General features: G+C 35.7%; 10 protein-coding genes, 2 long non-coding RNA genes and 2 pseudogenes across 13 annotated transcripts; 5 read left to right on the plus strand and 9 right to left on the minus strand.

Moving 5' to 3' along the window:
* Positions 1-5,148: 5,148 nt before the first annotated feature.
* LOC121234694 lies at positions 5,149-5,797 on the minus strand. Its single transcript, XR_005934440.1, has 2 exons — positions 5,650-5,797; positions 5,149-5,502 (listed from the first exon to the last, which is right to left on the minus strand). It is a non-coding gene; the product is annotated as an uncharacterized LOC121234694 (long non-coding RNA).
* Positions 5,798-6,488: 691 nt separating this feature from the next.
* LOC121234693 (40S ribosomal protein S10-1-like) lies at positions 6,489-10,507 on the plus strand. The gene is made up of 5 exons (XM_041130746.1): positions 6,489-6,633; positions 7,002-7,050; positions 7,145-7,424; positions 7,554-7,686; positions 10,204-10,507. The coding sequence occupies exons 1-5, from the start codon at positions 6,631-6,633 to the stop codon at positions 10,279-10,281; spliced, it is 543 nt and encodes a 180-aa protein (XP_040986680.1). The 5' UTR covers positions 6,489-6,630; the 3' UTR covers positions 10,282-10,507.
* Positions 10,508-12,736: 2,229 nt separating this feature from the next.
* On the minus strand, positions 12,737-19,925 carry LOC121234691 (annotated as a pseudogene).
* A 4,019-nt stretch (positions 19,926-23,944) lies between these two features.
* Positions 23,945-28,619, plus strand: LOC121234771 (mitogen-activated protein kinase homolog MMK2-like). The gene is made up of 6 exons (XM_041130862.1): positions 23,945-24,420; positions 25,251-25,380; positions 25,950-26,087; positions 26,221-26,553; positions 27,778-27,961; positions 28,073-28,619. Exons 1-6 carry the CDS (start codon positions 24,239-24,241, stop codon positions 28,243-28,245), a joined length of 1,140 nt encoding a protein of 379 aa, XP_040986796.1. The 5' UTR covers positions 23,945-24,238; the 3' UTR covers positions 28,246-28,619.
* A 214-nt stretch (positions 28,620-28,833) lies between these two features.
* On the minus strand, positions 28,834-32,168 carry LOC121234770 (probable polygalacturonase). Its single transcript, XM_041130861.1, has 5 exons — positions 31,709-32,168; positions 30,519-30,639; positions 30,218-30,392; positions 29,936-30,006; positions 28,834-29,672 (listed from the first exon to the last, which is right to left on the minus strand). The coding sequence occupies exons 1-5, from the start codon at positions 32,039-32,041 to the stop codon at positions 28,963-28,965; spliced, it is 1,410 nt and encodes a 469-aa protein (XP_040986795.1). The 5' UTR covers positions 32,042-32,168; the 3' UTR covers positions 28,834-28,962.
* A 7,887-nt stretch (positions 32,169-40,055) lies between these two features.
* On the minus strand, positions 40,056-40,894 carry LOC121236063 (protein SPIRAL1-like 5). Its single transcript, XM_041132557.1, has 2 exons — positions 40,557-40,894; positions 40,056-40,446 (listed from the first exon to the last, which is right to left on the minus strand). Exons 1-2 carry the CDS (start codon positions 40,788-40,790, stop codon positions 40,372-40,374), a joined length of 309 nt encoding a protein of 102 aa, XP_040988491.1. The 5' UTR covers positions 40,791-40,894; the 3' UTR covers positions 40,056-40,371.
* Positions 40,895-49,729: 8,835 nt separating this feature from the next.
* On the plus strand, positions 49,730-51,738 carry LOC121235669 (beta-carotene hydroxylase 2, chloroplastic-like). The gene is made up of 7 exons (XM_041132023.1): positions 49,730-50,348; positions 50,446-50,505; positions 50,596-50,667; positions 50,803-50,937; positions 51,205-51,330; positions 51,416-51,472; positions 51,552-51,738. The coding sequence occupies exons 1-7, from the start codon at positions 49,953-49,955 to the stop codon at positions 51,627-51,629; spliced, it is 924 nt and encodes a 307-aa protein (XP_040987957.1). The 5' UTR covers positions 49,730-49,952; the 3' UTR covers positions 51,630-51,738.
* Positions 51,739-53,642: 1,904 nt separating this feature from the next.
* LOC121235670 lies at positions 53,643-55,337 on the minus strand. Of its 2 annotated transcripts, none has more exons than XM_041132025.1 (6): positions 54,805-55,337; positions 54,615-54,717; positions 54,449-54,530; positions 54,314-54,365; positions 54,121-54,175; positions 53,643-54,013 (listed from the first exon to the last, which is right to left on the minus strand). In XM_041132025.1, the coding sequence occupies exons 1-6, from the start codon at positions 55,183-55,185 to the stop codon at positions 53,835-53,837; spliced, it is 852 nt and encodes a 283-aa protein (XP_040987959.1). In that variant the 5' UTR covers positions 55,186-55,337; the 3' UTR covers positions 53,643-53,834. The 2 variants fall into 2 exon arrangements, with proteins under 2 accessions (XP_040987959.1, XP_040987958.1); XM_041132024.1 differs by having other exon boundaries at positions 54,615-54,729; positions 54,805-55,324.
* Positions 55,338-59,195: 3,858 nt separating this feature from the next.
* On the minus strand, positions 59,196-67,141 carry LOC121235668 (annotated as a pseudogene).
* A 10,300-nt stretch (positions 67,142-77,441) lies between these two features.
* LOC121235062 lies at positions 77,442-80,781 on the plus strand. Its single transcript, XM_041131278.1, has 3 exons — positions 77,442-78,679; positions 79,683-80,222; positions 80,421-80,781. Exons 1-3 carry the CDS (start codon positions 77,747-77,749, stop codon positions 80,520-80,522), a joined length of 1,575 nt encoding a protein of 524 aa, XP_040987212.1. The 5' UTR covers positions 77,442-77,746; the 3' UTR covers positions 80,523-80,781.
* LOC121235063 lies at positions 79,267-79,720 on the minus strand. The gene is made up of 2 exons (XR_005934500.1): positions 79,585-79,720; positions 79,267-79,354 (listed from the first exon to the last, which is right to left on the minus strand). It is a non-coding gene; the product is annotated as an uncharacterized LOC121235063 (long non-coding RNA).
* A 4,398-nt stretch (positions 80,782-85,179) lies between the features above and the next one.
* On the minus strand, positions 85,180-86,147 carry LOC121235528 (DNA ligase 1-like). Its single transcript, XM_041131874.1, has 2 exons — positions 85,948-86,147; positions 85,180-85,860 (listed from the first exon to the last, which is right to left on the minus strand). Exons 1-2 carry the CDS (start codon positions 85,963-85,965, stop codon positions 85,180-85,182), a joined length of 699 nt encoding a protein of 232 aa, XP_040987808.1. The 5' UTR covers positions 85,966-86,147.
* A 7,247-nt stretch (positions 86,148-93,394) lies between these two features.
* On the minus strand, positions 93,395-103,635 carry LOC121268793 (mitochondrial import inner membrane translocase subunit TIM44-2-like). Its single transcript, XM_041173054.1, has 14 exons — positions 103,274-103,635; positions 102,988-103,094; positions 98,885-98,968; positions 98,673-98,748; positions 98,201-98,245; positions 97,677-98,090; positions 97,491-97,559; positions 97,028-97,092; positions 96,841-96,909; positions 96,669-96,741; positions 96,296-96,400; positions 94,591-94,662; positions 94,381-94,443; positions 93,395-93,741 (listed from the first exon to the last, which is right to left on the minus strand). The coding sequence occupies exons 1-14, from the start codon at positions 103,517-103,519 to the stop codon at positions 93,610-93,612; spliced, it is 1,620 nt and encodes a 539-aa protein (XP_041028988.1). The 5' UTR covers positions 103,520-103,635; the 3' UTR covers positions 93,395-93,609.
* A 13,463-nt stretch (positions 103,636-117,098) lies between these two features.
* Positions 117,099-119,355, plus strand: LOC121235529 (protein FAR1-RELATED SEQUENCE 6-like). Its single transcript, XM_041131875.1, has 5 exons — positions 117,099-117,599; positions 117,756-117,856; positions 117,962-118,484; positions 119,125-119,190; positions 119,302-119,355. Exons 1-5 carry the CDS (start codon positions 117,099-117,101, stop codon positions 119,353-119,355), a joined length of 1,245 nt encoding a protein of 414 aa, XP_040987809.1.
* The last annotated feature ends 2,979 nt before the right edge of the window (positions 119,356-122,334 follow it).

Below are 122,334 nucleotides of genomic sequence, written 5' to 3' on the forward strand. Positions count from 1 at the left end.
CCCATGCTCATGTATAAAGAAGAACTCCCAGACTAAAACTACGACGTTTTCAAGGGAAGAACCCTAACTCTACCAAGAGCACTATAAATACATCCTTAACGAAATGAGCAGCGTATTTAGCCTCTATATTTTTCTTCCCCTCCGTCTCTTGCCCCCCTTTTTCTCTAATCAAACCCTAGTTTCATCCTCACGGCTCATAACCTCCGAAACCTAAATTTTTTTTTCCTCTTCTTTCCATCTCTTTCTCCTCCTCCTTCCTCTCTTCCATCGAAGTCCTCTTCCATTTGTCAAAATCGTCTCTTTCTCTCGTCCCTTTGTTGCTCACCATCACTTCCCTCTCTCACCACTAAGTCACTGCAACAGATCATAGCCGTTGCCTCAGTTGCCGACAACGCCGAGAAAATCTAGGGTAAATTTTCTCTTCTATATCTCTCTCTCTCTCTCTCTCTCTCTCTCCGTCACTTTGTCGGACTCTCTCTTCGCTTACTCTCTCGTGTTCTCACTTTTGACCTAAGTTTTGTTCTTCTATTTATTTCGTTAATCTGTAGGTTTTTTTTGTTAAGCGGTTTTATTTCTTTTTTCTGTTTTGTTTGTGTTTTATACAGAAGCCGAAATTGAAGTTGGTTTCTTCATATTTTTTTCCTTACGTTTTTCTTAATCTGTAGGTGTTTTTTTGTAAATAGCTTTATTTTTTTTTTCCTTTTGTTTATGTTTTTGTACATACAGATCGAAATGGATGTAATTTGTTTTTAGTTGGGATATCTCTGAAATTTTGTCTATATATCTGAACAAATCTTCGTATATTTGAAGACATTGTGTTGAGATCTAAACAGTGGCTTTTTTATTTTTGATTTTTTTTTCTTTATAGATCTGAACAAATCTTCATATATTTGAAGCTATAATGTTCAGATCTAAACATTCTTTTTTTTTTTTTACTTTTTCATTCATCTGTAATTTTTTTACACTTTCATTTTCTTTGTTTTTGCATTTTCTTTGTTAATTTTTTCTTCCATAGTCCATCTGTAAATAAATGAAAGACGATGCTCATTTCCAACAGATCTGAGTTGGTGTAATTTTTTTGAAGTGAGTTTATTTTTGAAGACATTCATATATTTGAAGGAATCATGTTCAGATGTTTTTTTTTTTTAATTCTGTTCTTTCACTTTTTTTCAAACTCTGTTCTTTCACCTTTTTTTTCTCTTCAAACCTATTTCTGTAGGAAAATGAACATAAAAGTCGGTTTTTTTTTAATATTTTTGCCTAAATTTTTATTTCTGTAGGAAAATGAACATAAAAGTCGATTTTTTTTAATGTTTTTGCCTAAATTTTTATTTTATCTTCATTCTGTTCCTCTTTTCTTTGTTTTGTTTGCTGTTCTTTTATCTACTGCCTTTGTTTTCCCTATAAATCTCAATAGATGTTCATATCGTTGAGGTTTTTGTTTGACCTTTATTTATATATTTTTGTATTGTGAATCTTTACATAAATGAATGCATATTCGTTTCTGGTGGGGTTTTTTTCTGATATACATGCCAACCTTTCTCATATTTATTTTTTGTTTTCATTTGATCTTTGTTTTGTTTGTTTTTTCCTCTATTATGAATCTGTACGTAAATGAATATATGTTCATTTCTGTTTTTATTTTTTTCCCTACACATCTCTGCACATCTTTACATATTAGATTTGTTCTTACGTAAGAGCATCTTTTTTAGTGATAATTTTTTTCTATTTATTTGTCTGCACAGCTTCAAATACTATGCGCATCTGTTTATTTAGATTTATTTCTATTATGTTAGGAATTTACTTTGTATAATATTGTTTGTTTGTCAGATGCACATATTTATTTCTGTTTAGTTTTCTACATTGCTTCAAATATTATGTGCATCTGTTTATCTTTTTTTTTTTCACCCTCTAAATTTTTTATGACATGTATGAGTATGTATTATTTGATGAAGGCATAGAAATTATTGGAGGCAACAAATTCGGAAATATCAAAGCCATAAATGTTTAACAGAAGCATATTTAACTGAGCATAAAGCCATAAATGTTGAATTTTTCTTAATATTTTCTTTCCTCATGCACGTCTTTCCTGTTATAAATTCACCTCTTTTTTTATATGTAATTAGTAGGCTTGAAAGTGTGGAGATGCAAAACATATAGCTTATTTGTGTATGTGAGAATCTTATTTTATAGCTTTTAACGATGTGCATATATAGTTTTATTCTTTGAGTTTATAGCCTGAAGTTTTTTAACTTCCATGTGTAGCAACCATGTGATAAATAGTTTGCAGTTTGCATTTTAGCATATTTGTTTAGATGAGAATTTTATTTTACAACTTTTAGGGGTGACTATATGTAGTTTTATTATTCTACTTTGTAATCTGTAGTTTTTTAACTTGCATGTGTAGCAACTATCTGATAAACACTTTGCGCTTTGTATTTTAGCATATATGTTTAGATGAAAAGCTTATTTTACAACTTCTAAGGATGACCACATTTAGTTTATTTTAAACATGTGATCTATAGGCTTAAGTCTTTTTGTCTGTAGCTTGTAATTTGTTTAATTTGGATGTGCATGAACCATTTGATAAAAGCAGATAGAATATATTATGTAATTGAAAACAGAAATGAACGAAGGCATATCAGTTTCAATATACTTTAAAGCTAATGAAAAATTAACTGACAACAAAAGCCAGACAATTACATAGTGTTAATTTTGAAAGTAAGAAGATGATATCCATCATATCTGCTTAGATGGTAAGTTTATTCTTCCAGTCTAGTCTCTAGTTTTTGAACTTGCATGTGCACTCTAGTTTTTGAACTTGCATGTGCACCAACCATCTCACAAACAGTTTGCAATTTACAATTTTTTTAATTTACATATGTATGAACATGCCATAAGAGTAGATTTAGTATATGGCATAATTGAAAACAAAAACAAACAAACGCATATCAGTTTCAATATACTTGAAAACAAATAGAAAATTAACTGACAAGAAAAGGTAAAGAAGTACATACCTAGTTAATTTTGAAATTTCGATGCGAGGAACAAATCTAACAACCTTGAGCCACTGAACGTTTGTGCGATGTGAATGAGAGAATCTTGATTTTAAAGGTGAGAGGATTAAGAGGAAGAAGAACGTAAAAGCAAACAGAATAGGAAGTAAAGATGACGAGTCACTCTTATATGAAGCGGGAAGCGGTCGAAGCGGCAGAAGATAAGGAGAAGAAATATTTAATCCCAATCTCATCCGAATAAAGAAATGTCAAACAGTCGAAGCGGTGCAGGACGAGAAGGAAAACAAAAAACTATCTAATTTCTGCAAATCCGAGAATACCAAATGCCAAACGATGCAGTGCTAGGCAGGGAGGGAAACAAATATATCTAATTTCTGCATATTTGAGATTAATAGAATTCCATCGGTCGAAGCGGTCAAAATTTATCCAATTTCTGCAAATTCGAGAGTAACAAACGGCAAACGGTCGAAGTGGTACAAGACGGTGGAGAACTAAAAATTATCTGATTGTCAGAAAATAAAGAAAACATATTTAACACTTTCGAGATGAGAAAATTATTTACAGAAAATAGCTGAACTTTGGAGAAGTCTCGAAAAAGTAGAAATGGAAAGATGGATAAAATACATTCTAGAACCGATGCCACATTGCAGGGTTATTTTCGTAAAAATAATTGTTTTCACACATAAAATCATTCGGTGTAAGCGGTTGTGTAAAGAAAGCTGAACTAAACAGTAATTTAATAAGAACGGTAGAGCCAAAATGGAAAAAGTCGATCACAAATTTAAAATGGGTAGGACCGTAAAATACAGAACTCAAAAATAGAAAGGGAAAACAATTACAAAAGCAAGGGCAAAAATGTGAAATAGAAATGGGTGACTGCAGAAGTCAAGATATAAACGGAAAACGAATAAAAAAGTAAGGGCAAAGGCGGAAATAAAAAGGGACGATCGCAGAAGCCAAGGTTGGAAGAGTAAAACAAAATGAAAAGTATGGACAAAAAGGGAAAAAAAAAAAAGAACGCAGCACGTCAAACAGGAAAATGAATTGAAAAGTAGGGATAAAATTGAAATAAATAGTGGATGACAGCTGCTTATTGGCACTTATTACATATAAGATATATATATATATATATATATTTATGGATACAACTGTAAGCGACTTGGACAAAAATGTATGAAAAATTATATTTATCATTTTTTTTTATCATCCTCTCAACATTCTTTAATATCATATTAAATTATTGACCCACAAATAAAACATAAAAAATAGTCTTTAATTATTAAATATTAGAATATCCTAATATTTAATAATTAATTATTACTCAAAATATATAGATATATTTCCGCCAAGAAAAATAATAGTTATAGTAATGAGTGTGCAAACACCATGCAATCATTTTGAAAAAAGTAAATAAATACGATATTCACTTTAAAAGAAATTAATTTTTTAATAGTGAGCCCCACTCTTTTTCAAAGTAACTACACGATACTTGTGCATTCCACGACTGTATGTAGCATTACCCTTCCGCCAATATAGCTAGCTGGGCAATCCCAAAAGCTGACTAGCTCAATACAATGACATTTCTAGTTATGCTATATATAGTCATTTTTACGTATTTTTTGCGCATTCTACTAATGTGATTGGACAAAATAATTATTTTATATTAAAAAAAGTGATGCAGTCAATCACATTAGTGGAGTGTACAAATGAGTACGCAAAAATAACTGCATATAAAATTTTTGTATATAATATTTGTCAATCGAACCTCAAGTGGTACTCTAGCTTGAGTACTTATAAGATTTAAATTATTCTCAAAAGATGTCATTCACGTTTTAATTAGTATTAATTATTTTTAGAGTTATTTAATTTATTCTCAAGCTAGTATATAGAATACACTACCACATCACTTGAATAGTAAGACTTGATAATTTGTAAATTTAAACTTTAAAACTTATTTTTCAAATCGAATTATGCATGTAAATACTTTACTAAGTGTGTTCTACACACCAATTTGAAAATATAATTTTTTTTATTTGCATCATCTATTTCGCAGTGGCATATGGTGACATTAAATAATATTGATAATTTAATGCTATATTTGATGATATGATGCTTTTTTTTAAAAAAAAAAAAAAAAAAAACCTCTCATTCATTCATAGAAATTATTCATTACAAGACATATCAGCAAAAATCAAACTTGAAATGAAATCAAGACATTCTTCTACCCAACATATAAAATTATCTAATTTTAAAGCAATTTTTGCCAGCTTATGAGCAATCTCATTGCCCTCTCTGCGAACAAAGTTGATCTTCCAGTGTAACAGCTCCCTTAGGCTCTTCTTCACATCTTCCACTATCTAACCATATCAAGTCCAGCACTCTACTTCACCCTTCACTGCATTGATGATTGCTAAGGCACCTTCAAAGACCACCCTTCTAAATCCCATTTCTATGCAAATTTCAACTATTCTTCTCATAACAAGGGCTTCAACCACAACTCCTTTGGCATCCAGTCTTAGAGATTCACTATATGCAGCCATTACCTCCCATTTACTGTTTCTGATGTTAATTCCCAGCCCTACTATTCTACTTTGCTCATCTATTGACGCATCAAAGTTGGCTTTCAACCAACCTTCTTCAAGCTTCTTCCACTTTTTTATGGTAGACACTGGATTCCCATCACTTGAACTGACTTCCTTCGTCTGCACTACATCTCTAGAATCAACTAGGAATTGTAAAGCCCCTTTAATAACCTGTGAAGGATCAATGAACAGATTTTCAAAGACATTTATTACGTCTATGCCAAATGCATCTGAAAATTATTGCCATCTCCTCCAATAAACCATAATCTAGCTTCAGACATAACCTATCCTATAGACTTATAAAGTCCTCTACCATGACACTCCACTTCTACACACCACTTTTCTTCTCAGCCCATACATCATTCACAGTTGTGCATTGCCATAGAGCATGTAAAATTGTTTGACATTCTGACTTGCATATCGGGCAATTATCATTGTTTCCAACTTTCCTTTTATAAAGTAAAACTTTTGTAGGAAGAGAGTTAGTACATGCCTTCCATAAAAAATGTTTAGTGGCTCTTGAAATATTCAAGTTTCAGATTTTTTTCCACCTGCCATCCTCTTGCACCCCCTCCAAAACCTTCTCCTTCTTCCCTTCTTCTCCTATCTCCTGCCACATGATATGCACTTTTCACATTGAATTTTCCATCTTTGCTATGGTTCCAGATCAACTTATCTTCCCCTCCTCTTCTGCTAATAGGCATACATATGATATGATGCTAAACAGGCTAAACGCCATCCAAAGTTTCAGTATTTATCAAATGCCACGTGGAAATTATTAATCCATGGGCCTCCTATTAATGTTGCTGACCTTTGTTATTTCTATACCCTTGTATTTTATGTGACGGTCACATAAGTGGATCGCTGAGGCCCAAACGAAGCCCAAAACTGGTTTCAATGGGCTATAAAGTCTACGCCTACTACACAAAATCTAGGGTTTACTGCAGCAAGCGATTTAAGAGTGCTGGGAGAGAGAGCTCTCCTAGGTTCCGTTTGTTGCCGTCGCTTCCTCAGCCCCTTCACTCGCAACCATGGTACCTCTCTCTTTCTCTTTGAAATAGTTAATTTTCTGTGCATTCTGTTATGTTATGTTTATTGAGAATCCATAGATGGAAAAGAATACTAAAATCTTATCTACCACTATCGTTTGGATAAGCTAATGGCTGATTAGGGTTTTAGATATCTCTCGATCTATGTAGTCGAGAAAAAATATATAGAGCCTTGGAATTTCTTTTGGGTTTCGTTTTCCGCAGTTTCTTGTAGACAATCATGCATAGGTGTTCCTCTTGTATATCTCCCATGAAATTGGGCTATGCCCACATTTCTCATTAATAAAGTTCTTTGCTGATTAACAAAGGGATAATAAATCTGTCTCTGACTCTTGTAATCATTGCCTATCCAGATCATTCCAGAGAAGAACCGACGTGAGATCTCCAAGTACCTCTTTCAAGGTCTCTCTTGGTTCCGCTTATACATACTTACAAAAATATTTGTAGGCGCTTATTGAATTTAGTTTTTGAATTTGTGGTAAAATTTTACATTCAGAGGGAGTTTGCTTTGCAAAGAAGGACTACAATCTCGCGAAGCACCCAGAGATCGATGTGCCGAACCTGCAAGTGATAAAGCTAATGCAAAGCTTCAAGTCCAAGGAGTACGTGCGCGAGACCTTTGCTTGGATGCACTACTACTGGTACCTCACCAACGACGGTATTGAGTTCCTCAGGACTTATCTCAACCTTCCTTCGGAAATTGTCCCTGCGACTTTGAAGAAACAGGCCAGGCCTGCTGGTAGACCCTTTGGCGGCCCACCTGGTGATCGTCCCCGGTGAGTTCCTCTTCTCTTGCTCTATTGGTCACCGATATTTTATGGTTTTTTTTGTTAATATGCTATTGGGAAATTTTTTTTATTAGCTGAAAAAGTGATTGTGCTTTCCTGTTGGTGCTCGTGAATCAGTGGCCCTCCTCGTTTCGAGGGAGAAAGGAGATTTGGTGGTGACCGAGATGGGTACCGTGGTGGTCCTCGTGGACAAGGTGGTGACTTTGGCGACAAGGGTGGAGCACCAGCTGACTACAGACCTAGTTTTGGGGTAATTACCGTTCATGCATTCTTTTGATATATATTATGTTTTTTCTTTAAAATTTTATTCCTGCATATGCTATTGGGCACCGATTGTTTCTTCTACATGGTACCTTGCATTGTTCATTGTATGAAGTTTGTGAGTCTCTTGTTTGGGGTGTTGTAATATACCATTTTTACTATCCATTTTGGCCTCAAATAGGCAGTCCTCCTAGCCCTCCTTCCCCAGCGGTTCAGTCCACTATCTCCCAACAGAGAGCTGCAGGCTCTAATCAGCTTTAATAAACAGCAGCGGAACTTGTTTAAACTCTTAATAACCGGAGATATGATAACCAACCCAATGACTTAAAAAGTTGTTATGTCATTTGCCCGAGGTTCTCCCTACTAATTTTTTCTCTACTTTGGTTCTGGAGTTATATACATTAATAATCTTGGTTCAACCAAATGGGATTCCTCGGTAGCTATAGGATGGTTGTTGAGTTAAGAAATGATGTTTGGGTGGCCAATAAAATTGGTCTGAAAAAACTAGACTCACTTGCACCAAGTTGATTAAAGGAATGGGACGAGTGCCACCAAGTTTTTTCACCGGGTGGCAAATTCGCATTGGAGGAACAATGCCATCGAGACCACGTTGTAAAGTATGATGAGCATTTGCTTTCGGAAGAATTTTCTTGTAGACCAAGATTAGGACTTACCTTTGATGTTCTCGAGTCGCAAGAAGTACAATGGCTTGAGCAACCCTTCGAAGGGATGGAGATTCGGAAGGTGGTAAGAAGGATGGTGGGTGACAAAGCTCTAGGTTTAGAATTGCTTCTCTGTAGTTTTTTTTTTTTTTTTGTCAAACTTGTTGGGAAGTGATTAAAGATGACATTAATTGAAGGGTTGAAGAAAGCCTCAATGCAAGTTTAATTGCTCTCATTCCCAAAAAAACCTTGGTGTTGTAGAGGTAAGAGATTATTGACCCATTAGCTTGGCAAGTGGGATGTACAAGATCATATCGAAGGTTTTGGTGAATAGATTGAGCTTGGTGGTGGAGAAGTTAATATCTAAGCCTTGACACGGCTTTGTTAGAGGTAGGCAAATTCTTTATTCGGTAGTTATTGTCAACGAATGTTTGGATAATAGACTTAAGGGAGAGTCATGACTTTTATGCAAACTAGACATGGAAAATGCTAATGACTTTGTCAATTGGAGCGTCTTGCTGTACATGCTCGAGCAATGTGGCTTTGGTTCGAAATGGTGTTCATGGATCAATCATTGTATCTCAACTGCTCGTTTCTCAATTTTGGTGAACGGTACACCCATGGTATTTTTTAAAAGTTCTCGGGACTTAAGACAAGGTGACCCTCTTTCTCTTCAACTATTTGTTTTTGTAATGGTTTAGCAGGAGACTTCCTTTGTAGATTTTCAGCAGGGGAGGTAAGTATATACTCTAATATTTTGTTGGGCCAAACATGATCATAATCAAGCCTTGAAGGCGCTTCTTCTTTGCTTTGAAGCTGCTTTGGGATTGAAGGTGAACTTGACCAAATTAGAAGTAGTTCCGGTGGGAGATGTCACTAATGTGGCGAGCATGGCTTCCATCCTGGGTGTCCCATGCAAATCGAAATCAAGTTGGGATGATGTGCTAGAGAAAATGGAGCGGAAACTGGCTAGTTGGAAGAGGATGTACCTATCCAAAGGTGGTAGGGTCACTTTAATTAAGAGTACCCTATCAAACTTGCTGACTTATTTTCTATTATTATTCTCGCTTCCTACCAAGATGGCTCAACACATTGAGAAACTTCAGTGAGATTTCTTATGGGGGATGAACAATGAGTTTTAAGTTTCTCTTGGTAAAATGGGCCACATTATGCTCCCCTATCTTAGAAGGAGGCCCAGGTATCAAGAATTTCCAGGTTTTTAACAAGGCCTTGTTGGGCAAATGGTTGTGGAGAGGATAGAATCGAATTACGGTGAAGTATGGGGAGGTTGGTGTTCAAATGAGGTAAGCGGGCTATATGGGTGGGCTTTAGAAGCACATAAGAAGAGGATAGGATACATACTCAAAAAATACCCACTTTGAGGTGGATGGTGGATTTAATCAAATTTTGGCATGACATATGGTGGGGTGATAGGGCACACAGGGAAGTTTATCTAGAAATCTATGGCACAACAAGAATGAAAGAAGCCTCGATTGCGAACCTTTTGGTTACATCAAATGGTGCTCCTCAATGGAATGCCACTTAATTAGAAATGCACATGATTGGGAAGTCGACACAATATCAAAGTTTTATAATCTCATATACTCGACTCGCATGAGAGGGGAAGTAATTGACAAGATTTTCTGGCATCACTCCAAGAAAGGGAAGTTCACAGTTGGCTCCTTGTATCAAGTCACGAACACATACAACAAACCCTATTGATTTTATTTGGACGATCAAATTATATTTTGGCATCATGGTGACGAAAGAATGTATTAATAACATGAGCTGATTATTTTTATCTTTGTACACTATTGATTTTATTTGCTGCTCTAAACTTGCAGGGTCCCGGGGGAAGGCCTGGCTTTGGTCGTGGAGCTGGTGGTTTTGGTGGGGGCGCAGCTAGCTCAAATCTTGCTTGAAGAGTAATCATTCATTCGTTGCATGGTTTTTGAAATTTCGGATTTTAAGCAGAATGGATACGAATTGCAGCTTATGGGAGTTCTGTTTTTGTTTCTCTAGCGTTAAAGAATATTTAGTTGTTGGATTAGATATAGTTATTATTTGATTTTGCAATTTTACGAATTGTGTTTGAACAAACTGTTCTTTCTCGAGCATTATCTATATTATCAAATGATTTCTGTGCTATTTTGAATGTTTCAGAAAAGTTTTTGTCAAATGTTCTCGGGCTTGCCACTAGATTTGTCTTTAATCTATGGGACACATTTGTGCGTCATCACATATATTGCCAGTATGAATGTGGGATGTTTTCCTGATCTAATTGGACGCGATGCCCTAACATCAACGGCGTTAAAGGGGAAAGAGAGTTCCATGAAAGCCACGACTTCTTGCACTTTATGTTGAACTTGCCGCAGTTATGAAATGAAAGGGATCCAGACCGTAATGAGAAAAAACCTAATGAAGAAAAACTGAAAAAAGCACGCCCTTGTTAAGCACATAAAACATTGAATACCAGTAGCGTTACCTACAGCAATTCAATTGGCAGCTCTGTAAAGGTGTATTGAGTTTAATTATTGGACACTGAAAGCAATTTGGGGTTGTTCATTTTGTGCTTATGAGTAACCCCGATATGGTATGGCCTAGTAATTAACATAGATTGAGAGGTTTGGATAGTGAGTTGAGATGAGATAAAAATTAAAAAATTATTATTATAATATTATTATTATTTTGAAATTTGAAAAAATTAAATTATTTATTATATTTTATATAAAAATTAAAAAAAATTATAATAATTAAATAAAATAAGTTCAGATACTTTATTAATCTAAACAATGTCTACAAAAAGCAACAACACACTTTTGTTGACCATTATAACAATATATTCACAAAGATGGAAGCCCGAAGTTGAAAACGAAGGTCAGACCCCAAAACAACAAATTCCGAAACCCACTAATGGCATAGTGTTCCTTTGCAGCAGCCTTCATGTCTTCAACTACCGAATGATATCCATCTAAAGTTTTAAATATTGTACCGTACTGAATAAAATTAGGGTTGTAGAAATAAATTAGAGAATCGAAAAACCGGTCCAGACTAGTTGGTTTGGTTTGATTTTGGACCGGGGACCCGTTCCTCCATTTCAAAAACAGGTCATAACGCGTCCGATCTTCGTTTTACACTTTTTAAGACCGGATTGGACCGGACCAGTTCCCATATTTATATATTTATAATTAATTTTTAATATTATATATATAATATTTTTAATATTTTATATAATTTTTATAAATTGTAATTATATATGAAATAATGTTATATTATAATTGAAAACATAAAACTCTAATCTTAAACATGAACATTTATTTGATCATATATTTTAAATATAAAATATATATTAATTACATTTTATGACTTAATAAATTCTCAACATATTCATTTTGATAAATATATTAGTAATACTAACATACATTAGTATATTAATTAGTATATTATCATTAACATATAGTGATAGTACTATACCAATAGTATTACTATATACTAATAGTATTAGTGTATTACTAATATTTATATATATTAATATATATATAAGTATAAGAGATTAGAGATTTAATATTTATTAAAAACTGAAAAACCAGACCGGAACCAGTAAAGCTAGAAGTACCAGTTTAGAAGGGTAACCGGTGTAGTATCGGTTCTTGAAAATGTAAAACCGGTGTATACTGGCTCGGTCCCAAAATTTGTCCAAAATCGGACCAAATCGGAATGATTACACCCCTAACCAGAATTGTTGGAATTTATCGTGCCAGAATAATAACTAACATGGGGGAGGTCTACATTTCATACCAGGTCAAATAAAGGCCATTTCAGTGTGTTTCGGTCAATACCAGCCGTTTTCTGATGTTTCGCCTGCTATGTAAATTTTAATCCGGTATGTAAAACCTAGTAGCATGGCGATTTTGTAAAAGTTATTGACAATAACTCAAAATGAAGGGCTTTTTCAATTTCTACTTTTTTCATAACCTCACGTCAAACCGGATAAAAAGCATGTGTTGAGTCTTTTCACATTCAAGCACAAAATATTTTATATATGTCATTATTTTTTAAAATTAATTGAACAAAATTTAAATAATATTTTAATAAAGTAGATAGTATTGATACCATCCACACACGCCCGCAAGTTCTTATAGGGATATGTGAAACACAAGGGCTAAAGTCTTCAGTGACTTTCTTTTTAATTTTAATAATATATAATAATAATTTAATAGTTTTAATAATTAACTTTAGAATATAGTTTTATATATATATAATTTATTTATTCATATATAAACTATCCTGAAATGATATCGATATCGAAATATTTCGTTTTAGTGTCTCAATGAAAATGACCACTGAAACTATATTCAAAACTTTGCATCCATATCCTCAATCAACATCCTCCATCTTTCTCTCGTTGTCGTCCTCCTCCAAAGATGGCATATTAGCATCATCTCCATTGGTCTCTTCCGCATCAATTCTGAAACCCAGCTTCAACATCATGTGAATTCTTGCAGCGAATGTGTTGGGGTTATCGAGACTGAACCTGGAAGTCAAAAGCGCTGTGTCGTAGAGCAGCAACACCAAATCCCTTACCGTTTTATCATTCTTATCAACTTCCGCCCTCTTCCTCAACTCCTCCATAATGCCATTATCTGGACATTGTCTTCTTGCTAGACATGTATGAACTCCTGTTGTTGCCTCTCAGAGCCTGTGCTCTCACCTTTTCCCCTCTTTGATTATCTTGCACAGATTCTCAAATTATGACTTATTTTCCTCCCTTTTCTTCTTCTCTTCCTCCTAGTCATCCTCCAGCTCGAGTCCTTCATTTGTGATCGACACAAGCTTCTTCCCTTCAAACTCTTTCAATTGCCCAACATTGTACTCTTCAATGGCGTCAACCATGAAGATGACCTCATAACCCTTCTTCTTCAGCCTCTCCAGGAAGAGTGAACTCACCACAACCATCTTGCTCTCACCAGTTAAGTAATAGATCTTTTTCTACCCCTCCTTCATCCTCGTCACATAGTCTTTTAAGCTGGTCATTTCATCACCACTTTTGGTGGAGTAGTATCTCAGCAACTCAGCCAACTTAGCCATGTTCAAGCTATCCTCGTGGATACCCAACTTCATATTCTTAGAGAAAGCGTCGGAAAACTTGGCATAGTCCTTATTCGTTGAACATCTCAATCCACTTCTTCACCAGGTTTTTCTTCATCACTTTGAGAATCTTGTTTTGTTGTAGCGTTTCACGAGAAATGTTGAGTGGAAGATCATCAGAGTCCACCACACCTTTCATAAAGCTGAGATACTCAGGAATGAGTTCCTCACAATTGTCCAGTATAAACACCCTTCGGACATAGAGCTTGATGTTGTTTAACTTCTTCTTCGTGTCAAACAAATCAAATGGAGCTCTCCTTGGCACGAAAAGGATGGCCTTGAACTCAAGCTACCCTTCCACAGATAAGTGTTTCATAGCAAGTTGATCCTCTCAATCATTGGTGAGGCTTTTGTAGAAGGAAGCATATTCCTCCTTAGTGATTACCTCAGGCTTTCGAAGCCAAATTGATTTATGCTTATTGATGAGTTGCCACTCGTTTCTTACCTCATTGACCTTCTTTTTCTTAGACTTCTTTTCTTTTATCTTCATCAATCTCTTCAACATCGCCATCCTCTTCCTTCTTGGTTTCCTCATCTTCATCATCACTAACCTCTTTCTCAGCTGCCTTCTCAGTCCAAAGGTAGATGGGGTAGCTGATAAACTCAGAGTGCTTCTTTACAAGGTTCTTCAATTTTCTCTCCTCCAAGAACTCCAACTGCAACGTCAATTACGAGCATATCCAACTTAATACCACGTGGGACACAATATCTAAAATTTCTACTTATGCTTAGAAGTACAGCAAAATCTTGACTTCATATTTCCAAGTGACGAGACCATTCACAAAACTATTCGTGGGAAAAGAAATGAAATTTTGTACTTGAAAAACCTCTCTAAAATCTTCATAATTAGGTTGCCAAATCCAACATGGTATTAACCACAAGAGACTGAACGGTATAAGATTAACATGGAAGACTAATATAAGATCACTGGATCCACTGGGACCAAGTCCTGCAAGTAATAGTAAGTAAAAAAGACTAAGAGAAAAAGAATTCAATAACTGGGGTTTCTCAATCTCTCCTGGCCTTCCTTGAGCAAGAGAGTGATCTTGGTTCCTCTACCCAAGGGCTCGCCATTAACATCCCTGGTGACAGTGAAAGACCCACCAGCCTGAGACTCCTAGAAGTACTGCTCATCGTCATTGTGCTTGGTTGTCACAATGACCTTCTCAGCCACACGGTAAGATGAGTAGAACCCAACACCGAACTGCCCAATCATACTTACGTCGGTCTCGGCCTGCAACGCTTCCATGAACTCCTTGGTTCCTAATCTCGTAATCGTCCCCAAGTTGTTCACCAAATCTACCGAAACAAAATGGTCATTGGTTGGATCAATTAGAACCCATTATCTGAAAAGAAAATGATGAAAACAAAACAAACAGAGTAAAGGAAAATTGCTTCTTTGTTTATGTACCTGCTTTGGTCATGCCGATACCACTATCGATGATTGAAAGGGTCTTGTTAGCTTTGTCGGGAATAATCCTGATGAAAAGCTCGAGTTGAGCATCAAGCTTACTCTTGTTCTTCAAGCTCTCAAATCTATTCTTATCCAATGCCTACAAAAATTAAAAAAAAAAATAAAACAAAAACCCAAATTCAAAACACTCAGTTTCAACCACACAAAACCCAGAAGCAGTCGCATACAGTTGAGAAGTCCCACACGGCTTAGGAACAAACTCATCATAATCTTTATAAGGAGTTACCACACTCCTCCTATAAGAGCTTTTATGGAGAGAAATAGGTGTCTCCAAATGATACCAGAGCAAGTTCGATCTTACCAGGGTGTTAGCACTCAAGCGAGTAGTAGCCGATAAACACCATGGCGGGTCTTGGAACTTCTCAACCTATTCCTATCTTTGGTGGTGAAAACTATGATTACTGGAGTATCAAAATGAAATTTTTTTTTCTATCATAAGACTTTTGGGATGCAGAAGGAAGTTCTAATGCAGCTGTTGAGAAAAATGAGAAACAAAAGGATGCGAAGGCATTGTTTGTAGTTCAACAAGTATTGAGTGATGCTATTTTTCCTAGGTTGATAAGAGCCACATCTTCCAAGCAGGCGTGAGAGATTTTGCAACAGGAATTCCAAGAGAATTCAAAGATCAAGACCATCAAACTTCAAAACTTGAGAAGAGAAATGGGGAATCTCAATATAAAGGACTCTGAGAATGCTATGGAGTATAGCACCAGAGTGATTGAGGTTGTGAATCAGATGAGAGCATATGGAGAAGATATTACTGAGCAAATGATTGTTCAGAAATTCTTGATTAGCCTCACTGAAAAATATGACTACGTAGTAGCAGCCATTGAAGAATCCAAGGATTTGTCTATTTTAGCCATTACAGAACTTATGGGCTCTTTGCAGGCACATGAGTAGAGATTGAGCATAAGGAGTGGAGAGCCTCTGGAGAATGCCTCATAATCCAAAGTCAACCTGAAAAATCCAAAATCAGGTGACTACAAAAAGAAGAATAAAGGCCAGTTCAAGGGTGAGACTTCTCAAAAGAAAGACAAAGGGAATGCTAAAAATGATGAATATCCACCTCCAATATCTGCAAAAAGACCAATCATTTGGAGAAAAATTATTTTCACAAGGGGAAGCCCCTATGTACAAACTGTAAGAAGTTTGGTCATAAAAAAAAAAAAAGATTGTCGATATAAAGAAAAAGAGCATCAGGCTAACTATTCTGAAGAAGATCATGAGCATTTGCTCTTTACTTGCCAAGCTGCAGTAGAAGAAGTCAATGATACATGGTTCATTGATAGTGGTTGTAGCAATCATATGGCAGTTAAGGAGAGCATCTTCATTGACCTAGATCTTTCTGTCAAGACTAAGGTTAAGATGGGGAATGGTGATCTGGTGGAGTCCAAAGGCAAAGGTACGATGGGTGTTCAAACAAAGAAAGGTACTAGATTCATTAAAGATATTCTTCTAGTTCATTCTTTAGACCAAAATCTATTAAGTGTTGGTCAAATGATGCAACATGGGTATTCTTTGCACTTTGAGGGAAATTTGTGTAGAATCTTTAATGAGAAACATGATGTGGAGATTGCTGAAGTAAACATGGGAGGAAGCAGAAACTTTCCCATTGTTTGGCACTGTCCTAAAGTTATGGCGGCTATAGTTGATGATTCAACACTTTGGCATCAAATATTTGGGCATTACAACTATAATGCCTTGAGGCTTCTTCATCAGAAAGGTATAATCAGTAACTTACCTCTAGTAGAAGCTAAGAATATTGTTTGTGAAGGATGTATGCTAGGAAAACAACATAGACAATCTTTTCCATCTGGCAGTGCATGGAGAGCCACAAAACCTTTTGAGCTTGTGCATACTGATGTGTGTGGTCCTATGAGGACACCCTCTCAAAATGGAAATAGGTATTTATGCTATTTATAGAAGATTACACCAGAATGATATGGGTGTATTTCTTGAAAGAAAAATCTAAAATCTTTTGTTTCTTTAAGAAGTTCAAGCAGTTTGTAGAAACTCAGAGTGGTCATAAGCTGAAAACTCTTCGAAGTGATAGAGGGACTGCGTACAACTCCCATCACTTTGATAAATTTTGTGAAGAAAAAGGAGTTGAACGTCAATTGACAGTGGCTTATACTCCACAGCAGAATGGAGTTTTTGAGAGGAAAAATAGAACTGTTATGGAGATAGCAAGATCCATGCTTCATGAGAAGAACTTGCCAAAAATGTTATGGGCAGAAGCAATTAACACTGCAGTGTATTTGCTGAACAGGTGTCCTACCAAAGTTGTGCCTAATCAAACTCCAATTGAAGCTTGGAGTGGTAGACAATCTTCAGCAGGATATCTGAAAGTCTTTGGTTGTGTGTGCTACATTCATGTACATCTCAAAAAAGAACCAAGCTGGAGGAGAAAGCAGAGAAGGGAATTTTTCTGGGCTATAACACTCTTTCAAAAGGGTACAAAATTTATAATCTTGAAACAAAGAAGCTCACTACAAGCAGGGATGTTGTCTTTGATGAGCATGCAGTCTGGAATTGGGAGGGAGAGCAGGTAACAAGGCCGAGCATCACGATTCCAAAGGAAAATTCTGCTAAAGACCAAAATGTTGTAGAAGAAACAGAAGAAACTCCACAAGTAACTGAAAAAGAAGAGATTTCCTCACTAGAAATAACACCTAGGAGGATGAGACCTCTGAGTGAGATTTATGAAAGTTGTCATTTCTCTTATATTGAGCCTAACAATTTTGCAGAGGCTTCTAAGGAAGTTGTGTGGATTAAAGCTATGGAGAAGGAGATGAAGATGATTAAGAAGAATAATACTTTGGAGTTGGTGAATCGCCTTATTGACAAAGAATTAATTAGGGTGAAATGGATTTACAAAACTAAGCTAAATCCAGACAAGTCCATTAAAAAACACAAGGCAAGGCTCGTAGCCAAGGGCTATGCTCAGCAGTATGGAGTGGATTACAATGAATTTTTTGCTCTAGTTGCTCGGTTAGACACCATTCGAACCCTTGTGGCACTTGCAGCTTAGAAAAGCTGAAAAATTTACCAGCTTGATGTCAAGTCAGCATTCCTCAATGGAGAACTTGAAGAGGAAGTTTATGTTGATCAGCCTGAAGGTTTCATGGAGGAAGAAGGGAACGTATTTAGGCTAAGAAAAGCCTTATATGGACTTAAACAAGCTCCTAGAGCTAGGTATGGAAAAATTGATGGCTACTTTGTACAACAATGGTTTGTCAAGAGCAAGAGTGAGCCTACACTCTACACAAAAACCCAAGGAGAAGTTGACATTCTTATTATTTCCTTGCATGTGGATGATCTGATTTTTACAAGAAACAACTTAGCCATGATTAGAAGATTCAAGAATGACATGATGAGTTCCTTTGAGATAAGTGATTTGGGGTTCATACATTACTTTCTTGGAATTGAGGTTTGTCAAGAAAAAGAAGGCATCTTCATTTCACAGAAAAAGCACATAGAAGATATGCTGTCAAAGTTCAAGATGCTTGGATGCAAGATATGTGCAACTCCATTGGTTCCAAGTGAGAAGTTAAAGAAGGAAGACGGAGTCAAGAAAGCAGATGCTGGAATTTACAGGAGTTTAGTTGGTAGTTTGCTTTATTTAACTGCCACTAGACCTGACATTATGTTTGCTACAAGTTCGCTGTCTAGATTTATGCAAAGTTCAAGTCAAGTCCACTTTGGGATTGCAAAGAGAGTCCTTATATACTTGCAGGGAACAACTGACTTTGGCATTTGGTACAAGACTAGGTCTAATGCAAAGTTAGTTGGCTATACTGATAGTGATTGGGCAGGATCTTTAGATGATATGAGGAGCACCTCAGGATATTGTTTTAGCCTTGGCTCATGAATACTTTCTTGGAGTTCAAAGAAGCAAAACAGTGTGGCCCAGTCTATTGCAGAAGCTGAGTATGTGGCAGCAGCAGGGGCTGCAAATCAAATAATTTGGCTAAAAAGAATTTTAGGTGATATGAGAGAAAAGAAGCAAGGTTCGGTTGAATTATACTGTAATAACAAGTCAGCTATAGCAATCACAAAAAATCCAGTGTACCATAGTCGAACTAAGCATATTGCCATAAAATATCACTATTTGCGTGAAGTAGAAGCAAGTAGTGAAATTCAACTCAAGTTCTGTAGCACAGAAAAGCAGTTGGCAGACATTTTTACAAAAACCTTTCCAAGGGACACATTTCAGTTTCTCAGAGATATGCTTGGAGATACTAGAAAATACATTGAGGAGGAGAAATTAAAGTTAATGTATTTCCCTAGGATTATTATGTGTTCTTGATTTACTAAATACTATGGATGAGTATCAAGGAGGCTAGGTAACATGTATGGGTGAGTATCAAGGAGGCTAGGTACCATGTATGTGTACATACCAAGAAAGTGCTTAGTAATTTACACTATCTAAAAATAGTCTAAGAGACTAATATAAATAACAAGGTCATGTACTTGTGAAAAGCTAAGATGAAGAATTAAAAAAAAAAGAGATACGTACTCCAGATTATCCAGATAATTCTCTTGTTGTTCTTGTTCAAAATATTCACTTTATTTCCAATGACGGGCTCTTGCGACCCACCCACAATGATGGTACCGGAAATACCGGCCCACACGTGAGGGGGTATGTTGAGAAGTCTCACACGATATAGGAACAAATTCATCCTGGTCTTTATAAGGAGTTACCCCACTCATCCGATAAGGCTTTTTATGGGGAAAAATATGTGTCTTTATACATACTAGGATGATCATAGATAGAACTACACGAGTGTGTGCGCAAGTACGTACATCAGAGGCATTACTGATGAGCTCACGAAGGAAGATCTCCTTGTTGCTATAAAAGGTGTTGATGATGAGGCTTAGAAGCTGGTTGATCTCTGCCTGGAAAGCGAAGGTCCCGGTCTCTCCCATCCGAACGTCAACCATTGCAGAGTTGCAGTTAAATGAGAATTAACAACCAAACACAGAGAGTGAGGGAGAAATTTAGCCAATGAATCTGTGATCCTATGAATTTTTCTTTGATCATGGAGGTTCTTTTTTCCTGGACGTTGAATCAAGAGGAGGAGGAGGGTGAAGCTATTTATTGTACGCAAGGGGGATCATTGGGAAGAATTAGAGGAGGTTTCTGGTGCCTTCTTCCTTACCCCCGGCAAAGTAACGCAGTAATCGAATCGAATTTTGCGGGCTCTTGACGCTTCTTTTGTATTTACTCTTTTACCCTTTAATAGTTTTGTTTAACAAGATAATGGATAGGGCAATGATAGTGTTAGTACCCTCTTACTATCCATTTTCTACTTATAGTAGATTTGAAGTTTTTTATTTTTTTATCATTTTTTTAAGTATTTTTTTAACATCTTTAATCATTAAGAAAAAATTAAATATATACATAATTTTACTAATAGTCACTTCCTTAACTATTAAGTAAAATTAAAAAAAAAAATCAAATACAGAAAGAGTAATAAATGGATAGTTTGAGGATAGTAATCCTATCATTGTCCTAACGATATATTTTGTGATGTTGGTCGAGTTTTAAAAGATAGTGAATCTTATCAAATTATGTGACATCACACATGAATCTTATTAGAAGAAGCTGTCTTAATAGATTTGAAGTATCATATATCACGTAATCCTTCAACTTATATATTAAATTGTAAATTTTTAGACAATATTATATGTTTTAGTATATATTTTCATTTTCAATTTTAAGCCTAAAATATGGAATAGAGGAGTTGTAGTATTGTAGTTGACATGTTTAAGATCCTCTTTTTTTTTTTTTAGAAGAAACTATATTTTCGTTCAAATATACTGATCCAATACATAATATCGAGCATGAATACAATAAACCAATAGATAATCGACATATCTGAATATAACATCTACATCCATTGCGAAACTGCCCACAATAAAATCTGGAGGTTCATGTCACTATTGAAGAGTATCATCCACAAAACATGCATGTTGAGCTGAAAGATGGGCTACCTCATTTCCATGCCGACCAACATGGAAAACCTCAAAAGAGAGGAAAGTAAACAACATTATTTTAATTTCTTGAATCAAATCACTACAACTGTTCAAGTCATCCCCTTAAGCAAATAGCCTCCACCATAGCAACTGAATCCCCTTTCAAGAATCAAATGAGATATGTCCGTATGAGAAACTAATTGTAAGCCCCTTAAAGCAGCAAGGGCTTTAATATCTTCCATCTCATAATCAACTCTCTTCTAGACATTGCCATGACCATACACCCTTTTTCATCTCACACTGCACCCACTCCAGAAAAATGTGTGGAATTAAACATAGCCCCATCAACCTTCAGTTTTAAGGTCCCACATGGCAGAGGATACCAACGCAGGCCATTAATATCCTGTTGATTTAAAGTAATATAATATAAACTTGAAAAAAAAAAAAAAAAAATTGGTGGGTGGCTGCTGGTGGTCTGTACCCACCTCCGGTACCAGGGGTTGGCAAAACCATCTGGATTCGGCACTAGGTTAATTAGAACCGATCGGATATTCAAGTTGTAGTTCACCACATTTGGTCGAATCTTACACGTTCCTTGCATCAAATTCGCTAAATTCGCCATCGTGGTGGCACTAGAATACAGATGACGTGATATTCCTAATCTATCGTAACATGCCATCATATTAAAATTGCTTATGTGAGCATTAGTTTTTAATGACATGATATTATGTAATTGGTGAGAAGTACCATGTGTACATATTCTTGGACTATTTAATAATTACTCATAATATTATGTCACAAGAAAAGTTTTCTTATAAAAAAATTTCATAAAAATAAATTTATAAATTTATATAACTTGATGTCATATATTATATTGTAAACCTCTTTTTACTATAAAAATAAATATTTGATATATCAGATCAAGTAATATCAATTTAAAAGTATACTTTTTACTGTAAGCACACGCGGATTTAACACTTCTCTGTCACAAACTATGTGTACAAACCTTGGTTATGTTTACCTATGTTTTCCTCAAATTTCAAGCTCATAGAAATGCGAGCCCGACCAACGATATGAGCCACTGTCCAGCTACCAATCCCTTGCCACAATCTGCCCATAAAAAACGAAGCCTCGCACCGAAAGGCCCCTCTAAAACACAAAAGAAAAAGTAGCCAAAAATCCCGTGACTGCAACCCCCAACTCCAGAAAAAGGGTTAAGCTTGCTCCCATCCCATGAATGATGCTCGTTTACTTCTAGATCACTGTATAGTGATGTTTGGAAACTCTCTTTCTATGTATATAAATGTAAGTAAAACTGATGACTGCATGCAGTTTAGGAGCCATGGTTTATTTTCATTCTTTGGCTGCTCTGTTTTACTCTCAGAAAAACAGAGACTCCTTCCTTCTCTGCCGTGAAGGATGACACGCTTCCAAACAGAAGTAGATGTCAAAGAAACTTTGTAAAAAGGAGGCATGTAATGATGGAAATAGTGACTCAAACCTCAAAACACAATATTGATGATGAGAAATACAGTTGTCAATGGGATCTTGGAGGGGAGAGTTGGTCATATATATATATATATATATATATATATATATATATATATTATATATTTGCTTGGATTAAAATATCATAGGTTTTAACAAGTTGTGGTCTAGGGAAAACATGTCAAAGTTAATTGAGAGAGACTTGGTAATATATTATATAAATTGTGGAAGATAAAGAATATGTAAAAGTTTGGTCTAAGAACTGAATGAGAGTCAAAAAAATAAATGTGAACATGCATATCATGGATTGCATTCTTCTTCCTCTTCCTCATATTGGAATGGTATAGTATTCAACAAATTAATTATAATTATTATTATTAATTGTTATTAACACCTTGCAAAACACGAGCTTTGTGATTTGGTTGCTGTCCACGTATGTAAACTCAAGACCTAAAACATGGTGGACCACTTTCGTTCATACTAATTGGTTGAAATTAATGCATAATCAAAGTGTACAGTCGTAAAAAGAATTATATAAAAATAAACTTGTAACCTGACGTGACTTAATATAATTTATCAGATCTATTTTACGGTCAAAGTAATTTTATAATCTAGGTACCATATTAAACTATATCATTTTATAGATTTACTTTTATATAATCTATTTATTATTATTATTATTATTATCATATTGCATATAGCTCGAATATTTTTAATTTTGTTATGCGTGACATGTTATCTTAAAAGCCTCAAAAATGGTTGGCTCCCCCTTTTAATTTTCATTAAAATTGGTTGGTAGATCTCGATTAATGATAAAAAGGTTTTCTTTTTACGCATTCCATATTGTTTTTTTTTTTTTTGGCAAACCATATTGTAATTTATGAAAAATTGACCGTTGTAAGCGTATGATGATATGATCAATATGGTTATTATTATTTTTAAATAAATCTGATCTTGCTGAAAACAGATATTCAGCACTTATTTCTTTCTTAGAAACAATATTTTTTTTTTATATATCGGATAGAGATTTTGAACTGAAATTTTTATTTGGAGAATCAGACCATATGACATGAAGTTATCAATACTTAATTCATGTTAAAAACTCGGTACTAAATTCATTCTTCTCGAAAAAGTTATTTTTGGTACCATCTTTGCTTTATTTTAAAAAAGAAAATAATATTCATAATCGTTGAATCATTTATTCATAATTATTTTCTATAATTTGTAATATAATAATAACTGATTAAAAATTTATTTAATTATTTAGGTATCAACTAATTAAATTAAAAATATGAGCCATTTTACTCATCATTTTTACGATATATTACACTTGATTTTTTGTTTATTTATTTATTAAATTAAAAGAATTATTCTATCCATTATCTATATATTATATATTTGATAAATTAAAAAATTAAAAAAATGATATATGATACAGATGAGTAAAATTTTTCAAAAATAATTGAATAGCTAAAAATCTTCCCGATGAAACGCTAATTAGAATAGGTCTCTCTAGTATCTACGGTCAACGGATGTACGCATCCATACTTTATCGCGATGAGGACAATATATTTATTGGAAAATTATATTTGAAAATATCAGTTCACGGATTTTCAAACCATTTTCAGATGAAAAGCGTTGGGAAAGAGGAACTTTGCATTTATGCATTGCATTCACACTTTGCCAAATTTTAGCCACCAAATACCGCTTTTGGGTGTTTGAAGAAGAAAAGTAAAAAGAAGTTACAGAGGAGCAGCTTCATTTGTAGGTGCCGAACTTTCAACTTTGGCATGGCTACCAAGGAGTCAAGCTCTGGCGCTGCTGGTGCTTCAACGGGCGGTACAATCAAAAGGGTGCTCACGCATGGTGGTCGATACGTTCAATACAATGTCTACGGGAACTTGTTCGAGGTCTCCTCAAAGTACGTGCCTCCCATTCGTCCAATCGGTAGAGGCGCTTATGGTATTGTCTGGTAAGACTTTCGACTGAACCTTGATTCGAGTTTTTGTTTTCGTTTCATTTTTTTTTCCGGGGTTTACCTCTATTTTCTATCTGGGGTGGGTGAGGTTCAAGGTTGATGTAATGTGGATTGACGTGCTTATGTAATACTTTTGCTTTTATTTTAAGGAGGTTTAAGTGGAATTTATGATGTATGTATGTATGAATATGCGTGCGTGCCTGCGCATCATTGAGTAGAACTTTGCCTGGTTCGAGGTAGCACACACTGCGCTTGTTGTGCCCGTATACTTTTATTGTGATTATGATGCAAATATGTTCTAATCGCTCGCTCTCGCTATTGTTCACAGTTCTCTCAGCTGACACTAGTGATTTTAGTGGACATTCATGTATTATTCAAGCTTATGTTGTTGCGAAGATGATTTAATATATTCTCTTAAAGTCAAGTATTGGTATGATGTATATCTCCTATTAGAGGACAGAAAAAGCATGGATTCTACGAACTCAGTAACCCAATATTTCTTGGTTTACATTTTGTATTTTGTCGGTACCGATCGATTTTGCGTGTCTTAGCCGATCTAATTTTATTGGTAGTTACTAGTCTATATTGTTGGATTCTATGCTTATTCCTTAGATATGTTCTCTTTTCTGTTATTTGCTACTTGGAAATAGGAACTTTGGCAAATGTGGCTTCCGTGCCCTCCTCCCACTTGCCATGTGTTTTCTAGAATATCCTAGTCTAATGCTCAGCTTAAGAAGCTTCAAAAGAAAGGGATTGTTCATTTACTTGACGAGTTCCAATTTTGATTAAGGCATCGCTCGATAACACAATTTCTCTTTGTCCAGTGCTGCTGTGAATTCAGACACACATCAGGAGGTTGCCATAAAGAAGATTGGTAATGCATTTGACAACATAATAGATGCCAAGCGGACATTGAGAGAAATCAAGCTTCTTAGCCACATGAACCATGAAAATGTAAGTCTGGTTACCTTCACGATTATTAAAATCTTTAGCTTTATGATTCTGGAAATGCATTTAGGACATGGAATAGTTCCTAAGCCATCTATTGTCATCGTCTAAGGCCATGCCTATGGGATAAATGGCATAGAAGGTGTTGTAAATTGCTATACTAAGTATCCCATGTTCAAAGTTGGAAGTCCTTTCAATGAATTAGCAATTACATTTTACACAGATGCCTTAGCTAAAGTAAGATAATTACCTTTTTATCATGCTCATTCTTGCCAAGATCTCATTAGTTTTGGTAATACTTGATTAAACAGCACACGCGAGGTTATTGTATTGATTTATAGAAGAGTTTACAAATGTCAACTATGAGTACATACAGCTGTGTTACCATCTATACAATTAGTTATACAAGGAAAGTAAATATTACAGGATCAATTATGCAGAATCATGGTAGCGACTATGGTAGTCAATATTATAGAAATATTGCCTTGTCAGGTGGCTTCACCAATAAGACAAAAGAAAGTATATTTTAGTTTGCTGTATGTGGAATTATTCGTCAGCTTTTCCCCCTTTCCCAGGTTATTTTCATCAAGGACGTAATACGACCACCAAAAAAGGAGGCCTTCAATGATGTGTACATTGTATATGAACTAATGGACACTGACCTTCATCAGATTATTCGTTCTGACCAACCACTTACAGATGATCATTGTCAGGTTTGGCACCAACAAAATGCTTGGGACTTGATACCTCGTTGTTTTCATTGCACGATCCAAACTCTTTCATTTCAGTACCTTGCTTGGCCTTGAAAAATGTGCATGGAATTTATACATCATGAAAATTTTGCAGTACTTCTTATACCAGCTGTTACGAGGACTGAAATATGTACACTCAGCCCATGTTCTGCACCGTGATCTCAAGCCAAGTAATTTGCTTCTCAATGCTAATTGTGACCTTAAAATTGGAGACTTTGGATTGGCAAGGACAACTTCTGAAACAGACTTTATGACTGAGTATGTTGTCACCCGTTGGTACCGAGCACCAGAATTGCTTCTTAATTGTTCAGAGTACACTGCTGCTATTGATGTATGGTCAGTTGGTTGCATACTCGGTGAAATTGTGACTAGAGAACCTTTGTTCCCCGGGAAAGACTATGTTCACCAACTGAGGCTAATTACAGAGGTATGGTTTTTTGGTCTTCAGTGTGAGTTGATATCCACTAAAGCTCCAGTATTATTAATTGATTCCGGTGTTTTACTTGATTTATTATGATATTTCCCATTGTAATTGATAGAGTAATACTCAACTGGAGGGGACCAATTTGGTCGAGATGTATAGACCCCCTTCCTTTCTTTAATGAGTTAATTCTGATTTATATCGCTCTCCCCTCTCTCTCTGTGAGATTCTCACTCTGGTCATGCAGTGTTTAATCACTTCCATATTCTTTTTCCTTCCTAAATAAACACACAGTGGACTTGATTTTGCTGGATGGGATAATCACCATCTTGAAGTGGAGGCACCTGGTCATACCTGATTTATAATGTTCTCACAAATACTATGATTCCTCCAAACTAGAACCTGAGGCAATCAGTCTCTGCTCATTCCTTAACTCTCTTTTTCTCTTTTTTTTTTGCTTTTTTATTTTTAAATCACCCCTAATGTGATTAATACCTGGTGATAGAGGCAGTCCCTCTGTTGCTTCACTTGTGAACATGCTTTATATTTTGATGTATTGCAATCACTTTGAGCTTGGGTGCCACATCGATGCATTTTTTGCATCTGATTGGGCCTGGCTCTGGTTTTCAAGGCTACGTGTATATATCTATTGTCTTGCATACTGCCTGGAATTCCAGGCCGAGTTTGGTTACACAGATGAAATGAGATAAGAAATCTATGAATAGTAGTGAGATAATTTGTGAATAGTAGTAAAATGGTTTGAATTAAGATTTTAATGGGATTTTGGAAAAAGAGAGAGAAAAAGTTAAATAAAAAGATTATAAAGTTAAAAGAAGGTTAAAATATTATTTTTTAATATTATTTTTGTTTTAGGATTTGAAAAGGTTGAATTATTTTTTGTGTTTTGTTTAGAGGTTTGAAAAAGTTGTAATGATTAGGTAATGATTAGATGAAAAAGTTGAAAATTTGAAATTGAAAAATATTTGTGTTTGAATGGTATTTGGATGTTGAGATGAGATTAGATGGTTTGAAAGGTTTGCGAAACCAAACCAGTAATCTCATCCTCACTCTAAGAAATTATAAAATATTTTGGAACATTCTTTTTGGGTAAGGAAAGCTTTTAACAAGAATAGAGGAGAAGACATCCTATAAAGAAAAACTTCTCTATATTTTGATGATTGTAAGATTTAACATTGTACATATGCTGAGTTTTTTTTCTCTTTCTTCAAGTTACTGGGATCACCCGATGATGCTAGCCTTGGATTTCTCCGAAGTGATAATGCTCGAAGATATGTTAGGCAGCTTCCACAATGCCGAAAGCAACAGCTTTCTTCTAGATTCCCTAGAATGTCTCCTGGGGCTTTGGATCTGCTAGAAAAAATGCTCGTCTTTGATCCCAACAAACGCATTACAGGTACAATAAACAAGTTCAGTTTTGACAGAGTGCAACTCTACCTTTTGACTATGTTTCAAATCTTTCAGTTTTCCAAAAGGTTTATTATTATGCTTCTGAATCTGTTTGCAGTTGAAGAGGCACTTTGTCACCCGTACATGTCAACTCTTCATGATATCAACGATGAGCCTGTCTGCCCTAGGCCGTTCAGTTTTGATTTTGAGCAACCATCTTGTACTGAAGAACACATCAAAGAGCTCATCTGGAGGGAAACAGTCAAATTCAACCCAGACCCAACCCATTAGGAGAATGCTTTGCACATTCAGTGGAGATGTATTAAGGAAAACAATTGCTTCCTCAAAGTAGTGTATAATTTATCTCATTTGCTGGAGTGGATACAATAGCCTCAGATATACAAGGAACTGTAAGACATTTTGTCTAAGGGAACTGGGGTCCCACAGAAATCAGGAAAAACCCCAAGTGAATTGTGCATTTGGTTCCTAATACCTATATGAGCTGTTGGATCTGGAAAGCGAAGTGAAGCCAGTTTGATAGAAAAAAAAATGTTGGAGCTTTTTCTCATGAATGTTAGGACAGGGTTTGGTACAAAAAAAATGGATGCTGTATTGCATGGATCTGAATAATATGAAGATGTTTCTGTGTGTCTGTGTTGCTTAAATCTTGCAAATGATATTTTGTAGTCGTAATACTAAGTGCTATTATTGCTTCAAACTTGAGATTCTATACTCTTGCTCAACAAAGTTTATACATAGAACTGACGATGAATTTACCAAATTTGGTGCAAGACACATTTGACATGTATTTTCGGGATTAAAAAGAAACCTACGCTTTAGATTGGTATTTTTGGCATGGATGTATGAGAACGGTATACATTTTTCACTATTGAAACAGCTAATTTCATTGGCCGGATTGGTTTAACAAGTGCAAACCTTGAACAAGGATCGCATATTTAGTTTCACACAGGAGCTCAAGTTCCTATGTATAGAAGCAATAATGCAGTGTCAGATATACTTCCTCTTGTAAGTACAAATTTGAGCTTGAACATTATCGATTGGAAGGCTGTCTTCTGGGAAATTACATGCTGTCATCTTCTCCTGGCCTTGGTCTGGCAACAAATCACAAGGTCGTGGGACCACACCACTCGAAATCCCAGCAATATATGTACAGTTCCATGGTACCTTCTTTGCCGTCTTTGCCAGTTCAATTGTAACATTTGATATGCAAATTCCAGTAAATGGATCACCGGAAATTCCCTCTAATTTAGCTGCCATTGTTACATTCTCCGCGACAACATCACGATAATTAATGTTCTGGATCACAGGAAGTGCATTAGGATCATAGTTGTCATCTGGATGCGATCCGTAATCCCCTGTAATCCAAAAGGCCCATTTCATGGTTTTCATGGTCATCCTCCTTACATATATGTCTTTTACAAAGCCTCCTCTTCCTACTCCAGTTTTGATCCTCACTCCTGACTCTGAATTGATGGCTACAATGTCTTCAGCCCTTACATCCTGGATCCCACCAGACATCTCGCTTCCCAGTGCAATCACTGCACTGAAAGGAGAAATGCATGTGAGCCGTCTAATTACTACCTGCTTGGTGGGCATTCCATAAGCAATACCATACTCATCCCAACCGCTCTTAACAGCTACACAATCATCCCCAGATACAATGTAACAGTCCTCTATTCGGGTATTTGTACAGGAATCTGGACAAGACAAATAAAAAATCAAGTGCTTATCATGATAATCACAATGACATTCTGCATTCTCACTCTAATTTGTTTATTCAGATCATTTGGTGAAAATCTCTCTCTTTTAGCATCATCTGGTTAGAAACTTGAAAGTACTTGTATTACTTTCTGGAGCATGCTTGCATGTACTTTTAAGTCTGTATTGTTGCTAAACTGTACCTACATTATCTAGCATGCTTCCTTCAACCAGTAATCAGTATGTACATTCACATGCTTACCTGGGTTGATCCCGTCAGTGTTTGGAGATTTCACTGGTGCAAGAATGGTCAGGCCTTGAACAAGGACATTGCTGCATTGCATTGTCTTATACTGATCAACAATCTTAAAACAAAAAGGAAGAAGTTTTGTGTGCTAGAACGTGTCATCGAAGAAATTTCATAGACATACAGAATAAGGAAGTATGATAATAACATATAGGTCTACCTAGCCAGAGAGACGCAGGAAAAAAAAAAAGAAGCAAAACCCATGCAAGTTTTAAGCTGATAGAAAAGGGGGAGAACCTGCTGTAAACAGGATGGACGTTCCATGATGGAGAATTTATCAAAGTGAGATGGGATATTTGGACATTATCAGAGTACATTATCTCAATAAGGTACGGACGGGTGTACTTCAGATCTCCTTTGCGAAACTTCTCCCACCAGAGAACACCTTGACCATCAATGGTGCCTTTGTCCCCTGGTACAAAAAATGGACCTCATTTGCTCAGTCATGATTTCATAATTTTAAAATTTCTTAGTAGTCTTTTTTTTTTTTTTCTAAGCAGTTATCATTCTGTTACAAATAACTATCCTTGATACATACCTGTTATTACAACATCAGTGAGGTTGGTTCCATGGATAAGACTGATGAACCTTCCACCAGTTGTATCCCTTCCTCGACCATAGGATGGCAGAGGTTCAATCACAGACCATTCACTCTCGTCCTAATACAGTTGTGAAAATATAAATGAAAAAAAAAATAAAAAAATCAGCCCTCTTGAAGTAAATAAATTCACCTAAGCTGATATCTTAAGCTCTTAGAATTAATTCTGTTTCTTTTCATGATCTCAATCAGTCAGCCACTGAGGGACAAAAAGAAAAGCCAATGAGGGTATAAGCAAGCCCGATAATCTCTTTTCCATTCATGATCTCAATTGTTCCTCAACAACTTATTTGAGAATTTGTCGTTATGGTTGATTTTTCAAGTAATTAGAATTGACTGTTTCTACAGTTTTTAATCGTTTTTCGTACTACAACCTATACAGAAAAATGAGTACCAAAGTTTTACTTTGCCATATTTGCTTTAGGTTTTTCATCTCAAATCGACTTTTTGGTGGGGCAGGCTCTAGTTCGGCCTGTACAGCGAAACTGTTACGCCCGTGACTCAGGTCGTTTTCCGGCTAGGCCTCTCTAGTTTTATTAACACCACCCAAAATGAACTTTTCCAAGTTTGGCCAACAACCTTCTACGGCTAAAATGACTTGGATGTCACGGGAACCATCCGATTTCAGGACTAAGGTCTCGTTAAGCGATAATAAAAGTGTTTTATTTAATAATTATAATTTTTTTAAATTTAAAATATAATAAATAATTTAATTTTTTCAAATTTTAAAATAATATTTTATTAATACTTTATGTCTAAATGGTTTACCCATGTTGCCTTTTGGCATTGGAGCATAAGGACACTAGCTTTCTCCAGGTCCTAATGTTTCGCATGGTTGCCCTGCCATTGGAGCATGTGAACTCTAGCAGACTTGCTCTGGTTTACTGAAAATTTCATTGCTCTCTAAGTTATGATGTTATATTCCAATTCGTATGAACTCTGTCTTTTTTCGGCCTAGCAAAAAAATGAAATTCGCATGCCAAACTCATTTCTAAAACAATCCTATATAACCTCATAAATTTTACAATTAGGATTAATTCAGTTTCAAGCATCTCCCTAGAGAGAGAGAGAGAGAGAGAGAGAGATTCATTAGTGGTGATAACCCACAAAGAGTCTTGGGAGGAACTCACCTGGGAAGCAAGAAGAACAGCATATCTATGGAGGTATAGTGTAAAATGGCTGGTTGTGAGATTGAAGCTCCCAGTCAGCCATTTTCCTGGAGGAACAAAGAGCTGTGAACCACCTTCCGATGCATACTGCCCAAGATGATCGATAGCAGCCTGAAAAGCCTTGGTGTTCGATGTAGTTCCGTCACCAACTCCTCCAAAGTCCGTCAATGATGCAGAGTGAGTTCTGCAACTCATTGCTGGGTACTCAAAGTATTCATAAACCTGAGCTGTTTGGCTTTCAACCCCATTTGTGCCAAGTAAAACCACAAGAGCCAGTACTAATACAACCTCCATTACCTGTGAGAATATCAAAGAGGAAGAAGAGAGAGTTCTTGATGGGATTTACTTGATAATACAAAGAGAGAACCAATAGCGTGTAAAATGGGAGCAAATATGAAAAGAGATGCCTCTAAATATAGGGATAATGTTTTCAAATATTACCATATTCTAATATATACGGTAAAATGACTTATTATCAATCATATTTAGTTTATTTTGTACAATTAATTAATATCAATTAATATTATTGACTAATTATATTTCTATTATTTTTGTTAATCTCATTTCTTTACAAATAGGGATAAATGTTATGTATTCAAATATTTTAATATAACAAAGATGTATTCTTATAAGAATCCGTTTGGATAATGAGATGAGATGAATTGAATTGATTTGTGAATAATAGTGAGATTATTAGTTGAAATTAAATGAGTTGGAATAGTTTCTCTCTCCTCCTTTACCCTTCTATTTACTATATTTTATTTCATTTTTATTTTCTACATTCATGAATTTATAGCGTAAAGAGGGAATGACCAAGTTAGAACCAGAGTTGTTCTGGAACTGTTCCACAACTCCATTGTACAAGATGTAGGTGGGTTTCTGGTTTGTTGCAGAGATAGTGAATATATATATATATATATATATATATATATATATATATATATATATATATATATATGCCGCGGCAAGGATCAAATTTATGTTAAATTTGTAGGTGAATTCATTATAATTTTTTAACCTTTTTATGCCATTGTTCGATCTCAACGTGGATGGAAAAAGAAGGGAAAATTATAAATATAAAACCAAGACGTTGGTGAGGATGCCATATTCATACATGCTGTAATTCCTCCTTATGCTTAAAAAAGCAGTGAAATCATATCTATTCCCTTAGAAAGGCAATTAAAAATTGTTTTGAAAAGAAAAATGTTTTAGCTACAAAAAAATTTCATAACATTAAATTCATAAATTGACATGACTTGATGTGATATATTAGATTTTAAAGTTACTTTTATTATAAAATAGATCAACGTGTCAATTTAAAACTTTATTTTTATAAAATCACTTTGTGCCTACAACATTTATCTTTGCAAATGGTAATAAACCATCACAAAGAAGATGCAAAGCAAACTTAGAGATTTATTTGAAGACAAGAATGAAATTACTTTGGGTACACGCGTCTCAGGTTTGAAAACGAGTAATCAAGGACATTTGAGTTTGAAGAACTGATTTAATGAAGTTTACACGCAAATTGTACATAATTAAATAGATCATGGGATATTCAAGTGGGATAAAGATCAAGCAGAAGCAACGTCGTCTATTTTCATTCATTTCTAATGCGAAAAAAATTAAAAAAAGTGGGATTGTGACCTCAAGATGGCGCTTGAAAGTAAGGTACGTACGTAGGTACGTGTATTTTCACCATCAAGAAGAAAGTGCGCACTATGGAAAAGCCTACCCGCAACACCACATGAGTACTAATATTAGTGCTGTGAGACATGAGAGCTATAAAATCATGGAAACTCCACGTCTTGTACGCGAGGCATGATGCGCAGAAACTGGGCATTAAACGTCTACGCATGCCTGCTTCATTCACAAACCGTACGTTTCTTCGGCGCCTTTTTTTTTGTATCGACGATCCCCGTAAATTGTGTGAATTGGAAAACCATTGATCAACGTAACTGTCATCTTTTCAATGAAATCAACGTCTTCTAAACTTTTGTCTGAACTCATATCGTATTTATTATTTATTTAATGCCGTTTCTCTTCTAATTTTATCAAGTTTTATATTTTATTTTTGTAATAAAATGATTCATTAATATTATTGAATTTTATTAATATAGATGAAAGAGAAAAAATTATTTGAAAAGGAGTACAAATACATTTATTAAAAAATAATAATGCTAGCTACATATAATTATAGATTGTGCAAATATTACACACTCATTTAAAAAAAAGTAAGATTACGTGGGATGATATACCCATAATATTTTATATAACATATATTATAACAATATATTAAATGAGAGATATTTTTGTAAAATTATATTATTTTTATAAAATATTTTATAAAAATATCTTTCATTTAATATATTATTGTATAATATATTGTATAAAATATTGTGAATAAATTATTTTTCCTTTTTCTAAAATAAATGGCAATTCCCATTTGGTTCTCAGTTTATGAAATGAATGACGTGGGATGGGAATGAATGGAATGAATTGGTGGGGGCTCCCCACCGCCAGGGTAGCTTATCAGAAACGTACGTATGTATGCATGTGTGGGCATTTGCAACCCGTGACCAAATTCTCTTATCTCACACCAACACCACCACCAAATCAATAGCCAATCCCTTGACGGTATGTGGAGTGAAAGAAAGCATAGAAAGCTATCACAAGATGCATGACATACTGTCACCACGCACCCAACTATTCCTTGTCCCACTGTTTCACATTGGAGTACTTCATGTGGCTATCACGCCAAGAGACAGACCTATAATAGGGTCACACTACGGACTAGTAGTACTATGGCATATATTCATAAATAGATATTTATAACTGTAAATTATACCATTGTTACGTAATTATTTTAAAAAAAATAAATAAAATATAAGATTTACGTGAAAAAGTTAATTTTTTAATAATAAACTCTACTATTTTTTAAAGTAATTACGTGTTTACGCATTTTACAGTTATATGTAAAATTATTCATTTATAAATGAAAAAAACTTTTAGGTATATTCATTAATTAATATATATATATATATATATATATATGTGTGTGTATATATGATCAGGATGATCATTACCTGGCGGCCTAGTGCATCCATCGTGGATTGGACACTGTTCACTCTCTGTAGTGCATTCCACGAATTATCCCACTTTTAGTTTTTGCTCATGATGATCATGATCTATAAATTAGCTCATGTGAGAGGCATCTATTTGATCGGTTTATATAATTTCTATAAGAGAGACCTAATTAGCTTGTCATGCATATTTATTTCATAAATAAGTATATGAGTCTACAGATACATTTTCCGGGAAATTAACAATAAAGTATAATTTTTATATTATTTATAAAGAAATAATATTTACAATTTTAGATTGTGTAATTTTCACATATTCTTTTTTAAAAAATAGATAAATCTAAAACTTACACGAAAAATTTATTTTTTTAATAATGATCACTTTTTTTTCAAAAAGAATATGCGGAGACTACACACTTTAATAAAACTATATATAGCACTACCATTGTTCTTGTCTCCATAGGTAAGATTTTCATTATCGTAAATATATTAGTCATAAACTTATGCAATATGTAGAAATAGTAGCTGAAAATGCTTGGGCCATAGGTGGTCTTGAGACATTTTCTCTATTCAATTTTTTTTATTTAATAATTAAAAAAGTGTTATTTAATAATATTATAAATTTTTTTTAAAAAATATTTAAGGGTATATAAAAATGTATCAAAAAAATATAATAAATAAATAAATGACCGGAGAATTCAGACTACACCCTCGATCAAATGGCCTTTATCGATGGGTCTAGCAGATCCATACTATAATGAGAGCTAAGACATTATGATTACACTGTTATTGATAAGACAATATAGTCATGATGAAAGACAGGCCAAAGTTTTGGTCCCAATATCTTTACTTAGGCTCAGCCCAATTCATATTAACGAACTTGTAGCCCATTCCCTTAAATTCCATGGGCTCTGTAACGAACTGGTCTTTGTACGTTGAGCTGGGACATGACTTCATTTAATTTCTTCTAGAAAAATGATACGACTAATATTACGTATAGTCATATAATATATAAGCGCTTTATAATAGTTTTGAAAAAAATAAAATTTATTATTAAAAATTTAATTTTTTTTAATGTAAATTTCGTATTTATTTATTTTTTTTTAAAATGATTACGCGACATTTACGCACTCACGACTCCAAATATCATTTCTCAAATGATATAGTTGCCATTATATTACAATTAAATTAAAACTACATATTAAAAATTTTCTTTTGTTTTGAAATACTCGTGTTGCAGCAGTAATTTTGAATTAACATAAAAATATATATATATATATTTTTAAATAAAAGTTGACTTTTTAAGTTCATGTATTAATTAATTAGAAGAAGCTTCTTCTAATTAATGGTATTCCTGATAGCAATTTCTTATTATTTCTGCTACAAATTAAGCATTTCACATGAGGTGGAGATCGAAGCTGCATGCGCAAGCACAAATAAAAATCAATAACGATATGTACTGCCTGCAGTAGTAGTAGTACTGCATGCATGGCCATGAAATAGATCGATCGAGGATCGTAATAAAGGATAGCATGCATTACGAAATAAAATCTCTTCTGTTCTTAATTTGGCAATAATATAGCTTCCAAGCTCTATATATATATAGCGTTTATTGCGAAAATTACTGTCACTCAAATCTTAATTTAATTGATTGAGCTGGCAATTAAGCATCATCATGATCAGTGAGTGAATGCTAAGGCATGCAGAAGTTAATAAATAAACAAGAAACTAGGGTTGTCTTTTTAACGTTTCAAAGGCAGTTAGAGGTGTGTAATATATGTATGAGTAATGCTACATATAGTCGTGAAATGCGTAAACGTTGTACAGTCGTTTTGAAAAAGAGTGTGATCTACTATTAAAAAATTAATTTCTTTTCATGTGGGTCTCGTATTTATTCACTTTTTTCAAAGCGACTACACGGTACTTGCACATTCACGACTGCAAGTATCATTTTTCTATATGTATATATATATATTTTTTCTTTCTCATTTCAATTAATCATTTAAGATCAACTACATATAGATTTTGGCCATGTTCTATCTGGAACAGGCTATCCAGCTATATATCTAGGCTCCACATGATCATGGTGACAGCCCAAACCCACCTGTTCGATCATAGCCAATTAATTGAGGAACTACCTTCATGCATGCAGGTGTCCCTAATTAACCTAATTAATTTTTCGCTTGTTTTGCATCATTAAATTAAATAAGGAAAACAGCTCATGATCATATCTATCATGAACGCATAAAATGTACTTATAAGAAGGCTGCAGCTAGCTAGGCATTGTGTAAACATGCATGGACAGTGTAATTTATAATCGACATTCTTCGAGGAAATTAGAGTACTCTTTCCCCAAACTGCATGCACTTTAATTATATATGTAAGCAGGTATATATATTAATCATATATCCAGAGAAAACAAAAAAAAATAGATTACTGTTGAATTAAGATTAATGTTGTCGTCCATGACACGTAAAGACTTGAATATATAATTAATTACCCGCCCCCTTAAATTTATAAAGATGTAAAAAAACTAGCTTCAGAAAGTGTTATATACAAGGAATATTGTAATGTATAAGAGTATAAATATATCAGGCTTAAATAAAATACTGGAAATGATATGATCTAAAAGGGAGATTGATCTCATCTAACATTTGGAAAAGATGCATGATAATTTTTTAAAAAAATGCGTCATTTAGAAAATGTTCATCATTTTAAAAATGTCCTTAATTTAAAAATATTGAAAAATTGGAAAATGTGCAATAAACACCCTTTCCAATTACCAATTATTAAAAAAGAAAAAAAATACAACCATTTGAAAATGGTACATGCATTGGAAAAGGGTATACCGTTTGGAAAAGATATAGTAAGTCCACTAGCTAGCTGATCATTGATTTGAAATCATGTGCACTAATTCCAAATTATGGATGGAACCTCTGAAAAAGAAATATGAAACCTTCAAATCAGATGGGAAATTGACATCCATTAATGAAGTGTATACATAGTAAATTAAATAGAAAAGCAGGCTGTCACTCGAATCCATGATTATCTTCCAACAATAATTGAAAAAGAGTATAGATATAAAAGAATCTCGTAAAGAGATCCAACACACTGATGTGGCATATTGTTATCTTTTTCTCCCCTCCTCCCGTGCCGCCAACCCTACCCTCTCTTCACGCCGGTCGACCACCTCAAAGTGGGCAGAAGACACCAATGGTCTAAGCTGCGACACCACTGGCGTGGAGCTCACGGCAACTCACCGTGCACTTTGGTGGCAAGGGACCACATTTTGTACACCATGTGCATAGTCGACCGCGTGCTGCAAGGTTCTTGGGATGGTGAGATTTGAGCCGATGACTTGTCCTTTGGCCGTCTGTGGTGGTCGGGAACCACTCCGGGAGGGCAGACAATGCCGACAAAGAGGGAAAGGGGGAGAAAGAGAGAGAGAAAAGGGGAGGAGGGGAGGCACGGGGAGAGGGGGGAGAGAGAGAGAGAGAAAAAAAAAAGAAGGAAGACGTGTCACATTAGCAATGTCAATGTGTGGAATCCATTTTTATCTCTAGCGGCCCTCACAATAATTCTCTCATTCTCTTCCCCTATCAAGTCAAAACAAAATTTGTTTTGCATAGTTATCTTCAGTTGATGTTATCCACAGATTTCAGGCAATTTGTTGTATATATCCTGGAGGAAGTTCCCTAGGAATTCTAAGCAGAAACCTTGTATAGTCATGGGGCCAAATACCATGTCAAAGGGTTTCTTTGATTTATAAAAATCTGACATCCAAATCCTCACTAAAATTAATACTCTTTCAAACCATGCACTTTTTCCTGATAAAAAAAGATATGAAATAAACACTCGTATATAAGAAATCATGCATACAAACAGTTGATCAATTCAATTGTATCATGGCGTCAGTGCTTTCCATCCAATCATGTATGTATATGCAGATCAGTAGTACCGTAGAATATATATGAGTATTCGATCTTTGGAAATATGATTGCACAACCTACAACATATGATCAGTGATGAGCACAAAGACGTGAAAGAGTTTTCAATGAGGTTTGTTGTTATGCCTGTTGCTCTTTGTAACTTTTAAGTCAAATAGCATGCAGCTCATGATGCAGATAATTAATCGGTCCTTTATATGAATGATATATAGTAGATGATCACTAGGTTCATATCAATTATATATATAGATATATAGATATATATATATAATAAGAGGCATCGGGATTTTCATTTCAAACATGCAGCTAGCTAGCACGATGATCTCTATATATATGCATGAAAAGATATATGAACTTTTCTTTTTCTTAAACACAAATTAATCATATATATATATATATATATATATATATGTTACCGCCTGCAGTACTCAATTAATCATTACTCGTATGAATTTCAATCATATATATAGCTAGGCTGGTGATCGTGAACTCAACAATAAGATATAGAGAGATCAATACAAACAAACTTATTCTCTCTAAAATGTCGGAAGACTAGCAGTTTTTCCCGTACCTTATGGTAATCTGTCGTCTTATCATAATCTGTGTATTGTATATTAGTGCATTTCCATCATCGGTATGTATATTATATATAATTGATTAGCTAATGATCGGTTCCTAACTCTTATAATAAGCCTATATATATGTGCGACTTGTTTCCATGTCAATTAAGTCTTGAATTTCTTTACTAAACAATAGAGAAAGGATATATAGAATGAGAAAAGGGAGCAGATGAAACCTCCAAACTCAGCTCTAATATCATAAGTTCTTATTGTATGCAGGGAAAAAGGTCGAGAATAAGCAGGAATATTAAAGTAGTCTAGCAAGCTCCCATGGAAGTGTTAATCATAAATTGTTTCTATGACCATATATGGCTAGCTGGATGCAAGTAAAAATCGTATAGAAATAGTAACTTTTCCTTCTCTTATAATATAAATTAAGGAAGTGAGAAGAGACAGTAAACTGTGCGTATGTTAATTAATACCTGCTGGTTGGCATGCATGCATCATGAGACAAATCCATAGATTAATCTCTTGGGGGATTATTTTATAAATCTGATCAAGTACTCTTTAGTGACTCTTAAATAAACAATTAATAGAGATAGGAACAGAAAAAAAAGTTAATTAATATAATTAATCTGTATCTGGAAAGAGCTATCAACATGAAACTAAAATGGAAAGCTCAGTACTTTATTGTTTCCAAATATGGACACGAACATGATGATCAGCAAACTTCAGTATATAGATTTTCATTAAAATATATGGGATTAATTCACACACTTATACTAACTTCCTTCTTATTAAATCAAGCACACTACTAATTCCATATATAATATTGGCTGACCTATTTGCATATCATTACACACCGTACGTCTGTAAGAAAATCAAACACCAGACACAAATTAATTAGGAACCTTGCAAACCCAACCCTTCTTTGGAACTGAATCCTTTATTTTACATATTATTCAAAACCCAGATAAGAGCTACTCCAAAATATCCCATATTAGAGCTGCTAGATCAGTTCGGAGAGAGGAATATTACTTATCTCCAAACAAGTAACCGAGAGATGAATCCCCACCAGGAACGGATTTGACTTTTGTTGACGGACGATCCTGATCAATTATAGTGTTTTGCAGCATATATGTGAAAAAGAAGATCTATGTCAGATCATAAGGTGCAAATGTGTATACATCAAACGTATATAAATATGAAAGCAACTTACAGTTATGAAGTTTCCTGTGTTTTGGCCTTGAGCTCGGTGATAGTTGTTTGACACTTTTTCTTTCTCTGTAGGAGAAGGAGCGTTGGGAGGCTTCTGATGATCCGTGTTCGTATCGATGCCATATGGAGGTGGGTCGACTGTTCGTGTGGGAGGAGAAGCGCTCGGTTTCTCATCAGAGCCAAACAGATAGCCCAAGGAACTTTGCCCGCCACCATAGCTTCCACCTCTACTCATGGCTTCCTCTAAGATCTGTTAATCAAAGTAAAGTAATTACGAATTTAGGAGAAGGGGAATAAGCTGGGAAGAGAACCCTAATATATATAGACATGAGCGTACTCATTTTGAAGATTGTACGTATGTCTGATCTGTACATGTATGTATGTTGTGATCATGTTGTGTGTATGCATTGCTGATGATCATGATGATGCGCTTTTCAAGTGGTCTTTATGCCCATCATGAAATAGTGAGACCAAACTTGAGGGTGACGATGATGATGCATGCACAAATTTATCTATCCCTCATTAATTGCCTTGCCTTGGACTAACAATGACTGTAGGTACATTGATATTTATACGGTCATATATGCCATTTAATTAATGGTAAATCTTGAGATCGATGATGCTAATTTTGTCACGAGGATCCATGAAATTGCATCCGTTATCTCCTTGATCTGATCATTAATATCGACCTTCGATTGATATAATTTACTTTATGATAGTTTTAACTCTTCATTGAAGCTGCGGTCTTCTGCAACACGCGGCCGCCCTCATGGCCAGAAATGTAACTCTAGGAAAGGTTTCACAGCTAGCTGTAGTTCCACATGAACTCCTTTTACATAAATATATATAGAACAAAAGCTAGAAAGACTGCTGCATTAATTTCACTTTCTAAACCTATTATGGAGGATTTGACAAGTATTTAGCAGTGTTTAATGGATACTAATTTTCAACCTTCTAGCTAACTAGCGGCCAGCTGTGGCATGTAATCAGATGTGTACATGACATGAACGACTCTACAACAACCTTATAAAGTGGACAGAACATGAGTTGGTCGAATGTCAAAATCAAGGTGGGCTCCGGCCTCAGCCTTACTGACCAATTAACCATAATTTAGGATTATTAGTGGTGTTTGATTCCTTAACGTTGCAAGCAGTCAAACGTTAATTAACCCTAGTTAGTTGGATAAAGATTTCCTAGCCTGTATATTGTTTGTTCATCTTTTCTTTCATTTTTCTTATTCTTTTTGCATTAAAAAGATTATAATTAAGAGCATCCTCATTAAATTATATAAATGCAAATTTAATGAAGAGTTTGGCTAATAGACCCAAACAATACTAGTCTACATTAAATTATACAACTTCAAAAGAATATGACTTTTAACTGCAGTAATTTGGGATTGGTGGTTATATTTGGTGGTCACTATAACTAGACTAAATTGATTAAAAAATATTTTCGGCTACTTGCTATTTCCTTTGCTTTTATTCTGCACCATTTCTTCATTTCTTATTTTGTTCCTTTGCTTTTCTTCTACACCATTTATTTTGTTTCAAAGTTTTTTTTTTCCCTGTTATTGTTGGTTTAATCTTTTAGATTTAAGACTTTTTTTTTTTGGGGGGGGAGGGAGGGGGGATTTGTGCTTTGTTTTAGTGCTCCTAGGCTAGGATTTGAACTGGAAACAAAAAGAAAATTAATGGGTGTTTGTTTTAGGTAAAAACGTAAATACACATATATATGTTTTTTTTAATGGTATTGTATTAAATATTTAGAATATATTTGCTGTAATTTAGAAATATTATTAAATTTATAATATTTTATTATTATTTTAACTAATAGATGTATAATCTAATGTAGAAATAAATTTTGAATGAAATAACTAAGTGTAAAATTATGTTATATTATATAAATTTTGAATTTATATATACATAATCCAATACTAATGCTAATGTTATAAATGATTCGTGAGTTGGGCCTATTTTCCTGGCCATTGTGACATCGACAACAGGATTTGGCAACAAAACTCAAAGTCTAATCAAGCCATTTTGATCTCATCGTACAGATATTATAACATCTCACCGAAAAAAAAGTACAAGAAATTCACTTGGTTTTGGTGCACTGTACAAGTGGTAAGATTAATATGACTGTCATCAATCACGACAGGCTTATGTGGCTTGGGCCTCAATCCCATTATTTTAAGAGGTAAAGCAGTGTTTAAATGGGGTTAAATCAAGATAATGGATAACTTTTTAAGAGGAAATTACTACAAAAGCGCAAATTATAACTTGGTTGGTCCTGATGTTATTGGATCCATTCATGGCTTGTATATTCCTCTCTAAAAGTACTACTGTAGATCAAGGAAGGAACTGCCCCATGCAGTATATAATATTAATATAGATCATATATATATATAAATATATAGAAATAGCTCCATCGGTCCCAGGAAATCTTGTCGGCCGTAGAATGTCAAGTAATGAATTAAGAATAATTTTATGCTAAGACATCTACTACACTACACATCTTTGATTTAAAAGATAAATCTTAAAATTTGAATCTTATAAATAATCAAATTATATCATGCATGTATATGACCGTGTGTAGTGTAAAAACTTTAAAATAGCGTTTCACATGAATTAACAGACAATCTCATTTATAATTTTTTGTAAAATGAAAAGTGGTTATATTGTGAAGTACTTTAAAATTCAAAACAAGTTTAATATTTTTTATGGAGTTGTATTAATGTCACATTATTATAAAATAGTTATGTCCATATATATATATATATATATATATCAGTATTTTAGAATATATGATATTAATTAATTCTGACAAGAGCTTGTCTATAATTTCCATCACAAAGGTCATGGTTCAATATACAACGGGAGGCACAACTTAATTTCTAAGAGCTGACAAAATTAAAGTATTCTACACACACATGATATATATATATATATATAAGACCTAAAATGAGTCCATTTTGATTAAAAGAGATCACTATAAATAATGTTATATGCAGTTTTAGAATGTGTAAACGTCATATAACTGTTTTAAAAAATAATAGAGTTTATTATTAAAAAATTATTTGCATGCTTGAGAAAAATGTCATAATTTTATGTTGAACGACAAGCTAGCTATATAACATGTAAATATTCATGGTTATATAAATGTGTATATATAATGAGTGGGGCTACTATACCGTCTCATTGTTACTGTTGGGCTTACTTCTTAACGTTATTTTTTTTATTTTTTTAATATATTTAAATATTTTTAAAAAGTATAAAAATATATCAATATATTTAAAATCACTTTCTTAATTATTAAGTAAAAAATAAAAAAAAATGCAAGCAATAAATTTGAGCGATACGAGTGGACCGCAGACTATCATTTCCCATATATAATAACCTTTATACTAGGTAGGAAAATTTAATGTAGAACCTCAGGTCCCACAAAGTTGGCAGAGATTATATATATAGTTTTCATCAAATGTCGAGGGCTGATGAGGAATTTAGTGCCTGTATGTCTGAAGCTGCAGTGTACTGCCTGTATGTCTGAAGCTACCATCATGGAGAAAATATGATGGCTGTGGCCCTCAAAACTCAAAAGACACATGATGAGTACTACTAAGCAGTGTATCGTTAGGACACTGAAAAGATCAAACAGGACTGGCCTCGATGGCAGTAAACACTCCAATCTCTCCTAAAGTGTACATTTTCTTTTCAATTTTTCCACCCAAAATAATTACTATCGGTACTTTTGAAACGATCAGTCATAGTTTATACTACTCGATCCCATATATAATTGAGAAAATTTATTTTATCTCTCTAATTTGATATTTTTATTTGATATTTAATTAAATTTATTTTTTTATTTTATTTTTTTTATTTGATGATTAAGAAAATGATTTTAAGTGTATTGGTATATTTTTTTTATTTTTTAAATATATTTAAATATGTTAAAAAAATGTAAAAAAAAAATAAAAAAATTTACGCTGCGCGGTATGCCCAGCGGTCAAAATAACCGCCCCCTATATAATATCCCTATTACCCACGGATTCTTTTGGTGGCAGTTTGAACTATTTCTCACGAATTTAGCCTAAAATCTACGCTTATTTGCTGCGAGTTCAGAATTGTTTCCCCACTGATGTCTTCGTCGAAAAAATCATACTTTTCCCACGAGTTACTTTTTGGTGGCAAAATTACTCAATATCACCAATTTTATTCCACAAATTTTCCACGACTAGATTCGGTGAGAAAAGAGCTTTCCACACCAATTTTAAACCCTCTCAAAAAAAATTGGTATTTGTTGCGGTGAGTACCAAATAGAAACTCTTGTTGAAAAACTCCCGCAGATAATGCTACATTTAAAAAAAAAAATTGTAAGCAACTTAATTTATAAACACTTTATAAATTAAGTGCATGCATGTTTACCAAACAATAAATAATTTTTTAATAATATAATTTTTTAGTAAAACTTTATATATAATTAAAAGAACTACTATGCAAAATTTTATTTCTTGCCGCAATCCCAAAACAGATACACTTATATATTGTGGTGACAGCTTCGCAAGTTTTGGATAAGAAAAAGAGAAAGGTTTTGAGACAAGAATCTGGAATCAAAGCTCTCTATGCCTTTTTCAGAAAAACAATTATTAATAATGCCACAGCAAAAGGGCCATATATATATATATATATATATATATATATATATATATATATATATCTGATCAATGCGTTCAGTAAAATGGAATGTACGTTTCTGATACCCCCAGAAAACACCAGACATGATCAGTTGATTATAACCACATATGCTTCGATTTCAATTATTGAGGCCGATCGAGAAGACCGCACATATATATATATATATATATATATATATATATATTTATATATATATATATTAATGGAGAGAAAGATAGGTGGAAATACATATAAATTAAGAAAAGCAAGCAAGCTAGAGACCATTCATGCATGCAATGCCCAGGATCAGCAAAAGATCATGATCACATGAGATCTAGAACAACATGCATGACATACTCGATTTGGCAAGTGCGGCAAAATGAGATGACCCCCAATGATCTCGATCATCATTCCACAACAAGATAGCTTAAATCTTCGGCACCACAAGTAATGGGTCTTCCATTGGTCCGACATTATCATGTCTTTGTTTGAATATATTTTGCCAACTAATTAAAGGTGCTAGCATGTTGCTGTTGTTGGTATGTCCATATATCTAATTATTTTGATGGCAATAATGATTCCCTCTAACAACGTGATCTAATTATATTAATAATGCTACACCCTTTTTTTATCCCAAAAAAATATCTCATGAATCCATCAAGTTAATTACAATAACATTTGATCGATCCTATTCCGTGGAGTTGGAACTCATGCTCATTTATAGTTAAGAGCAAATAGAAATTAATGAGATCATGTGATGGTTGAAATACATAGTCATTGACCTAGGCAGTATATATATATATATATATATATATATATATATATAGAGAACTGAAAAAGGAAGTAGAGATGATGATGATAGGAATCGCATCGAGAAACAAAATAGATTGGTGTACGTGATGTTTAATGCGCCCTCTTTGGTATACATGATTCCCCATAAAAGTAGAAGATTGGACCCATAATATCCATCATAATATATATATATATATATATATATATATAGAGAGAGAGAGAGAGAGAGAGAGAGAGAGAGAGAGAGAGAAAGAGAGAGATGTATATATATATATATATATGCATGCATGGTAGATCGATGGAGCATTTCTACTTAAATATAACTACATGGGTTTTGACATATAAAGATGGATTGAAGCAAATCATTCAATCATGATTGTAAGAATGGAACATGGTTTTGTATAAAACTATGGTTTTTTGGGGTTACAGGCAATTAGGTTTTTTTATCTGAGTTTGTATTCATGCATTTTAACATGCATACAGTAGTACTGCCTACACATGCACGTACCCATGTTATCTGTATATATTATAGACATGGTATCTATTTAATACCCATATATAATGACATTGATACGACAATTATTAAATGAATCAATACCTATTTTATCAATAATATTATACCGACTACTATTTAAATATATATATATATATATTAAACAGAAATTACACTAACTATTGGGCCATAAGTCGGGACCAATCAAATTAGCATTTCTTGGAGCGTTTGAGAAAAGGAAAATGCCACTCTCACCGACCGACAATTCTCACTTATTGTTGTTTTTTTTTCTTAATGATTAAGAAGTATTTTTTAATGAATTTGTAATTTTTATTTATTTTTAAATATTTAAGAGGTTTAAAAAATTGTTTAAAAAAAATTATCTGTTCGGTGAGGGTGAGAATAATCCTCAATGGCTGTACCAGCCCCTTAAGATAAAAAGGTCCGTTAAGGCCTGATAACTTCCTCCAAGACCAATTAACAGGAATGACCAACAAAATCGGACAATGTAATTACTATAAATATCATTTCTCATAAATATAAGAGAGCCACAAAGTAGTAAACTCTCTCTCTAGAGAAAAAAAAATACAACTAATTAAGAAATTGATTTGTTGCTTGAATACTAACTTAATCTTCAGAGCTATCCCCGTCGCCTTGATTGATTGTTATTTATGTTTTGCAATTTTAGGTTTGAAGGTCGGATCTGAATTTATCTTTCGGTTGAAGAATTGGCATGAATGCCTAGTGTTCTCAAGTAAAATTTTCATTATATCAAACACACGTGAATCTTTCACATAGAGTTTTGCTATCCAGTTGTCTACACCGCACACTACACTTATTTTAAATTTTGTTATTCTTGCTAAATTAATTGAGTTCTTCTACTCATCATCCATACACCGCACACTACACCTATTTTTCTTTCACATTGTGAAATCATTACTTATATCAAAAACTTAAACTGATGAGAAGCGATAAATTTAATTATTTGTATTATATTTTTAACCCACATAAATTGTTTAATAGGATGACAAATAGGCAAAAAGGATGAGTGATTCCCATGAAGATTATATTGGTAGCTAACTTGAGTTGAGATTCATTAAGCCCGTAAGGTGGGATCTCGGGAGCAACGGCCCGTCGTATAACCCAAAATTATACATCTTGAGCTCTGAACATCTCTCTTTTGGAAACTGCTGTCTTGCTGGGCTGGGTATGACACCAACGCAGTAGGGTCTCATGTGTTCCTTGGACCGACACGACTCCACTCAAAGACGCCATCAGTATCGATCCCGAGCCTTCAGCAGAACAATGTCATCTGAGATAAATTTAACCAAAAAAGATTTGAGTTTTAGATGGACATGTTTTACTTGTTTTCACTTATAAAGTTGACGTGGTATAGGATTCCTTGAACTTAAGGCCCATATCAATAACCGTCTTATTTGACATTACAATATTATTATTGGGATTTTACCTTAAAAAACATATTTACTAAAAACTAAAAAAAAAAAAATCAAATAGTGCTGCCATTGAATATAGAAATGATGCATGTTCAGCCTTCTTCATAACCTTATTTTAAATTAAATATACTTTGGTAAAATAACTTATAAAAATAATACCGTTTAATAGAAATATCTTTTATTTAAATCATGGAAAACGTTATATGTACTTATAATTTTTACTTACAGAACAATACAAGCTGACATGTCAGGTATTAATATGCTGAAGGTTATAAAATTTAAAATTTAAATCTAAAAATAAAATTAATAAAATGAATCTTGTACATAAAATTATAAGTATTTGTAACATTACTCTTAAAACATATTATAGAAATGGTTATTCGTGTATCATTACTCTTCAAATATAAGATTGTATTGATCAACTCACTCCATCTGAAAGGGTCAACGTCTACCCACTTAAATGGTAAGAACCAAAGCGACCATGGGTGGCCGACCACCCTCTCAAATGGGGTGGGTTGGCCTCCAAACCCTCTCTTAGGATGACCAGAGTCAAACCACATTCACCTTTTATATTATAATGAATGTGTTATGAGAAATGTCATCAAATTTTAAAACTTCTTTTATTATAAGATAGTTCTACTATATTAAATTAAGTCATAAAGTTTTTTTGTGATATTCGCATATAAACCTAAAGATAATGATGGTATGCCCTATAGTTTTGCTCTCTCATTCTAACCGCGAGTGTATTTTATTTTATTTTATTTAATAATTAAGTAAGTGATTTAAGAGCATTCACAATAGTTATTTTATCTTATCCTTTAAAATACATCATTAAATTTCATTTTTTCTATTTTACATACTGACTTATACAATATATCATACATCAGTTTATTTATTTTTTATTCATATCATTTAAATAATATTTTTTATTCTTTTTAAACATTTCCTTTCTACCAATAAATTTGTAATATCTATATTGTTTTTATATTTGCAATATATTATTATATACAATGTAATATATATAATTTAGTCCTATATACACAAAATAAAAATATATAAGTCAAACAAAAATAAAAAATAAAATCAAAATATGAAAAACTGGATAAATAATATTTTCAGGATATTTGTTAGAAAAAATAAAATAGAGGTGTTTTAAATGATGAATAATAAAAAGAATTTGTATTGAAATGTAAAAGTAAAAAAGAAATGCAAGAGTAAATGAAGTATAAATAATAATAAAATTGTTTGAAGAATGAACGGTACCCGCTACATGGGTTTGTTGTAACAATTTGTATTTTACATGTTCTTTTATATAATCGAATAAAACTCATTTTATGAACAATTCTTTAAATAATTTACATTTTTTGTATTATACATAAGCAGAATGCTCTTAGTCTATTAATGAATTAGTATATTTTTGAAAAATATTTAAAAATATTTTTAAAAAAATACACGCTAGCAAAATCCATCAACCTAATACTTCTTATGTGTTATTTTTTGTTTAAATTCATTGTAGTATTATAATAATAAATTTTTAGAATTAAGCAAGAGGATTTGGAAGAAGCCTCGAAACTTTGAGGAGATCCAACCCAGTCGACGTCTGGAAACTAAAGTCCAGATTACCTGTGAAGATCTTTGCGGCCGTATTTTCCCTTACGTTTGGTTCCGGATTTCATTTTTGTTTTCTCTCACACATCAACGTCACAAACAGCAGCACCTGATCGCCCACTTTATATATAAAATGAAGAAAAAACATAAGAAGGAACGTCATCCTCTTCGATCTATCCATGGTGGTCCAAAACCAGAAGGACGTATTATTACACAGATGACCATATCTACAAGGGTGTGCGTTTTAATTTGTATATAACTGAAACTACGAAGATTGAAGGGAATAAATACTTCTTTGTTAAGTACCCCCACCAATCCATCGTCTTTTTACTTCGTTTTGGGGAGCTCGTTGGAGTACCCTGTTTTCGAACAGAGGTTCCATGGCCACTGGTGTTTCGGTTACTTCAAGCTCAATAGCAGACCGTTTCAAGCAAAGGACTTTCCGGATTTCCAGACCCAATTCTAGACCGATCCCCTACGCGCTTAGACTAACTTTGCCTAACCATTTGCAGAGAAGAAGTTGGAAAGCCAAGAACTTGAGACTATGCTTGGTCATGGAGAAGAAAACAGAGGATGTCATTCAAGTCGAGAAGGAAAACACTGTCGAATCGGCTGATAATATAAAGAACCAAGTCGCAGCCTCGCGTGTGACAGAGAGGTTAGCAAGAAAAAGATCCGAAAGATACACGTACCTGGTCGCTGCAATCATGTCCAGCCTTGGAGTCACTTCCACGGCAGCTGTGGCTATTTTCTACAAATCTTCTTGGCAGATGGAGGTACTATCTTCTTCTACAAATTAATTTAATTTTCTTTCCTCTTCTGCTAATTTTGTTTTTGCTTTTAAATACGTATCGGATTTCTTTTGATGGACAGGGTGGAGAATTCCCACTCTTTGAAATGTTGGGTACGTTTGCTCTTTCTGTGGGTGCTGCTGTAAGTCAAATTCTTCCGTTTCCAATAAGCGTAACTTGACAATTTAATCCATCCGTGATATATTGTTTTCTGGGTATTGTTGAGTTTCAGGTGGGGATGGAGTTTTGGGCTAGGTGGGCTCACAGAGCGTTATGGCACGCTTCATTGTGGAATATGCACGAGGTCGGTCATAGAACTGCAGTGCAGTGCATTTTTCCTGTACAGAGTTTGGATTTGCAGCCTGTTTCTTTTGTGTTTAACTGCAGAGTGCTGGTAATTATTTTGGTTTGATTTAGGTGGTTTGGCTTTTATCTGCAGTCTCACCACCGAGCGAGGGACGGTACCTTTGAACTCAACGATGTTTTCGCCATAACCAATGCGGTTCCAGCGATTGCTCTGCTTTTTTACGGCTCCTCTCAAAAGGGTCTAATTCCAGGACTCTGTTTCGGTGCCGTGAGTCTCTCTCGCTCTCTCCCGTTCAACGACGTCTTTTTCGTAGCTGTTATATGCCGGTCACCGGATCTTAGACCAGTGACGTGGGGAGAACTTATTGACCCCACCTTGCTTTGCATTGTTAATTACGAAAAGTGCTCTGAGAAGTCCGATGGTCGTCTTGCCGTCCTCGGTTTGGGACGTCTTAAAAACCACGTGGATCATCAATAATATTTTCATGCTAAAATAAATCCTATTTATTTTTTGAATTTTTTTATACAAAAACAGGGTCTAGGAATCACAGTGTTTGGGATGGCCTACATGTTTGTGCACGACGGGCTCGTCCACCGTCGATTCCCAGTAGGACCCATTGCCAATGTCCCTTATTTACGAAGAGTTGCTGCAGCCCACCATGTAAACACCATGCATCTATTTTGAGCATTGATTCCCTCTCTACCTACCTCTTCTCTCACATGCTCATTCTCTTGTTGTTGCACAGCTTCATCACTCGGATAGATTTGGTGGCGTCCCATATGGGTTGTTTTTGGGTTCAAAGGTGAGAGCATTTTCCAAGGACTTTAGTTTGTTTTTCTGCAATTACTTATTTATGCATCTATCTCTAATGCTATTTGCAGGAACTAGAAGAAGTGGGAGGGATGGAAGAGTTGGAGAAGGAAATCCAACGAATGATTAGGCAATCCAAAGGTTCTTGAATGGTCAACTATAGAAAGGGATTACTACTCAATTATCTTTTGTCCAAATCTGTAAATTAAACTCATTGGTAACGATTCATTTGTGTATTAGTTCGATTCATTTAATCCAGATTCGGAAAGTATTTTATCTCTTCTTATTTTATTTCATCATCACAAATTTTTTAAATTCTTATACAAAATATAATAAAAAAATTCAACTTTTTAAAATTTCAAATCAATAATAATATTAAAAAATAATATTCTAATAATATTTTTTTAACTTTTATCTTTTATCTAAAATCATCTCATCTATCTCTAAATCCAAACCCGACCTTAGTCTCAATTGACATTTTACAGACAATGATAAGTACTTTGATTTTGTTGAATTATGTAGAACGTAAATGGATATTGACCCAATTAATAAAGTCAATACGATCGAGATTATTAATTAACTGTTTCTGTAATTAACTTTGATGGTTTTCACATCTAATGACATTATCATTAACCCACGTGGCCAAAAAAACAATCTAAATATATTTCTACATTGGCTGAAGGATTGTAAATAAATTAGTCCATTCATAGTCCCCTCGATACCGTTATGATAAACTCGAATCAAATTCGATCTGCAAGAAAAAAAGATATCATCCTTGAAAGCTGATATTTGCTCGATTAGTAAATGACAAACTCATTAAATTCAACTCAACTCGCCTAGTTTGAAAGCGACTGTTTCTAGAACCATGCAGTCCAAAATCTCCGAGGGAGATAACCCTAAAGCATGAAGTACGACTTGTTGTGTGAAAAGTTACTTCCATTTATGTGTGTGTGTGGACTAAGCAAGGTAGGTAAGCTGCCAGATCCGCAATTCTCTACTAAAATTGAAAGCAATGAGTTGGTGGGAAAGGCATAAAAATTTGTCAAGTGTTGCACAATACTGTAAAAAGGTTCAAGTTTTTACAGAATGTTTTTGAAAACAAAGCTAGCAGTACTGTATTATCTTCCACTTATATATGTAATTTTTCCCAACATATTCATAGATATTCATCTACATGGAGATCGATGTCTTATAATTCTTAGGGGAAACCGAGGTCTTGCATCCAAAGCACATGCAAGGTCCAGCTTCCATTCAGGTGTACCTTCACATTAATGGAGTGGGTTTGGTAGATTATCAAAACTAAACTAATGTGTGATGTTAATCCAAAATTGATGCACAAAACACTGCCTAAAGCGTAACGCCATGTCGTATAATTAAAATTATTTATATGATCATAAATTTTTAATGATATCATGAGATTGTGTAATAGAGTGAAAGTACTATTTGTTTGGATTATAAAATTGTCTATTTTTTTTTTAAGAAGAGAACAGTATCTCAATTTTATTGATAGCCTTCACTTATAGCGGATGAAAACCATGGTTACAACCATAAATACCTGGGGAGTATAAACATTCAAAAAATTCCTATAAAACTGTCTAATTATTGTATATATATAAATAAATAATACATATAATTAGAGTTCAATAACTTACAAATTCTTCCAACTTCTTTAAAACAAAAACCTAGCATGCCCAACTAAATATTGTTTATTTTTTTTTTTCTTTTTTTGGAAGGTGGTGGGAGATCAGTATAATCAGGTGGACTCAAAGGTCATGATAGGCCAAAGTGGAAACAGACAGGAGCAGTTTCCTTGTGATATTTAATGATGTGTTTGGGGGCTTGCATATTGATATTTTGACGTCCAAGGCAGTGGTACTTCACCCAGAGGAAGAGATGACGTGCAAGGAATTGCTACCAATTAAACCCAATGTGCACATATCAACTTCCTACAGGTATTAAGTGCTACAAAAGCAAATGATTTTAGAGTGATCTGCTTTATTTATCATTATTTTTTTAATATTTTTTTATGTGGTCTTAAATTATTGGCTTATGACCACATAAAAAAGAGAGAAGACTATAACAAGAGAAAACCAGTTTTTTTTTTTTTAAAAAAAAAAAAAAAAAAAAAAAAGAGAGAGAGAGAGAGAGAGAGAGAGAGAGAGAAGAATGGTTCCATTGTTGCCTTAATTAGCACGCTGGCCTCCGCCCCTCCCAGCTCCTGTTCTTAGACCATTGGTGGTTCTCTCATTGTTAGACACCTGGTCCAATTGTATAAACATTGATGACTCCCTGATCACTGACAGGTGACGTGAAGCCATTGCTCTCGTACTGCTAGCCTTGCATGCCGTCTTCGTCTAGTTGAAGAAGAATTTAGAAATGTAGCGCAAGATGTTAAATGCCAAGAGAAGAGTTCGAGCCACAACATTCCAAAACTTTATGTAGCCTTCCAGCAGAGGATTGATAAAAGGTGCCACAAGAATGGCGTAAATCCTTAGTGCCCATTGTACTATTACGTGGGGACTCCTCAGGAACCCTACAGAAAGTATATATCAGTCATGTTTCCTGGTGATTAGAGAAGGATGTGATGCTTTTGCTAAACTGAAGTTTTTTGGAATTTAGGTTCAGGTTTAAACAACATACATTCGGTGGCCTTGGGGAAATCATCAAATAATGATGTCACAGTCTTCAACAGAATCTGAATTTAATGATGGAATTAAGCCCACACGATTAACAAAATTCAAGGGTCGAAAACTAGATAAGAGTCATCAGTATTCACAATATTGTCAAACACTTTTGGATTTTGTTTTCTGAGAATAATGGTTTTTAGTATTACCAGAGCAAAGCCTCCTGGCTTGAATGGTGATTCAATCACGAATTGCGCTTTCCTGCAGATAACTACTATCTTGTGAGAAAATGTGGTTTGTTTGGGCAATTGAGTGGCGTGAAATTGAATTAGTTTTGTTTATACTCAATAATTATTCTTTCTCCCTTTTTTGAACACTCAAAGAAGCTGCAGCCTCTGGTGAAGGGGATCTGTTTCTTTTTCCATTCTAACATATCACAGAAGATCTTTGTCAGAGATGAATTATTGTTTTGGCACACAACAACTAGATGAAACAAGATGAGAGTAATACCCAAGTGCCATTTCACTCCAGCGGCCAACTCATCTCCTTCACAAACAGGTCCGATTGTGAACTTAACATTCTGGCCCATGCATGCAGTAAGTTGTTCCAAAAACTGCATAAACTCCTGCAATAGTTCATTCGAAGCCCTGTTATGGTAATGAGAGTAATTGTAAAAAAGAATAGGATAAGAAGATGAGACCTTTTTCCCCTGGAATGGCTGGGGAAAGGAGCAGTCCTCAATATAGCAGTCTTCGGATATGATTTCACGTAGTTGCTTCAAGTTCTTCTCATTGATGCATGTGTAGAATCTGTTGATTGTATCTGATGAAGACGTTGAACTTGACCCAAAACTTGAGTTTCTATTTGAGAAAGTAGCTCTAACTGGTATGCGGCCTCTGAACATTCTGCTTTCTGCCTGCCTTCTTACATAAAGGCCACGCTGAGGTATTATCTTGCTGTTGTTCTTAAAATGACAAGTTCCTTTATAGAGCAAGCTGGGTCCGTGGGCAAGCCATGCCTCTGCCTTGGAGCTCAAACGTGGGCATGGGGTTCGGCAGGAGAAACTGACAGCAGCAGCCATTGCCCTCTGAAATCGAAGGATGAGTGGGGATGGTTAATACGTAGGGTTGAAACATGAAGTTTGGGAGGGAAGGAGGATTAATACTGGTGTTAGTGTGACAGAATGGAGCAAAGAATAATGAAATGCCTTTTGCCTCAAGAAGGAATCTCTAGCTAGAAGGATTTTGTGGTTTCTTTTGCTTTCCAATGTTTTGTTCCTTGCAATGAAATCTAAGAATCAATTCATTATCCCAACACCCCCCATCCGAACACATAAAAAATGGTGAGTCCTTCAATTGCATATAGGGACATCTTAATGGCATCATCAATAACACATCCCTTGAGCATTGGCATTATTGGTCATCGTATTTTCAAAAGAATTACACGTGAAACAATCAAAAGACTCCATATTTTATATTAAATAGGCACCCTTCGTTTTTAATGAAATGGAGAGAATCCAAAACTCAAATGTGATGTATGGAGTTAGATACCGAACTTTTCTAACATAGATATTGCTGATTCTTGGATTAAATGGCTGACCAGAAAGCCATTCATAAAGAAAACAAAATATGAAAGCTCGCCATAGTTTCATCAGTTACACATTTTACCTTCACGAACAAGAAAATTGGCCTTCAGTGGCAGCCAAAAACCATTGCCGAAGGCCCCAAAATCGCCAATTATGATTTTTTTTTTTTTTTTTTTTTTTTTGGGGGGGGGGGGGGGGGGGGGGAGCGCTTTCTGAGACCACGATGCAGGTGGGTTGGGAATGACATGTAACAGCGGTTCGACGAGTGCTGCCAATGAGAGTAACATTTTTGCCGCGGTTTTGGCAGCTACAAATGGGGCATTCTTTAATTTAAATGAACTTGTATGGCGTAGTTTGGCATAATTTATGTCACAACCCCAAGGGATTCGAGGCCAAACATGACATTTTTGCAGACTAAAGTTTGAAAAACGAGGAAAGTGAGAAATTTACCTAGGTTGCAAACGCTCAAATTCTAGAGAGTCAGTGACACTGCATATGAATTAAGAAGAGTTAATTTAGGTGTTGGCGTGTTGCTTTGGGGGCATGGCCATCTTCTAGTTCACATAAAGGTATTTGCTCTTTTTAGACACAAAATCAAAATGCTGAGGACTATTTTCTACAATTTCTTATCCTCCCTTAACAAAAGGAGACCAATGTTCACAAGATCAGAGGTTCTTTCGTTTGGAAGTCACAGCCCCCAACAATTGTGAGCAACAATCTGATGGACGGTATGAAAATCGAGACAGGATCACCAGAACGGTGTGTGGGTGTTGGGAGGCATGCCAGCGTTATTCTCTGGCTATATTAATTAATATATAGCTTCAAGAGGCTATAGTTTTAGGTCTTGGGAATCATTTGGTAATACTGTATTCCCACTTACATAATGTTTTGTTCAATATGCAGCTCAAAAGTTTAGGTGCATCATTCTCTAAAGGTCTGACCAAAAACTGTCTTCCTAATATTTTTGTCATTCACCAGTGGAAAGTCGATAACTTACCTGATTCATATGATGTGTACTCATTACATGGATCCAGATTTTAACCGAGTAAAAGGACATGTTATGTTTGTACAGTCTCTGAGATTTCTCATCATAAAAAATGAGTGATGGAACATAGGGTATGTGAATGGAACTTGTACATTAGATAAGAGGCTGGTTTCCAGGTTTTCAAGATTTGTAAGAGGAAAATTTTGTCACCGTTTGTGAATACACGGAGGAGCATGTCCCCATTCCATTTGGGAATGATTATAGGGATTGGCTGCTGCTCTTGTAAACATGAATTGAGACTGTCAGGTGTTTATATTGAGGCTTATGGATTAAAGAATTGTTTTATTATAAATTATTGTGCATATGACGACTCTGCAGCACATGGCGCTGATGGGCAGAAGTGTCAGTGTGCATAAGAAGAGTGGGTGAAATGAACCAAAAAAAAAAACCAGGCAAAGGGAGACACAAATAACAGCATTTTAAAACAAACTGTCCAGTAGCTTTCAATTCCAAAATAACCACATACTACAGGACTTATTCAAGACTACAGATCATAATGAGGGCAACGAATTTTAAATAATCTCCTCAAATGGTTAACTAATCAAGATGATTATTGTTAAACGCTAAAATAAATAAAACCTCAAGCTATTAAAGAGATGGAGCACCATAACCGTTGCTACATCCATCAGCATCATCATCATCACTCTCCTGGAAAACAAACTGGTTCATCATGTGCTCCAACATAAGAATGCACATAATTGAGCAAGGTGGACTGACCTGTAGGTATTAACAAAGCCATTTGATTTTACCAAGGAGATCTCCCTGAAAATAAGGCCAGTCATTAAAATTTTTATAAATATAAGCTCTGCTCCCTGAAACCCGCCCAACTTGGATTTAAACTAACAAACTATATCTGTCAAACTGACAATAAATAAGTAAAAAAATCACTAAACCCTCATTATATAAATTCAAATCCTGTCATACTCCTTATCCACTTATCCACTAAAGAAATCCAGAAACCAGGGCCAAGGTCTACAAGGGAGCTCCTAGATATGTCTTGAATCCACACGTGTTCATAATCAGACAGGCTGAAAAACAGAGTGCACAATAAACTATGGATCATTTTGTTTAATCAATCAGTCATCAAATCAACCTATGAAGTCAAGTTGTCTCAAGTTGAGCTGAAAGGAATCTTGTACAGCCAGACAATCGCGCTGGCATGCTCCCCAACCCCCACCAGTCTGAAAAGGTTGTTTCTATCTTCACTCACCAAGATCAATCATCCCCGTTACTGGTATTATAGGGGAAGATGTAATGCTATATAAACTCACGATTGGGTCACATCTATCAAACAAGAATATTTAGAAGAAAGAAGGTGAAATTGACTCTGTTTGCACAATGAGTAACAAGGTCAGTGATGTTCCCGCTACTGCAATCGCCAAAAGTTTGAGGGGAAGCAGGCCTCTTCCAAAAAGGGGGCAGATAAAGTCTAGGATAGCAGTATATGCTTTCCATTCCATAGTCTCTGTGCTCTCTGGAGCCTCGTCAGATCGGCAACACTCCTGCAGGAAAAGCTAAATGAGGGAGGCTTGACACAGTAGAAAGAAAAGATCCACGTTGGACACTGTTTGATTCATGAGATTATCTTCATCATGTACCAACAAAATTTTCTTGTTCTACTTCATTTTTTTTCCATTTTTGTTTCCCTTTCCTCCCGCTAATGGAGTGTTTCTAGTGATATATTCTACTTTACCAAAAAGATGATTAAAATATCCATGGTGTTCATAGCATTGAAATGGACATGATAATCATGCATGTCCATCCATGGAAATGGATATGTAAGATTTGTGATTGGCAGATATTATGAAACAGGAGAAACATCATCAGAATTTAGCACATCAGATCATGACTATATAATTGAAGCTAGCATGAAACATAAACACATAGGCCAGAAACAACGGGAGATGGAATTTATAGGAAAGACTGGGTCATAAAACTCATATGGCATGTAGTTTCCTGCATTTAGGCATCAGTTCCCTTGATATTACCTCTACCTTACAAAAGCCAAGAGATTACATCCAGCTTTTCATCAAGTTTGACTGTTCTGTAAAATTGGATGAATGCCACCCATCACTGACCTATCAACCAAAATTTCAATGCTTAAGAGTCATATGTGTAGCAAGGTGTCGCAAGCCAAGCTTGCTCTCACCGGGACTGAAGGCCACTCAGGGTCAAGCAGCCTCCATGATCTATGTTTACTCCATACCATGAAATGAAACAAAGCTAAGAATATGCATTACTAAATCTAATCATTGTTCTTTGTAACTTTTATATTGTCTTTTCTCATCAATCAGAGATCCCTTATCCCATATAATGTAACTTGATCTTCAATATTATCCTCAGGACCTCAACCCACACATGTAAAGGATCAGAATGATTCACAACCATTGCATATTTAATTATGAATCAATTATCAAGTGAATGACAAGTCATTCTATTAATTCAATGAGTACCAAAGTGAAAGAAAATAAAGCAGCCCTGTGTTTGTAATACTTTGTTTGGCTGATGCATTGACTTATATAACTTTACAGAGGAGCATTACAGTTGTCATACAGTCTGTACAGAGTAAATAAAAGGAAAAATGTTAATCTATTATTTACAATAAGCTGAAAATATGCAGGGAGTGAATCACGAAGGGAGAGATCTCTACAGTTATTTGAGGAGAAGCATAATTCACAGACATACGTTTCTACATTCCCCCTCAAGCTCAAGGTGGGACTGGTCAAACACAGAGCTTGCTGCGATTTGGAGTGAACTTGGAACTGGACAGAGCTTTTGTAAATATGTTTGCGACCCGAGCATGGCCTGGAATGTGAGCAAGAGTAATGACACCACGGGCTACCTGTTCTTGCACAAAATGAACATCAATTTCAATATGTTTCGTGTGGTGGTGGAACACTGGATTTTTAGCAATATTCAGGGCACTTATATTATCAGTGTAACGTAGGAGCTGAAAGTACGTAGCCCAAGCTGTGAAGTAAATTTATAAACCACATTAATTCTGCAGTAGTAGATGCCAAAGCTCGGTATTCAGCTTCGGCAGTGGATCTAGATACAGTTGTTTGCTTCTTAGAACCCCATGACAGTAAATTTGGACCCATAAAAAAGCAAATCCTGTAGTTGAGCGCCTATCATCCTTAGACCTTGCCCAATCCGCATCAGTGAAACCAACAAGAGGAGACATGGGTGTTTTAATAAACTGAAGGCCCAGATTTACAGTACCATTTAAATACCGAAAAATTCTTTTAACTGCAACTAGATGTGAAGCACGGGGAGCTTGCATAAATTGGCAGACAAAGTGCACAGCATAGGCTATATCCGATCGTGTTAAAGTGAGGTATTTTAGAGACCCCATCATTTGCCGAAATAGAGTTGGCTCCATCAGAAGAGGACCATCAGTGGCTGAAAGTGAATTACCATACGTCAAAGGTGTTGGAACGGGCTTGACTCCTTCAAGTCCAAATTTGTTGAGAAGGGAGAGTAAGTACTTGGTCTGGCATAATGTGAGAGTATCATTGTCACGTGAGACTTGAAGCCCAAGGAAATAATGCAAGTCTCCAAGGTCCTTCATATGAAATACTTTTGACATATGAGAAAGAAAAGCACTGATGGATGACTCTGAAGAATAGGTAATGATGATATTGTCCACAAATATAAGAAGAAGTATAATTTCCGTACCTTGACAACGAAAAAATAAGGACGCATCATCTGGACACTGGTTGAAACCCATTTGTTGAATATAAGCACTAAACTTCATGTACCATGCACGAGAAGCCTGCTTTAGTCCATATAATGCCTTGTGAAGATGACAAACATAACGGGGATAAGTTGAATCCTCAAACCCAAGTGGTTGAGTGAGATAGACTTTTTTCTTGTAAATCTCCATGCAAAAATGCATTACTAACATCAAATTGGCGTAACGACCAATTTTGAGAAAGAGCAAAGTTGAGCACCAATCGGATCGTAGCAGGCTTAACGATAGGACTGAAGGTCTCATCATAATCAAGACTGTAAAGTTGATTAAAGCCTCGTGCAACAAGACGAGCTTTGTATCTTTCAATGGAACCATCTGCTCGTGTCTTGATCTTAAAGACCCATTTACTGCTGACTAAGTTGACATCCATTGGTGGAGGAACTAGAGTCCAAGTTTTATTTCAGATTGCATGGCCTTTTTCCAAATAGGATCCTTGAGAGCTTGTTTGTATGTTTTGGGCTTAGAGGGCTGGTTAACATGTGCAGCAAGAAAACAAGTTGGAAGTGGATGTCTGGTGGAGAAAAATACCTTGGGCCGTCGTGTCCCATCTTGGTACCTGGTAACCATTGGATGGGTGTGAGATGGGCTGGGATTGGGAGACACTGACACAGCTTGGGAATTTGTAGATTTCATTTGTACAAAATCAGTAGAGGAAATTGTCTGCGGCTCCAATTGGGATTGGACAGGACATATAGATGAGGTAGATTGAGACACAGGTCTAGAAGTAATGGGAGCAACTGGAGCAGAATTTTTATGAAGAAGAGTGGGGACGGGTCGAACATGAAACAAATGAAAAGAATTAGAAGAGGAGGCTGCATGTGTGGTAGAGAAAGGAAAATGGGTTTCATAAAAAAAAAAACATGCCTTGAAATGTAAAGACGACCAGCGATCATGTTCAAAAAGAGGTACCCCTTGTGTTGAGAAGAATATCCCAGAAAAACACATCGAGTAGATTTGAAGTCAAGTTTTAAACGTCCAAAAGGGGTGAGATATGGATAACAAGCACAACCAAACACACATAAAGTAGAATATGAAGGTGCGGTGTGAAAAAGGAGTTTTATAGAGACTTGCCATGAAGCACAGGAGTAGGTAGACGGTTTATGAGAAAAACCGTAGTTGTGAAAGCAGCAGACCAAAAATGAGAGGGCATGGAAGAGTGGGCCATTAAGGCGAGACCAATTTCAACAATTTGACGATAACGTCGTTCAGCAAAACCATTTTGTTCAGGAGTGTCGGGGAAAGATAAGTGGTGAATAATTCATTTGGAAGCAAAGTAATTTTTGAGAGAGTTATTTACAAACTCACCACCGTCGTCACTTTGAATAATTTTAACGTGAGCTTGAAATTGATTCTCTATCATTGTGAGAAATTTGGGAAAAATATGAAGGGCATCAAATTTTCGTGCCAAAGGAAACTTCCAAATATAACGCGAATATTCATCAACAATAACTAAATAAAAACGAAAATCATCAAATGAAGAAATGGGGGCTGGTCCCCACACATCAGTATGAAGAGTATGGAAAATAGATGGAGCATAAAGAGTACGAGATGTGAAAGGCAATTTAGTAGATTTTCCAAGAATGCAACTCTCACAAAAAGTGACATCTTTATTCAAAACATGTAAAGATGGAAATAACATTTTTAGAATTCTTGTGCTGGGTTGACCCAAGCGAGCATGCCACAAAGTGCCTGAGACGTTAGTTACAGGAGAAGGAGTGGAGTTGAGACGTAATGGATTAGCCCATCTTCAACAAGGCCTTTAAACAACACCTATTTCGTCTTCAAGTCCTTGATTAGAAAGCCCCATGGATAGAACAAAAAACAACAATTATTGTCAGCAGTAAATTGAGAGATAGAAAGAAGTTTCTTTTTAAGATCAGGAACAATCAGAGTTTTGTGAAGAACGAGGGAAGTTTAAGGGATTGTAAACTGACCGACAACAGAAATTGGAAGTCCAGATCCATTACCAACCATTACGGAATCATGTCCAGTATAGGGAATAATACCATGAGCATCAGTAGTAGTGGGAGTCATGTGATTATTTGCTCTTGTGGCCAGAAACCAAGTTTCATCTGTGGTATCTCCAGTTTGAACAAGGAAGGCTTGATATTGTTCAGCCTCTTCATCTGTGGCACAACAAGTGTCTGCTTTGTGATTGGGACCTCCACACCTAAAACAAGTGATACGAGTTAGTTGGCCATTATGAACATATGGCCAACCGCCTCCACGGGCATAAGATTGTTGTGTACGTCCAGCTGGTGTGCGACCTGTAGAGCATCCACCTCCACCACGGAAGCCTTTGAACCTCTGCTGGTTATTAGGGCACGTCCACGTCCAGCTGTTGGACTGCCCCGTGTGCGATTTGGTATAGAACCCGTGCCAGGTGAGTCACGTGTGCGATTTAGTTTGCTGATGACTGCTTCAAGTGGTGGAAAACTATCCCTTGCGTTTATGGCTGCCACAATCGAGTCAAACTCAAAACCCAATCCCCTGAGTAAACATATGATAAAATCATCTTCATGCATAGGTTTGCCCGCACCTCTGAGCGCCAGTGCCAAAGACTTGGCTTTGTGAAGATAATCGTCCATTGAAGAGTTACCTTTGATGAGAGATTGAAGCTCTCCTTTCATTTGTTGAACCCAATCACGGGTATGGCATCCGTATAGAGTCTCTAGAACCTCCCAAGCACTCCGAGAGGTTTCACAATTGATTACTTGAGACAATGGAGTATCAGACAGAGAACTATTTAACCAACCAAGCACCAGTTGGTCTATACACAGCCACTTATGCGCTTTTGGGTTGGAGGTTGAATCACCATTATCACCTAGGATAATTGCAGGAGGAGAGGGAAGCTCACCATTGACGTACCCAGGCAACCCATGACCACGTAGTACAGGGACAACCTGTGCTTTCCATAGAAGATAATTGGTGGAGGCTAATTTAATGGAAATGTCGGGTAGGCTGGTTTTCGTGGAGAATAGATCCAAGGAAGAAAATTCTGCCACAGGTGGGATCGAGGAGGTTGAAGAAGAAGCCATGAAAGAAGGAACCTCGTGTGGCTGTGATACCATGTAAGAAAATAAAGCAGCCTGTGTTTGTATGGCTAATGCATTGACTTATATAACTTTACAGAGAAGCATTACAGTTGTCATACAGTCTGTACAGAGTAAATAAAAGGAAACCGAACGTAAATCTATTATTTATAGTAAGCTGAAAATATGCAAGGAGTGAATCATGGAGGGAGAGATCTTTGCAGTTATTTGAGGAGAAGCACAATTCATGGAGATACGTTTCTACACAAAGTTGGTCTGAAAGGAATCTAGTACAGCTATCTATTGGCTTGCATGAACCCCAACTCCCAACTTATCTGTCAAGCATGAATTTTCTTTTTTAACTTCACACAACAAAGTGATCTACCATATCCACAATTTTGAGGAAACTTCAAAGTAAGGTGATTGTATCCAAGATTTACAGATGAAATGGGAGGTCAGTGAAGTTCCTGATACTGCATTCAGCAAAAATATCAGGGACAGAATGCCATAGCCAAAAGGAGGGCAGACAAAGTCAAGGATAACTGCATACAACCTCAATCTTCTATTTCCCCTTTTCTACTACTTTTTTTTGCACTTACATTCCAATGTAAAATCTCACCTTGAGAAGTCACAAAAGTAATAGAAATGTTTTTTCAAATGCAGCACAGAATCTGATGTATTCCTATTTCAATCTCTCTCTTTTTTCTTATAATGGGCCCATTTGTAGATTTCTTAACAGCATCCAGGATGAAAGTAAGAAACCAACGATTAAGCCTATCATCTGCAACCAGTAGGGAGTACCGTGGTAGGTTAAAGCTTTTAGCAAGCAACACACGGCTTACAGCGATAAGTTCTGGCTAGTTTTAATTTTCATGGAGAATTCTAGATCAGGATTGTTTTAGCTAACTTGAATGCACAGCAGCGCAGCAAAAATTCATTTCTTAAAGAAGCCCTATAATATATATGATTGAATAGATATTCATATACGAACCTGATGATATGACACTGAAACCAAACATGATGAGCTCGGGAAACACACAAACCCCCCCAGGTAGTTTCTTGCTGCAAAAATAAAGATGAATTCCTTCATTGCATGCTTCATATTTCCAGTAGAAAAGCATTGTTTTGTTCTAGTTTTGGTAATGCTAGTATCTGCTCATACAGCCTTCTTAGCACCGTATATATTTCTTTACTCGCAGGATGTGACGTGTCACCAGCAAAAAGGTAATGCACAGATCCCCAACTTGAATCCAACTAGAACCAGGTTCTTTGCGAACTAGTTTTTCTTTCATTTCTTTCCTCATCTGCCCAACGGCATTCCACATACCAGCAGAAGCATATAGATTTGATAGAAGAAGATAGGCAGATTCATTCTCAGGCTGCAGCTCAAGAAGTTTTCTGGCTGCAACATTCCCAGATCTACATTGCCGTGGATGTTGCAAGCTGATAGAAGAATCTGCCAGATTTGAGCATCAGGGTGAATGGGCATTTGATCGATTGTCCTCTTTGCATCTTCCAGGAGTCCAACTCGACCAAGCAGGTCGACCATACAGGCATAGTGTTCTAAATGTGGGATTAATCCATGAAGTTGAAACATAGAGTTTAAGTACGTATGTGCTTCTCTCACCAGCCCAGCATGACAGCATGAAGTAAGAACTGCAAGAAAAGTTATCTCATCCGGTTCTATTCCAAATTCGTACATCTTATTAAAAAGCCTGGAAACTTCATGAAAACAGCCATGTTGAGCATATCCCATCATCATGGCATTCCAAGCAGCCAAGTTATCTTTATATGTAATGCCAAAAGCCTTCTCTGCATCACCTATGCTTCCACACTTACAGTACATGTCAACAACCGCGCTTTCAATGAAGCTGTCCTGATCAAATCCATATTTGAGACACAGAGAGTGGACCACTCTTCCTTGTACCAAATCTGTCATAGCACCACAAGCTTTAAGGACAATACTGAAGATTGTGATGTCCACATTAAGGTACAAACTTCTTGAGGTGTGGAACAATTTTATAGCATCGGCATGACAACCAGCATAAACATAAGTAGCTGCCATTGCCTTGAGATGTACCACATTAATACCATCAATCTCAGACAGAACCTCTTTTGATTCGGAAATCCCACTGCATCTACCGTATGTTGTTATCAAGCAAGACACCATGGAATCATCTGACATGAAGCCACATTTAATCAAATGTGAATGGATTTGCATTGCCTCCTCTACAGAATTTGAGTTCGAAACCACTTCAAGAATGCTAGCCAGAGTATACTCATTTGGTTGTATCCAAAGACCACGCATCTGAGAAAGCACCTCGAAAGCCTCACCACTCAATCCATTTTCAGAATACACATTAATAATAGAATTCCAAGAAACAGAATCCCGAAGAAGCATATCATCAAAAGCGCGCCTAGCATCATTCGTTTGACCACACTTCCCATACATGGATACTAATGCGTTGCTAACACAAATCACCTGCAAAAACCCCACCTTGTGGCAAAGTGCTTGGACTTGCCTACCAAAAATTAAGAGCCTTGGGCCAGCAATGGCAGACAAAACATTGATCATTGTATGCTCATTCAACTCCAAATCTCTGGAGTGCAATTCTTGAAACAATTCCAAAGCTTCCACACCATCACAAGCAGCTCCTATCCTCTCAGTCCAAGATACAACATCTGGATCAGCAATTTCATCAAACACCCTAACAGCAGCCACCTTATTCCCACGTTTACTATACATGCTCATAATCGCGTTGTTCAAATGTATCGAAGCGCCAAATAACAAACCCATCTTAACAGCAAGCCATGAACCTGCTCCCCTTCTCTGACATCAAACAATGCGCCAAGCACCCCAGTCAAGCAAAACTCATTCAGCTCCATAGCCAAACCCCTCATCCCCACAAAAACCTCCTTACCCTTCTCAAACTCCCATTCCACACATACCCACAAACCATCGCCGTCCAAACCACATTATCGACTTCCAAACACTCCCCAAAACACTTCTCGGCCTTTTCAACATCACCAGCTCTTGCATAATTCTCAATAAACCCACTCACCAAATACGCGCCTGAGCCAAACCCCATTCTCAAACAAACTCCATGGGCAGCTTCGTTTTCCTCCAACCTCTCACAAGCTTTCACCAAAGAGCTCAAGGTAAACACGTCAGGCTTCAGACCCAGATGTCTCAACGTGCCAAATAGCTCGAAAACTAATTTGGGTAGGCGAAACCTGGCGAAACCGGAAATGAGGGCATTGAAGGAGACTGTGTCGGGGTTCTGGGTGTCGGAAAAGAAATTAGTAGCTCGTGAGAAATCTCCGAGTTTGGAGAAGTGGGAGATGAGAGTGGCGGATAGGTATGGGTCCAGGGGATGGCCGGACTTTATAAAGAGGGCGTAGGTTTGGTCAATGAGGTAGGGGATGGGAGCTGTGGAGGCTTTGAGGGCTTGTGAGTAGAGACCATTGGTGAGTAGGGTTTTGATGGATTGCCCCAGTCTCTTCATGCATGGTCGTGGTGATTTTGCACTTCTGCTTTCACGACACTTGACTCGCGTGCTCGTACGTGAAAAATATTACAGACAGAAAGAAGACACATCCTGATTGGCTGATACGGCCGAAAATTTAGGCCTGATTTTTCAGAAAACTTCTCTGTGATCTCACCTCATCGTTATAATTTTTTTAAATTTACACATAAAATAAAATAAATAATTCAATTTTTTTAAATTCTAAAATAAAAATAATATTAAAAAATATATTCTAATAATATTTTATTTAACTTTTTAACTTTAATTTCATCTCATCTCTAAAACCAAACCAACCCTTAAACTTGCAGTGAAAACCGGAAGGTAGGAATTTAAACTTTATTAATTTTACAACTTTTCGTATTATTTGTTTATAAACTTATTTTTATAAAATTTTTATGTAATTAAAATATTTTTTAATAACTAAACCTATAAATTTTATTAATAAGTGAAATATTACATCACAAAAAAATTTATAAATTAACATCATTTCACCTGATATATTAGATATATTTTATAATAAAAATAATTTTATAATTTGACGTGTTATGTCAAGCTACAAGATTATTTTTATAAAATTCTTTTATGATTCAAGCATTTCTTTATTAATAATAATTCATATAATTAATATGACAGATCTAATAAAATAAATATAAATGAAACTCATAATTTGATATTAATTTTTAAGTTGCAACATGTCATTTTGCAAAACTTTTATGGTAAAATTTGGAATGTCTTTGATATTACTCTTACTAAATTAATGTTATCATGTGTTTAATTACTATATATGAGCAAGCGAGAACAAATTTTATTTCATATTATTTCGCCGAATTCGTAGATGCTTTTTCAAGTATTTTGTCGAACCGCCAAGCATGAAATTTTAATTTGCTTGTAAATATTAGTTTCCTCTTTTGCTTTGTTTTCATTGTTATTAATATTTAGTGCTTAAGGTCGTTTGTTTTATCACTTCATAATACTTCAAAGAAGCTTTCACGTACAATGTATGAGGCATTGTAATATCAGAGACAGATTGAGAGCAAAAGATCAGTTTTCCTCCAATAGCGTGATCTACATCTTTGCATGTTGACAATTTGGTCACTTTTCCTTATGTTAACGTCATGTTTTGTACGATTTTAGGTTGGGTTCCAGCAACTTGGATCTTGAGTATTTCACCTGTACACTTAAGAAAACACGAATAGTGGGGAGGCCTTGGTGGAGGTCGGGGAGTCTCTAATGTTAAAGTCAGTATATCTCCTTAATAGTTTTTACATGAGTTTAGAAGAATAAGAGAGAGTTATTCATACTTGGGGTCGACTTTTATACTAGATTTCTGAGTGGGGACAACTCATACTTGGCTTCGGCGAGCGCATGTCCATTCAACTATTCGCTTAGTTATAATCCTTTAATGTTGCATGACTTCTGGGGTGGCGTCATTAATATGGCATAGAGTCCGGGGAGGGGTGCCATTAATGCGGCTAACTCATTTTACCCTATAGACATTCCTTGTTAAGTCCCCCATGTTTGTTGTTAGGAGATCAAGAGTTCTCTATATTTCCAGCCCACTTGCTGTGCAGATTCTCAAGAGTAAGGTGTTATCGGGGAGGTGTTAGGAAGGCGAGTCATCTCTGCCCTTATCGTTTACTTTTCCCACGCTTGAGTGAGTTTTGTTCATGGGTCGAGTACTCTACAGAGACCCACTGACTCTTTTTTAAGGAGAGTCGTTGGGCTTGGTTAGATTTGACCGAGCTCTCTGACTTATTTTCCCAATAGTTTCTCATGAGCTTGTTATACGAGTCGATGGGATGGAAAATCCTCCTTACACCTTCAATCCAAGCAACTTATTGCTTTTATTCTAAGATTATTTTTTCCTTTTTTCTTGGCCTATCTTTGGTCTTATTCATTAACAATTTTGCTATATACAACCGGGGTGGGGAACCTCCAGGGAATCGGCCCACGTGGAGAGATTAAAAAAAAAAAAAAATGAATAAAGTTGGTTCATGCATCTTGCCCTCTTTTCATCCGCTCCTTCAATTCCAAGATAAAGAAAACTTTACTTTCAGTCTCTACTTTCAAGCATCTTCTTTTACTTTCTTTCCCACTTGCAATCTCTACTTAGTCTGATGGCTTTGGACCTTTGGTGCCGTTTGCCCCTGCATATTAGGGGTGGGCTCCGACTCTGACGGAGTCGGAGTTGTCATTTCCGACCTCCGACTCCGACTCAAGTCGGAGTCGGGTTTTCCCTCCGACTCCGACTCCGAAGGTAGTCGGAGTCCGATTCCGATCGGAGGTTGGAGCCCGAACTCCGATCGGAACTCCGAACGGAGGTCGGAGCTCCGACTCTGAACAAAATTTCCGAACTCCTCACAAAATTTTGTTTTTTTTTTATTATTATTTAAATTTTATTGTTCAATTTCGTTTCAGATAGTGAGCAACATATATATTTTTTTAAAAAGTGAAACGATCTACAAATATTTGGTTTATTCAAGAGTTTTCAATAATTTAAATATTCGTTCTGATTTTGTTACTGAATTTTGATTATATCTTTAATTTGTTTTATGTCCGCCTGAAATTTAGCATTAAAAGTGCTCATGACTCATGAGTTGAAAATTACATAAATTTAAAATTTTATAAAAAAGAATGATGGTACGAATTTCTATAATTCGATTAATTTCAGTTGGATAATAAATTCTAAACGTTTGAGAGAGAATGAATAAGTACTAATAGAAATTATAGAATAAAGAGTACTTATCTCACATCTTTGCTCGGGATATGACTACATAAATATAACTATATAAATAGTTTAAAAAGTAAATAACATGTATGATGTAGCTATAAGTTATAACAGTCTCATTATTAACGTAATAACAATATGACTATAATTTGAAATATAACTACAATTCGATTAAACACGGATTTCAATCAAATAATTTTTGTTCCATTGGTCATGCCTGAAATGAAGATAGAAAGTAGCAATCAATAGATGAAAAAAAATTGATAATAAAAAATTGAATACGGTAAAAGAATAATTTGATTCTTACCAAGAAAGGAGGTTCTTCCAACTCCATCCCAACTCTCAAGTAGCGTCCGTTCCAGACTCTCAATCATCGGTAATTATGTTAGGGTTCACAATTAGATCTATAAAATCATAAAAATTAGAAGTTAGAAACATTAAAAATAATTAAATCATCATTTAAAAGCATATAAACTTACCCGATTCAAGCCTATAGCTCTCGGCATCAACGCCAACGGTATCTAGTCCAATAGGCGTTTCACTTATCCAATTCTGTGTGCAAATGAGGGCCTCCACGGTTGACGGTGACAATGAACTCCGATAAGCATCCAACACGCAACCTCCAGTGCTAAATGCCGACTCTGAGGCAACTGTAGTGACAGGAATAGCTAGCACATCTCGGGCCATACGGGAAATGACTGGATACTTGGTGGAATTAACTTTCCACCAAGTTAATAACTGAAATACATCACTAGGTGCCTCGACAGCTTCCATAAAATATCGTTCAACCTCATATATACAATGCATAATATTCCTTGTTGACATGAGTTGATGATACTCCTGTATAATACGATTGCCTCTAACCCCTACAGATGGGTCAGTATCACCTGAGGAAACTGTCAATCCTGTCGGCCTCGAATGTGAGGAGCTACCAACTGCGGATGAAGGCTGAGCACTAGTACTGTAGTGATGATATAAGTCATCAACATCACTTTTTAGCAATTTAATAAACTCTGCAGCCTTCACTGCCCCGAGGACGGAATTTACCCAAAATTCTAAAACGGCCAACTTAACTCGGGGGTCAAGGATCACAGCCACAAATAGCAATCTATTTATCTTCTCAATATTCCCCCAATATTTATCATATTTGATCTTCATCCTCGTAGCCATAGCAGATAACAATCCAGTAGAGTCAGTACAACTATTTTCCAACTGGAAGTGAAGCTCTGAGAGCTCGTTGAAAAATGAGTTCGCAGTCGTATATTTGGATCCAGATAGCCGCATGGTTATCTCATAAAAAGTTCTTAAAAATTCAACAAAATAACTCACACTGGTCCAATCATGTGCGTCCGGCGCACCGAGCCCCTGTCCTACTGGCTCCAACAAAGCATACATCAGGCCCCCATCCTCGACCTTCATCCGCTCGAATGCTTTTTGGTACTTCTGTGCCACATCTAACATCATGTATGTAGAATTCCATCGAGTCGGAACGTCCAAGCACAACATACTAGAACATTCAATCTTCAGATCTTCTGCTATTGCCTTAAACTTGGCAAGCCTTTGAGGGGAACCCCTCACATATCGTACAATGTTGCGGACTCGGGTTATGGAATCATGAACCTCTTTTAATCCCTCAACAACTATGAGGTTAATGATATGAGCACAACATCGAAAGTGAATAAACTCGTGAGCCCGAATGACATCATCTCTCACCGTCGTGTTCCGCTTAAACCAATCAATTGCTGTTTCATTCGCACTGGCATTGTCAACTATAATACACAGCACTTTTCGAATTCTCCAGTCCTTTAAACAATCATCCATCTTCGCCCCAATGGATGCACCTTTATGATCCACAATTTCTTTAAAACCAATAATTTTTTTATGCAAAATCCACTCACTGTCAATGTAGTGTGCTGTGATACACATGTAGCAGACGTTCTGTATGGAAGTCCATGTGTCAGTCGTAAAAGACACTCTCTGGCTAGTGGTAATAAACATATTCCTCATCTCCTCCTTGTCCTTCGCATGCCTCTTCATACAATCTCGCATCACTGTATACCGTGATGGAATGGGAAATCGTGGCTCAACAAAATTTAGAAACTTTCGAAAGCCTCTTTTCTCGACTGTGGTAAATGGCATCTCATCAGTAATTATCATCTCTGCAAGCATGTCCCTCAACATCTTCTCACTGTATTGAGGGATGACCAATTTCTTAGTCTGTGTACCATCAGTGGCTGTAGAAGTTTGGTAACTGAGGTTGGTCTGATCAGTGGCTTGCAATCCCTTCGCTATCTTATATCGTTGACAACCATTTAGATATGCTATTAACACACTGGTACCTTGCTTCTTCGAATGGCATCCACAAAGTGATCCACAGTAATGACATCTTGCTACTGGGTTCGCAATTTTACCAGGAATTTTGGTGAAATGCTCCCATGTCCACGACCTCTTTTTAGAAGGTCGTGGTGGTTGATCTTGCTCAATGGGCATCTCCTCCTCTTCGTTGAACATATCCTCATCCTTTATATCAATTGGGAGTGGGAGTCGACTACTCGCACAAGATGTAGCTGCTCTAGATGTAGCTGCTCTAGATGTAGCTGCCCTAGATGTGGCTCTAGGGGTGGAAGTACCCACCGGTGTAGGAGTTGTAGCATTGGCATCCGCCACATTCCTTTGTGGACGATCATCTCCACTATGTCTAAGATCCATATCACAATCAATGAAGCTGAAAAAATTAAATTAGAAGTAAAAAATTAGTTTAAAAATAAACTAGGCTATTGTATTATACAATAGGACATGTATTATTGTATCATAATATATTATTGTATCGATGTATTATTACATCGAGGTTCGGTTGACTTGCGCTCGACTCAGCGGAACCCATCCAGAGAGGTTCGCTCGACGTGCGCTCGATGTTCGCTCGAGCGGAACCCATCCAGAGAGGTTCGCTCGACGTGCGCTCGACGTGACACTCGAGCAAAACCCATCCAGAGAGGTTCGCTCGAAATGCGCTCGACATGGCGCTCGAGCAGAATCCATCCAGAGAGGTTCGCTCGACGTGCGCTCGACATGGCGCTCGAGCAGAATCCATCCAGAGAGGTTCGCTCGAAATGCGCTCGACATGGCGCTCGAGCAGAATCCATCCAGAGAGGTTCGCTCGACGTGCGCTCGACATGGCGCTCGAGCAGAATCCATCCAGAGAGGTTCGCTCGAAATGCGCTTGACGTGGCGCTCGAGCAGAACCCATCCAGAGAGGTTCGCTCGAAATGCGCTTGACGTGGCGCTCGAGCAGAACCCATCCAGAGAGGTTCGCTTGAAATGCGCTCGACGTGGCGCTCGAGCAGAACCCATCCAGAGAGGTTCGCTCGACGTGCGCTCGACATGGCGCTCGAGCAGAATCCATCCAGAGAAGTTCGCTCGAACTGCGCTCGACGTGGCGCTCGAGCAGAACCCATCCAGAGAGGTTCGCTCGAAATGCGCTCGAGCGCCACGTCGAGCAGAACCCATCCAGAGAGGTTCGCTCGAAATGCGCTCGACGTGGCGCTCGAGCCAATGTTCAATACAACATGCACTCAACTTGCGCTCGACACCTCGCTCGAGCGCAAGTCTTCAATACAATGTAAAATTCAGGGTTTTGAGCGCCGTGTTGGGACTATATTGAATATTCAATACAACCAATTCACAAGAATCACAACTGCTGGCTCCAATTCATAAGAGACGTGCTTGAATTAAATTTAGGGCTCATAAATTTAGGGCTCACCGTAGGTGGAAGCTGAATAGAGGAGCAACGAGGAACGGCGGCACGGAGGAGCAACGACGAACGGCGGTACGCTGGCAGTAGGACGGAAGACACGAGAGAGAAGGGATGGTTCAGTCACTGGGACGGGAGACGCGAGAGAGAATGGAGAAGGAAGAAGAAGAAGAACTGGAGAAGGAAGAAGAATGGGGGGAACATGAACGTATGAGCCATGAGGCTTCCTTAGGAAGACATATGAAACGACGCCGTTCCATATTAAGTGGAACGGTGTCGTTCAATAATTTTTTTTTAAACCCAGTTGTAAAACGACGTCGTTTTACAGCTGGGTTTAAAAAAAAATTCGGAGTCGGAGTCGGAGCTACATGGAGCTCCGACTCCGAATTCCTACAACTCCGACTCCTTCGGAGTCGGCGTCGGAGCGGAGGTCGGACGGAGTCAGAATTCTCGAAATTTTGCACACCTCTACTGCATATCCTGCCCCTCTCTCTCTCCTTCCCTCCCTCTCATTGTTAAAAGCTTTTTCTTTCCTTCTTACAAGCACATCTGCTACTTTCAAGCCCAGAAGTCAACATCCAGAGTTTCACACCACAGCCGTTACTTCTTCTTTTTTACCAACCTCAAAATCTTAGTCTCTGTCTTCCCTATATTTTTTTCCCACCGAACCCATTTTTAGACTCAGCCTCTAGATCATTGTCGTTTACAGGTTCGTATTGCAGTAACTTTTGTAACTCTTTTTATCTTTCAAAAGACTTGAATGCATTTAGTTTGGGTTTGAATCTTGTTCTTTTTCAATGTATTCCGAGATTTCTTGAAAACCCATCCGTGTTTCGTGTAGCTCCTAGGCAAAATCCCCAATAAAATCTTGATAAAATGGAATTGAAGCTTCCGACTTTCTATTTTTACTCTTGGTTTTATTTAAAGCGAATAGAGGGAGATGAGTTTGGGGGTTGAAAACGAAGGGAAGAAAAATAAGAAACGGCACCGTTTCATTTTTCACATGGACAACGGTTTCTCCTTGGTTTCTCATCTCGGTTGCATATAGTGTTTTTAATTCATTAAAGAAATAGATATATAAGCTTCCTTTTCTTTTAAGAAGGCATGAGATTTTTGTCAGCAAAGTTTCTTTTCCTACCGTCGTTTTGTTTTTATTTTATTTTTAATATTTGGTCATGTCTTCTTTCAGTTATCAATATATATCATGAATTACAAAATATTCAATCAAGCTGTAAAATTATTGAAATTCCTACCGGATAAATTCCACAAAACATGGTAGATGGTAGTACCATTTAGGCTTGGTTTGTTTTTACAATTCATCAAAATTCATTTTATCTTATTATTATAATTTTTTTAAATTTTTATATAAAATAAAATAAATAATTTAATTTTTTTAAATTTTAAAATAAAATTAATATTAAAAAATTATATTCTAATAATTTTTTATTTAATTTTTTAACTTTAATAAAATAAGATTCCATTCTTTTTTTTGTTTTTATTTTTCCCTTTCATTTCACTTTTCTACCCTTTATTATTACAAATAGAAAAAAGTCAGCGTTACAACATCCATCAACCATCATTACCGAAGGGGTAAAATTTATTAGTAAAAATTAATAATAGTGTTGAGTTGGTCCACGAAAAGGACAGATAAAAGATGAGCATAGATTTCTTAGACCTCTTCTTGTGGTGTGTTATCTCTGTATAAAGACTCTAACAAGTGGAGTCTTATACTATGAATAAAACACACACATGCACACGTACGCGTAAAGATAATTAAAAAATATTAGAACATTACTGATCATATATATATATATATTATATGAGTAATGATATACACACAACACATTATACAATATATTACATAACAATATTATAAAATGAATGCATTTTTGTAAAATAATATTACTTTTTTATGATATTTTATAAAAATATCTCTTATTTAAAATATAATTATGTTGTGTAAGGTATTATAAAAAATATTGTGTATAAATTATTTTCCATATTATATATATAGTACCGCTGACTTTGTTTAAAAGAGTTGTTGGTCGATCCTTGCAAAATGTTTGAATTCAAATGCTCCATAGTCCATAGCTTTCAATATCATTTTCAATTCTATATATAAGTGTGTATATATATATATATATATATATTAAATCAATTTTCAAATCTATATTGAACTTTATTGTCGTGTGTTATGTGACGTGCGGGCACCGATCGATTTTACTTGTTCCTAAAAGGGGCTCGAGATTTTAAAGAAAAAAAAAAACCAAAATATTTATATAATTGTTTGAGTATTGCATGCTCAAGCTAGGCCATTCAACCAATTTAGAAATTTCTATCAAACCGATTAAACCAATTATAAGTTGGGAAATAAGATCCATTTTACATGTCTAGTACTATATTAAAATAAATTAAACATTATAGGTGTTTATCTATATTGCCTTGTATTTTAAAATTTAAATAAACACTTTAAAAAGTTATGATTCGTTTAAATTATATTTTAGAAATGGTAGTATGCATGTGGAATGGAATTGTACAAAATTATATATAGATGTAGTTATTGAAGTGATACTTTCTAATAAATTTAAAATATATATATTTATTAAATACTTTCAAAATATGGATGATATTGTATTCTCGTGGTAGTTGTATAATAACTAAATCTAATAACATATCATATTAGGATAAGATAAAAATATTAATTGTCCATACTTTTAAAAGACTATTTTAATAATTATTCTTTTAATTATATTAATTTCTAAATAATTTTAATTTAAGTAATTGCTAAAAATAATTTATTTAAAATATTGTGAAAAATTAAGACGAAGAGAATTGTTGAGGAAAAAAAAAAAGGAGTGTCATTGTCACACTCACGAGAGTTCGTCGGTCCGGGTAACGGAAGTGAGATCACCGTGATGGACTGCAGGCAGGCCGGTGGATACATGGAAAATTGGTTTCTTATGGGGCCATCTTCTTTCCACAAATTATCGGAGCTTTTTTTCACGGGGGACCCAAAATCATATAGAGATCGTGCATATATCACTCATTCACTCTTCACGTATCAATCATCAAATGAAAAATTCTTTTCATTAATTATTATTTATTATTCTACACTTCACATTATATAAAAAAATACTTATATATCCTATAAAAATTATAAATATAGAGTGAAAATATCTAATAACTGATGTATAGAATTCTCTCATCAAATATATATATAGAATTCTCTCATCAAATATATATTGCGACTAAGGCCTCGTTTGTTTTTAAGAAACATCTCATCTCATCCCACTTCATCATTACAACTTTCTCAAATCCCCACACAAAATAAAATAAACAATTCAACTTTTTCAAATCTCAAAATAAAAATAATATTAAAAAATATATTCTAACAATTTTATTCAATTTTTTAACTTTAATCTCATCTTATCTCATCTCATCTCTGAAAACAAACCCAAAACACTCCTTTACACACGCTAATACAAGCTGCTAAAATACAAACTGCAATCTTACTCTTTTAAATCCTAAATTTTATATTTTATCAATCTAATGATATTTATAAAAGTGATCTATGTTAAATAATTTTACATTTCGGTCACTTGTGGAATTAATTAAATTGTATTGATAATAGTATATTTAATTAGAATAATATTATATATAATTTTAAGATATGAAAGTTATGCGGACTTCCACTATAAATTTTTTTTTTCATATAATTATGATATTTACTTATTTTTAAAAAAATAGGAAGTGTGCGAAATTTGTAGAATAAGATTATATATTATTTCAGGTTTAATTATTATTTTTAAATAAAATTACTTGTTTACGTACTAGTACTTTGAAAAGTTTTTACTGACATTATAAATATTAATATTTTATCATCTAAAAATATTATATTTTGATATTTGTTATTTATAGCTATAATGCCTATAATGCAATAGCAGAGCTGCAATCCGGCTCCTCTGCTGTTCTTCTTTCTTCTTCTTCTTTCTCACTCCATTCCCATCATCTCTTTCTGGGTCTTTCTTATTCTCCACTGATTTTCATTTTTTCGGAAGTGATAGCGTTTGAGTTCTATTGGAATACTAATTCTTAGAGAGATCTGGGGGTTGCTCCAGCATCTAACACCTTTTGTTGTTGTTGTTGTTGTTGTTATAGCTGTGATCTTTGTCTGCATTTAGGTTTAGAAAACCCGGAAATCTGGAAAGAGAATTGGGAGAATGAAAGGGGCGCACAAGGATTCAGAGAAATTGATTTGGGAACAGATGAGAAGCCCATCGACCCCCATTTCCGGGTCGGGTCATCATTCCCGGGCCTTGCCCAAGCTCCTGGTCTGGCTCATCCTCTTTGTTTCCCTCACCTACATCGTCTACACACTGAAGCTCGTCTCCACCTCACGCCCCTGCGATGAAGAGCCTTTCCCCAAGTCCCGCCACCGACTCTCTTCCTCTACTTCTTCTAAAACGAATATCACAGCCACCTCATCATCACACTCGATTCGGGATCACTTGGTGTTCAAGTCTCTGCGGTCCGACTCCCGAGAAACCCACCCGACGGAGCTGAGGAACGTAGTTTTTGGCATCGCGGCCTCGGCCAAGCTCTGGGAGAAAAGGAAGAACTACATCAAGCTTTGGTTCAGGCCCCAGGAAATGAGAGGCGTAGTGTGGCTGGACCACCCGGTGAAGACCGACGACGGCGACGAGGAAGACCTCCCGCCGGTGAATATCTCCGGGAACACGTCTCGGTTTCCCTACAAGAACCGGCAGGGCCACCGGTCCGCTATTCGGATCTCGCGGATCGTGTCCGAGACGCTCCGTCTCGGACTGGAGGACGTGCACTGGTTCGTGATGGGCGACGACGACACCGTGTTCGTGACCGAGAATCTGGTTCGGGTCTTGAGAAAATACGACCACAACCAGTTCTACTACATCGGAAGCTTGTCAGAGAGCCACTTGCAGAACATATACTTTTCGTATGGGATGGCATACGGCGGCGGAGGCTTCGCGATCAGCTATCCATTAGCCAAGGCGCTCGCTAAAATGCAAGACCGATGTATACAGAGATACCCGAAGCTCTATGGCTCCGATGACCGAATGCAGGCTTGCATGGCTGAACTCGGTGTTCCACTCACCAAAGAACTCGGTTTTCACCAGGTCTGTTACTCGGACTTTTTTTGTTATTTACTTGTCGGTAGCGTGTGTTTGTTCTTTTCCAGCCACGAAAGCCAGAATCTTCCTCTTATGGTCGATATATCGGCCGATATTATATAATATGAATTTGTACAATATCGGGGACCCTTCGTTGGATTCTGGAACTAGGATTTTACTTTTGGGGGTTAGGAATTTCCGATATATTGGTATCGGGAAAATTCTGGCTAGAGTTTGATTGGCCTGGGATTGTGTACATTCGCGTTTTCAAGGGCATAGGATCGGTGCATAGGAGCCCGTGGGGTCTAACATCAAGCGGGCCAGCATCTCGGAGCTGTCTAGCAATAGCGGAAAACGTTAGCTCAGTGCTGTCCGTACCTAGGCTAATCGGTGGATGTTGGGACCTACGTGCAAAGGGCGTTGGACCTAGTTTCGTCCCCGTTGAAATGCTGCACCCACGAGCATTTTGTTGGTTGGTTTGAGGTCACATTCCTACTGTTGAACGCTGTATACACAGACAGAAAAAGGAAAGTTTTTTCATAGGTAGAACTGGGAAAGTTAACATAAACCACTTTTTTTTTTTTTTTTGTTTGCAATTGACATAAACCACTTCTTCAAATACCCTTTTTTTGGCTTTTATAATTGATGAAAACTATTACAATGGGTGCGAGTTTGCCATCCCTTAAACGCTCCTCTTATACCTGTCCCTTCACCGAAGAAAGTATGGCATATGTACAGTATTGGCATTTACAGGTAGACTTGTAGACAGCATTAGCACGATGAATTCTATACATTAGTCACTATTTATTTTCACACTCCGCATTTATAGTTGTTTTTTTCATAAGATGTGACTGTTTTTTATAAGTTGTGGGGTATGGAATAGTGAATAGTAACTGATGGGTGGATTTTACCTAGAGATTCCATTAAACCTTCGTAATGTATCATTCGGAAAGATCAACAATGTTGATTCTAACAATGTCTGCTTTTGTTTCTGGTCAATGACAATCAGTACGATGTGTATGGGAACTTGTTCGGACTTCTTGCCGCTCATCCGGTGGCACCCTTGGTGTCATTGCATCACCTTGATGTGGTTGAACCCATCTTCCCCAATGTGACTCGCGTTCAAGCCCTCCAGCAGCTTACTGTACCTATGAAGTTGGACTCAGCAGGGCTCATGCAACAATCAATTTGTTATGACAAATCCAAAAGGTGGACTATTTCTGTCTCATGGGGATTTGCTGTTCAAATATTTCGTGGAGTCTTTTCACCCCGTGAGATAGAAATGCCTTCGAGGACATTCTTGAATTGGTACAGAAAGGCAGATTACACCGCATATGCATTCAACACACGGCCGGTTAGCCGAAACCCCTGCCAAAAGCCTTTTGTATTTTACATGTCGAAGGCAAGATTGAGTTCAATGAACCAGACAATGAGTGAATATGTTCGGCATCATGTCTCTCACCCTGCATGCAAGTGGAAAATGGCTGATCCTGCGAGTCTTGACAGAGTGGAGGTTTACAAGAAGCTTGACCCACATCTATGGGATAGAGTAAGTAGTTTCTTCGATCTCTATGTGCTTCTTTTGTTTTAGGACTGACACCAATGGGTCTAATTATCCATACTGCCTCTTGGTTTCCACATGGAGCTTCTAAAGTCAAAAATAGAAAACTGATGAAATTCACTTGTGGTAAATTATGACTGTGGTGCTACTAACTTCCTAACGTTGGTTTCGTTTGCTTTTCGGCAGTCCCCACGGAGAAACTGTTGCCGAATCATGAACTCGAAGAAGAAAGGAACCATGGTGATAGATGTGGGTGTATGTAGTGAAGATGAGATCAGTGAAATATAGCCATAATTATTCAATTTTTGGATGTGAGCTTCTTCTCTTCTTCGTGTTAGTCCTCATTCTTTTCTCTCTCTCTGTCTCTCTCTCTCTCTTTCCAATTCTCAATTCTATTACTTCAATTGTTCTCCACGTTCCAAATTTTGCAAGTCTCTCCCTGAGGTTGCTGACAAGCAGTCAAGAAATCATCAGAGAAAAAGGAACATGTTATTATACGAAAGTTGTAGTTGATGTAATACAAAGTTTCACTTTCTGTTGTTGTGCTTGTTTGATACCAAATTGAGAGAGTATAATCTCTTCGCAAAGCAACATTTCGAGTAGGTTGGCATTTTAGAACTCTCTGCGATTTATTATTCAAACAAACAAAGCCCTACTTCTAACCTTCTATCTCGAGTTCGAACGATGGCTCTGGCTAGTTTAAATGCAAACAATGTTAGGTCAAAACAATCTTAAATACTTTGGCACAACCTTTTGTTTTGTTATTTGCCGGAATGGAATACAGGAAAGTGGATTCAAAGTGCATAAAAAGCCTTTCTTTATCTCATAGGATTTCCAGGGTTCTGGGACTCTGGGTCTCTGGTTCTAGGGCATCCAAAATGAGGGTTAGATTTTCTATTTCTGGTCCCCGGACTTGACTATACCCAAACGACAAAAAAAAAAAAAAAAAAAAAAAAAAGAGAGAGAGAGAAAAAGAAAAGAAAAGATAAGTGTTAAAATTTGGAGAATTGCTACGTCTAAAAATAAATTTATAAATTGATGTGGTTTGATGTGTTACGTTAGATTTATTTTATAATAAAAGTAATTTTATAATTTAACGTATTACATCAAGTCACGTACAAATTGACGTAGTTTGATATGATATATTAAATTTATTTTATTATAAAAATAATTTTATAATTTAACGTAACACATTAAATCACGACAGTTTATGAATTTATTTTTATATAATTGACAAAGCATTTCTCTACAATCCGAACGGCTCGTTTGGATTGAGAGACTCAAGTTATCTTATATCATCGTTATAATTTTCAAATATTCTCATATAAATTAGAATAAAAAATTTAAATTTTTTCAAATATCAAAACATTAATAATATTAAAAAATTATATTTTAATTATATTTTATTTAATTTTTATGTAAACTCATCTCACTGCTAACCGTACACTTTATTGCCAGAAAGAGATGGTTGTGTGTCAGCCAAGATGAGACCAAACGTGACTTTAGTAATTGTTTTATTTATTTTTTTGGCTGGGCGTGAGCTACCTACTAGACAGTGCATTCACTGTATCTTTCGTGAATTGTTTCTTGTGGGGTTACGAAGGCTGCATCTTTTTGGAATGTGTTTTGGATTATTATTTAGGTCGATTTCGATACCCATCATTATCAGAGTAGCATCAACATATGAAATCTGTATTATTCAATGTCCATATATATATATATAATAATCATTTAATAATTTGATGGATTTATGAGCAGACTCTGTTACTGAGGGATTTCTCTCTTAGAAACGTTTCTTTTTATAAACAACTAGAATTAAAAACCAAAGTGAAATTCATGCCTCGAGCTAAGTTCATTGTCCTATTGCCAAAGAAACAAGCATGGGGGGATGGGTGGACTTTTATCCTATGCAACAGATTATAGTCTTTCGTTAAATACAGATGTAATGTACCAAAAAGACCATAATCCATCCGCCAAAAGTCATTCATTCACATTTCAAATACCGACTTAGGTAAATGTCGGCAGAAAATTCAAAACATTTTGTCCGGAAATAACAGGAGATAAATCACTCTGCTGCATGCGTCTAGAGTAAATTCAGGGACATAAACATACATGGCAGTTGAATTTTCATGCTGTCCAATAGAGTGGACTTGGAGTGGTAATTTCATAGACATATTGACCAGATAACAAAAATGAAAATTTTGTTTCACCAACAACCATTACAAAAGAAAAAAGAGCGGCCGGCTGAGTAGCACCCTCATTTTGATGGTTAGGCTAAAATTCTGTTTTATTTTTTTTTAATTTTTTTCTTCATATTTTTTTATTATTTTAAAATATTTTTAAAAAATATAAAAAAAATTAATATATTAATAATCACTTCTTTAATTATTAAATAAAAAATTAAAATATATAAAATATCAAAATGAGAGAATAAATTGAATGGATAAAATAATATTTAAAAAAAAAAATAAAGAGAGAGAAAAGTGTGGGTGTTGCAAGAGGAGCCAGACATTAGGACTGGTCAGGTAGCTGGTACTTGTTGTGTACAAAGTCCCAATAATGCTGAAACATGAAGGAAGTCGTAACCGTTGGCTTTGAATTTGAAGGTGATGTGTGGTCCATGAAAGGGAAAGTTATCAGCTCGAATGTCGAGGTACTCCTGTCTCCCACTCCCTGATTGACATATGGGTCATTGCCTCCTTGTATTGCATTTACTGCTATCAGAGCATTCATATTAGATTCTTTGTAAAATTTTCTATAATTTAGTTAAAAGATACATCTTTTAAAATTTTTTCTCAAATTTTATTTATTTTTTAAAAATCTTCTGCATCTCATTCATCATTCTCATCTCTATTTTATTAAATAATATTTCTATATTTTTTTTTATTATTTTTTTCTCTCACTTCCATTTATAATCTTAACTATTAACTATTTTGTCTTATTATCTTCCTTCTTTTCAAATATCACATTCTACTAAATACCTATACGATTTTGACTGTCGAATACAGTATTATTTTTTAAACCGAAATCCGTATTATAAAAATAATATTTTTTTAATATGTGCATTATCTAATGGTAACATTTTGAACGCCTACCTCCAACGGTAACATCTTAAACTCCTGTCTCTAACGGTAATATTTTTTATCTTTTATCCAACGGTAACTTTTTTTATCTTCTCTTAAACGGTAACATTTTTTATTCTATATGTAACAGTAACTTTTTTCTCTATAAAAAACATTTTGCTTGCATTCACATTTTCACAAACTCAAGTCTCATTTCATCTAAAGAACCGAAATTTAACAGTCTCCTCTGATATCTCACTCCATTCATCAAATGGCTCGTACCTCCTTTTACAAATTACTCATATACTTATCATCTGAAGATGAGCTAGATGTTGTTCTTAATGACGAGGCCGATGGATAATCATCGAGGCATCATGCCAATCGCCAACGCCGTAAGTTTATTCAGCATGATCATATTCAAGGGCACGAGCGCCTATTTCGCGATTATTTCGCAGAAAATCCAGTATATCCCTCGAATCTATTTCAAATGAGATTTCGGATGAGCCGTCTCCTATTTCTCCGTATTCTAAATGAGGTAGAGTCTTACGAGCCATACTTCGTCCAGAGAAGAGATAATGCCGGAAGACTCGATTTATCTTCTATGCAAAAGATAACTGCAGCACTTAGAATACTGGTGTATGGGGTTACTGGAGATTTTATGGATAAATATATTCGTATTGGTGAAAGCATCGCAATGAAGAGTCCTAAAAAATTCTCTGAGACAATAGTAAGTGTTTTTCAAATGAATATTTGCAGTCCCCAAATGCCAATGATATTGCTCGATTGCTTGTGGTTGGTGAACAACGGGGATTCCCAGGAATGCTGGGAAGCATTGACTGCATGCATTGTAAGTGAAAAAATTGTCCCGCAGCTTGGAAAGGTATGTACTCCGGCCACATTTGTGAACCAACTATTATTTTAGAAACAGTTGCTTCATATAATCTCTGGATATGGCATGCATTTTTTGGTATGTCCGGTTCACATAATGACATTAATGTGCTAGAAAGATCTTCTATTTTCACGAAACTTGCCCAAGGGCGTGCCCCTCCAGTCAATTACACAATCAATGGCAACTACTACGAGATGGGGTATTACCTTGCGGATGATATTTATCCCAAGTGGCGAACTTTTGTCAAGACGATTCCATCATCACAAAGGAATAAGAAAAAAAATTTTGTGAAAGCACAATAATCCACACGAAAAGAAGTCGAGCGTGCATTCGAGGTACTTCAACAACGATTTGCAATCATTCGTGGACATTCCCGAATGTTCAAAGTCAAGGAACTAACAAATATAATAAATACTTGTATTATTCTACATAATATGATCATTGAAGACGAATGTGATGATAGTCAAGAATCGAACATTGAGTATGATCAACTTGATGATGAAGTTCCCGAACTGTCGCGCAATCATACAACTAAGCTTGCGGACTTCATCCAATGTCATCATAATATTAGAGACACCTCAGCACATTATCAACTCCAAGCAGATCTAATTGAACATCAGTGGCTATTATATTCCCAACAGTAGACATCTCGCATAATTGAATGGTATTTCCTTCATGTTATAGTGACTATATTTGAGTTAATTAAGTTTCAATTCGTATTTCCTTTATGTCAGTATAAAATATTTTTTTTAAATTAAATTTTCATTCGTATTTCGTTCATGTTAATAGTGATTATATTTGAGGTAATCTGTAATAGTTTCTAAAATTGTAATAGGCTATTTCCTTATTTCAAAATATCAATTTACATAATTTAAATTAAAAATTAAACTGTCTTAGTATCAATAAATAAATAAATAAACTATCTTAATATTGTCATCCATTATTATCTGAAACAAAAAATAAATAAAGAAATAAACTTTTTTACATAAAAAAATCAATCCAAATGTCCTGTATCATTGCGTCTCGACATGATGTCCCTCTGCAGTTGCTCAAAATATAACCGTTGCAGTCTTGGCGTTGCACTCACGTCCATCATCATAATGCATTGATCCGCTTCCTTCTTGGCGAGATCTACTTTCTCCGCCTCCAACTTCAGTCTTTCGTCCTCTTGACGGATTTTATTTAATTCTTTTTCCTTCTCATTTTTCATCTTCTCGGCCTCCAACCTCAGTCTTTCATCCTCGAGGCGGATGAAATTTAGCTCTTTTTCCTTTTTATACTTCATCTTTTCGGCCTTGAGATGAAAATACTCTTTCTCTTGAGCACGTGACTCCTCCAAAAGCGTATACTTCAGCTTGTTGAGCCCAACAATCTCCTGTGCTGACAAGGCTTGGGCCTTTCGTTTTCCTTTCTCAGCTTTCCTTCCCATTGGTCGGTTCAATTCGACCACTTTATTATCTACCACATTATTCGCCTCTAGATCAAAAATTGAATCCACCGTAGCGTCCGAACATCGAGTCGGGGTCGGGGACGGGGACATCATCTTCCTTCGCTTTGGATCTGGATTTGTGGAACACCAAATCCATTTAGGTTGGTCCTGTAACAGGTGCCAACAATGCTCGAACTGGAAGGAGCATTTCTCTAGCGATGCGTACATAATCTTCACCTTGTCAAACTTGCATGTGAACAAAAAAGTTTATGTTAAATCAATGTATAAAAAAATTAAATATTTATAAAACAAGTAAAAGTGTGGATATTCTACCTTGTCTTGCTCGGTCATGCCACTTTAATTCAACCCCTCAACTTGCGCTAATTTTGCACAAAATTTGTTTGTGGCCTTTTGAATAACCGACCACCGATGTATTAAAGACTTGATGATCCGATTATTTGTGGTTTCTTTAAATTGCTGGAAGTATTCAAAAAACTATTTTCAAAGTTGAGAGTGCTTTTGGTCTGTTCCTTGGACGGCATCAAGGCTACAATTAAGCCATGCGGAGACAAGTAACTCATCTTCCTCGGGGGTGAAGTTCTCACCCCTGACTAATTTCCTAACGCCGATAAGATCATTATGAGGTAGGGGTGGAGAGTCATTAACAGTCATAGGAGAGTTTTGCCCACAATAAGTGGGACCTAGTTGAGGATCTTCACTTACGAGGTTGGTGAAGTACATATGTCAAGGGTTTTGTGAATCTATCTCTAAAAATGCATTGAAATGTTAGACACTTAAGTATGAAGTTTGGGATTTTTCGAAGAGCCGGCTCAGGAACCAAATGGTGAGATCTACGAAATTTGGCCACCCTTTCATGGCTGCAACAACCGGTTGCCACTACTTGTTGGCCGCCCGGGTTACCTAGCCATTGAGGAAATGACCATAAATTTCCTATATCCCCACCAGGCTTTGTCATCATCACAACCGAGGGGGTTTAATTTACACATAATTTTTTTTTATCACAACATAACTTTATTAAACAATGACACAACAAAAAAGTAATCGAACAGAACTAACCAATTCACATATTCACACAAAACAACAACCAAACAACAATACAAATCACAATAATGCTAAATAAGAGCATTCCATCAGGTTCTTTCATATCGAATTTATAAATAAATGAGGTTCAGAATGATAGAAATATTGACAGCATGCATAAGCAAGGAGCCATTCACATCTAATGGCTGTAAAACCCCACCCGAATGTCCATTTCCTTTTATGGAAAGTACCAAAAACTGCAATATGACAATCCGGGTGAGGATTACCCCGCCATATCGATGGGGTCCTATTAACACTTGTGAATTAACCGCATTATTATAACACCATCATCAAAGCCTAATAACAGCCACCTCCCTCGAGAGATACGAAACACTACAAAGGACCCAACAAAATAACAAATTAATGAATGGATAACCACAAACAATGATAAATCACATTCCATAACCATAAAATCTACCAAAATGGTCTCAAAATCAATAACCCCACAAATTCCATAACCACAAACTCCACCAAATTCTCCTCAAAACACAAAAACCCTACACATTCCATAACCACAAACTCTACCAAATTCTCATTAAAACCAAAAATCCCACACATTCCATAACCACAAACTCCAATTTTTTCTCAAAACCAAAAATCCCTAAAATCTGTGTGATTTTTTTCTTGAACTTCTCGGCATTTCAATAGTCAACACAGCCAACAGTCAACACAGTAATGAGAGAAAAAGAGTAATTAAAAAAAAAAAAGAAAATAATTTCCCATAACTTTCTCGGAAGCCAAACAACTCGGGAGAGCCAAAATAATACAGAGAAATCAATGGCAACGCAATAATAAAAATGAGAAGCGATTTCCTCTAACAAAGCCCAAAATCATAAACTGAATTCGAGTGAGAAAAATCAAAACAAAATGCAAATCAGTGAAAGTGAGCTATAACTTTCTCGACAGCCAAACATCGAAGACATCGCCGAGCCAGAGACAGAGTTGAAGACCTTGTATGCTTACCTTGATCATGGCGTCGGGAGAAAGAAAAATGAGAAGAGAGAAACATAGAAGGAGAGAGATATTCCAAGAAAATGAGGGAAGAGAAACGGTTTTGATTTTGAAGAAACCGAAGTAAAAAAACTTACAAAAATTGCCAATTGAGGTATGTACTGCGTTCGTTGGTGTTGCGAGGGAGGGGCCAACCGATGGAGAGGGTTTTCACGAGATAAAGAAGCATCCAAATGGCGACGCGGATGTACAGTAGTTCCCCATATATGAGAAACAACTGTAAATACTGTATAAACAAACTGTAAAATGGGGATTGGGATGGAGAGGGTTTTTCTCTAAAACCCTAAAATAATCCCTAAATTATAGGGATGTAGGAGAGATGCAGAACCGGATGGGGTTGCTCTTACAACCCCAGTCCATAATTTGTATAATATCTAAGCCGATTTCGATTTAGAAAATATTTCATCTTCTTTCATAATTATAATTTTTTTTAAATTCTTATATAAAATATAATAAAGAATTTAATTTTTTCAAATCTCAATTTAATTTTTTTAAATCTTAAAATAATAATAATATTAAAAAATAATATTCTAATAATATTTTTTTTAAGTTTTATCTTTTATTTAAAATCATCTTATCTCTGAATCTAAACCAGCCCTAAATCTTCAAGTTTTTGTTATAAAATTAAAGAGAAGTAAAAAGACAATTGAAATCGCATAATCTATGAAATTAATTTTTCAAGAGTTAAATATTATTTCTTTTTATTTATTTGTTATGTGTCTATAATAAATGCTCTTCAAGACTCTTTTTTATAACCATGAGATGAAACATTATATTAAATGAATACATGAACTTAGAAAATGACAATACATAAATCAAGGGATACATGAATATGAGAAAATAGGAATACATGAATGTGTAATAATTCTAATAGTCATCCATCAAATATATGGAATGTATTTTATTACATCTATATATTTACAACACTCCCCCATGTATTTTACTACATTCATATATTTGCGACTTTTATGAGCTCTTGTGGAGTTCCAACAACATTTAAGTCATCTACATATACCGCACTAATAGCAAATTCAGAATTTGAATTTTTGATAAACAAATATGGACAAATTGTAATATTCTTAAATCCTTCTTTTATTAAACATTCATTGAAACGATAACATGCGTCCGGATTTTTTTAATCTACATAAAGATCTTTGTAACTTGATGGAATAAATACTTCAAGATTTTAAATTACATGTTTTAAGCATTTTATATTCTTTCGTGATTTTTATATAAATATCATTATTTAGTGATCTGTATAAATATGTTATAACAACATCTATTAATCGCATAGCCAAACTTTATGTGACTACCAAGCTAATCATAGATCTGAATGTAATCACATCCACTACAGTGAAATACGTTTCTTCATAATTAATACCATGTTTCTGCGAGAATATTGTGCAACAAGTTGTGCTTTGTATCTCATAATTTCATTTTTCTCATTACGTTTACGTACAAATATTCAACAAGCATCACACTTATAGGTGTTCGAACTATAAGTCCAAATACTGAACGTTTTGCTAGTGATATCAATTCTACATGAATTACTTATTTCCATTTTAGCCAATTATTTCTATGTCAACATTATTCGATAGTTTTTATTCATTTTCATCATCTCTTCTGGTGATATCAATGGCAACCTTAAATGAAAATATGTTGCCGAAAATAATTTTATTTCTATCAAAATAATTCTCACATACTTACATAATGTATCAAGATCTCATTTCAAGTACTTTTTTCTATTCAAGAGATTCATCTGCAAGAGATTCCATTTCAGGAGATTCTATGCTGGAAGAATTTTGTACACAAAATTTGGAAGGATTTATAACTTCTTTTGCCAATTTTGTGGGTATGGCCTCTTCAGGAGCACTGATTTCTTTTATTTGTAATTTTTTCTTTTGGGGAGTTTTATCCTTTGCACCAATATCTTCCACACTTCAGGCGTATTTTAGACTTATTAACTGTTACATTATTTTATTGTCCTACAGGGACATCTGCTGGAGTATTAGCAGCTGGAATGTGAGACTTTACTATTTTATTATTAACTTTAAAGACATATGATAATTGATTTACAATAGTTTGCAAATGAATGATCATTTGAACTTCTAGTTCACATTGATTTATAGGAGGATCAAGATAAGATAATGTCGAATCATTCTATGTTATTTTTCTTTGTGCTTCAGGCACATTTTCTAATGATAGGAAAATTGTTTCATCAAAATGACAATTCAAAACGTGCCTTAAGAATATCATCAGTTAAAAGTTTAAGGTATCTAATAATGGAAGGAGAATAAAAACCAATATAAATTCCAATTCTACGTTGATAACCCATCTTAGTGTGTTGGAAATGTGCAATTGAAACATATATAGCACAATCAAAAGTACGAAGATGAAAAATATTTGGTGGTTGGCCAAATTCAAGTTGAAATAAAAAATATTTATTAGAGGCAGTTGGTCTTATTTGAACCAACGATGTAGCATGCAAAATTGCATATCTCCAAACAGAGGCAAATAGTTCTATTTTTTGAAGTAATAGTTGAGCAATTAATTGTAAACGTTTAATAAATGACTTAGTTAAACCATTTTGAATATGTGTATGGGCAAGGCTGCAAGAGGATGTTCAACATTAATCCCAACTGACATGTAATAATCATCAAAAGTTTTAGATATAAATTCTATTGCATTATCCAATCTAATAGACTGAATTAATAATAAAGAAATTGAGCATGTAATCTAATAATTTGTTCAAGAAGTTAAGCAAATGCAACATTTCGAGTAGAGAGTAAACACATATAGTTGATGCATCTATTAAAACCATAAAATATCTAAATGACCAGCATGGTGGATGTATAGGTCCACATATATAACCATGGATTCTTTGTAAAAATGATGGAGATTCAATAACTACCGTGGAATGAGATGGTCTAATAATTAACTTTTTTTCAAAACATGCTACACATGGATAATCATTTGACAAAATAATATTCTAGTTTTTTAAGGAATGTCCATATCAATTCTCAATTATTCGACGCATCATGATTAATCCTAAATATCCAAGAAGTTCATGCCAAAACATAAGGATTTTTAGATCAGAGCAATTCTAATGCACTACAACATGTGATTAAATTGTTTTCAATATTGTATAATATAACACAGAAGAGAGCTATTAGTTTTTCTAATATGAGCTTTTGGTCTAAATTTATTATTGTAATGTAAAGATATTCATCACTATCCTTATTGGTGATTTCAACATGATAACCATTTCGAGAAATATCTTTAAAATGGAATAAATTAATTCTAGACTTCAAAAAATACAAAGTATCATAAAATCAAAATTTTGCTCATTTTGGCAATGTTGGCTCTTCCGAAGCCTTCAATCAGGTTCGATGACCCTGATTTTGTATTCACATTGGTTCTATTTAATATTAAATATTAAAAAGATTTCTTATCCTTAATAATTGTGTGTATTGTACAACTGTCTACAAGACACATATCTTTACCAATCATCTTGGAATTGGTTAATATATCAATAGAACTCATATCTCCTTATAAATAAAAATATGTATAAAACTTTATTAATACAAAAAAATGTTTAACGGGATGTATTAAAAAATAATGATTAAAACATAATGTGATTATAATAAAGAAGAAGATTAATTACTATAATCTTATGCATCACTATTAAAAGAAAACTATTGTCCCCATTAGGATCTATAAATAAACCAAAAATATTGATATGAGTTAGGTCAATCATATTTGGACTATCAAAATAAGTTCGATGATCTTCTAGATCATAGTGGTAAGCAAAATTTATTTCGATCCATTTTTCTTTTTCCTTCGTAGAAAGTTGATATATGTTCACCAAATATTGCACGTACGACAGGTACATGATTAATGCTCTATCATACTACACCAGTGTCATTTATCTACATATTTCTTTACATACTTATTATGCATGTCTTTATTTTCATCTTACTTTATCATGGCGTGCTTCTACTTTTGGTGGTATAGAGCATTTTTCTTTGAGAAACTTAGAGTACGCTCTCTTTGATTCACGCCACTTTTGGTGGTATAGAGCATTTTTCTTTGAGAAACTTAGAGTACGCTCTCTTTGATTCCAATATTTTTTTTTCTACCACGTCTACATTCACAACTACGGTTTCCTTCATTATGATGAAATGATATTCCATTCGCTTCAATGAATAGAGTAGAACAGGTTGGATGAGACTAGTGATTTTTTATTAACAGCTCGTTGTTTTGTTCAGCCACTAGTAAATAAGATATTAATTCAAAATACTTAGTAAACTTTTGCATTTAATATTACTGCTACAAGAGCACATTCAAAGCGTGAATATGTTATATATTTCATTTCAAACATATAAAATAGATTTTATTATGAAAAAAATGTTAAAAAAAAAAAAGTGTAAAAAGTCAGAAAAAAATTATCTATTTAAAATTTGTACTGTTACTTTTTTTTCTTGTAAAGATGACTCGTCAATTCTCATGGAAATAATAGTGAACCTACATTTTATCTCATCCCACCCCTTATATTTTCAATGACAGAATTCATCATGCTACATATAATGTACATGTAATTCTCTACAACACCAGATATCATATTAAAAAAAAAAAAAAAAGAAATTAAATTATAAAATTCCCAAAAGTTAGTTTCACATGCGGAGAAGGTTACATGTACGAGAAATGCTTGATTTACACTGATTTTAGAAAATGAAATTTATAAACTAACGTAATTTAATATGAGATGTTATATTGTAATTTTTTATTTATTATAAAATAGATCCAATGTCTACAATTAAGCCTAGTTAATTTATAAGTTTATTTTTATAAATTTTTTGTGTAGATCGAATACTTCTCTACTGTATTGGCCATTTTTTTTTTTTCACAAATCTATATATCTATTTATTTGTTATATATCTTTGAAATTTTTAATATATGTTTTAGTGAGATGGCTAATGTAGAAATAAAATAACGTGCATTAACTCTGATGGGTTGAACACGTTTTGTTGTCGCAATTTTAAAGGGAGATAAATAGATCATGAACTAATTCCAACTAGAGATATAATGCACGAAAATTGAAAAATATTTTCGTTGCTTTTTTCAAAACGGTGAATACTATCTAGACTACTCGGCAATATATATATATACATATCTAGACACTAATTTCCTTTTTTCTTTTAAGATTTTTTAGTAAGTGTTAATTATGTATTTTTTTATTATAAAAAAGGCAAAATGTCGTAATTTTTGGAGGTGGATATTGCATTGGATTGCTATGTTCTTCCAATGTAATTGAATCCACCGATACAAAGCATGGTGGGTTTAATATAATACTAAGGAAAATGCTAAATATATTTAAGAAAAATTTACAAAAAACTTATGTTAAAAATCATGAAATTTAAAATTTAAAACTTAAATTACGAAAAAAACTAACAAAATGAGTCTTATAAATAAAAGTGTAAATATGTAATGCACTACTCTAATACTAGAACTACTATTTTTTAGTAAAATAAATTTGACGCAACATATTAAATAACATCAATTTATAAATTATTGAAACATTAGACTTTGCCACATTGTCTTGCACTAATTGACGGAGAAGAAAATTGAAATGTTAAAAATGGCTCATTTCACATATCAAAATCCCGACTGACAAAAAACATCTCATTCAAATAAATGAATATTGTATTGTAATTTGTACCACTTTTTCCTACCTTTATTTTGTCACAAGTAAATAGTAAATATCTACTAAAATTTCCCTCATCTATGAAACAAAATTTCCCAAAATGAGGGCGGGAGGGACGGGATATAAAGCCAGTGAAGTTCCAATTGCACAACATTCCTCAACAAGGAGAAAAAGAGAAACTAGATGAGGGCCTGGACTCCAAATTGTTGGATTTCTCTCAACCTCCATATAGGGTAGAGCGCACCATCTCCGAGTTCTTCCGCATCCACTAGTTGCATTGCCCATGCATAGTATACAGTGTGGATTGTATCCTACAAATACCAATAGATATGTCAGGACTCAGGATTATAACATCGTTAAAATTTCTGATACGCATTGCAATGAGAGATACAAAGGATAGGATATCATATATTTCTTGAACTTAATAGTTAGAGGTGCATCCATGCCATCAGATAAACACCTCTTAGCTAATTTCTCTATAGCAACAGTACAATTGTAGACCAGTGGGACTAGTGTCCAAGCACATTTGTACATTGTAATGAGGCTTTTATACACGAAAAGCAAAGTCCGAGCACATGGACATCTACCAGAACTCAACAGAGCCAAAACCATGATTTCTTAAATGGAGGTCCACTTCATTCATGTCAACTAATATGATCGCAGAGGCTTAGTTTGTCTCTCGATTTTCCAGCTTATAAAACAATCTTGTAAAACCTAAACATTACAACCGTTTCTCAAAGGAAATTCCTGCTGAAGAATCAACATGAGCTCTACTTACAAGAGACATAAGGTTCAAGTTGTTTTGGTGGTTGATGTTAGGAGTACATTTTTACATCTATACCATACCACTTCAGAGAGAATAATAACAGTGGCAAGGAGCAAAATGAACATCCCACTAATAAATTTATGTTCTGGTGTCCGACATAATGCTTGAAAAAATAATCTTTTACCTGGCCCCCTTCTGTTATTGAACCATTTCTGTCACGTACACAATAGACCTGCTGTGTTTGGAACTGTGACAATTCCACAGAAGAGTATCATTGGTGTCAAACATTTTTCCATGAAGTTCTAGAGATGCTTGCCATCAAGTTGAAAGAAAAAAAAAAAGTTGAAAGAAAAAAGAAATGCAAACCATTAAGATTTATTTGAAAAGTGCATACCATTAAGATTATAATGGGAGAAGTTCCCATCATTTTTGTCTCTCTAACTTCAACATCCGAAATATGGAGAATCTGCAATAAGAAAAGCCATAAATTAGAAAAATCAAAACTATATATCCCGACTACCATCTAGTGTGTATCTTGAAATCGTTATCTCATCATACTTCAAAAATATAAATAAATCATTGTCATAACTCCAATCAACATTTTGATTTCTAGCAACGTCCATGTGTTTAATAAAAAGACTATTTTCCTTTAATTCACATGCAACTCACATAAAAGGAAGTTTTGCAATCCCTTGTGACATCTCATCCTCTTAAAAAAAAAAAAAAAAAAAAAAAAAAACCTTGCAATCAACCTTTCGTAGAAGATTTTATTCACGTGGTACTGTAGGTTATCTGATTGACATGATTATGTATTTCACTGGACTAAAAAGGACGGCAGAACATGTTAACAAGTAATAGTAAGTAAGCTACCTTTTAAGTTCATAATGTATTCTCAAAAATAAAATAAATGAAACGCAACTTGATGGCTAGGCTACAGAGGTAACAAGCCGACTATGAAGGGGAAGTAAAATGGAGTGAAAATTTAGAAGGGCGTAGTCCCCATTTGGTTTCACAGATGGTCTCAACCCATCTCATTTCAACATCCAAACACCATTCAAACACAAATACTTTTCAATTTCAAAATTTCAAGTTGTCAACTTTTTCATCTAATTATTACCTAATCATTACAATTTTCCCAAACTTCTAAACAAAACACAAAAATAATTCAATGTTTTCAAATCCCAAAACAAAAATAATACTAAAAAGTTATATTCTAAAAATAGTTTAACTATATAATAATTTTATTCAATTTTTTCTCTTTCCTTTTCCAAAACCCTCTAAAACATCTTAACTTAAGCCATTTCACTACTACTCATAAACCATTTCACTACTGTTTACATATTTCTCATTTGTGTAATCAAACGGTATCCAATCAAACTGTACAGTGACTAATATTATGAGAATGATGAGAATGTACTGAATCTGTTTCTGGTTTAGTTTTCCTGTTTTCTAGAGTGTAGTAAGTATTTTCTTTGTATACTTCCTGTGTACTTGAGCTATGCCTATTCGTGATAATAAAATTCTTATTAATTATAAAAAAAATATTATTGACAGAAATCCGAATCCGAGCAAGAGATTCACATGCACGCAGTTTTTATATTATTGTTCCAAGATGTAATATGGTTCACAAGGTTTAAATACATTTTATATCTCATTCCCTCCAAAATTTCTCACTTCTCAGTTTTGTTAAAATATGTCAGATGCTCATCATATGCATTAACATACTCATGAAAATGAAAGAGGAAGAGAGGAGGATGTGTCAAGACATTAGCCTAGTGTTTATATAATGGAATTATAGTTGTGTGGAAACACTTCTTCATTATTTTGATTTCATCGATAAAACTAACTTAGGTGCCGTTTGGATAGTGAGTTGAGATGAGATGAGTTGAAATGAAAGTTAAAAGTTGAATAAAATATTGTTAGAATATTATCTTTTAATATTATTCTTGTTTTGGAATTTGAAAAAGTTATATTATTTATTATATTTTGTGTGGGAATTTGGAAAAGTTGTAATAATGAGATGAGATGAAACACTTCTTGTATCCAAACGGGGCAGCTAAGAACAGTAAGCCTGACTTGGGCTGAGTGAACTTTGTTACCTTGTTATCAAAAAAGATGCCATTGCTTTGATAAGCCTTATGCTCAGCTTTACACCGTTCAATCACTTCAGGGCCACAATACTTCTTCAGAGTTTCAACATCTGCCTGTAAAGATAATCCAATTGTAACTCCATAGAGATGAGAAAGTCAAATGGTGATAACATGAGCCACATTTTCATACTGATGTCTTGCAAAAAAATGAAATAGAAAAGAAGAAATATTTTTTTGGATACATCTTTTTTTTACAAGTAATCTTTTGGATAACTACTCGAAACTCATTAAAAATCAAATGGCAACCAAGAACACAACAAGAAATGAACACAATAAGAGGGGAACACAATTCCAGAATTCTTCAAAAAACTCAGCATCTCACCTTCATGTAAGCATGAAGTACAGGCCTGATTGCTTCCTGAACTTCTGTCACAAACTCCGGTAAAGAGAAAGATCTAATCCACACAAATATTATAGAAAGTCAAAAAAGTTAAACGCTGTTAAACTATGAAACACGAATGATAAGACAAAAACCAATGGATACATGAACATACGGATCTCGTTGACGTATTTCCTTGACTGATATTGCAGCATCTGTTTCTTGAAAGATACTTTCATTGAGACTGAAAAAGAAGACATCAAATTAGCACTCAGAATAAAAGTGAAATAACTCTTTCGAGAACCATATTTACAAAATATTATTGGAACAAGGGGAAAAATTATCAAGGCTGAAAATCATACTCCTGAATTTTATGAACAATAGGGTTATCACTTGTCTCCCATCTTTCCCTCATGTCTTCTGCAATCTGCACATTCCAACCCACACAAAGTATACAGCACACGTTTGTGAGGGAGTATTAACAAAATGGAAAAGTCAATTATAATGAAAGCAAAACTGAATACCATGTCATTATCGGCTATCATTTACATCAATCAGTATTTACAATTCCGTAAATGTCAGAAGTCAATAATGACATACTACTTCAAATTCCTTTCTGGTTAGAATATTTTAATTAAATTTAAATACCAAGAAAGAAACAAATGGAACAAGAAAGTTAAGAAATCATGTTTAGTTCTAATGCCATTCTCTTTTAAAACACATCTGATATGTCTTGCCACTAAGTGGAGCCATTTCAAGAAAGAAAGCCACGGTAGAACAAGAAAACAAAGCAGAATGGTTTAGCATTATGAGACTGAAAATTACCTCATGACTCTTTGTGACAACAGGTTCACTGAACCCACTAATACGCCTGAATGCAGGGTGACCTTGAAGCTTGCAAAATAAAAAGAACAGAAAAAATCCATTTCAGATAAGAGACGACAAAATATATGACAATATCTAAAACTTATAAATGTTTGAAGTATAGTTAGCATCAAGGATAAAAATTACCTTCTCTTTGAATGCCTCCCACTTTTTATTCCAAGGAGACTGCTTTACGGGTACAACAACGATGTCAGTTTTTGTACTTCTTTCACCTGTTGATGTGGAAGGAGTATGTTGCAGGTGCTTTTTCTTATTTGTCGTACCACTTAATTCATCTTTTACAATATCATATCCCTTCTTTGCTAAATCAGTGACCTTTGCTTCCTTCAATTTTTGGTAGGCCAAAGAAACCTTCTGTGAGGGAAGACTGGACTTAAATTTGCCGAACAAAGTTTCTGCAGTTCCACTAGCTGCAGCCTGCTTGTAATTCTCTTCCCCAGATGAGGCCCCGTTTCCATCTTTCATATCAGCACCATGTTTAGCTGAAGTACCACTAAATTCAGAAGACTCTTCCTTCCCAACTCCAAACGTTCCTTTGACCTAATAAAATAACACATGATATTAATAACTAATATATATTGTCATCCATCATCAACAAAAAGCATGTAGCAGTACATCAACAATATGCTAAAAACAATTAGAAAGAAAACCTCCTCTGTTGCAGCTGAAATCTTCTCTTTCATGTTGGCAGAAACCTGAAAACAACAAAATTATCATGAATTATACTTCTCTAGTGCACTTATAAAAAAAAAAAAAATTATACTTCTCTAGTGTACTTATCAAAAAAAAAATTTATACTTCTCTAGTGTAGACAATGGATACTAAACAAGGGGCAATACATACAAGGCAGCAACCAGGGCGTGTGAAAATAACCTTTTTCAAATATGAGTGCCAAGGACACTTCACATTTTTCAAATAAAAAATCCTACAGCCCGCCCCACAAGCTAAACACATAACCTTTAAACATATTTGAACAGACTGCCAAGCACTCAAACAAACTCACTAGAGATGGGAAACATGCACTGCAAAGCATCAAAAGTATTGTAAGGATCATCGCAAACATAAGTTGTTGTCTGTATTTTCACTTGTTTGGCAATGTATGGGGAAATATTTAAACCAAACCTTTTTAGCTGTAGATTCAGCCTCATTCCATACACCATCCACATGCTTGTAGAGTTGCTCAGTTGTCTGCTTCGTTCTGCATTCGCCATTTCACCATCTCAATCCCTCCATTGAGTGTCCACTAAGCTTTGACATACAACAGTATGTCTCAGCCTATTAAATGATAAAGCTACAATTAGATAGGACATTAGGAGGCTACTTTACAATATTACCTATTTTTCAGTTCTTCTTTGACCCCTTTCAGCTCTTCTGCTTTCTCCTTCAGATCCTTAAGTGACTGTTGAAATTCTGGATTTCTGCAACCAATAGAATGACAACTGAATTTTCCCATACTAAAGATCACAAACACATTACAAAGAATACATGAAAAACAAACTGGCAATGTAAGAGAAGACTTGTTTTCTTCAGCTTCAAAGTGGACAATGGGGACTTGAACCATTGTCATCCAGATACACAACAAAACATTATATATGAAAATTTGAAGTTTTCCCAAAACTGCAAAAGAAATAACATTGCAAGCATATGCCACCATTATTCAACCGCTTAATCCAACAAAAATCCTCCTCTCATGACCGCATAAAAGCAGATGGAAAGATTTTAAGTTCACATAAGCTAAACTAAAAATCAACCTAGGCTCAGTCAGACGTCAGTTTTTTTTCTCAATTCATAAACAACCAAGTACCTAGATATCAAAGTTTTTTTTTGATCGGTAAACAAATTTTTATTGATCAAAAGGGAGACATAGAATGTCCAAGTACACGGGACATATACATGAACACGATCACAATGTCTATCTTAGAGATACAAGAAACTCGTGAAAAGACCTGCCATGAAAATCAATTACAATCGACCAATGGAGTAAAGTATTGAAAAACAAAATTCTAAGCTCTTCCATTGATCTTTCTTGTTCTTCAAAGCATCTTGCATTCCGCTCCCTCCAAATGCACCACCATAGACAAATAGGTAGCATCTTCCATATGGATGCAATTTGAGTGTTGCCCCTAATACCTCTCCAAGAGGCTAAAGAATCACACACCCTTTCCGTCATCACCCACGCTAACCCCACCCGTGCTAAGACATCTGTCCATAAAGTCATGGCAACCTCACAATGTAGTAATAGATGGTCAACGGACTCACCACTCTTCTTACACATGTAACACCAATTTATAGCGATAATGCCACGTTTCCTTAGGTTATCTATGGTAAGAATCTTCCCCAAAGATGCTGTCCATACAAAAAAAGCTGCCTTTAGAGGTGCCTTTGTCTTCCAAATGCTTTTCCATGGGAACGGGACTGAGTTGTGCAAGTTTAAGGAATGGTAGAAAGAGCGGGCCGTGAACACTCCCTTCTTAGATGGACGCCAACATATCTTGTCTTCTCCTTCCCCCGACACACTAGTGGAATACACAAAATCAAAAAAAGCCGAAAGGTCGTCCATCTCCCAATCTTGTGCATCTCTATGAAAAGTAAGGTTTCATTGGGAAGAGCCATTGGAAGAGATAATCAGATCTGCGATAGAAGCTTCTTTCCTTCTTGCTAGGCTATAAACTTGTGGATAAACATCCTTAAGCGCCCGATCACCACACCATAAGTTATGCCAAAACTTTACCTTAGATCCGTTGCCGACTTTGAAGCAAGTAAGTGCTGCATATGTGTCCCACCCTCTTCTAATGTGTTTCCAAAGCCCAACTCCATGAGGTCCACTCACCGCATTAGAACACCACCCTCCCCAAGATTCCCCGTGCTTCAAAGCAATAACGGTTCGCCACAAGGCCTCCCGTTCTTGGTGATATCTCCATAACTATTTGCCAAGCAAGGCTTGATTGAAAGTTCTCAAATTCCGTATACCCAAACCTCCTTCTTTGATAGGGGAACAAATTGTGGCCCATTTCACCGAGTGAAATTTAAACTCATCTTTGATCCCTCCCCATAGGAAATCCCGTTGAATTTTCTCCATGCGATGAGCCACCTTAGCAGGGAGCGGAAATAAGGAAAGGAAATATATTGGTAAGTTAGACAGAGTACTTTTTATGAGAGTCACCCGGCCCCCTTTAGATAAGTACATCCTCTTCCAACCAGCTAGTTTCCTCTCCATTTTTTCTATTACAACATCCCAAATAGATTTGATTTGAACGCCGCACCTAATGGAAGGCCAAGATATTTCATGGGCAGCTGAGTTATCTTACCCTCCAAGATGGATGCCAGACTCTCCACATTGGGTACATGTCCCACTGGCACTACCTCTGATTTAGCCAAGTTCACCTTCAAGCCTGACACGGCTTCAAAGCATAATAAAAGAGCTCTCAAAGCTCGGATTTGCTCCCGTCTGGCCTCACAAAAGATTAGTGTATCATCAGCAAACAAAAGGTGAGTGATGTTAAACAAACCTGACCTTGCCTCTCCCACTGAGAATCCTGATATGAATCCTCCCTCTACCGCCCCTGAAATCATCTTGCTGAAAGCTTCCATTACAAAAACAAAGAGAAGAGGAGAAAGAGGGTCTCCTTGTCGCAAACCTCGGGAACTCTTAAAAAAACCTTTGGATGTGCCATTCACCAAAACAGAGAAACAAGACGTGGAAATACAATGAAGGATCCAAGAACACCATTTAGAGCCAAAACCGCATCTTTCCATCATATAAATTAAGAAACTCTAGTTGACGTGATCGTAAGCTTTCTCCATGTCTAACTTACAAAGGAGTCCCAGCTCTCCCGATTTAATACGACTCTCCAGACATTCGTTGGCTATAAGCACCGAGTCAAGGATTTGCCTACCTTGAACAAATGCATTTTGAGGCTTCGAAATCAAGCCTTCCATCACCTTACTCAGTCTGTTCGCCAATACTTTGGATAAAATTTTGTATAGCCCACCCACCAAACTAATGGGGCGAAAATCTTTCACTTCTACAGCACCGGGCTTTTTAGGAATGAGTGCTAAGAATGTACTATTAAGGCTTCTCTCAAACCGCCCACTTCTATGAAATTCATGAAAAACCTCCATAATGTCATCTTTAAGCACATCCCAACATGTCTGGAAGAAAGCCATGGAGAAGCCATCGAGACCTGGGGCTTTATCACCCGCCATACCGCTAATCACCGACCTGACCTCTACCTCATCAAATGACCTCTCGAGTCGTTCCGCAACCTGCGGGTCAAGAACATCGAACACCAACCCGTCAAGTCTCGGTCTCCACTCAAATTGTTCCGAAAACAACTTATCATAGTAATTGACAATGTGGTCTGAGATCTTGGTATGGTTGGAAGAGACCGCCCCATCTATCAACAAAGTATCTATAGTATTGTACCGCCTATGTGAGTTGGCCACTTGGTGAAAAAACTTGGTGCATCTATCCCCTTCCTTTAACCATAAAGCTCGTGATTTCTGACGCCACGATATTTCTTCCAAAAGAGACAACCGTTCAATGTCCGCAATCACTTGGGATTTGCGGGCCCGCTCGGTTTCAGTGCTAACCCTCTCCTCTTCCACACCCTCCATATTCTTAAGCTCCTCCATTAGAACAGATTTCTGACTGTCCACATTACCAAACTCTTGTATATTCCACTCCTTCAGGTCCTTTTTCAAAGACTTTAACTTGCAAGCCATCTTATGGCTAGCATTACCATTAAAATGGTAAGAAGACCACCATTGTCTTATTCTGTCCAGAAAACCCTCTGACTTCAACCACATGTTCTCAAATTTGAAATACCTTGGGCCTCTTCTGATGCCCCCACAATTCACAAGAATGGGGAAATGATCTGAATACAACCTGGGAAGTCTCTTCTGAATGAGATTCGGATATTGTGCCTCCCATTCCAATATCAGGTCTCATGCTGCTGTCACTGTCAGTGAATCAAAGCCACTATATACAAATAAGGGTTTTGCTACACGGCCTCCTACATCACAGACCAAACATGATTTAATTTTTTTTTTTTTTTTTTTTATTCCTACTAAACTAATTGAGTTCTTCTACTCATTCATCCCTACACCACGTCTTTGCTAAGGGAAAAAAAATCAAAAGATAAAAAATCAAAGTAGGTGTGTGGTGTAAGGATGATGAGTAGAATTTTTCATAAATAAATAAATGTACGTGTATAAACAACTAACTGTGTGTGTTGTGTACGTGTAAATGTATGTATCCATTCTGAAAAGCAAACTCTAAGACAAGTACAATTGTTGAACAAGAAGAAGCAACCAAAGGAAGACGCTGACAAAGTCCTCATCTTTTTATTAGCAAGTATAAGTCATAACAATACATCATGCTGATCTATATTTGTAAAGGGAGCAAGCTGGAAAGCGAAAAAACAAACTAAAATACCTGGTAGCTTCGCCTTTCATTTTTTCTGAGAACTTATTGAAAACACTAAAACGACGATTATCCAAAGTCCTATTCGCCGGAAGCAATCTCAAACTCGAACTTGAAGCCTGCCACAGTTAAATTGAACAAATTTAGACTTAAATCGCTTAATAAAAAACCCCGACCCGTCCAAGTTTGAAACAGAAGCAAACGAGTTTCTTCTTTCGCCCAATTACAAATCAATGAATTCCCAGAATAATAATATAATCGAACCCCAAAGAATCAACAAACAATGCACGGAAGATACCTGAGCTGGACCACCGAAGAGCCTCATGTTATTGCAAAAATCAGAGGGTCCGTTACTGTTTTGGATAGCCCAACAGGGCTTCCGCGAAAGACATGATTTTCCATGTGAAGCTGTGGAAGAGAGACTCGATTTTGCATGTGAAGCAGTGAAACTGGGCGAAGAGGCATAAGGGTTTTGGAAATAGTATCTCCTCCATTGATACGACAGGTTCAGCTTCGATTGGCGAATTCGTTCCCAATATGCCATCCTTTCTACTGCAAGATTTCAGAATGTTGCACCATACGCTGTTAAATACGGCCCAGAGAGGAGAGGAATGGGTGTATGAAAAACCCTAACTAGGATGGAAGATTGGTGAACAAGGAATTTAGGGGGATTGGGCCGGTCATGCTACCATAGATTACTGATGGGTCAAGGATTGGCAGATGCCAAGGGTTCGAAAGGCCCACTTATTGTCGAAACATTTTAGCTGCTTAGTTCTAAGATGGCCTTCGATCATTTAGATTTGAGCAATCATATTTTTCACTGTAAATTTTATCAAATTACTAAAAGAAAATCATATTTTTCATCTTCAACTTTATTAAATTACTTAAAATGTGTCATGTTAATAAATATAACAGAAATTGATCAAATTTAAAAATTAAAATGAATAACGTCATATCTTTGTCGAAATATTTTGAGCCCGATACGGAATAACCTTTTGATATAGATCTAATTAATAACTATATAAGACGGACAACATTATTAGCATGCAAAGATAATTTACTTTCTTAATTCAATGGACAATGATAAAATCTCTATGTATTTTTACACTTGAGCACTGTAATTGTATTTTCTCTAAACGACTAGAAGTACAACAAATTGATCTTTTTTTCAGTAGAGTAATGTTACTATGCCCTATAATTTATACCGTTCAACGTGTCACATAGCTAATTAAAAAAATTAAAAATAGAAACATAAAAGGGTAGAGAAAATTTAAAATTTTAGTTTTTATCTTTTTATATTTGTAGATGCCATTTTATTTTAAATATTTATTTTTTGAAGAGAGAGAAGCATATGGAACGAGGGAATAGAGGTGGTCGGAGAAAATTACGTACCGACGATAGAGGAGCCCGATAACATCTTGGTGTGGAGTGCATGTGTTATAAGTGACAACAACACAAAGATATGTGAGAGTGACAGAGAGCCAAAGAGAAATAGAGAGGGAGAGAACGCGAGTTTTTTTTTTGGGAAGGGGGTGGAGAGGAGGAGGAGGAGGCACTGACATAGGATAGAAGCAGATAGAATAAGGGATGATGTTGTGGCCTCTCTGTGAAGGTATGGTGATGATGGCAGAGAGGGGATGAGTATCACCGTAGGAGACATAAGGGAGATGAAGTGATGAAATCTATCGTGTTAGGGACACGAGAGAGTTAGAAGGGAACTCAGAACACGCTGTTTGAAGGCACACTCCAGTGGAACCAAAATGCATCGTTTGAAAGCTGGGAAAAGAACTATAGCAGCAGACTTGACGTGCACCGTTTCACTTGGTGCAGACAACTGGAAACACACCGTTTCATTCCTAGTGAATAAAAGTTCTAGAATCTTGTATTCCTTAGTTGTTATTGCATTTCTTTCTGTTATTTTCAGCACACGTGTCTTTCTTTTATTGCTTGGGTTGTTATCTCTACATGGATATGAAGAGGAGAGAAAATGAAAGAGAGCATCAGACTATTATCATCTTGAAGTTGAACTTTTCAGGAGGTTAATGGATTCCCTTTAAGAACCCTAATATCATTACTTTATTCCCAGAAATTCTCATTGTCATTTTTACAATCAACTGTTGTGCATTCATTCCTTCAAACATCGAAAATACAACACATACCCATATTCATCCTTGTATTCATCACTGTTTACAATACTGAACCAGCAGAACCATAACAAGTGGTATCAAGAGCCTAACGATTCTGGTGGTTGAGAATACTAGATCTAAACAATAACAACATGACATGCTTGCTCACCATGAGCAGTGTATTCAAGAACTCAGAGAACAGATGCACCAAATGACAGACATGATGCGCACGATGCTTGCTACTCAAAACCAAGTAGCTCACCGAGAGGCCCCTCTGGAAGGTGACCTAGAAATAGCTGAGCAGCGCAGACAAGGCCCTAGAGGAATTAAACTGGATTTTCCTCATTTCAAAGGTGAAGGCCCAATTGGATGGATTTTTAAAGCCTCCCATTATGTTTCATTTTATCAAGCACCTCCTGCTCAAAGGTTGTTTATGGCCTCTTACCACATGGAAGGATAGGCCCTAATCTGGTACCAAGATGTAGTGGACACATGTCAATTCATTTGTTGGCAGACTTTTACACAAACTCTTCAGATGCTCTTTGGCCCTACAACATATGATGATTCCATGGAGGCTCTCACCAGGCTGAAGCAAACTTCCACCGTTGTTGTGTATAAGGGTCAGTTTGAAGCCCTCTCAAACTGACTCAAAGGCCTTTCAGAGACACACAAGTTAAGTTGTTTCCTTAGCGGACGCAAGGATGAAATCCGCCTTCCCCTTTGAATGTTGAATCTAGTGAACCTGAACGTGGCATTTGGCCTTGCAAAAATCCATGAAGAATATTTAGTTAGTATAAGAAAATCAGTGAAGCCATGGGTAGCTAAAAATAGTTCATCATTTCCTATTGGGGGACAATGGTCAGCCCCTTATAGCAATTCATCACAGGCCCCAAAATACCAAACCACACTAGAAAAATATACTCGGGACAGATGGATGAGAAAAGGAAGCGTGGGTTATGTTACCATTGCGACGAGAAGTGGAACCCAACTCATGTATACAAGTCTCCCAATATTTACTTTCTGCATGATAATGACCAGAACAGTGAAGAAAAAGGGGAATAAGTGTTTTATGACTCTACAAACTTGGTGGACACAACCCCACCCACAGTACAAGCCGACAACCCTGTTATTTCACTCAATGCCTTGACAGGTACCCCTTGTCCTAAAACCATGAGATTATGTGAAAAAATTGGTACTAAGTCAGTGGTAATTTTAATAGATTCAGAAAGTACCCACAACTTTCTAGATCCAATATTTGTTAAGAAAAATAAATTGTCAATGAATGAGGCTGTACAATTAAAGGTACAAGTAGCTAATGGTGATGTTGTATGACTAAGGGATCTTGTAGTGAGGTGGCCATTAGAATTAAGGGTGCTTGTTTCAGACCCTCATTTTATGAGTTAGCACTAGCAGGATGTGACGATGTATTAGGGGTCCAATGGCTGGAAACACTAGGGCCCATTATGTGGGACTTTTCAAACTTGTACATGCAACTCTAGTTGGGGGTAAAACAATGGATCAGAAGGGCCTAAAATTAGAATAGACATCTTTTGGAGATTGTCACAAGCTGTTTTTGAACTCACTTTATAAGGGTAAGGGTCTACTTTTACAGTTAACTTCACACTCGGCACTAGAGAATAGTGAGGTGCAATGTCCTGAACTTAGAAGAGTTTTGGCTGATTTAAAACACGTATTTGAAGAACCAACTGGGTTGCCACCTAAGAGATCCCTTGACCATAAGATTGTGTTGAAGGAATGAACTAGCCCCATTTCTACACGGCCTTACTGATACCCATATTATCAGAAAGCGGAAATTGAAAAGATTGTATCAGACCTCCTCAAAACAGGTGTCATTAGACCTAGCTCAATTCCTTTCTCTTCACCTATCCTATTGGTCAGAAAAGTCGATGGAAGTTGGCATTTATGTGTCAATTACAGGAAACAATTAAAGTCAAAATTCCTATATCTGTGATTGATGAACTACTAGATGAGTTACATAGGGCTGTGGTATTTTCTAAGCTAGATCTTAGATCCGGATATCACTAAATAAGAGTGGTGTCGAAAGATGTTCCAAAGATAACCTTCCGAACCCAAGGGCCACTACGAGTTTTTGATAATATCTTTCGGGCTTACCAATGCCCCTTCAACTTTTCAGAGGTTGATGAACACTATTTTTAGGCCATTTTTACGAAAATTCATGCTAGTTTTCTTTGTCAACATCCTGGTGTACAGCCGCAACATGGATTAGCATGTGGAGCATTTGACACAGGTTTTGAGTACTTAATCTGTGCACAATGTGTATGCTAAGTTGACTAAGTGTCACTTTGGGGTGGAAGAAGTGGGTTACTTAGGTCATATTGTGTCGGGACAAGATGTACAGGCTGACCCTAAGAAAGTGACAACAATGCTTAAATGACCTATTCCCAAAAACACTAAATCCTTAAGGGGTTTCTTAGGCTTAACAAGTTACTATCGAAAGTTTATCAAGGGCTATGTCCTCATAGCAACCCCTTTAACTAAACTTTTGAAGAAGAATTATTTTACATGGGATGCTAAACCTACCAAGGCATTTCAGACACTCAAGATTACAGTGACCAGTCCACCCGTACTCAAACTACCAGATTTTACCCAAACTTTTATGATTGAGTATGAGCGATGTAAGTGGTTGTGGAGTTGGGGTTGTATTAATGTAAGGGGGACAACCCATTGCCTATTTGAGCAAGGCTTTGAAGGGAATGACTATTTCCCTTTCTACTTATGAGAAGGAGTTGTTGGTGCTCGTCACAACAGTCCAAAAGTGGCGACCGTATTTGTTGGGCTAGGCATTCATAGTTAAAACGGATCAACAGGAGCTGAAATCTCTACTTGAGCAGAAAGTGGGCATTGTCACACAACAAAAATGGGTCACTAAGTTGATAGGCTATGACTTCTGTATTGAGTATAAAAAGGGCAAGGAGAACAAAGTGGTCGATGCCCTCTCTATAAGGCATGAACCATATTTGAGTCATGAAGGTTTTCTGGCTCTTTTCACCTTTCCAACTCTAGTTTGGATTGAGGAACTTAAGGCCACTTACACAGCATCACCAGAGTTAAGAGAAATTATGCAGAAGTTTCAGAATAACTAGCAGATGCCAAAAGGCTTTGTCCTTTAACAAGGGTTACTCTTAAAGGAAGTAAGAATTGTTATAGATGTCCAGTCCCAGTTTAAGGCAAACGTCCTCAGCTTTATACACTTAGACCCACAGGCGGGCCACTCGAGGTACCTAAAAACCTACCAAAGAGCCAAGAGAGATTTCTTTTGGATGGGTATGAAAAAGGACATCAAGAGATTGGTCCGTGAATGTGATATCTGCCAAACCAACAAGACCGAGAATGTTTTACCTCCTGGTCTCCTCCAACCCCTTCCCACACCAACACAAGCATGGGAGGAGATTTTTCTAGACTTTATTGAAGGGTTGCTGTGTCACAAAGGGCTAGTGTGATTCTTGTGGTGATTGACAGACTGACCAAATATAGTCACTTTGTTGCTTTAACCCACTCATACATAACTGCAACCGTGGCCCAACTATTCCTAAAGGAAGTGTTCAAATTGCATGGTCTGCCTAAGACCATTGTCTCAGATCGTGACCCCATATTTCTAAGTTCTTTTTGGAAAGCCTTGTTTGAGTTGCAAGGTTCTACCTTAAAGTACAACTCAGCCTACCATCCTGGAATTGATGGTCAGACTGAGGCATTAAATAAGACACTGGAGGGGTATTTACGTTGCTATACAGGGGCTAAGCCTAAGGGTTGGGTTCAATGGTTGCTCATGGCCAAATGGTGGTATAACACCTCTTTTCACAACAACCAAGATCTCTCCTTTTGAGGCCTTATATGGGTATTCCCCACCTAGACTGGTCATCTAGGTACCAGGCACAATAGTTAATGAAGCAGTAGACAAACTCTTATATCTACGCGCAAATTAGGGCATTACTTAACCAAAATCTAGAATCAACTCAACAAAGAATGAAGAGCTATGTAGACCGAAAAAGAACTGAACAAGAATTTGCAGAGGGAGATTGAGTTTACCTTAGATTGAAACCTTACAGATAGTACTCCATCTCTGCTCGACACAACCTCAAGCTTTCACCGAGGTTTTATGGACCCTTTCAAGTGACCCAACGTGTTGGTAAGCTGGCTTACAAGCTAGATCTGCCGACCACTTCTCGAATCCATCCCGTGTTTCACGTTTCATGCCTGAAACGAAAACTAGGTACTCAGATTTGCCCCTTTCCCACACTGCCACCCGTGAACTCAAACAGGGAGATACAGCCCGAGGCCGAGGCCATTGTGGAGTGCTACCTTAAATGGCAAGGAAACCGAGCAGTGATAGAGGTCTTGATCAAGTGGGTAGGAGCCTCTTCTAAGAATAATAGCTGGGAACTTTTATGGAGGTTGAAGGAGCTTTACTAGCAACTTGTGGGCAGGATCCTTTAAGGGAAGGGGATTGTTATGGCCTCTCTATGAAGGTATGGTGGTGATGACAGAGAGGGGATAAGTATCGTCGCAGGAGACATAAGGGAGATGAAGTGATGAGATCTGTCGTGTTAGGGACTTGAGAGAGTTAGAAGGGAACTCAAAATGCGCCATTTGAAGGCACACTCTAGGGGAACCGAAACGCATCGTTTGAAGGCTGGGGAAAGAACCATAGCAGCAGGGTTGAAGTGCACCGTTTCACTTGGTGCAAACAGCTGGAAACACACTGTTTCATCCCTAGTGAATAAAGATCCAGAATCTTGTATTCCTTAGTTGTTATTGCATTTCTTTCTGTTACTTTCAACACGTGTCTTTCTTTTATTGCTTGGGTTGTTATCCCTGCGTGGATATGAAGAGGAGAGAATATAAAAGAGCGTCAGACTATTATCATCTTGAAGTTGAACTTTTCAGAAGATTAAGGGATTCTCTCGAAGAATCCTAATATCATTACTTTATTTCCAGAAATTCTCATTATCATTTTTATAATCAACTGTTATGCATTCGTTCCTTCAAACATCGAAAATATAACACATACCCATATTCATCCCTGTTTACAATACTGAACCAGCAAAACCATAACAGATGAGAGGCGGTCGGAGAAAAGTATGTATCAGTGATAGAGGAGGCCGATGACAACTTGGTGTGTAGTGCGTGTGTTACAAGAGACAACATCAGAAAGATGTGAGAACAATAAAGAGTCAGAGAAATAGAGTGGGAGAGAATGCAATTCTTTTTTTTTTTTTTTTTTGGGGGGGGGGGGGGGGGACGTAGGGTAGAAGAAGGAAGAAAGAAAATAAAAGTTTGTTTGAGGGACTTGGGCCTCGTCCTAGGCCGATGGGCCGGGTCATTACAAAAAGGATGTGATCAAGTTAGGCAAGAAGTAGTTTGGTGGAGCAATAGAACAATTAATATATACCAACAAAAATTGTGGTATCGATTGATTAACCGAAGAATGTCATGAAGTCAATCATCTAGTACTAGTTCATGAGAGATTTCCATTTTAATTGCTTTTTTGCCTGAGCAAATACCATACGGCTGAACTGTGGGAATAATGAAAGTCATGATTTATAAGGGGTAAAGTGGGGGTTAGAACATGAGATTAATAATCAGTGAAAATGTTTAATTAATTAAGAAACATGCTTGGCCTTTTGCAACGTCATTGCATCATGTAGTGCTAAATGAAATTCATGTAGAGAAACCTTTTCAAAGAGTACTGCAATGGGTACATACGTACGTACGTAGTACTCATGAATATCTGATGATCCGATGCAATATTGCCGACATCATACATGCTTGCATGTAGACTCATCATGTATAGTACTGCTAATTATACATTAATTGCCAATTATCAAAGAATTAATTATTCGTGTGCTAGCTACCTAGCTGCATCACGACATTAAGCCTTCATACCCTACGAAAAGGGAGGGGTGGCTCTTCACAAATCACAACTATATATTAATTTCAGCATTATTAATATTTCCATACCCACTTCAATTGACTAGTACTACTTGAAAACTCTTAGGACTCGTTTGTTTTTACAGATGAGAAGAGATAAATTGAAATAAAAGTTGAAAGTTGAATAAAATATTATCATAATATTTTTTTAATATTATTTTTGTTTTGAGATTTGAAAAAGTTGAATTGTTTATTTTATTTGGTATGAAAATCTGAAAAAGTTGTAATAATTAGATGAGATGAGTTGAAAAATTTTGTGAAAATGAACGAGGCAGCTTTAATCAATGCATGCTTTTTTTCCCTTGAAATTAAATGCGCGTAATATATATGTCTAAATTGGTTTTTTATTTTTTAAATGATGGATATCGATGCTCCTACTTTCTTTGATTCCATTCACTTATAAACAATATGGTAAATAGACCAATTTATATATATTGTATGGCCTTTTAAAAAATGTTTAATCTTTAAAAAACTCTCATAAAAATAAACATATAAGTTAACGTAGTGGCTTGTTGTAAGTGAAGAAATTCGTGGGCCTAACTCATCTCATAAAACCGATTCAATAATAGAGAAATGTTCATTTCTTATGAACATGCCCAAAACTTTGTCCATAGGTTATGTGAGATTATTCTTCACTATTGTCCTTTATGTGCAGGCCAGTATTTTTTTTTTATCATTGTCACGGGGTAAGTAGTGTGGGCTCCTATTCGTCTTGTGACAGGCTCTGATACCATGAAGAAATTCTTGAGTCTAACTCATCTCATAAAATCGGTTCAACAAGAGATGATTGATCATTCCTTATAAGCATGCTCAAGACCTTGTCTATAGATAATGTGAGATTATTCTTTAATAGTAAGTACGTATTACATTAGATTATAAATTTTTTATTATAATTTGAAATTTTGAGTAATGCCATATGCAGTTGTGGAGTACACAAATATCGTACAATCATTTTAAAAAAGAGTGAGATCTATTATTAAAAAATTAATTTTTCTTTTATATAAATCCTATATTTATTCAATTTTTTTAAAAAAATTACACAAACACTTTCATACTCAAATATCATTTATCTTTCGCGTGCGATCTCATTGAATGATGAACAATCTTCCAAAGCATTCCTTTTTGGGCAGAGAGACATAAATAAATATACAAGCGAAGCAAAACTAAAAAAACAATTTGCATCGTTTGTTATCAGATTAATAATGGCATTTTTACTAAGGTTTGGACTGATCCTTGGGTTTCTACCATGTCCAATCTTATCCCTGATGCAAATTTCAATTACAATCTAGAGCATGATTTTAATATGTCCATCTCTGAACCCATTCTTGAAGAACCAAGACAATGGAATGTTTTTCTCCTCAATACCCTCTTCTTAGAACACTCATCAAGAGAAATCCAAAAAATTCCTCTGGCCAATCATAATTTTCAAGATGTTCAAGACAAGATCAATTGAATCCATCACTCCACTGGAAAGTTTTCAATGAAATCAACATATGCTGCTCTTGTCAATGTAAACAATTTCTCTAATCTTAACAATTAGTCTCCTAACTGTAAGAGTTTATGGAAACTGAAAGTGCAGGATAGATTGAAATTATTTATCTGAAAAATAAGTCACAATATCCTTTCCACCAAAGCAAAGATCAACAATATGATTCATCTTGAGGAAGATCAAATTCTTTTTCCGCTGTGTAACACTGAACCTGAAGACATTTCTCACTTTTTTCTCAACTACATTTATTCTAAAGTTCTATGGAGGCAGTCTAAATGGCCGATTGACATCTCCTTTTTCTCAAGACGGCCCCTCTTTGTCTGGATAAAAAAACATCTTTAATCCTTCAGTTGTCTTTAAAACTCCTGAAGAAGGCCAGCATTCCTTCCAATTTTTTACCATCATAGCTATGGATAGCCTCTGGTTTCTTAGAAACAAAATAGTCTACAACCAGATCCATTCATCCCCACCACCATTGTCTTTTGTAGAGTCTGTTCTCAACATTTTCCAACATCACACATCAGCTTGGGTTCATGTTAATGATCGTGTATTAAAGATAACAGCTAGACATCCAGTTGGCTATTTCCTGATCAAATTTGATGTGGCCGTAAGGGACTAAGGGTCAATAATAGCAGCTCTATGTTGGAACGACTCAGGAAAAGTTATCTATGGCATTACTGACTTCATTTGCAGTGTAAGTCCAAACTTAGGAGAAGCAAAAGCAGCCTTGATGGCAATTACTGAAGCAAAGAGATTGAGCCTACAAAAAATATTACTTGAAGGGGACTCAAGTTATGTCATAGAGGCAATATCCAATTCCACTTTTGTTTAAGAGTGGACCATGGCTCCAACCATCAGTGATACAAAATATCATCTTCTATCTTTCAAGGAATGAAAAGTTATGAAAATTCATCGTTCCATGAATCGATACGTGCACAATTTGGGGCCATGGGCAGCGGCGATGCAAGCTTATGACAATATCCCATTAATCCAAATTTCATCTTCTCTGTTGAATTTTCCTAGTAAAAAAGATCTACTTCTCTTTTATGTATAATTAAGTTCTGTTCTTGAATAAGTTCTGATGTATTAAATTTTAATTCTATATGACTTGCTAAAAAAAAAAAAAAAACAATTTGCATGCAGAGTAACATTTAATGACGCTTTATCATTCCTAGGATTCTGTGCATGCATGTAAGTAAAGCCTAAGGATAGTGCTACAGTTACCGCTCAGTTTTCCCATTTGAGCTTCCCGTTGTACGTGGCATGCCACGTCCTTTTAAACCCGTTTTATTAAAAAAAAAAAAGACTTTATCTCCCTCCCCCTCCCCCCCTCCACTGCTCCTCATTCTCATTTCGCATTCAGAAGTGAAAACCCCAAACCTGACGTTCATCCTTTGAGTTAGACACCCGACCCCGACCGTGTTTTAAAACCAAGAAAGCTAGCCATTTTCTTTCCAGCGCCGTCTTCCAGCTCTCCTCCAATCCGTGAGGTACATTTTCTAATTTTTTTTTTTTATCGTTTGGGATTTGTGGTTGACTGAGAGGGCACTCAGCCATGGCCTTCACCTTTAGTACTCTTAGCTAATTAGTGTTAGTGTTATGTGATATTGGGACAAACTCTGGTTTGTTTTGAATGAAAAACCTATGATGCATGTGATAACAGAGCATGGTGGAGTTGGTTTATTCATGCTTAAAACCTATGAACTGGAACTTTTTTTTTTTTTTTTTGCAGTAAAACTAGAAATTCTAGATCCAAAAATATTCGAAAATAGATTTACCCATTAACTAAAAGGAGCTATGAAGGAAATTATCCACTTTCAGGTCATGCTTTCAAAGTCCATTGACACATAGGTAGTGTGATTATTTCAACATACCGATTATCACATCACTTTACATATAAAGGAAATTATGCAAAGTCGTTGATTTGCAGCACACACAACTAAATTATAAAATGAAAAATTTAATTTTCTTATGTTTGGAGTTGGGGCATTTATGTTGTAGAATAGTTTTTCTAATGGTGGCTTCTCTTAGAATCAAGCAGGGCCTATGGAAGCTCATTGCAACTGTACTTGGTGTAGAATACATTGTAGTTGACTGCATAAAGGGTGCGATTAAGGATTATTTTGTACTTAAACAATCTTGGCCTCAGATGTCTTCTGACAATGGAGTGAATTAGCATATGAGAAAAATTATGTGGAGAAACTTGTGAAAGAGATGAAAGTATGAAAGTGTCAAACCTTGATGTTGTTCCTATTTCGTCTTACCAAGTTTGGATGCTGAAGATGTATTCTCATTGGTAGACAATGTTTTCAAGAACCTTTATAAGTTAGTATTAAACTTTTAACCTTAAGAAGCTAAAAGGAAGTTCTTTTGGCCTAAACTTAGATCCCACTTTATTCATTTTGTTAATCTAAGGGGCTCCGAGAAACAAATGAAGAAATAATCACCTAGCATTGGAAGCATGCCTATTATAGAAGCCCGATGCTGAAGTCTAGTGTTTTGTGTCCTGAAAGTGGATATCATTGTCCTGAAAGTCATTTTTCATCACCACCATTACCCATGGCCTTCAGTCCATGGCAACATCTACCAGGCCTTTTAGTTACTTGTTTTTGTCTGCACTGCTAAAAGGTAATCTGACACTATGAATTTGGCTTGGCAACCCGACCACAACCATCCTTACCACTTCTTCCATAACTGACAATAATCAATACAACAACTATTTCAACTCAAAATTTGGCTCCATCTTTAGGAATCAAATGATACATTTGAGCCGTGGACCACTGCTGTATTTTGGGTTTTCGTGTTGGTTTACATTATCTGTAGGAGTTTTCGTGTCATTTTCATGTTCCTAACCAACCGCCTGAGTTGATACAAATTGCATTTATTGATCCCAACATTATTATCCTTGTCCCTTTTACAAGACAGGTTTCTTTAATTTTTAGAGCTAGATAGCTCTCACACCCAATTGATGTGTAGAAAAATAAGTCACTTTCTGAGTATCTTCCGTAAAGATAGAAGTGATCTATTGTTTCTCAACAACATTGGACACTGTACACTTGGCAGTATCTTTATTGAAGCCCAAGCTTGGATTAGACAATGAAACTGCTTTCACATATTAGTTTTGCTTGTTTGTGAACTCTGTACTTCGTATGGCACCGCCGTGAAGATCTTATACCTAATGAGCAGTTGGGACAAAGAAATGAATAATTTGTTATGTGTTAAGCTTGTAACTTGTCTGACATAGTTATGCGTTTAATGACATTGATGTTTTCCTATAAACATATATATATGTAATGTATCAGTAATATAATTTAAAGTATAAAGTGTAAAACTTGTAGTAGTACTATTTAAAATACAAAATAAGTATTTCCAGTAGTGTGGAAAAAGAGAGCAAAAAAAAAAAAAAAAAAAACCAAAACAGGGAAAAGGAAAGACATGCAGGTGGAATAAAATGCAAATTATAAGATAGGTCTTCAAAAGTAGCAGAATAACAAACAAAAATTCAGGGAATTGATGTTTCACTAAACCATTCTTCCACACACACACACACACATGTATGTATATATATATATATATATATATATATATATATATATATATAATTGGTTCAATCAATCCTTGAATTTCTGATTGAAACTGATTCATGACAACACAGTGACTTGTAAACTATATACAAAAATTAGACAGACTACTTTTAACTTTTTATAGGTTGATTTTACTTTAGATATGGATATTTCTCTGCAAATTTGTAACTCCTAGAAGACCAGTACTTGTTTTCTTTTATGGTTTATATAAAAAGTTGATTTCTGACACTATATCTTTTTGTATCATTGTAGGCAATTCGAACGGATGTACAATGGATGCCAACACAAATTGTATGTTAGATCGTGATAGTGATGAGGTAGGAATTGATATAAACATTGAATGTGATGAAACTATTGAACAACCTACGGTTGGAATGAACTTTTCATCTGTAGAATAAATTTGATCTTATATATGAAGTATGGTAAGTAAAAGGGCTTTGGAGTGTGTAAAATAAATTCTAGACATGATGACGATGAGAATGTCAGATGGATTTGCTTGGCATGTGTGCGAGGAGGCACATCAAAGACTAAGGTTGCCAATGTTATGAAACCAAGACAGATAAAGAAGATAGGATATATGGCTAGGATTAATACGGTACTGAATGATGAAAGTGGATATACCCTATCTAAAGTGATCTTGGATCACACACACGTTTGTAGTCCAAGAAAGGCAAGGCATTTCAGATGCTTTAAGAATATTGATGCTCGCGTGGCAAAGAGACTTAAAATAAATGACGAGGCAGAAATAAGATTGTCAAAAAATTTCAAGGTTGTGGTTGTTGAGGCGGGGTGTACGAGAATGTTCCATTAGAGGAGAAGGAGTGTCGAAACAACATTGACAAAGCTAGACAACTTCGCCTCGGGGTTGGAGGTTCTACAGCTCTATGTAAATATTTCCAAGATATGCAAAAAAGAAATCCGAATTTTTTTTATAAGATAGACGTTGACAATGACATGCAGTTAAATAATGTATTTTGGGCAGATGCCCGCAGTAGAGCTGCGTATGAATCATTCGGGGATGTCATTGTCTTTGATACAACATATCTGACTAATGTATATAAGATGCCTTTTGGACAGTTTGTAGGTGTGAACCATCATGGACAGTCAGTTTTATTGGGGTGTGGATTGATATCCAATGAGGACGCTAATACATTCGAGTGGTTATTTGAATCATGGTTGAAGTGTATAAATGACCAACCACCAAATGCAAGCATCACAGACCAAGATAAGACCATGAAAATTACAATTTCGAGGGTGTTTCCAATGTCTAGGCATCGCTTCTGCTTGTGGCATACAATGAAAAAGCTTCTTGAGAAGTTTGGATCACATTCTCGATATGAGGAAATCAAGAGTACTCTGCATAGGTGCATTTATGACTCTTTCAGCGAGCTTGAATTCGAATCACAGTGGCACGATATACTCGATACTTATGATCTGCATGAGAATGCATGGTTGGTATCACTATATAGTGATCGCCGTTTTTGGGTGCTGACGTACGTTAAAGACACATTTTGGGCAGGTATGTCAACTACACGGCGAAGTGAATGCATGAATGCATTTTTTGACGACTACGTTAACTCTAAAACAACTTTGAAACAATTTGTTGAATAGTACGATTCAACCCTCATGAGGAAGGCAGAGAATGAAGCAATTGCTGATTTTAATTCATTTAACAAGGAGATTCCGTGCATCACTCGCTATCCTCTTGAGAAGTAATTTCAAAAAGCATATACAATTACTAAATTCAAAGAAGTACAAGAGGAATTGCGAGGATTTCTATATTTGACTACTTCATTATTGGGATGTGAGGGTGGTAGAAGTACATTCGAAGTTGCCGATGAGATTCGAGTTGGTGATGACTTGTTAAAGCATGCAACCTTCACTGTCAAAATTGATGAAGACCCCCTCGATGTTAAATGCAGTTGTAAGTTGTTTGAGTTTAGGGGCATATTATGCAGACATGCTCTTCGTATCTTGACTCAGCTAGGCAATCATATAGTACTATCAAAATACATCTTAGATCGGTGGAGGAATGTTGTAAAGCGAAAATACACCTTCGTGAAAAGTAGTTACGACACTAGTAGCATTGATGATGCCCGAAGGTACGATAGGATCCAGAATTGCTTCTATGAACTGTGTTTCAATGCTTCAAAGTCCGAGAGCAATTGTGTGAAATTGATTAATCAGATAGAACAGTTGAAGGTACAGTACCCTGGTATTGCTGATCCAGCTACTTCCATGGGGGGCACAACAGTTGATCCAGATACTTCCATAGGGGGCACAACAGTTGATCCAGCCATGTCCATGGGAGGCACAACAAGTAGAGTTCTTAGTCCGTTGGTAGTTTGGAGTAAGGGAAGATCACACCGTCTAAGAGAAAAGTGCACCCTGTTGAGAAGAGTCTTAAAAAATCTAGTACGAGAAGATGATTACACCACGACGAAGTTGAGGTTCATTTTTTGTTTTATGGTGTATATAAAACATTATATTTCTTATAATGATAAATTATTATCTTCATTCCAATGAACAGCGGAGTAGTCATGCTCCAGATGAATGCATTGTCAGCGGCACATAGCATGAGGCTACTCAAACTCAGGTACTTTTTTTCTTTTCACAATTCCTAGATTTGTAATGAATATAAACAAGTTAAAAACAACGTACCTTTGATATAGGATCAACAAAGTCAAGTTTGGACACATGCGCCGAATTTTTTTGCTACTCCTTCGACTACTACAAATTATTCTGCTATTGGATGGACTGTTCCTCCCTCACAGGTAATTCAAAGAACATTATGATGTAGAAATTATTAACACGGTTCATATAATAATTTTAAATAACTCACAGTACACGCCTCATCAAGTATATGCGCCAGATTTTTTTGGTATTGGACAGACTGCTCCTCCCTCACAAGTAATTAAAACTACATTATGATGAACACATTTTTAACACGGTTCATTTAACAATTTTATGCTATGATCAGTACATGCCTCATCAAATATACACTATGGATTTTTTTGGTATTGGACAGGCTGCTCCTCCCTCACAGGTAATTCACACTACGTATTATATTATTTTGGTATTATTTTTTTAAAAGTGTATTGCAACATTTTTTGCAACAACTGGTCAAGTATACACTTGTGACTTTTTGTGACTTTAGGCGCAATGGAGAGGATTGCATGTCTCGGACCAGGATAATGATGCGAGAAATTAATCATACATGATGCAGATGTGGTGATTGGAAGACGCTACGCTTCTAGAAGACCATACAACTTTTGTAATGTAATGGCAGATTTTTGGCTCCTCTATATTTTGTATATTTTGGTAGGGACCAATGATATATTTTGTATATTTTGAGATGGGCCAAAGGTATATTTTGGGAGGGAACAATAGTATATTTGCTCATATATTTTGTAATAAAGGTACATTTTTTTGGTTGATTAATGAAGGGAGGGACAACATGGTCTAATTCTGGTTGATTAATGATCAGTGTCTTATTTTGGTTTCTTTTTATTAATTTTGAAATGAGATACCATTTTCAGGACGAAAATTTAGAAGTGCAAAATTTGTGCAATAAGTAACCAACCATGCATATTAACCATTTATACATTCAAATTTATACATCCTTCACTTTGTACTATTAAAAAAAGTAACCAACCAACCAGTCAAGCATAGTCATATATTACATCTACGTACCAACTAACAAATTCCTTTTCAGAATTTCTCAAAAAGTATGCCTAAACAAAGTACCCACGCCATTGAAATTGCTACAACTACACTGATCCTCTCAAACTTTCGATTGCGCCTTTCAGTCTCTATTTCTAGTCGATGTCGAGTTGTTTGGATATCCATTTCAAGTTGTATTTTTTGAATTTCAGTTTTTAAATAGCTAATTTTCTTCTTGCCATATGGTAGTATTTCCAGGTCATACCAACAAAAAAACACGCAAGAATGCCCAGCCTACAAAATCAACCAACACATATTATTACCTTACAACGATTACCAAATTGATTTTCCAAAAATAGAAAAAAGATGCAAGTAAAATAGATTTGCTCTCGCAAACATTTAAAAATAACTTCTTAGCAAACAATTAAATAACATACCTCAAAATTTTGGCAACTGAAAAATCGACAACCCTCATTATCCTCCGTATGTGCGGTTCATCGACATGCTTTAATATCACAAAAGCATATTGGATAATCATTTTGACAAGAGTTTTTTTAGCATGACATATTGTTAGTGCTACTACGTGCTTCAGACATTGTGTCAATATTAACAACCTCTATTTCTAGACTACCAAATGATTGATTAGTGGCCTCATATAAATTTAAGAACCAACAAAGACACTCTCATAGAAGAAGAGTCCAAGATTGAAAAAAAGAGTCAAATATTGCAACTACATATTATTTTTCGTTTTCAATAATTAAAAAAATATATTAGCCATTTCTTTTTGTTTTGCTGGGCAAATAAAAATAAAATTGGACTATTTCACCCACTTCCCATTAGTGTAGGCCACTCATGTCTCCCCTCACACCAGCTTAAAATTACCTCCAAATTTATCCAAAACCAGGGGTAGTCACATAAACCTGTAAACAAAAGACATCTCAGCCTCCCATCTCCAAACTTTGGTTTTCCTTCCCTTCAAGACTGCCTTCTGCTCTCTTCAACCTCTACCCAAAGCTTTCATATAAAATCAGAAGGAATACAAGAATCCAAACCCATTCCATGTATATTCCCAAAACCAACTAAGAATTTCCAAAAGCCAATTCAACCATCTCTTCCACTCTCATAGACATTAACCTAGCTTTTGTGCTTTCTTTTTTTCTTAAATGGGTTCTCCATCATCTATGGAACTGTGAGTTAATTTTTCATTTAGATGCATTATAAGAGATCAGTGTCTTTTTACATGTTAAAGCATATGGAGTTTATTTTATTTTTTGGAGAGTGCTGAAAACACAATCGACAATTAACCAATTTAACCAAATTGTACCAGGCAGATTGCTAACAATTAAACAAAATTAACCAAATTATGCAGAGCATATTGCTAACAATATTACAACCAAATATTGGGAGAGCAACTAAAAACTAAATTTACAACCAATATTACAAAGCATTTCAAATATTGGAAGAAAATATCAGAAATGTTGTTTATTGTTAGCAGAAATAGAATGTCCTTATTGGGACGTCGATGTGAAAATGGTGAGTCGACGGAAGCTTGAAGGGGAGGCGATGGAATGGCTTCGCGGAAGGGTGGGTTTCTCGAACTGGAATGGAGGCTTGAAGGAGAGCCGACGGGAAGGGTGGGTTTCTCGAAATGGGTCTCTTTGGCCGTCGGATGGCTGGAGGCTTGAAGACGAAATGGGTTTCTCAGAAGGTTAAAGATGAAATGGTGCGAGCCTGGGATGGGTTTCTAGGTTTCTCGGAAGGTTGAAGATGAAATGGTGGGTGCTGGATGGGTTTCTCGGAAGGTTGAAGACGAAATGGTGGGTGCGGGATGGGTTCGATCTCAAAGAAGGAAGTTTGAAGATGAAATGCGGGATGGGTTGAAGATGAAATGTGGGATGGGTTGAATCTCGAAGAAGGAAGGTTGAAGACGAAATACGGGATGGGTTCAATCTCGAAGAAGGAAGGTTGAAGATGAAATGCTCAATGGTTTGTTTTGACTGAAGACGAAGCTAGGTTGAAGATGCTCGACAGGCGTGTTTAATTTTTAATTTTTAAACACTTACAACGTGGCATTCCACGTCAAGCAGGAAGAGGAAACAGGAAAGGGGAGTGGGGCACATAGCATTTTCCAAAGCGTAATGCTTTTTTGATGTTGGCCTCTAAAGGTATAGGGCGCGCGCAGATAGATAGAAAGACAGACAGACATACATACACACACACACATATATATATATATAATTACTACTATATTCACAAAAGAGTTATAAAAGCAATATTGATGTAATTTTATCTTATTTTTTACATCTATTTTATAATAAAAATAATTTTATAATTTGACAAGTCGCGTTAAACCACGTCAGTTTATGAGATTGATTTTGTATAGCTAGAGTATATATATATATATATATATCCACATTTTTCTCCTCAGTATTGAACACTCTCTTCCCGCTTGATTTTCCTTTCCCTCATTAAAGCCGTTAGCATGCGTAAGTATGAGAGAGTCCTCATCGTCTCTGATGAGAGAACA

This window comes from Juglans microcarpa x Juglans regia, chromosome 6D (assembly GCF_004785595.1).
Source record: "Juglans microcarpa x Juglans regia isolate MS1-56 chromosome 6D, Jm3101_v1.0, whole genome shotgun sequence".
NCBI classification, from domain to species: domain Eukaryota; kingdom Viridiplantae; phylum Streptophyta; class Magnoliopsida; order Fagales; family Juglandaceae; genus Juglans; species Juglans microcarpa x Juglans regia.

Coding starts and splice junctions, on each gene's coding strand:
- LOC121234771 (XM_041130862.1), top strand. CDS start 24,239: ATGGCTACCAAGGAGTCAAGCTCTGGCGCTGCTGGTGCTTCAACGGGC. Junction 26,088..26,220: donor TTACAGATGATCATTGTCAG/GTTTGGCACCAA, acceptor AAAATTTTGCAG/TACTTCTTATACCAGCTGTT. Junction 27,962..28,072: donor TCCCAACAAACGCATTACAG/GTACAATAAACA, acceptor ATCTGTTTGCAG/TTGAAGAGGCACTTTGTCAC.
- LOC121235062 (XM_041131278.1), top strand. CDS start 77,747: ATGAAAGGGGCGCACAAGGATTCAGAGAAATTGATTTGGGAACAGATG. Junction 78,680..79,682: donor AAGAACTCGGTTTTCACCAG/GTCTGTTACTCG, acceptor AATGACAATCAG/TACGATGTGTATGGGAACTT. Junction 80,223..80,420: donor ACCCACATCTATGGGATAGA/GTAAGTAGTTTC, acceptor GCTTTTCGGCAG/TCCCCACGGAGAAACTGTTG.
- LOC121236063 (XM_041132557.1), bottom strand. CDS start 40,790: ATGAGTAGAGGTGGAAGCTATGGTGGCGGGCAAAGTTCCTTGGGCTAT. Junction 40,447..40,556: donor ACACAGGAAACTTCATAACT/GTAAGTTGCTTT, acceptor ATAATTGATCAG/GATCGTCCGTCAACAAAAGT.
- LOC121234693 (XM_041130746.1), top strand. Junction 7,051..7,144: donor CTCCAAGTACCTCTTTCAAG/GTCTCTCTTGGT, acceptor TTTTACATTCAG/AGGGAGTTTGCTTTGCAAAG. Junction 7,425..7,553: donor CCACCTGGTGATCGTCCCCG/GTGAGTTCCTCT, acceptor CTCGTGAATCAG/TGGCCCTCCTCGTTTCGAGG.
- LOC121235670 (XM_041132024.1), bottom strand. CDS start 55,185: ATGGCTGCTGCTGTCAGTTTCTCCTGCCGAACCCCATGCCCACGTTTG. Junction 54,366..54,448: donor GGAGAAAGAATAATTATTGA/GTATAAACAAAA, acceptor AGTTATCTGCAG/GAAAGCGCAATTCGTGATTG. Junction 54,176..54,313: donor AGCCAGGAGGCTTTGCTCTG/GTAATACTAAAA, acceptor CATTAAATTCAG/ATTCTGTTGAAGACTGTGAC.
- LOC121235669 (XM_041132023.1), top strand. CDS start 49,953: ATGGCCACTGGTGTTTCGGTTACTTCAAGCTCAATAGCAGACCGTTTC. Junction 50,349..50,445: donor AATCTTCTTGGCAGATGGAG/GTACTATCTTCT, acceptor TTTGATGGACAG/GGTGGAGAATTCCCACTCTT. Junction 50,506..50,595: donor CTCTTTCTGTGGGTGCTGCT/GTAAGTCAAATT, acceptor GTTGAGTTTCAG/GTGGGGATGGAGTTTTGGGC.
- LOC121235529 (XM_041131875.1), top strand. CDS start 117,099: ATGCAGTTAAATAATGTATTTTGGGCAGATGCCCGCAGTAGAGCTGCG. Junction 117,600..117,755: donor TGCATGAGAATGCATGGTTG/GTATCACTATAT, acceptor TTTGTTGAATAG/TACGATTCAACCCTCATGAG. Junction 118,485..119,124: donor GTAGAGTTCTTAGTCCGTTG/GTAGTTTGGAGT, acceptor TGCTATGATCAG/TACATGCCTCATCAAATATA.
- LOC121268793 (XM_041173054.1), bottom strand. CDS start 103,519: ATGGCATATTGGGAACGAATTCGCCAATCGAAGCTGAACCTGTCGTAT. Junction 96,742..96,840: donor GAAATACGTCAACGAGATCC/GTATGTTCATGT, acceptor TGTGTGGATTAG/ATCTTTCTCTTTACCGGAGT. Junction 96,401..96,668: donor TACTTCATGCTTACATGAAG/GTGAGATGCTGA, acceptor TTATCTTTACAG/GCAGATGTTGAAACTCTGAA.
- LOC121234770 (XM_041130861.1), bottom strand. CDS start 32,041: ATGGAGGTTGTATTAGTACTGGCTCTTGTGGTTTTACTTGGCACAAAT. Junction 30,393..30,518: donor CACTGATGTTGTAATAACAG/GTATGTATCAAG, acceptor TTTTTGTACCAG/GGGACAAAGGCACCATTGAT. Junction 30,007..30,217: donor GTCCATCCTGTTTACAGCAG/GTTCTCCCCCTT, acceptor AATGCAATGCAG/CAATGTCCTTGTTCAAGGCC.